This window comes from Salarias fasciatus, chromosome 5 (assembly GCF_902148845.1).
Source record: "Salarias fasciatus chromosome 5, fSalaFa1.1, whole genome shotgun sequence".
Classification (NCBI taxonomy): domain Eukaryota; kingdom Metazoa; phylum Chordata; class Actinopteri; order Blenniiformes; family Blenniidae; genus Salarias; species Salarias fasciatus.
The window spans coordinates 27,380,343-27,508,588 of NC_043749.1; the positions used below are offsets into that span (position 1 = coordinate 27,380,343).

Consider the following 128,246-nt stretch of genomic DNA (forward strand, 5'->3'; position numbering starts at 1 on the left):
AATCACGAGTTACTTGGAACCATACAATTCTGATTGGTTCTAAGGATCCTCCAGTATACCTTTAATTGACTTCATCAAATGACCTCAGACTTGGTCTCTATTTGTACATCTGTCTTAAACAAATGACCAATACATCACAGTTGCAGCCCAGATTGTTAACTTCATCTTTGATCTGACCAGAAGCCCTCCTCCCCCGCCCCACAACAAAGGGAGTGTGTGTGGCTTACCTGCAGTCAGTGTCTCGGCCTGTGAAAGTTTGTCTCTTTGTCGTTTGCCTTTCACAGTGATCAGTTTTTCCACTTTTTTGCAAATAATGCACAGCGGTGGAAGAACATGGCCTGCTGAAGGTATTGGCAAACCTGTCCTGGAGCAAAGTTTCTTTCGTTGAGTTCCAGTTGCCATTGCTGTCAACACCTTGGCGTCGGCGATGCTGTCCGAAGGGGCTGATTGATCCGGGGCTGCAATCTCGCGCTTTTTCTCGGCCAAACTCAAACGCCTTTTACAAATAAATCGCATGTAGCATGTCTTATGGAAACCAGCATCTTCGGGAATGTTGTCAAATATAACATCGACACAATGTTTACAATTTTTAGCAAGGTCCTCAGACGCACCCTGCAGAGAAAGCCACGGTAACGCTTCCTTTTACAGTACGGTAATTACCATGTATTAACATGGTAATTGCAAGATAAGTACCATGTAATAAGGAGAAGTTACTGTAAAATTACCATGTAATTACAGGGTAACTGTTCTGTTTCTTAAAAAAAAAGGTGCCTGACTGCTACAAATGTGCAGTTTTGTAAATTGTTTTATAAGAAGTTGAACTCCATTTGATTAAAATGTTTATCTTTGGCAGCTCTCTTGTGTTTGCATGTCTGTCACAGTGAGGTGTTCGGAGTGAGGAAATGTACTAATAATGTGTTCATCTTAATGTAATGTGATGGCTGGTGATGGTGGTTTTTGATGGAAACTCTGATCTCCTGACAGATACAGTGTGCTGTTCAGACACTAAATCACAGACACTGATGGGGTTTGCTGCATTTTTGGTGCAAGTGTGTGGGGTAATGTGAAAGTTTCTGAGTAACAGGCTAAATACTGAGTAATTACCAGGTAATAACATGGAAACAGACCTCACTTCCTTTTACAGTACAAATCCATTTTAATAACTATGTAATTTCCAGGTAGATATTTTTCTGTTTACTGGGTAATAAATGAGTAATTACCATGTAATAACATGGAAACAGACCTCACTTCCTTTTACAGTACAAATCCACTTTAATAACTATGTAATTTCCAGGTAGATATTTTTCTATTTACTGGGTAATAAATGAGTAATTACCATGTAATAACATGGAAACAGACCTCACTTCCTTTTACAGTACAAATCCACTTTAATAACTATGTAATTTTGAGGTAGGTATTTTTGCAGTTCCTGGGTAATGAATAAGTAGTTACCAGGTAATAGTGTGGAAACAGGCCTCACTTCCTTTTGCAGTAGTCCACAGTTCAACCGTAATTACCAGGTAAATGTTGTAGTTACTGGGAAAGACTAAGAAGTTACCAGGTAAGTAGTAAAAAACACTTGACTAATAGGGAAATACATAGCATACACACCTCACAGTACCTAGTAATACCAAGTAAAAAGTCTACATTTCCCACTGATTACATGGTAATTACTTAGCAATTACTTAGTAATTACTTGGCAATTACCGACATAGTTGCTATATACATTATAATTACCCAGTAATTAATATTTACTACCAGGTATTTACTTGGTATTTGCCTGGAATTTGCTTGGTAATTACTCTAAAAGTACTAGGTAATTAGCAACATAGTTACCCTGTAATTACATGGTAATTTTACAGTAACTTCTCCTTATTACATGGTACTTATCTTGCAATTACCATGTTAATACATGGTAATTACCGTACTGTAAAAGGAAGCGTTACCAAAGCCACTGTGTAATGCAGGTTCGGTAAGTTTCCCACCGTGTCCGTGTAAAGTCCTGCACGTGCTCGCCCTGGACAGATGCAAGATAGCATTGCTTTGATCATTGTTCAATAACTTTTGAAGGCGGTTTCCTTGTCTCTTTTTTTTCTTTTCGTCATCTTCGCTCGTATCTGTGCGAGATACGGTCGACGCCACGTTGTGTGTTGATCTGAAACCATGGCAACAGGACTCGGCTCCTATTGGTTCGCGTGACCAAAAACCGCTGCAAGCACTGCAAATCCCAGTCCGCCCATGTCAATATCACGATGCCCCAGTAAAAAAAAGACCGACACAAAAACGCTGATTATTAAAAAATGACTGGAAACGGTGAGTAGAAACTTTTTTTGGGTCCTAATTAGCAATAGATATTTCTTATAAAGCAGAGTTCATGTAGATCCACTTGAGTGGAACGAACCAACACAATCTCACCACAATCTCTCCCAATCGCGCCAGGACAGCCCATCAGCGTGGAGGTCGTCACAGACGTGCTGACATAGGCACGCACGGCTCCGACCACGCAAAACAGTTGTTGGCGTGATGCCACGAGGGGCGTGCGTGACTTCATTTGTTCACCGCTTCTGGTGGAAACACAGCGTCAGCCTGAAGTAGCGCTGGAAGTCGCCTCAGCGGCGGGTGAGGCGCTACCCTACGGAGGTGGTATGAGCTCGGTGAGTTCCACCATCTTCTGCAGGAGCTGCACCTGGACGACGGCCGCTTCCAACGCCACTTCAGGCTGAGTATTGCCCAGTTTGAAGACCCGCTAGCTGGGGTTGGTGCCAGGATCTCCCGCCAGGACGCCAATTAGCGGCGCTCCATTCCAGCTGCGGAGCGCCTTTCCACCTGTCTCCGGTGAGTTTCAGTTTATCAGTTTTTAAAATTAGCATGATGCGACCGGTACGTGACTGACGGGATGCTCTGCTCAGAAATGGCGCTTCACAGTAACTACGGTGTCACCCAGTGGTTCACAATTGCCAAAAAATATTTAACAAGATAAACAAACAAATAAATATCTAACTACATGTGTGTGTTTGTGTGTGTGTGGTGTCACAACTTCAATTATGAGAAATAATGTGAGAATCCATTCTTGTGCAACACTGAATTGAGCAAATATTAAAAAAAATATATTTTCTTTATTGCAGATACCTGGCAACTGGTGACTCACATCAGACCATCGCCAATAGCTTCCATGATGGCGTCTCCAGTGTGTCTCGGATCAGTCCCAAATGGTCTCTCCCGCTTGAGGGAGTTCATGGCTGTGCCCACCACAGAGGAGTGGAAGTCCATCGCGGAGGGGTTTGAGGAGCGGTGGAACTTCCCTCTCTGCCGCAGTGCTGTGGATGGGAAGCACATCAGGATCCAAGCCCCTGAATAAGCTGGATCCCAGGTTTTTAATTACAAGGGGACATTTTCCATCGTCCTCTTGACTGTGGTGGATGCCAGATACTGCTTCCAGGTGATAGACGTCAGGGGGTATTGGAAGACTCCTCTGCTCTGGCTCCGTCCAGCTGCCTGCTGACCGTCTGCTGCCTGGAGCTGACCACAGGGGTCAGCCAAGGTGTAGAAGTGGAGTTGTTTCCAGGTCTTGGCAGAGTTGCAGCCAGCAACTCAGGACGAGAGGCCATCAGGGTGCGGGAGACCTTCTCCTCCGACTTCTCTGTCGAGGGAGCAGTCGAGTGGCAGGCCAGCATTTAGTGCACGAGCACTCCTCCAACAGCTCTTTTCAGAGCCACCCATACATTCTAAAGACAACACATCCTCATCACCGTCTCCTGCACAACAGCAGTGGGCAGGATTGTTCTGATGTTTGTCCCACAGTCCTCTGCATCAACTCATCTATTGTTGAGATCCGCTCAGCATCTCCAGCAACCCACATTTATCATTTAAAAAAAAAAGTGTTCTGCAGCTTCTACACCTCATCTCTAAAAATAAAAATTAGTGCTGGGCAACGATTAAATTTCTTTATCGCGATTAATTGCATAATTTTTCTGCGATTAATCGCGATTAAAAAACAAAAATGAATTCGCCTGATGTTAACGCCGGATGAAAATATTTGTCTGCGTTAAGGAAGCAGTACGTTAACACGTTAATAACGCATTAACGTGCCCAGCCCTAATAAAAATCCAATCATGATGAAAAATCCTTTTATATTACATAATTTTAACAAGCACTGCAGAGGTGAAGGATAAATTAACAGTATAACAGAGGGTCTGCAATAAATATACACATATATTATCTATTGTCTGATAATTGTCTAAAGAGATATGACAAATCTCCCGGTTCGTAAGTCCTCGTCCTCCCACACCCTCTTTTTTGTTCTCTTCATTCCTGTATGTCAAAGAAACACAATGCATGAAATTAATGTGTGTGTTTAATGATGATGCAAAAACATGATGCGGAGGAGTAGCGGCTCTACTCCGAGTCACCAGGGAGGAGCTCGGAGTAGAGCCGCTACTCCTCCGCATCGAGAGAGGCCAGCTGAGGTGGCTCGGGCATCTGTTTAGGATGCCTCCTGGACGCCTCCCTGGGGAGGTGTTCTGGGCATGTCCCACCGGGAGGAGACCCCGGGGAAGACTTAGGACACGCTGCAGAGACTATGTCTCTCGGCTGTCCTGGGAACGCCTTGGGATCCTCCCGGTGGAGCTGGAGGAAGTGTCTGGGGACAGGGAAGTCTGTCATCTCTGCTGAGATTGCTACCCCCGCGACCCGGTCCCGGATAAGCAGTTGAAAATGGATGGATGGATGGATGGCAAAAACGTGATATGCAAATTAAAAAAGAACAGACAACAGGCCAAACTTTGTCATGTACATACCAATCACAGGTCTGACCACTGCAGCAGGGGCCAGAGGGGGCAGGAACCAGGAGCCAGGGGAGTTAGTGGGGCTGGTGTAGCAGGGGTTGCCGGGGTAGAGGCAGCAGGCCCCTCATCCCCATCTTCACTGAAAATGTCATCTTCCGCATTATTGATAAGAATGTATGAATGTTTCAGAAAGCATAAAACAAATATACTCAAGTCAAACAGTTCAGCCATTGTAATACCAAATCACCACAAAACTTTTTAAAATGTTAATTAGTTGAGGCTGTGAAAAAGAAATCTATTTGCTGAGTCTGACAACAGGCATCCTCCAATGTAATCTGCGTATTTTTGAACTAACCTCTCTGTGACGGGCCTGCTCTCTCTCCCTCCTCATCCGACTCCAATCCTCCTCGACCGGCTGCTCCATGTTCCCGCTGGTGCCATGGGGAGCAGAAAAGGGGTCAAGAAAAGAAAGGACCCCCAGGGACTTCCAACTTCTTGCTTTCCGTGCTGCTGCCCCACTCCTGGGCACCTTTTTCCACTCCTTAGTGTAAGTGTCCCTGAGGTTCTTCCACTTTGTTTTACACCTTTCGACTGCAAAAAACATAACATACGAGTATGTTTAACAAATAGGATTAAATAGCTGCCTAACAAACAAGACGGGTAAGTTTATGCCAGTGAAGCCATGCTGGAGTTATGCTAGCACAAACTTCCAACTGTGCAACAGATAATCAATTTAAAATACAATACAAGCAAGACAAAAACTTACTTGGCATTCCAATATTTCGGCTGCTGCTCACCCAGGCCCGCTCCTTCTTGTTCCGGTCCGTGTACATAGGACAGGTCGCATCATAGAGGTCTGGGTGAGCAGTCACGGCAACAATCAGCCTCTCCTCCATCTTTGGGGTTTCTCAAAAAGTGCGCCAACATCTGTTTTTTGTGGTCGGAGCCCTGTGTGCCCAACGTCAGCACGTCCGTGACGACCTCCACGCTGATAGGCTGTCCTGGCGCGTCAACAAGTGAATTCGCTTGAAAAGTTAAGTTATTTCAACTCAAGCAGCGGGCGAATTTTTGCTGGAAATGCTCGCTGCTCGCCGCTTCTTCATGGTTACATTGACTTTGTATGTAATCTCATCACACAGAAAATTTGCGTCGCGTCCGGTGGAAGCACACCGTTAGGGTTTAGGGTTCAGGTTGAACTCCTGTGCAACATTTACAATCAGTGTAATTCCACTGTGTGCAGTTCTCCTTTTTTCCACAAGGTGGCAGCCAAAGCATTATCAAATGTCACATCATGATGATATAATATACATATGTTTCCAAACCCTAATCCTCTCACTCAAACCCTTTTTACAGCATATTTTTAATGACACTGATTACACGTTGCCTTCAGATGATTCACTCTTTCCACATTTGAGTGGAATCAGAGATCCTGTGCAGTTTATTTACAGAAAAGTACAAACTCCTTTGTTGATTTTAGTTGGATGAACCAATCCTCAAATGTGCAATATCCTGTACGAATGAATTCAGACTATTCGATATATTCAACGTTTACACAATTAACATAAGGCAGCATAGGTAAAAAAAAAAAAAAAAACTTACCATATCTTATGATTTGTTTAATCATTTTATGAGTAGTATTCTGCTCTGTCCTCATGCTTTCTGGGAAACCTGTGGCTCATTTGCATAATACCATGTCTGTCATTGGCTGGGGGGCGGGGTCTCAGCTGAGCGCTGTGTGAGCAGAGCACCCAGGTAAAGAGCTTAAAAGACATGAAATGAAACCTGTTATCTCATTCGTGCCTTTTCCAGCGGATTTTGTCTATATTAAGTTCTGTGGTGATTTTTTTTTCCTCTCTACTTCTGAAAACTGAGAAGACAGCCGCCAGGATGAGGTACAGGTTTACAATTTCAAATTTACATTAAAATCCATTTAATCACTCTGGAAGAGGCTTTTTTTTTCTTTACAAACCATGGAGACAACATCAATATAATTAACCTTGTTTTTTTTTTCCTTTCTTTCTTTCAGCGATCATTCAGATCCATTTTTTTCATCGGGGCTCGGGATCTTTCTAATTGTATATTTTGCAATTGTTTTGTTAATCATCTGCTGCGTGTGTGGCCGCCTCTGCTACTACAAGTTGTGCCGCAAGAAGCCTGGTGAGTACACAACCCTCCAGGCTCCATGTGGGTGAGAGGAAGGGGGCGTAGCGCCACATTCTGGGCCCTGGGCTCCTGTCCGTCAGTGTACGAAGCGCGTGAGCAAAAAAAAGAAAAAAAAAAGGGGCGTGGTAATTTATTCAAAGCAAAAATGCATGGTTTTAAGCTACAGTCTGATCAGATTATACTGACGAGTGGTTCAGTGGCGTATTTACCTAGCACTGGGCCCTCTTGCAGAATTCTTATATGTGCCCCCAATGCCAGAAATTACACATTTTTCAGACAAAAAAAAAAAAAAAAAAAACACTCTCAGATGAAGGTAAAAAAAAAAACGCCCATAAAAGTCAAATATCTGTCAGTCATTAGAAATGCTCTTGTGTGGAAAAAAAGAGAAGAAAAAGAGAAGAAAAGAAAAGAGTTTGAGAATTACAGCTCAGCTTCCTAACACAGTGAGGTGACGGTGCACCAGAACCACAGATTAAAAACTCTTGATCATTTAAATACACAACAGCTCTGCCTGTCTCTGCTCACCTTACAGTTGCACCTTCCTGGATTTTCTCTCTGTAAACTCGTCTGTCAGGGTCCGGGCGGCATGAGGCTGAGCCAGGGTCTGCCAGGGAGAATCTTGGTCTCTTGAGTACAGGAACTACTGGTGATACAGCTTAGCTGCTGCTAAGTAAATAAAATGTGCGGAAACGATCGTTCAGTTCTGCTATTTTTTTTACTGAAAAAACGCTGCATGGCATCATTGAACATATCGCCACGTCCTGCCGGCTTTTTCTCACAACATGCAGAGACAACCTGCACTTCAGGGGCCCTTCTTCTTCTGTGGTGTCTGTGTAAAATAAGGCTGAACATGCAAACAGCACACCTACCCAGCTGGCATTTTAGCGTTGAATCACTGTTGAATCAACGTCAGGTATCAATGTTGAATAACTGTTGAATTTTGTTTCGATTTTGCAAATCTGATCAACTTTGAAATCACAACGTTATTTCAACGTCATGTCTTCAACCATGAATCAATGTTGGTTTTAGTTCAACTGAGCAGTATAGCAGCAAAAGTGCAGAAAATTAAAAATTGATTTGACCACCAGGCTTGCAGTCTGAGGTTCAGGCATATTCTTTCCGTCTATTACACTTTTCATTGCAGACAGGTGAAACCCGGGATTTGAACTCACGACTTATTGTACAGTGAACATCAGCCTTACCTGTTGAGCTATTAGTTTATTGGGTATTCAGTGTGCAAATGGGAGGATGACCACTAGTTTGCAGAAAACTACTTATCCTGAAATACAGTGCAATACACATGAAACAAAGTGGTGGTTTTAAAGATGTTTCTTTTGTGTTTCACCCAAGTTCACAATTCGATGGAATTACGTACTAAATTTAACCGCTTGGGCGGCTCTTTTATTAGACATAATTCTATCTTTACGAGACAATGAAAACAAACACACTCAAAGAAAAAGAAATACAAGGCGGGGTTAACATTCACATAAACACTTTTCCAATGGTAAATTTATCAACGTTGTCTGGATGTTGAAACAACGTTGTTTTTCAGCTGGCATATTTCAGCTAAATTTTTATAAGTCGTTATTTTAAAAATACTGACGATTAGATATACGTTTAAAAAATGTTGATATTTCAATGTTGAATCCACAGTGAGTTTACGACACAACTTCAACCATTTAGTGTCAACGTTGTTTTGACGTTGAATTCATGTTTTTCATCAACTGACATGATTTCAACTAAATTTCAAGGTTTAAGGTCGGTTGAATGCCAGCTGGGTAGTGGCATGAAGTGCAAATGCAGTTATGGCCCCATTAGGTAGGTTCCCGACGTGTCAGTGTAAATTATACGGGGGATTTCAAGTTGTGTCGCTGATATCCGCCGTCTGTCGGGGCCCTCCTGCCAGCAACTAACCGGTGAGTGCTCGGAAAGGGCCCCATGCGGGGGATTTTTGACACGCTGTCACTGCAGCGTCTAGTGTAGCGCCTTTAATCTGTCATTGAAACTGACTGATATCAGCCGTCCCTCGCGGCCCCCCTTCAGCTCGGGGCCCTACCTGGGAGTGCCCCTCGACGTCATGGGCCCTCATGCAACTGCATGCCTTGCGTCACGCTAGTGACGCGTCTGGAGTGGTTCTTTTATTCACAACGCTTTTGGCCCGCTTGTGCTCAGATACCTAAAACATCTGGTTTGTGTCTGAACATTTTCATCCAAATATGTGTTTTAAAAGTCAAATGTGAAGTTAGATACTTAAACTAGCCAAATCATTTGCAGTAACACACAGGATTAATCTAGCCTCGTAAACCAGCCCTGCCCACTCCTCATCCACATTTGGATTTTGGAGCTGGGCTCAAGCTAGGATTCATCATGGTCATCAAGCTTTAGAGGCAAAAACAGTTTCTAATTGTTTTTCTCAGTTCTCACCATCCAATCTCTGTCTCTCTCTCTCTCTCTCTCTCTCTCTCTCCCTCTCTCTCTCTCTCTCACTCACTCTCACTCTCTTTGACAAAATATATGGCAAAAATTATGATCCCAATTATTTTAGATTGACACAAAGATCACAGTTTTTCAACATAGCTTTAAAGCTTTAGTACTGCACTAAAGCAGCGCTGAAGCTTTTTACCAGACAATAATAATAAATTGCTTCATTGCCCAATATATTAATAGTGAGCACGAGGTTTTCATTTGTTAAGTCTCAGCACAGAGTTTCACTCTCAGCTCTGCTGTGTTAGTCAATAGCACACACACTGAACCAAAACTTGAGGTAAACAGCTGGCATTTAGGCAGCAGTTCTACCAGTCTGCACCCCCCTCCCCCACCAAAAAAAAGGTGGGGGCTTTGTCCTCCATCTCCTGTTCTTCCTGTTGCACGCTCCCTGAAATGAAAGTGAAGGCTGTCTGTTCATCTCTGTCTTCCTTCCAGCTGCCACCACCACCCACATCACAGTAGCGACCTCCACCCCCCGGCAGTACCCAGAGCGCCAATCCCAGCCCCTCCCACTGCAGCCCTCCTCCCCAGCCCAGTCTTCAGCCTCCCTCGACTGGCCACACGGATCAGGACCTCCACCAACATATCTGGAAGCCGGTGAGTGTGGAGCATCACTGCTCCGTTCAAAGCTTCAGAGTGTGTGTTCACCAACATTACTCCAAAACTCAATAAATCAGTAAAGTGGAGTCAGATATTTAAGGTATCTTCACAACATATCCTGTCCCAGATGTTTCTGACAGTGAGACCTTCCTCATCAGTGCGACGATGTTAAAAGATTAAAAAACAGAATATTTCGGCTCTGTTTGTTTCCACAACGTGAAAAGTGAAAATGCATTGTTTTTGTGCTTTCATTTAAGAAACGTTTTGCATTGACTGAGCTGATTCAGAGAATCAATCAGTCAATCTGTCCTCTCCTTTTCTCTCCATCTCTCTCCTCACCCCAACTGGAGTAGCAGGAAGCCGCCACCTCTGAGCCTGGCTCTGCAGGTTTCTACCCTGTAAATTCAGAGGTGTCAATTCAACAGTGAATCAGGTTTCATATTGCCCCTGACCACACACTGTTAAAGTAACACTGAGTGTAGTGTTGAGTTTTCACAGTTAATATGTTACCCTGCACTGTGTCACTTCAACACCAAAACATGTTGATTTATTTTTGCACTGAGACTGAAATAATCCTCACTGTCTCAACAATCAACAGATTTTAGTGTTAAACAGGATTAACTCTTCTTCTCTGCTGCTCTCAAGTGTCAAACCTTCCTAACTCATTAATTATTCCCCATAATCTCAATTCAGCAAACAAACATCATTATCTTAACACTTATTTATGACAATTAAAACATCAAGTTAACATATTTCTGCTTTTTAGAAGCAGAAATATTTGATTTTGTTTCTCACAGCAAAATCAGATTACTCAGATGAACACTGTCAGATTTGATAGAACTTTTACAGCGTGGATGTTGGTCCACACCCATCGAGTTACTTAACACTAATTTAGTGTAATCACTGACCCTGTGGAGTTAAAATTTAACTCTTGTCAAAACTTTTACAGTTAATTTTTCTCTCTCTTTTAGATGGTGTTTGACATGTAAAGTGTTCCCGTTGTTTATAGGCTGCAAATATATTTAGTTCTTCATTACTACTGAAAAAGAAAACTTGAAAATAAGATTGTTATAGTAATAACAAGGTGATGTTTATTTAACAGGTGCGTCACAGAAAACATTAAAAACAAGTTTTAAACCATCACAATGTGGGACAATGTTTCCTTCGTATACTGTGTATTACCCAGCAGTAATAAACAGCTGTGACCTTGTGAACTTTCCGTGGTAGTGTTTGATATGAGTTCAGGATAAGAAACGTACTCTTGATAACAGAAGACGGCATCTGGAGAAATGGTGGAAAGGTCGACTGGCCTCTCCAGTCATGACGTTTACTCTTACTGCTGTTGCAATAACTGTCAGAGTCGCCGCATGACTTCCTTCACTTTTTACTGTCTGAATAATTTTACAAGTGATTGATGGTTAAGTAGTATGAATATGCTGTTTCTCACAAATACTTGTTTATTGATACTTGAAAATGTGCTGTTAATCAGGATTTAATGCAGTTTCTCTCTTTGCACAAGAGGAAATATTCATGCTTCCTTCATGTCCCAGTGAAACCCTTTGAGACCTTTGACCCCAGATGTTGTCTGTCTCTCGGCAGTCGGTCCTATGTACACCTCCAAGCCAACGCCTTACAACCAGGTAGCGTTCGGCCCCGAGCCGCCGCCCTACCCCTCACAGCCCGCCGTCCAGCCACAGGCCGACGCCCCCCACCCCGTCCCGGACTCCCTGGCTCAGCCCGCCTCCAGCCCGGACTACGTCGCTCCGCTACAGACCAGCTGATATCGTCTTCTTTCTGTCATCTGGAGCTTCTTAGTGACTCTATTTCACTCATCTGGGATCAAGAAAAGTGCTCTGTCATTTCTCAGCCTTCTAAATGTGTCATGAAGCCAACTTGTATGCCTTCAGTATCCACCTCTCAACCTTCCAGACCTCTTTATTCACGTGAAGTGACTGAATCTGGCCTCAGCGGTCCAGCTCTCTCTGTTCCATGGTGTCCTGTCTGTCTGTTATGGACCCCATATGGACCGCTGTTTATAATTTCATTGTGTTCCCTGTTTATTGTTTGGCGCCCCCTGCTGGCAGTTGGGCGGTGGGGCCGCTTCTTCAGTCTCAGCATTACGTCACTCCAGTACGTCGTTGAGAGCGGAAGTGACGGTGCTGCGGAGGAAGCGTTTTTTTGTTTTTCCTTTCTCTGTCGACCTTCATGGTTTGTTAAGATGCAATGTCTGTAAGTATATATGTTCAGAAGGTTTATATTAATATTGAGAATACATTATTTGTGAAGTTTAACTGATAGTTGTTGAATTGATAGTTATTAAGTTGTTCACTAAGTCAGATGTTGTGAAGACTGTCTGTGGCTGTGTATTTTTATGCATATCTGTACTTCATAATTACTTACCTGTCATGATTAACTGTAAATGAGAAAAAACGTATTATTTGCTGTATTTACAAAGTATGTACACGCCTGATGTATTGTATATGTGCCTTTATTTGTTACAGTTTCACACTGAGGTTCAGTAAATCATCAATACAAGCCCCAGCTTCCCTGGTGTTATTGAGCCCTGTGTTTAACTGACTGGGTAACCTATCAGGTGGTGAGACCAGTACACTGTCTCTTCACTGTTTTTATTTATGTGTGGAATATCGTTCTGGGTGTGCTTTGCTGGAAAAACACACTGGCACAGATTTATTCTTCTTTCTGTTCTGTTCTGAGAATAATAATGTGTTTTCTAGAGAATTCATGAATTATTATATTTCCTGTTTTGTGTTGTTGGACGTCTGTGGATGAGTGTTGAGGCTTAATGAATCTTCTCCATCCAGACGTTTGTCTTATTTATCGAATTTGTGTTTCAAAGATCGGAGAGACACATAAGTAAACAACAAACGTTCTTCTGCAAGATGATCATACCATCATGAATCATACCATCTAACGAGTAGAAGTTGGCAAAGGTCATCGAAGTGTACCCAGGAAAGGATGGAAGAGTGAGAAGTCTGAAGTTACTCATCAGTGACTGTACTCTCAATGAAAATGGAAAGAGAATCGCCAAACCTGTCAACATGGAGAGACCCGTCTATAAGACTGTGACACTGCTGGAAGTGAACTAAGGACTCTTGTCTTTCTATCTCTATTTCTTTCTTCTCTCTATTCTCTATCTACCTGCAGGTGCAGTCAGAGGTCATTGAGATGACCAAGGAAGACACTAATATTGTTTTGGCTATTTTGTGAATAGTTGTTACTGTGAATAATTTTCTGTTAGCAATCATAGATTTCGGTGGAAGTGTAACTGCATCGCATTTGCAGTTCTTTGGTGACATTTATATTTAATTAAATTTCGGTTCCTACTTCTACTGAGAGAAAGCTTATTTATGGCGGAACAAACGGACGTTAGACGTTCTGGGTAGGACCGCATTAAGTGAGGTTTGTATATTTCCGTTTTGCTTGGTGTTTGTGTTGGTCATTAGTTTTGGGTCGATGAGGCGGCATGAAGCGTTTCGAGACAAACTGTATCGATACTGTGACACTGAATACCGACACCTACTGGACCTTAAAAATCCCTACAGGCAACCTAGTTGAAAGACTTATAGGGATAGTTTGGGATTTTTGACATGAATCTGTATGGCATCCCCGTCAGCAGTGTTGTTCATTCACACAGACTTACCCCTGACAGCTTCCAGTGTGCGGAGATCCTGTCCGGTTTAGGTCCAGAGGAAGGTAGTCTGGCAAGTTTGCTGGGGCCTCGAAAATAAAGCGTTTCTCTTCTCAAACCAATATGTGTCCGTAAGAGTGACATATTTGCATCACAAAACATTTACTGCGAAAAACTCAGACCTCGTAAACGCTTGGCACTATTTTCTCTCCCTTCATATCACTCCAGCTGGAGGCGTCGCGGAGATGCTAACAGCTAGAGCTAGCTAGCTCTTTACTAGCAGTAAAAGTGAAACCAGCGCGGCTGGTTGATGAGGCGGCATGAAGCGTTTTGAGACAAACTGTATCGATACTGTGTTCGATACAGTGGCGGCGCGGAGTGATATGAAGGGAGAGAACATAGTGCCAAGCATTTACGAGGTCTGAGTTTTTCACAGTAAACAGTTTGTGATGCAAATATATCACTCTTTCTGACACATATTGGTTTGAGAAGAAAAACGCTTTAATTTTGCGGCCCCAGCAAACTTGCCGGACTGCTTTCGTCTGAACCGAAACCGGACAGGATCTCCGCTCACTGGACGCTGTCAGGGGTAAGTCTGTGTGAATGAACAACACTGCTGACAGGGATGCAATACAGATTCACGTCAAAAATCCCAAACTATCCCTTTAACTGACGCTGATTTGATGACCTAGTATATACAATAATATAATTTAGGTCATGGTGTTTTATATTGTATTATTTCATATCTTCATTTAAGGTTAAAATATCCTTGATATTTCAATATACAGTCAATAAATAATGTAAACAAGTGTCATAACGTGAAAATCTAAGTGAACGTGTTGTGAATGAGGATGTTTGTGGACTGGGACTTTGTAATTTACAAATTTTTATCTGTCCATCCATCCATTTTCCACCGCTTATTCAATTTTCATTCAGAAAAATAAGTTTCTCCAAAGTTTTGAAATTAAGCCTGTTACACGTTTTGGACACAACTTCTCCAGCAGTAGAGAAGACCCGCTCACATGGCACAGATGAGGCTGGAGTGCAGAGAAATTGCAAGGACAGCTTGAAGAGGTTTGGGTATACGGTCTTGTGGTTGCTCCAGTATGGTAAAGGATCCTGGGACCTGGCAATATTGCTCTGTGCCAGGTACCTCTGCACCTCCTGAATGGCATCACCTGTGGCGCTTGTGATCTGCCTGCCCACTTCGATGTGAAACTGCTGCCAAAGGTTATCTAAAAAACAACAAATTGGCATTTTAGTACATGATTTCCAAACAGCAACAAACAAACAGTGGGTGCAGACAGCTGTTGTGAAGACGGTCCTGGCTGGGGCTCATTTGCGCGTCCAATTATGGACGCACATTCTGACCGCAGTCTGCTGATGCCCTTATTGCACTTAGAGGAACGGCGGAACCTGAGTGATTTAAATCTGGGGTCTATAAGTGTTGCTCGGCTCAACACACTTAATGACTCCACATTGGAAGCAGTGTCTGTGACTCCACGCTTCAGGTGTTCATGTAGGTGTATGGCTGCCTGTGTGTGCAAGGTTGAAGCATTACGCTCTAGTGCATGATATAGCATTTTCATCATCAGGATGACCTTTGACCCCGACACTCGCCTCTCTTCAGACAATTCCACTGTAGCTTGATGGAAAGGAGCAAGCACAAGAAGTGTTTCTCCTATGATGGTATACCCATCAGCTGTAAGTGGAGTCAAATCTGTTTTCAGAGAGTCCAGAGATACCCACACTGGTTCCTCATCATGCAGCCTTGATAGCATTTCATACATGCTGTTCCATGGTGTTGGCACCTCATTGATAAGTTTCAGGTTGGTCGTCCCATTTGTTGCTGCACTTGAACAAGCTTGTCCTTGGCTGTAGTGCTTGATCTGAAGTATGTGGCAATGTTCCTTGCTTTGTGTCTGATGGATGTAAGTGTGGGGATCTGATCACATGATAATCTAACTAATAAATTGAGACTATGTGCAATGCAAATAGAGTGCCGAATTTGGAGCTGTCTAGTGGATGCAATCATGTTTGGTGCTGCGTCAGTCACAAGACACTTCACTTTATTGGTTATTGCCCAGTCCTCCATCATCCCTCTTTTGACCTGGGCCAAATTGTCTGCAGTGTGATTTTGTGGAAAGTATTGCACTCCCAACACAGATGTACACAACTGCAAATTATCAATAACGTAGTGACAAGTAAGAGCCAAGTAAGCCTCCATGTTCACAGATGTCCACATGTCAGCTGTTATACTCACTGCCACAGCTTGCTGTACTTCCATTTTCACTTGTTCCTGTTGCTTCTCGTACTTTTTGGCCACCATTTGTTTGATGGTCTGAAAATTACACCAAGCAAACCAAAAGCAAATCAATAAATTTAAATTAAAGATTAAATAAACTGAATTCTGCCAGGATCACTTTGTCAAAATTTTATTACCATCCAGAAAGCATGAACATTGGAACAACAATATGCACAACATAAATACAACCCATCGTTAGATAACATGACAATAATGTTGTGTTAGTAAAACATGACTGAGGAATTACAAAGCTTTAAGCAGCAAATTGAACTTGGTGGTGTGGCTCTGTTCTGGGACCTCCCTCCCCTTCCCCACGCCTGTGGGGAAAGCCTTGAGGCAGGGAGAGCACTCCCCCCTGCCTTCCAAGTGCCGACTTGGAGGGGCACGAGGGAGGGAGAGCAGCAGCAAGAACCCCCGGAACAGAGCAAGCATCCAATTCAAGTCAGCTTATATGAGTTGCCAATTTCAACATGGTTGATTCTAGACACCTTTACAGCGCAACCCAACAGATCCACATGAGCAAGCATAAGCGACTGTGGAAAGGAAAAACTCCCTCTACAGAAAGAAACTTTTGCAGAACTAGGCTCAGAGGTGGCGGTTTTCTGCTATTCCGGTTGGGTGCAGGGACAGAAAGAGGAGATAGATACGAGCCGTTGGAACACAAGGAGGAGCTGGGGAGGAGGTGGGTACGAGCAGCGTGCAGATGACGGCCAGACACTCAGGTAGACTGGGGCGGTTTAAATACACACCCAATAGATCAGCTGATCTGCCTGGGAGGGGAACTGATCACCTGACGTGAGGTGGTAAGGCCGCCCCTGATGCGTGGGAGCTCGGCCAGCAGCTTGACTCCGTGCCTGTCAGAACTACCGCTTTGCTCCATTATATGAACTACTACTTTAGATAATTTCCACACAAACCTTTCTGGTTGGCAAAACATATGAGGGCTCAAAGACCTGAACCAGTTCCCTCAAGCCTTCATTCTCAACAATGCTGAGGGGCTGGCAGTCCTTCAGGATGAAACTGAGCAGGGCCTCATCAAGCATCTGCTTCCTGAAAGCTTGAAGGTTCAAAAGAAAGCAAAAACTAAATTAATAGGAATTAAAGGGGCTGTATCATGCAAAATTCACTTTTTGTATGTTTTAACTTTGTTATATAGTTATGTACTCACCAGAGGCGTAATTTACGTAGGGGTTGGTGGGTTATGAAAACCCACGGGCCCTCTTGTGGTGACATCCACTGCCAAGGATTTTAGTTTGTTTGTTTGTGTGTTTAAAGGTGCTGTAGGCAGGATTGTGCTAGTCTATGCTAATTTTTCTGTGTTTTCTTTGGATTAAATGTTAGAGTATCCATTGATAATCCTTTAGGAGTGTAGCATAATTGCACTACCGCGAGGGCTCTGTTCTGAGCTGTAAAGGAATCTTGACAGCTCCAGGTATCTTTGACCAATCAGAAGAGCCCCTGAGGCTCTAACCGTGATTGGTCGAGGGGCGTTTGTCGCACGTTCTTGTGGGAGGGGCTTAACTTGCATAAGGGCGTGATGTCAGAGAAAACAGGACAGGATTGGCTGTGCTGGGTTTCAAATCGCTATCTTAGATGGGTCAAATCGCCATCTTGCTGAGGTAAACCTAAGCAAGATGGCAGAGATGTGGAATCCTGCCTACAGCACCTTTAACTCCGAGGCGGAATGAGCGCAGCAGCTGCCTTCTCTCCAGCCAGAGGCGCAGCTATACTCGGGGCCCCGAGGGACGGCTGATATCAGTCAGTTTCAATGAAAAATTAAAGGAGCTACACTAGATCCTGCAACGACAGCGTGTCGAAAATCCCCCGCATGGGGCCCTTTCCGATTACTCACCAGTTAGTTGCTAGTAGGGGGCCCCGACAGATGGCGGATATCAGGGACACAACTTGAAATCCCCCGTATAATTTACACTGATACATCGGGAACCTACCTAATGGGGCCATAATTGCATTTATACTTCATGCCACTAGGTGTGCTGTTTGCATGTTCAACCTTATTTTACACAGACGCCACAGAAGAAGAAGGGCCCCTGAAGCGCAGACTCTCTCTGCATGTTGTGAGAAAAAGCCAGCAGGACGTGTTAATATGTTCAATGATGCAATGCAGCGTTTTTTCAGTAAAAGAGAAGAACTGAACGATTGTTTCCGCACATTTTATTTACTTACTAGCAGTTAAGCTGTATCATCACAAGTAGTTCCTGTACTCAAGAGACCTGATTCTTTGCGGATAGAACATGTGCAATATTATTATTATTTACTGCACTTTTTTGGCTTTTTTTCTGTCCTCTATTCTTGTGTGCAATGCATCATGCCAAACATGCGGGCGCCTTTGACACATATGAACACCCATGTGGAATACACCCCAGCTAAGCCACTGGTACTCACCAAAAACACCCCCAAAGCATTTTTTTCCCTTCGTGCCTGTGTGTTTGAGCTTTCCTCGTGAAAACGCTCTGTTTCCCACGTTGACGTCACACAGTGAAGATGGCTCCCCTGAGCCCCCCTCCCTCAGGTCCTCGGCAATCAGCGTTGCCACTTTTTTCTAACTCTGATTGCGGAGATAAACTTTAATCATCGTCTGAAAGCAACAGTCAAGCAAGAACAAGAGTCTGAAGGGTCTGAAGGGTCTGAAGCGTCTGCGCTTGGTGAGTTTCTAACAGGAAAAGACGTTTTCGCGTTTGTGTGTAGAGAAGCGAGAGCTAAAGAGCTAAAGCTAGCCAGCATATTTGTTTTGGTTGAAGTGCTGTCAGTCAAAGTCCACAGGGGGAGAGGCGGGATTTCAGTGAAACAGAGCGTTTTCTCTTCGGGGTTTCAGAATTAGCCCCAGAAAATCTTTTGTTTCACACAAAATTACTTTTCCTTAGTGCCAAAATAAACTATTACTATGTTAATGCCATTTCTAGGGTTTGGACTAGCTAAAAAAGCATGATACAGCCCTTTTAAGTATCAATAAAGCAACTGTGAGTAAGTTGTAGAGTGGCTGTGTAACAATAATAATAACAGTAATAACTTCATTTATATAGCAACTTTAAAAACAGAAGTTTACAAAGTGCCTTAACAGACAGGACAAGGGCAGAGAAAAAGAAAAAAAAAACAAACAAACAACAACAATCAATTCACCAGAGACCAGGAGAGTAGGAAGGGAAAGGCACAGAGGGTCAACTTAACTGAAGCAACAAATGAGAGAAAAAAGAATAAAGTGGATGGTTTGAAACAGCTGGTAAAATGCATAGTGACAAGGAGATAAATGTACAGATATGTAGATTAATATAAGACTGTTGAAGGTTGAAAACATTACATCAGGAAAATAGAGAAGAAGAGGCAGATAGAGGACTGGTAAAAAGAGAATAATAAATAAATAAATAAAATAGTAATAAATAAATAAATACTTAAAATAATGTGAAATAATACCTGAGTTTATCCTGGGTGTATCTCGGACTTCATTTCATGCTTGGCCCGATAATGCCTCAGCATTGAAGAGAGTTCTGTCGAACAATTGTGACATTTACCCTACAGAAAATAGCATGAACAGTAAACTAAGAGTCACTTTGAAATTAATTTGAATTCAGACAGATCAAGTGGAAACTCTGAGAGGAACAGGATGAAACATTTCCGACACAACATCAAAATGTTCCCACACGGCGGAAACCTTTCTCTTTGCTAGGCTGCTCCATCTTTCTTGACGAATTTGAGGATGATCATGTCCGAGTACATTAGAGATTCTTCTCTCTGAAATGGCCCACACATCCCGATATATGACAGATGCGCTTCCTTTTAAACAGTTTGGCGCTGTCAGTGTCAGTTCGAAACAATCCCTGTTTCGGTCAAGTGACTTTCTGAAAGCGATACACCGACACAGGTTTCGCTCTATGAGCTCGATGCATCGGTATTGCTGGACACATCACTAGTTACTAGTGGTGGTAGTGTGGTGTGCTTTGCAGCTGGGGTGTCTCATGTGTCTCATGTGCAGGCTTGGGTGAATGTTTCTGTTGGAATGTCTGTTTCATGTGTATGTTTGAAGGTTTAAAGATATTTATGTTTTCTGCAATGTGTATATTTGTTTATTGTATAAGTTTCTATTTATTATTATGCATGTTTGTATGTTTTCAGTTCTCACGTTTGGGGTTTGGGTGTTGAAGTGAATAAACCCTGAGCAGTCAGAAGGAACAGTTGTCATTTTCATCACCCTGAGGGAGGTACACAGAAGTTTCAAAGTTTTTTCTTTTAAACAAGTTTCTTTGTTCATACATTTGGTAAAATCTGAAAAAATGTTTTCTACTGAGACGATTCCTTCACAATCACCCCCCCCCCCCCCAAAAAAAAACAAACCAAAATAACAAAATTAATAAATAAAGACAAAATAAAGAATTCAGCTTTAATCTTAAACTTATTGGGTTAGGTTTGGGGTTAGGATTAGGGTTTAGTGTTCAGTGTTTAGGACCAGGATCAGGGTTAAGGTTAGGTTAGGGTTTAGGGTTTAGGGTTAGCTTCAGGTACAACATGACAGTAATTTGTCAAGTCTAATTCCACTGAGTGTAGTTCTATTTTTTTTCCACAAGGTGGCAGCCAAAGCATGATTTCATGAGAATCTCTGACTTTCTGGAAACAAGCCAGGTTTTATTTGACAGATAAATAGAAGTGAACGTTGTGATGTGGCTCTTCACTCATCTCAGTGGTGCTGTTGGGTGAAAATGGAAAGGAGAGCATTATCAAACATCATCACATCATTGACGTGTTTCCTGATCCCAATCCTCTCACTCCCACTACTTAACATATTTAGCAGTTTGCTCCGTTTGCTCTGCACTGGAGCCTCAGCCTCAGAGAAACCAGACTGCCTCTAATTTGCATACCATGTCTTTGATTGGCTGTTCAGCTGGGGGGCGGGGTCTGAGCTGAGCGCTGTCAGAGCATGCGCACAGACAGGTAAAGAGCAAGGAAGAACTGAAATGAAACCTATCATCTCACTTGTGCCTTTTCCAGCGGATTGTCAGCTACTGCAGTGAATCGAGTCTATATTCAGTTCAGGGGTGATTTCTTTTTTTCTACTTCTGAAAACTGAGACGACAACCGCCAGGATGAGCTACAGGTTTGCAATTTCATATTTACATTCAAATCTTTTTCATCAGCCTTCATCAGACTTTGTTGTTGTTGTTGTTGTTGTTGTTGTTGTTGTTGTTTTACAAACCAGCCAGACAACATCAATATAATTAACCTCGTTTTTTTCCTTTCTTTCTTTAAGGGATTATAATTTAGATTTATACAGTATCCAGTACCACGGAACTTCAGTGTTTTCATCGTGGTATGTGATCTTTGGAATTGTATTGGCTGTGGTTGTCTTGCTCCTCCTCATCATCTGCTGCTGCTGCTGTCCCTGCTGCTGCCTCTACCACATGTGCCACAAGCCGCGACGTGAGTACGAAACCCTCCACTCCAGGCTGCATGTGGGAGAGAGGAAGGGGTTAATGTCACGAAGAAACGAGGAAGAGAGCATGAATTTTAACTGCTTCAGGAAGTCTTCCCCACAATAAACAAGTGTTCGACATAACTGTTTCACATTTCCACTTATGTTTCATGTTCTCTGGTTGAGGAAGGGTTTTCCATCAAGACCATCACACATTTAATGTTTAATTTTTATATCTAAATGTATCATTAATTAACTATTTTTAGAATTGAATTTTTTAAAATTTGTAGTGAAATGGAAACCTTTGAGGTTTTTGAGTTAAGCCTTAATGCAAATTTAAACAAATATGGCAGCTGCAAACAACTCAAGTAAAGTGTCATCGTAACACATTTGTCAACATCAGTGTTTAGTAGTGAGCAAGAACATTCAGGTGGACAAAACAAACAGATAAATAAATGTTTGACACCCCTGTTGAGTTGTTGTGTTGGAACTTTTCCTGCTCTCAGGTTGTCTAAATTCAATTTTCACATGTGAAGTTAAAGCAGAATAAAGACAAACTGTGAGTCGTTCTGTGTCAAAGCCTTTTCCACCGCTGCTTTGTGAGAATAGCTTTTTCCTCTTCCTCTTCCGTGTTGTCAGAAATGAAGGTGAACGCTGTCTTTTCTCATTCTTCCTTCCAGCTGTGGTTGGCACCACCACCCACACCACAGTGGTGACCTCCACCCCTCAGCAGTACCCCCAGCAGTACCCGGGGGGCCAGTTCCAGCCCATCCCGATGCAGCCCGGCTACCCAGCCCAGCCTTCAGCCTACCACGGCCAGCCGTACGGAGCAGGACCTCCACCAACGTACCAGGAAGCCAGTGAGTGTGGAGCTTCACTGCTCCGTTCACCACAGTTAGTTTAGCGCTCAATCAGTCATGACAGTAGAGGTTGATAGAAGTAATCTCCACAGCTTATCCCGTCCCAGATGTTTCTCTCTGAATGTTATTGTGGTTGAATCGAGTTAATGGAACATGCATGGAACATTAACTTCACTCCCAGCTTGTTTTCATTCATCGTGTAGTAATGAGTGACGGTTCTATCGCAGCATTTTACCTTTGAAATATTCCTCAAATCATCTCCTAACTAATGTCTGCTGACAGACCAGTGTCTCAGCTCTTTAATATGATGTTATGCTTTCTGCTGTTCAGTCCCACTTAAACACAAATAATGGCTTATTGATGACTTGACAGAGTCTGACAGAGAGGAGGAGCCACGAGGCTGTTTGATTGTTATAAAGTATGAATGTGCTGTTTCTCATAAACACTTGTTTATTGATACTTCAAAATGTGCTGTGAATCAGGATTTAATGCAGTTTCTCTCTTTGTAAAAGAGAAAACATTTGTGTCTCCTTCATGTCCCAGTGAAACCCTCTGAGACCTTTGACCCCGGTTGTTGTCTGTCTCTTGGCAGTCGGTCCTATGTACCCCTCCCAGCCGGCGCCTTACAGCCAGGCGGCGTTTGGCCCCGGGCAGCCTCCCTACCCCTTACAGCCCGCCGCCAAGCCGCAGGCCAGCGCTCCCCCCGCCGAAACGGACTTCCTGGTTCAGCCTGCCTACAACCCGGACTACGTAGCTCTGCCTCACCAGACCGGATAGAGGACGGAGGAGCTGCTCTCCGCTTCAGACGTGTTGCCGCATTTTTCAACTTGGCAAAACTGGAAATCTGCTTTTGGACTCAAGATGAGAAATTCCAGATTGTCTCGATCAATATTTTTCTTTTTTGCTTTTGTGGTAAAAAATAATGTTACTGCAGCAGCAGCACACCTGAAGCCGAGTGGAAACATGTCGACACCTTCCAGCCTGTATTGCATGGACAGATCATTTCCACAGACCAGCTGATGTGGTCTTCTTTCTGTCATCTGGAGCGTCTTAGTGACTTTATTTCAGTCATGAAAAGTGCTCTGTCATTTCTCAGCCTTCTAAACGCGCCATGAAGCCAACTTGTATGCCTTTAATATCCTCCTCTCAACCTTCCAGACCTCTTTATTCACGTAAAGTGACTGAAACTGGCCTCAGTGGTCCAGCCGCCCTTCCAGTCCACCAAGTGCTTCTTTTTATTTGCTGATGTTTGATTGTTTTTTTCCCCTCTATGCCACTTTGTAAAACATTGAAGTGTTTTAAGGAGGATTTGTTTGTTTGTTTAACATTTAGCCAGGAAAGTCCCGTTGAGATTAAAAACCTCTCTTTCCTGGGGGTTACAGAGTTATAAATTACAATTACAAGAGGATTCATGCTGGAAAAGAACTGAGTTAGTGTCTTTTGAGTCAAAAGCCAATGAAAAGGAATATCAACATGTCAGAGGTCAAGAAACTTCACATCGATCAAGTTAACATTTCTGTGTTCATCAGATCATTTAAAACCAAAGGAAATACTTCCTTTTTCTCCAAAAACCAAACTGTGTCATTTATTGGGCGTCAGCTTCAAAGAAGTTAAATTTTCTCAGTTTTTTTTCTAAATTTGTTTATTTAATATCTAGAATTACAAGAATTCACCAGATTTTAAGCACTTTGTTTTAACAAGTAGAATTAGAAATGGAGAAAAAAAATCTATTACCAGGAAAACATTTGTGTACAGAAAAACAAGAGAAAATCATTATTGTATGTATTATTATCTAAGTTAACAGCTTTATAACAGTTCTGTTAAACTCACACATCATGTTGGAAGTGTTCAACTGTACCAGGAGACAGATCAGAATCCACAGCATCACATGAAACAACAGCAGAGTCATGGAGTTGTAAAATCTCCTCCTCACTCAAGAGAAGAAGCTGGAAGTGCACAGAGGACGACACCAGTGAGTTTCCTTTTCTCTGTGAGCTCTTCAGCGGTCAAGCAATAATCTTATCATAACCATCAGTTATTGTGCGTTCTGTCGTCTTTACCTTCTTTGCTTTCTGAGACCGAGGCATTCAAAGTGGCTCATAGCCTGCAGGAAGGACAAAGTTCATCAAGTCATCTCATTTCTCAAATGAGTCACTGTTAGAACTGGACTGGAACCAGGGCCGGGTCTAGCCAGGCATGTATGAGGGGGCAGCCACAAATGTTGAGGGGGCATTGTGCTCCATGTCTAACTGACAAATTCACCCACTAGGATGCGGGTACACTGAGCAAGTACCTTGTAAAGTTGTGTCATCTCAAATGCTTGGCATTTGTTTTATTGTAGTTATTGTTGTTAGACTAGGGCTGGGCAATATGGCTTCAAATCAATATCACGATATATTGAGCACCTCACCTCCATAACAATAAATGGACGATAATTCCAATAATTCCCTATATTATTAGTGCTATATTATTCATATTATTAGTTTTCAACTTGTGAAAAGTAGGAAATAACTGACATCTCTTAAAAAAAACTTTGCAGTTTTAAAAAAACAGGCAAGTTCCATAAATTCTGAAATAAATAACTTACATCTAACCCTCTCATTCTTCATCAATACAGTGCAGCGTAAGGGTCATTTCATAGTCAACGCAAAGGCATGCAAACACGAACGCACCACGTGTCAGCTTCCCTGTTTTTTGTGCTATGCACTGTTCATATTCATAATTTAACATGTTAAATTATTATTTGCTTTAAAAATGTAAATTACTTAGTGGAGGAGAGAAACATGACACGTGAAACAGCTTGATATATTTTATATTTGAGGGGGCAAGCAAGACATTAAGAAGTGGAGCGGCGGAAAGAGGCATAAGGTAATAAAAACATATTAAACATAATATATTTTGGGGGATTTAGTTTGAGGGGGCACAACATTTATTTGAGGGGGCCAGGCCCCCTCTTGCCCCTGCGTAGACCCGGCCCTGACTGGAACACACAGAACCGATCACAGTTTGGTTTGACTCTTTTCACTTAAATTGGAAATAAGTACTTTCATGAAAATGAAGCCATACTCAGACATCTTGTGTTGATTCTCAACCGTTCACAGAGATTTCAGCCTTAAAGCAACACTAAGGAACTTTCAGTTTTCGTTGATTTTGGCGGCGCCAGTGGACAAAAGCGGTAGTGTTTTGCCTGAAGGAATACTACAGTTCCCATGAGTACTAGCACGTGACGTCGTAAAATGCTGCTCCCGGTGGCGTGCTGTCGGACTGAACTCGCCTTCATTTGTTTCCAGTGGCTGTGTGAAGGATGGATAGCGATGAGGTAATGAATCTAATGGTGGCTAAACAATGTTATATCATGATCACATGCAGTGCGCACATTTGGAGTTTTTTAGTGTGCAGGGTTCCTACCACCCTCCTCACAGCTGCTTAGTCCAAGTGAAAGCAATACTGACGCCCTCAGCCCGTGACAGAGGGGTCATTCAACTAGTTGTAAGTCGATGTATCATCACAAAAGATATTAAAATGTTTTGTTAAGGTTGAAAAGTTCCTTAGTGTCGGTTTAACACTAAATTGTCACAGTGCCACTTTTAAAAACCCTTAACCTAACCCCAGGGATAGGCTTTAGGCTTTAGGGTTCAGGTTGAACTCCTGTGTGACATTCACAATCATCAACAGTCTAATTCCACTGAGTGCAGTTCTCCTTTTGTCCACAAGGTGGCAGCCAAAGCCTTATCCAACGTCACATCATGATCATATGATACACAGTACATATGTTTCCTCACCCTAATCCTCTCACTCAGCATTTTTTTTTCCCTAGTCCTGTTCGGCAGCTGGGGCGTGCAATATTGTATGATTGTAGCCTTTTTCTATCCGAACAGATTTTAATGTTAGCGGCAGGACGAGACTGAGTCTCCTCCTGCTGCTGCCTTTATTTAAAGCTGGCATCTGGCATGGCTGCCGGACAGGACCGGGACGGAAACGCTCAGAGAGCAGGGACAGAAAGAGAGAAAGATAAAGAGAGGGGGAACGGGGGTGGGGGGGGGGGGGGGGGGGCACAACCTATGTACAAAGTCACAATACAAAACAGTGTTGTCGACACACCACACGCAACCTAGAACAATCCCAAACCCCCAATCTAGACAACACCAAAACAGAGCCGACAACCAACACAGAAAATTACAGAACCATACATACTTTTCTTTTTTTTTTCGAACCATATTAGTGAACAGACCAGGCCACAAAAATAAAAGGAGGTGTAGGGGAGGAAGGAAATGCAAGGACACCACAAACCCTTTTTTTTTTTTTTTTTTTTTAATATAGCTAGTCGTAACTAGTAGTAAACTCGGGGCGTGCATCAAGAGAGGTCTGCTACAGATCACCATTAGTCTAACCACCACAAGAAGACAAGGTAACCGAGTATGTGAAGAGTGATTAAAGATCAACGTGATCATGTGAATATGATGGTGACAGTGATGGTGGTAGTGATCATGCATATATGACCTCTGACCTCTGAGGAGGCCAGAAGCAGGCCAGAGAGGCCCTCGGAGCCCAGACAGCCGGCGGTCATCAGAGAGCCCGGATCCAAGCCGCCCCCCCAGGCAGACGCCCACGCTCCTGTCCAGAAACGGGGCAGAGGAAAGCCCCGGCCGGGGACCCCGGCAGCCCCGGAGCCCGGGCCCCGCGGAGCCATGACTGGCAGGAGCCGGTCCACCCCGGGCGCCGGTCGCCCGGGGCGGGCAGGGCCGAGAGCCCAAGGCCCAAGAGCCCAGGAGCCAACCCCCCACCCCGGGCGGAGGGCCATGACCCACCCGGGAGAACCAGCCCACACGGGCGGCTACCCACCCCAGGCCAGTACACCCCCCAGCGCTCTGGCCACGCCCCCCGAGATCCAGGGCATCACCCCCCCACACCCCCCGAACCCCACCCGGAACCCACCCCCTCGTCCACCACCCGGCCCACCCCTCCCACCCCCTGTCCTCTCCCGCCTCACTCCCCCCCGCCCCAACCCAACACTCATACCCACTCACTCATACTGACACACACACGCACACACACAACCACTCATCCCTAAACCAAACGCACACACACACACTCACATTCCAACACACTCACACACTCTCACGCACACGCTAACAAGCACGTGCGCGCACACACAAACACAAACAAACACACACACACACACACACACACACACAGTCAACCCTAACCCAAACACACTCACATTCCCGCGTCATCCAACTGTCATATCCTGTGGGAGACACCCCCACGCACACACACAACCACTCATCCCTAAACCAAACGCACACACACACTCACATTCCAACACACTCACACACTCACACACTCTCACGCACACGCTAACAAGCACGTGCGCGCACACACAAACACAAACACACACACACACACACACACACACACACACACACACACACACACACAGTCAACCCTAACCCAAACACACTCACATTCCAGCGTCATCCAACTGTCATATCCTGTGGGAGACACAGTCCGTAGCAAGGGAACACCGAACCCCACATCCAGGACCCCCCGCCACCCACAACTGCCGCCCCCTCCCCCCCACCCCACCTCCGCAGCCAGGTATGCACCCCCCAGAGCCAGCAGCCCCCCAAACCACAGCCGCTCCAAACCCCCGGCCTGTGGGGAAAACAACAGCCCCCCCCCCCCCGCCCCACCCCCCCACCAGAAGGAATCCGGAAACGGGGGCGCAGAAGACCCCATTGCCCCCCCCCCCCCCCCCCCCCCCCCCCGTCTCGTGAGTGTTGATGGAGTATATGTTGTTTGCGATTAAAATTTGAGGGGCAGTAACCACACCGTGCCGCGAGTGAGGCCAAACGAGCAGTCCCATCTACCTGAACAGCCCCACCCCCGACACAGCGCGCCAAGACCCCCCGACGTGTGTGTTTGTATGTATTTGGTTGTGTTAGATGACTAAGTGCAATTAAGACTGAGAGGCGAGCCACTGAAGCGTGCAGTGATTGGGGCCACTTAGATGGCCCCCTCCACCACACCCAACTTGATAAGCCCGCCTCCCAAAGCCCTACGTGTGTGTGCATGAGAGCGGGGGGAGAGGGGGGTCCGGGGATGCTGCAGCACCCCCGTCACCCAGGAGCCCCCCGATGAAGGACAGGGCCAGGAGCGCCACCCCCCCCCAGGACCAGGGCGGACAGCGACCATGGCCAGAGAGCCACCGACCCAAGAAGCACACACCCATCATGCATCAGGAGGAGTGAAGGTGAGGACAGACAGGGGGCAGCAGAAGGACCCAGACCCAGGGCCCACTGCCCCCAGGCCCACCGGGGCCACCCCCCACAGGACACCGCACTCTCTCATACTCTCCAATCGCCCACACATATACACCCATACGTACAGACATACATACATACTTACAGATACACACCCACACACACATACATACCCCGCTCACAGATACATACCCACACACATACACACTCACACATACATAGTCACACACATACACATACATATCCAGATACACACCCACACACTCACATACACATACATAAATACCCACACATACAAAAACATACATACATACTCACACATACACACCCACACACATATACACATACACGTACACGCACCTTCCCCAACCCCCTAACCCCCACAGCCCACCACCCCCCTATCTACCCCCCCATCCACCCCGCCCCGTCCCCCACCACCCACCCACCTCCCCCACCACCCACCCCACGCCCCTGTCCCCCACCACCACAACCACCCACCCCGATGCCCTGGATTCCGGGGCAGCAACCAGACACCAGGGCATGCACCGACCCAGGCCGCGGCAGCACGCCCGAGCCGACCGGCCCCCCGAGCCAGCCTTCCACCCCTCACCCTCACGGAAGGGGAGAGCCCCCAGGCACCAGGGCCCACTCAGTATATTTTTAATGACACTCAGATTACACGTTGGCTTCAGGTGATTCACTCTTTCCACATTTGAGCGTCACACAGAGATCCTGTGCAGTTTATTGACAGAAAAGTACAAACTCCTTTGTTGATTTTAGTTGGATGAACCAATTCTCAAAAGTGCAATATTCAACATATTAGCCGTTTACCCATTTAAAAAAAAAAGAACATGTGTTTTATGTTCGTTTTTAAAATCATTTTATGAGTAGTATTCTGCTCTGCCCTTGTGCTTTCTGGGAAACCTGCGGCTCATTTGCATACCATGTCTGTGATTGGCTGGGGGGCGGGGTCTCAGCTGAGCGCTGTGTGAGCAGAGCACCCAGGCAAAGAGTATAAAAGACATGAAATGAAACCTGTTATCTCATTCGTGCCTTTTCCAGCGGATTTTCAGCCACTGCAGTGAGTCTTGTCTATATTCAGTTCGGGCTGATTTTTTTCTCTACTTCTGAAAACTGAGAAGGCAGCTGCCAGGATGAGCTACAGGTTTACAATTTCATATTTACATTAAAATCCATTTAATCAATCTTGAGGCTTATTTGTATTTTTTTTTTTTTATATACAAACCAGTCAGACAACATCAACATAATTAACCTCGTCTTTTCCTTTCTTTCTTTAAGCGATCATTCAGATTCATACGTTTTCCCAGGCCAGGAACCGGAATCTTTTTTTTTTTCATCGGGGTTCGTGATTGTTGAAATTGTATTGGTTGTGGTTTTCTTGTTGGTCTTCTGCTGCTCATGCTTCTACCAGTTGTGCCTCAAGTCGCCAGGTGAGTACAAACCCTCCAGGCTCCATGGAGGGGGTTATACTGACGAGTCGTTCTTTTATTCACAACCTGAATTGATGCTTTTGGCCTACTTGTGCTCAGACACCTAAAACATCTGGTGTTTTGCATTAAAAGTCAAATGTGAAGTAGCCACCAGACATTCTTTCCTTCTTAGACTAGCTTAATCCTTTGCAGTAACACACAGACTTCATTATGGTCAGCAAGCTTTAGAGGCAAATAAAGTTTCAAGCCAATTGAGAGGAAGAGTTAGTTGTTTTTCTGAGTTCTCACCACCTAATCTCTCTCTCTCTCTCTCTCTCTCTCTCTCTCTCTCTCTCTCTCTCTCTCTCTCTCTCTCTCTCTCTCTCTCTCTCTCTGACAAAATGTATGGCCAAAATCAGAATCCCAATTATTTTAGATTCACACAACGGTCACAGTTTTTCGACATGATTGTTCATAAAATCATGACTGAGCATTGACAGTAGCTTTAAAGCCTAAGCACTGAACTAAAGCAGTGCTATTAAGAGTTTGATTGCCGCAATAGCTAATGACCCCCCCAACAAGGTGAAGCTTTGTCCTCCTCCTTCCTTTTCCACGTTCCCAGAAATGAAAGTGAAGGCTGTCTGTTCATCTCTTTCTTCCTTCCAACACCACAGTGGCGACCTCCACCTCCCAGCAGTCTTCAGCCTCCCTCCACTGGTGGTCAAACGGAGCAGAATTGGATTCCGGTGGTGACTTTGGAGCAAGGGATTTCGGTGATGACTGTGGAGGAATGGATTTCGGTGGTGACTGTGGAGGAATGGATTCCGGTGGTGAGTGTAGAGCATCACTGCTCCGTTCAAAGCTTCAGAGTGTGTGTTCAACAACATTACTCCAAAACTCAAAAAATAAGGAAAGCGGAGTCAGATATTCAAGGTATCTTCACAACATATCCTGTCCCAGATGTTTCTGTCTAAATGTTACTGTGATTGATTTGAATTTCAATAAAACTGAGAAGGAAATGAGGAAAAGACACGAACATGACAGGAATAATAACATCACTCTCAGCCTGTTTTCTTTCATCATGAAGCAAATAAATGAAAGATGGAGTCCATCCAGAGCAGGGAGACCTTCCTCATCAGTGCGATGATGTTAAAAGATTAAAAAACAGAATATTTCGACCCTGTTTGTTTCCACAACGTGAAAAGTGAAAATGCATTGTTTTTGTGCTTTCATTTAAGAAACGTTTTGCATTGACTGAGCTGATTCAGAGAATCAATCAATCAGTCTGTCCTCTCCTTTCCTCTCCGTCTCTCTCCTCACCACAACTGGAGTAGCAGGAAGCCGCCACCTCTGAGCCTGGCTCTGCAGGTTTCTACCCTGTAAATTCAGAGGTGTTAATTCAACATTGAATCATGTTTCATATTGCCCCTGACCACACACTGTTAGAGTAACACTGAGTGTAGTGTTGAATTTTCACAGTTAATATGTCACACTGCACTGTGTCACTTTCATGTTTATTTTACACTGAGACTGAAATAATCCTCAGTGTCTCAACAATCGACAGATTTTAGTGTTAAACAGGATTAACTCTTCTTCTCCGCTGCTCTCAAGTGTCAAACCTTCCTAACTCATTAATTATTCCCCATTACTGCTAATCTCAATTTAACAAACAAACAAAAAACATCATTATCTTAACACTTATTTATGACAATTAAAACATCAAGTTAACATATTTCTGCTTTTCAGAAGCAGAAATATTCAGTTTTACTTCTCACAGCAAAATCAGAGTACTCAGCTGAACACTGTCAGGTTTGATTGAACTTTTACAGCGTGGATGTTGGTCCACACCCATCGAGTTACTGAGCACTAATTTAGTGTAATCACTGACCCTGTGGAGTTCAAGTTTAACTCTTGTTAAAACGGTGACAGTTTTAGCCTTGCTCTTTAACAGGTGTGTCACAGAAAACATTAAAAACATGTTTTAAACCATCACAATATGGAACAGTGTTTCCTCTCTCATTGTCATTACTTCTTTAACTGTGTTCATTGTATGAGATAAAGTCGATCATGTTGTCTGACCCACCAAACTCACAACGCGCCGTGTCGGAGTGGTTAGCATCACGCCTGCGATCATGTCGACGTCACAGTGAGCAGAAGCACAGGATCTGCAGGTTTCTGTGTGGCAGGCGCAGGTATGGGGTTTGGAATTAAATAGTTTCTGACAGAAAAGTTAAATCTCCTTCGTTTGCTGTGTATTACCCAGCAGCAATAAACATTCCTTCAGCTGTGAACTTTCAGCTGGAGTCTTTGATATGAGTTCAGGATGAGAAACGTACTCTTGATAACAGAAGATGGTGTCTGGAGAAACGGTGAAAAGGTCGACTGGCCTCTCCAGTCATGACTTTTACTGTCAGTATAGCCACATGACTTACTTTACTTTTTACTCTGAATAATAATAATAATAATAATAATAATAATAATAATAATATTAATAAGTGATTGAAGGTTAAGTAGTGTGAATATGCTGTTTCTGGGTGATTCTCTGAATTCGGTGCTCTTTGAGTTCTCTGAGTATTGAAAAATATTCCACAAAAAATTGTGTTTCTAATAATTGCATCTGATGAAGGCATATTTGAACCTCAGAGAAAATAGGAATTCACACCTTAGACATGAAATCCAAATGAAAGTGAAGTATTATTGATTTAAAAGGGACTGACTGGTGCAACATTCAACCCTGTAACAGCGCTTCAACCATGTAAAAGTGCTTTTTTGTTACGGGGTTGAATGTTACGGGGTTGAAGATTTTAGCTAAAAGTAGTCACACATCCACATTAGCCAGGGTGTAGAGCATCATATACCATGAGGAAAACAAGAAATTCATGTATTTCACCAAGACAATTATTTGCTTTTACTCAAACAATAGTAAGTATCATTTATGTATGTAACAGAGTTGAAAGGTTGAGCTTGACGATGTCAATCTGATGATAAAAACAATTAAATATCACAAAGAAAGTATGCCAACACTTTCCTCTCTTAACAGAATGTGCGGGAAAATGATGAGAGATGTCAATCAATTTATTTTTTTTTTCAATCAATTTTATTTTTGTATAGCCCAGTATCACAACAACAGTTGCCTCAGAGGGCTTCAAGATGTTACATTGATTGGTAAAAATAAAAACAGTGAATAAGCATAATATTAATATGTCAAATTCAGTAACGAGACAAAACGAAGCAACCACCGCCTTAGACCCTCACATCCGGCAAGAAAAAACTCCAAAAACCCAGTGGGAAAAGAAGAAATCTTGGGGAGAACCACAGTATGGAGGGATCCCTCTCCCAGGGACGGACAGCTTTGGCAACAGCTAGCATGAGACAATAAGAAGTAAAGCTTAGGACAATGTTGAGTACAGTCCGTTGGACGGTCCAGCACAGGAACTACGGATCCCAGAGGTAGAACTGAAGCCAGTACGTGGGCACAGCACCGACAGGAGTGCCCGGTCCGGACGGAGCTTGTTCGTAGGCCCTCGTGATAATGGAGTCAGCAACTGAAACTGGAGAAGACTCCCCCTCGAAGGGGGGGACAACAGGTGAAAAGCAATGAATGGACTAAAGGGAATAACATTCAGACATTAGAGGACAGGGCTCAGTGCACCGTACTTCCCACAGCATTCTAGCTCCTAGGGCAGCTTTGTGGATAGTTTAGTTTTTAAACTAGTATTTAGTTAGTATAGTTTATATAGTTTAGTTTTGTTTAATTTAGTTTGGTTTAGTTTGATTTAGTTTGGTTTAGTTTGGTTTAGTTTAGTTTAGTTTAGTTTAGTTTAGTTTAGAATCCCTAGCTGACCTGATCATTGGCTGCATCGAAGAGAAACCTCTTGAGCCTAACCTTAAATGTGGAGACTGTGTCTGCCTCTTTGACACCACTTGGAAGCTGGTTCCATAAAAATGGTGCCTGATAGCTAAAGGCTCTTCCACCTAGTGTCCATTTAGAGACTCTAGGAGTCACCAGTAACCCTGCATTTTGAGAGCGAAGTGCTCTGATTGGTTGATAAGGCGTTAAAGCATCTTGGAGATAGGTCGGAGCCATCCCATTTAGGATTTTGTAAGTGAGGAGAAGGATTTTAAATCTAACTCTAAACTCGACTGGAAGCCAGTGAAGAGATTTTAGAACGGGAGTAATGTGTTCACGTCTTCTAGTTCCAGTTAATAATCTGGCGGCCGCATTTTGAACCAACTGAAAGTTTTTTAACGCTCTTTTTGGGCAGGCTGCAAGAAGGGAGTTGCAGTAGTCCAGTCTAGTGGAAACAAATGCATGGATGAGTTTGTCTGCATCGCTTCTAGGTAGAATGTTTCTTAGATGTCACTTTCTGGATGCTGAAGAACTTGGGCTAAACCATTATTTTGAAAAGGGGGGGGAGTTGATATGGTGTTACGGGGTTGAACAAAACTGAGGGACATGGTTAAATATAGCCATTGTATAATTTTTTTAATGTATTTTTCTTATATTTCTTCAATTTAGGTAATCATAGACAAGAAAATTATTATATTAGCAAAAAAAAATACATAGTTACTGGATATTTTTATTTGGTTTCTATTCAATGAAAAAGTAACTTTGGTAAGTGGGCACATGTGCATTTGGCAGACCTCTAGGCCTTGACAAGTCATAAAATTTTACTAAACATAATTTTAAAAATATATTTGTGTGACCGAAAGGGATTAGGCTGAAGTTTAAACTTATAATCGCCTATCCCCCATTAAATTCTAACAGAATTGAAGATGGCACATACAATAAACTGTCATTCAGTCACCAGTTTTATACACTGCCGAAACACAACATTATAAAACAAATTATAACAGCAATGATAAAGTGACTGATACAGTAATAATGAAATAACAACATGACGCAATATGATTTACTTAGTCTCCATTAGAAAGCTAATCCACTCTACTCGAGCACTTTATAATTTTCAATAATTCTTAATTTAAAGCTTTTTTTAAATGCATTAATAGTTTTAGAGTCTTTAAGTTGTTCATCTAAGTTGTTCCATAGATCAACCCCACGCACAGAGATGCATCTACTTTTCAAATTTGTCCTAACTTTGGCTTTATAGAAGTTACCAGGTCCTCTAAGACTATATCTGTATTCGTTCGGTTTGATCAGTTCTTGGATTCAGTATTGAAGCTTTAAGTTGTGAGCTTTACACATCACAACTGCTGTGATAAATCAACAAGATCAGGAAATTTTAAAATATTCTGTTTAATGAACAGTGGATTTGTAGGGGCATAATAATTAGCATAATTAACAACTCTGATAGCTTTCTTTTGTAACAGGAAAATCGGTTGAATGTTTGATTTGTAGTTATTCCCCCATATTTCCACACAGTAATTAAGGTATGAGCGAATTATACAAGATATGGAGTGCATTTTGATTTACAGAGGTTTTAATTTTATATAATACAGCAATAATTTTTGATATTTCAGTTTTTAAGTGATTTATATGAAATTTCCAATTAAGTTTTTCATCAATAATAACTCCCAGAAACTTTGTGGCAAAGACCCTTTCAATTACTACTTCACCGATTTTTATTTGACTTTGTGTATTAGCTTTCCTATTTCCAAAGATAATATATTTAGTCTTATTCAAATTTATTGAGAGTTTATTTGCATCAAACCACTTTTTTAGTGTTTTGGCTTCAGTTCCCACTGGATCCAAAAGCTGCTGAAGATCTTGTCCGGAACAATACAGACTGGTATCATCAGCAAACAGGATACAGTGCATTTTTTTCAAAACTTTGCACAAATCGTTTACGTACATGATAAACAATTTGGATCCCAAAACAGATCCCTGTGGGACACCAAAAGTTATATTTGTCCTGTCTGAGTTCACGTTATTCAAAGAGGAAATACTCATGTTTCCTTCATGTTCCAGTGAAACCCTTTGAGACCTTTGACCGCAGATGTTGTCTGTCTCTCGGCAGGCTGTTCGTGTGACTAGCAGCCGACGCCTTACGGCTAGGCGGCGTCCGGCCCCAGGCTGCCACCCTACCCATCACAGCCCGCCGCCCCGGTGCAGGCCGACACCCCCCCACACCGTTGAGGCTCAGTCCGCCTCCAGCCCGGACTACGTCGCTCCGCCACAGACCAGCTGATATCGTCTTCTTTCTGTCATCCGGAGCTTCTCAGTGACTCTATTTCACTCATCTGGGATCATGAATAGCACTCTGTCATTTCTCAGCCTTCTAAATGTGTCATGAAGCCAACTTGTATGCCTTCAGTATCCACCTCTCAACCTTCCAGACCTCTTTATTCACGTAAAGTGACTGAATCTGGCCTCAGCGGTCCAGCTCTCTCTGTTCCATGGTGTCCTGTCTGTCTCTTCACTGTTTTTATTTATGTGTGGAATCTAGTTCTAGATGTGCTTTGTTGAGAAAACACACACTGAAACAGATTTATTCCTCTTTCTGTTTGTCTGAGAATAACAATGTATTTTCTAGAGGATTCATGAATGAATATATTTCCTGTTTTGTGATGTTGGACGTCTGTGGATGAGTGTTGAGGCCTAAAGAATCTCCTCCATCCAGACATTTGTCTTATTTATAGAATTTGTTTCTCTGGAGGAAATATGTCTGATGTTTGTATTTATCATTATATTTTATTTAATTTTTCTACTCTACATAAGGAATGTTGATTATGCAAACGAAGTTTCTTTTTAAATCTTCAGAACGTTCAGGTCAGTTTTCATGTTCTATTCTCTCACCTGACGTTATTACAGTTGGAAGAAACACTGCCATCTGTTGACAACAACAGAACTGCATAAGGACATACAGTAAATAAAACATACGACTTGATGGCAGTCATTTATTGGGTGCCAGCTTCAAAGAGGGCCAATTTTCTTCATATCTTTCTAAATTGGTTATAGACCGTTGTGAGACAGGTTAGTTTTACCCTACTGATGATGTGTTGTTGCAATAGTAATCCTACTCTACTTATCTATTTAATAAAAGAAAGGGTAGGATTTAATAAGTTTAACTTCTTCCTACTCCTTTTCCAACATGTAGATCGGTAACACATGGAGGTTGTTGCTGCAGTCTTCATTTTATTTTTATTTTTCTATGCATGTGTTTGTTTTTGGTGACAACCTATTTTCCGTTTTCTTTTGCATGTTCGAAATAAATAAATTCATTCATTCATTCATTCATTCATTCATTCAGAATGCTCCAAATTTGCAGCTTTTTGTTTTTATCAAGTAGAACTAAAAGAGAAAAAAAATCTTTTACCAGGAATTATCATAATTTGTATTATTTTTTGTGCACAGGGCTGTTTTAATGTTTGAAGTGTTCAACTGTACCAGGATAGATCAGAATCCACAGCATCACATGAAATAACAGCAGAGTCATGGAGTTGTAAAATCTCCTCCTCACTCAAGAGAAGAAGCTGAAAGTGCACAGAGGACGACACCCAGTTTCCTTTTCTCTGTGAGATCTTCAGTGTTTAGTCAATAATCTTATCATACCCAACAATTATTGTGCATTCTGTCGCCTTCATCTCTGAGGCCGAGGCTTTCAAAGTGGCTCATAACCTGCAAAGTGTCAAAAAGGAAAAGTTCATGAAATCATCTCATTTCAGCTGTTAACTGTTGAGACTTGAACATTTCAGTGATGGTTCTACATTAAACGTGTCACTTTTTAAATCTCAGCTCCGTATCTACAAACTTTTGGCATGACTTTAAACGGCACAAAAATGGCTCTTTTTTTCTTTTAATATTTACAGTATAGTTTAAAAGGTTTAAAAAAAAAAAAAAAAAAAAAAAACAGTATCTTTTTTCACATTTGGTCAAATAAGAAAAACAATCCAGTGTGTTGTCATCTCGTGAGAAGAGTCCTTCACAATGAAAGGAACCCCCCCCCCCAAAAAAAAAAAAAAATCTTTGAAATAAACTTTGTGATTAGATTTCGGATCAGGATTAGGTTTAGGGTTAGCTTCTGTACATCATGACAGTAATTTCTCCACTGAGTGTAGTTCCACTTTTTGTCCACAAGGCGGCGGCCAAAGCACAGCTTTCCAATCTTCCTCCAGCAGCCTGAGGCCATACAAGTTGTTCTTTTTTATTGGGTTCATGTGGGACATTTTAACACTAACAGAGAATCTTCTCATGGACTGATGAACATCTTTTATTTGCTGCATAAAATCCTGGTTTTATTTAACCAGGAAGAAAAGCTGTGATGAATCTCACGTGGAAGTGAGGCGGCCATCAAACATCACGCCATCATTATATGATATGCCTAATGTGTTTCCTTCAAATATTTTTAGTACATCTGCTTCATTCTGTTTATTAATACTCTGATTGGTGTCTTATTTACTAATTCAGTGCCTTTAACCAAACTGCACCTTTTAAACTCCAGGTTTAGTTTTCTGTTGTGAGTTAGCATGACGTTTCTGTTATTTTTCTCATTTGTTCCACCTTGTAATGGAAAAATCACCTTGTAAGTGAGTTCAAATCAAACACCAAACAGGGCAGAATTTGTCAGTAAATGGAGTCATGAAGGCTGTTTGGGAAAAAAAAACAACAACAACAACACATTGTTACAGAAGAAAGAAAAAAATCTTTTCAGACTGTTTTTATTTGATTGACAGTTTCTCGCTGTAAATAGCAAATACTGGAATTTTCCCAAAACTTGTCATATTTCAGTTTGATCTTGGTGAACTAAAACACAGAACAATTCAGGAATTCTTCACATCCTGTTATTGTTTTATTCTTGAAGTAGCTTTACAGAAATAATTGTTTTAGATAAACTTTAATGTCTTTATTTCCAAACTGACTGAACTGGGAGGATCTTTATCTCTGCTTCCAGGTTTGTGCGTTTCAGTCCTGATCACAGAGACGAAACTTTAATTTGGTTTTATTTTCTAAATTTTATCGTCCAGACGGTTGTACACTTTGCACTTTTGCTTAAAAAACATTGCTAAACATGTTTCCTATTGATGTTTCAATAATTAAGTTGAGACAGTTGCTTAAAAGGTGAAAAAAGGAAGATATTATAGCTGATATTTTACTGTTTGAAGTGATTAATCTCAATTAGCTTTTGCCAGCATACAAGTGATTTTTTTCCCAAACATTCTAGCGTGTTCTTTGTGAGCTGACTTAGGCCCCTTTTACACAACATTTAAAGTGAAAAATCATTATTTTTTTGTTTTCATTTTGAAAAGTTTCACTTTTAAATGCCATCATTTTGAAAACGGTGTCTGTTTACACAGAAATGAGGAAAAAAAAAAATCAGAAAATGATGGAGTTTCCATGATGTACCGTTGACTCTGAGCCTCGTTGTCGTGTGAACAGACACCTAAAACAATCCGAAAACTTTCTGTTTTCACTTGAAATGGGGCGTAAGACAGCTGCACGTGCCCTCTGGTATTCTCCTCAATGTTGAAATGAATAATTTTAAGTGTTAATTGTTGAGAAAATACAGTAGTATAAAGCAGCGTTTAGCAGCAGCTCAGATTTATCGTCATCAAAACATTAAATACTTCATTTAGCAGTTTCACCAAAAATAAACAGGAAATTAAACTGAAAAAAGAAACATACCAACAGGACGATTAGCCAGTTAAAGGGTTATTTACTGTTTTTACGCTTACAAACAATTCAGCTTCAGTGATGCAGATGCAGAGTTTAATGTCTGCTGTAAAAACTTTGAAAATGAAAAAAATGTTGGAAAAAAAGGTTTTCAATAGTAATAATTAGTGATCCGTGATAATCAGCCCTGTGCCTGTCCAGTTCTCTGAGATTAAATCAACAAATAATGTTATTTTTGGGATTAATGACTGCAAATGTCCAAATTCCACATACCAGGATGACGATTGCTGCAATGTTTTATGTAAATATTGAGGAAAGAGCTATAAAACTGTAACTCTTAAACCACTTAGCAATGATGTAAAAGATATTTTCAGTTTATTTTTTTTAAGCGATTTTTGACAGAAAAAGACATTTTGGAATCATCTTCCTCTTCCTCTGTCTGTTTGTTATTTCAAATAATCATTAATTCGTCAAACTCTTTGAGTAAACAACTGAAGTTTCGCATGATTGAAGCCGATTCGATCGTTTGTCTCCCGATGCGCCGGTCCGGCCACAGTGCAGCACGCAGCATCTGGATCCCGTCACTGTCGGCTCTTTAAGTGCCGATTAATCAGCCAAATGTTTCTTTAAGTACTTTACATGCTTTTGTGTCAACTAAACATTTCTTTAAGCTCTTGAAAACACCAGCAAGCTCAACAGCAGAAGGAGCCTCGTCGATGCATCAGTGTCAGCCGGACGTCCTGTGAGCGTTTTACCACCTCTCTCTGCGAGAAAGTCAACATCATTTATGATTTAAAGACCTGCGGGTCTACATGTGTGGGTCATTCCTCTTGCTTTGTGTAAACCGGTCCGCGATAACGTGAGCAGCGCCGATATTCTTTATCCTGGAGGTTTCTGTGGGGTCAGTGCTCGCAGGGCGTGTCCAGGCTTTGTCCACACTTCCAGCAGCAGTAATGATAGAGATGCCACGTCCGCCCGTCCTCCGAGGTGAGGAACGACTTGCAGAAGATGAGCTGAGGGGGGAGGGACGCGATGGAGAGGCGGTTCAGTGAGGAGAGCGAACAAAAACACACACACACACACACGTGAGGTAATAGAGGAAATAGAAAGTTTAACTTTGCATTTCTGGAAAGCAAAACAAAAAACCCTCTAGTCATCATATTTTAATGATTATGTATTACTGTGCTTAGTGGGCCTTTCTGTGTGGAGTTTGCATGTTCTCCCTGTGGTGCATGTTATTGCTTATTGCTTGTGTCACGCTCTACCTGAACCACGGTTTGAATCCTTCTCCACAATCTGTCTGTCTCCTCTTTTTATCTCTTTACAAAATCTAACTTCCAACTGGAACGGGAGAAAATCTCCTCTGAGTCCAGCTCAACGCCGCCCTTCGTGGTGACCCCAGGCGGAGCGTCTCCGGCTCTACGCCGCCCTTCATGGTGACCCCAGGCAGAGCGTCTCCGGCTCTACGCCGCCCTTCGTGGTGACCCCAGGCGGAGCGTCTCCAGCTCTACGCCGCCCTTCGTGGTGACCCCAGGCGGAGCGTTTCCGGCTCTACGCCGCCCTTCGTGGTGACCCCAGCGTCTCACCTCGTCACAGCCGGAGCAGCGCGGCCACGCCGTCTGGCAGTAGTGCCTCCCACAGAGCAGCTTCCCCTGGGCCCAGAAGTAGACCAGGTCCACCAGACCCTGGCTGCACTCGGAGCACGTGAAGCAGGTGGGATGCCACAGGGCGTCACGGTAACCCGCGCGCTCTGCGTAAACAGCCGGGCTCTCCGTGGAAACTTCACCACGGCAACCGGTGCAGCGCTGCAGGGGAGGACAGAAGGTCACTGACGAGAAGTCATCCATCCAGCTGTGACTCTGAATCTGATCCAGTTCAGAAGTTTGGAAATGCTACAATCAGTGTGTGTTACAGTGTGTTCACAGACAATAACCAAAAATGAGTCCTTAAAAATAGACTGAAGCTCGTCTCAGAAACAGCTGTTAAAGATTAATCTTCTGTTTGGTATTGTCGGATAATCTCTAAATACAGTCTAAATATATATCTGGTTTCGGTGAGTCAGTTCTTCGTCCGGGTCAGAACTGAGCAGCGTTGCACGGCGAAGGCCTGAAACACAAACAGTGTGTGTGGGTCACACTGACGGCAACGTAAAACGTTTTTTGGAAACAAATCCACATTAATCTACACAGAAAACAGATGTGTTTTCATTAGTTCAAACAGATCAAGACTTCTAATCCTGTCCTGGATTGAGAACGGGAGGTTCTTGTAGCTTTTTGTCCAAACAGAGCAGGTTGAACAATGATGAGTGTTTGAAGTCCAGCTGAAGCACATTAAATAACATCTGACATGTTTTTAAAAGTCCTGATTCCACTGTTTTTGTTGATAGGGCTTCTGAGCGTGATCTTATTTTTCCAGGTAGAAGGCATCTCAGGGCAACTGAATCAGGTCTGCTGGACTTGATCAGACGTCTGGAAAACTTTTTTCTTTCTCGTTTTTCTGTGAAGCTTCATCTCTTCACGCTGTTCTCTAGTTCAGCTGCTCACTAAACGTCTCAAGTATTTAAACTGAGTCAAGGCTTCCCGTGTTAATGAATGAGGACAGAAGACAGAATGTGGCTCATTAAAACAAGTGGTTGATTCCCAAAGTGAGGCCCAAGGACCCCTAGTGGTCCAGAGAGGTATTGCAGGTGGGTCATGAGAAATACACAAAATTTTGGAGAGAGGATACTGTGAAATTACAGATCCATGATAAGTACGTTCTGTGTAAGAAGATTATTTAAAACATTCAGATCATCATAACTTTTCTTTTAAAAGATAGAAAAAAACATTATCTGTTCATTTGGATACATAAATATGCACTTTATTGCCATTAACTCATGTAATTGAATTACTCTGTCTGAGGGAATTTAATCTTAGTTTAGTCCTTGAATCAGGTCTGAGATTGCAGGTCTGGGTGGACTCCAGAAGATTCGATCTTTTCTAAGTGAAGGTTGGAGTCGCCTGAAGCCACATTCTGATCAGATGAGGTCGCTGGAGATTGACCGTGACCGTTTCAGTCCGGGTTTTAAAATTTGTTTGACAGAAGAGAGAAAAAAAAAACATGAGAAATGAGGGAGTGAGTGTCTTCTAAATCTCCTCATCTGTTAAAGGTCTTTCCACTTTCACATGGCTTCTTTCACTCCTCAACCAACCAACTCGCAGTTTTCTCAGTCTGTTTTAGGAGCGTTGAGTCCAGACAGGAGATGACAGAATCAAAGAAGCATTCGGGGGCATTTCAGTGAATCCTCTTCTCCTGATCAGGGGAATGCTGGGTGTCTGGGACTGACAGCAGCTGTCCGGGAGCCCAGAGACCACGATGGCTGACTAAACCCTTTCCAGACAAAACAAATTAGACTCAACTCGGCAGACGGCTGAAGCTCAGTGACAGAAATGACAACGTGAAGGTAACCTGGACTTAAACCCCGTGCTGCAGTACTCCAGAGCGGACTTGGCCTCAAAACCACAATTTCACCATCTTGGTCTTGACTCGGTTCTCGGTTCCTCGAAGTCTTGTCCAGGTCCGGGGCCGCTCTGGTCTATCTTGACTACGACCCTCTAAGATGTTAGCACCATAATTTACTCACGTATTGAGCCTTGCTGCTTTCTTCCATCCCGTTGGTGGACGGAGAGGCGGAGACTTTGGCGTCCTGCTGCCGTCCCGCATCCTTCCTGTCGCTGCGATCCTTGGCCTCCTTCGCCGCCCTCTGCATGGCGGCTTCCTCCAGAGCGGCCCCCTCGCCGGGCAGAGCTACCTCCCCGACTCCCAGCGCCTCCTGCTTGTACTGCTTCACAAACAGCAGCATGGAGGAAATCTTCACGAAACAAGAGAAAGAAACGGCATCAAGTTGGAGGAAAGCGCCGGACGCGTTCTTTGGGGATCTGCAGTCACCTCCTCGTCGCTGCTCAGGCTCTGACACTTCATGGGGTCCTGATCGTAGGCGGGGAGCTGGGTGAGCAGCTGCCGGCGGCGCTGCAGAGCTCCGTCGGTTCCGGACACCGTGTGCTGGCTGGGCGGGAAGAGCTCCATGTACTGCATGGCCTGAGGAGAGCAGAGCCGGTTCAGAATGTTCCGGGCCTGGAGGCTTTGATTCTTCCTCTGATTTAGTTTTATTCATCTGTTTCTTACCACAGTTTGTGCAAAACAGGCTAATTAATGACTCTAAGTTGCCCATTAAGACTTTTAATGAAAACACAAACAAGTAAGAAATTATTCAAAAAATAAAACTGGATAATAATGAAGTGGCCAAAATGTTTGAATATTACACTCTCAGAATCCCTCTCAGCTTTGCAGCAGTTAGAAAATGCTTGTCCGATGTTCTGGATCACTCTGGATCGTATGAGTACCTGATAAAAATCAACCTCGGTTCTTTATTTCCTTTTGGCCTCTTGAGAATTCAACTATTTAACAAGCAAGTTAATATCCAAAAGGTACTTTATAAACTTTAACATATGAACTTTGAACGTAGCACCTTCATGTGTTTCTTCGTGTTGAAATGAATAGAGTTCAATGTCTCTTTATTTGTGGATTTTGATAAAGAATTTAGCTTTGTGTCTCCGTTAACAACAATTAAAGACAGCAATTTACAAAACAAGGGCAGAAAACTGAAGATCTGGAGAAATAAAACTATTGGGAGAAAATGCAAACGGGAGAGAGGCATGGAGAAAGGAAGCGGAGATATTCTCCCTGGGAGACGTCAGTGCTAACCGCTACGCCGCAGCGCAGCACTGCAGGTCTTAGTGGGTTAAATAAATAAGTCGACTTCACTGCTGAGGCATTTATTTCTGCCCGGCTGTGGAGACCTGTGCAACCTGTTGGTGTTTGTTTTCCAGTTTATACTGAGAAACGTCTCCGATCTGAGTTCCACCCGTGATTCACTCTGCCGTGTGTCGGCCTGTTTATCGTCAGTCTGCGCTTGTTCAGCACCGAGGAGCATTTTGAACATCTATCCCGTTATTCTAGCTTTTCTTTTGTTTCTCAGCTTCCACTCCTCTCAAACCTGAGACGGTCAGACGGAGGTTAAGCGCGTCACGCCGCTCTCCGCCATGTGTTTTCAGTGCTACGTCTGCACGCTGTCACAGTATGGCACCGCCGTGAGTAACCGTCTGCAGCCCCATGAGCTAACTCAAAGAAAACAAAAGTATCGCACGGAACAAACAGGACGGTGAAGACGTCTCGGGGAACATCTGGAAAACAGTCGCGGTGTTGGGTTTGGATCTGCCTCCACAAGTTCAGCCACAGTTACGTCTCTCATCATTATAATTATAGGTTGTGAGGCCTGAAACACACTCTGGCCTGTTCTGAAGGGAAACGCAGAGACTGTCAGACGACCTATAGAAAGCATGACTAGGTTCAAACTCCATAAGGATAAAGAACAAATGTTAAACACCGGGGAAGATGTTGAGAAAGAGAAAAAAAATTCACATACGGATGTGATTCATATTTAAATGAATCCTACCTTTCTTAGATGTCACCATATTTGGCATTTGGCTCCTGTGTTTTCACACTAATAACTGTATATTGAAGACGATCATATAAAGTATGAGTAAACTGTAAATGCTGAACATTCAGATGAGCTGCTTTTCCCACTGCAACCTCTGTGTGTCAGCATTTTCTTCAAAAAGCTTTGTAAGAAATATATCTAATGCTTCAGATCAGTCTTTCTTTAATTATTATTTCTTGCAAATACAACACTGTTGAGTGGACAGTGGTGCTCAGCTCAACGTCCAGTGAGAGACTTATTATGACTGATGTTGTCCAGTGTTGTCATGGCGACAGTGGGATGCTAATGGCGCTGTCATGAGGGGGGGTGTAAAGACTTACAGGATGCCGTTTCCATCTGACGTTTTGTTTGGGCTAATTGTGGTTTTCCCTGTAGTTTTTGTGTTTATTTCTCTGGTTAGAGCAGGTCACAAACGTTCCAACACCATGAGTGAGATAAAGGGTCATTTAAGAGAGTCGTTTAAAGTGACTTTCAGGGTGAAAATAAACGTGATTGTATTCTGTCATCTGGAATGACCATCAGTAATACTGTAACTGATACTAACCTGAGGAAAATGAAGCCCTCCTCCTGCCCTTTTGATGTGTTACCGACATCTTTGCTTTACAAAGCTATTGACGTTGTTGCTCCACATGTTGTGAACCTCATAAATGTCTCCCTTTCTACTGGTTTGGTTCCAAACTTTTTAAAACAGGCTGCGATAAGTCCTATTTTAAAGAAACCAAATTTGGATCCAGCAGAGCCTGGAAATTACCGGCCTATATCAAAATTGCCCTTTCTCTCCAAAGTTTTAGAGAAAGTTGTTGCAGAGCAACTCATTGCTTATCTGGATCTAAATGAAATGTTGGACAAATTTCAGTCTGGTTTTCGCAAGAGGCACTCCACTGAGACTGCTCTGCTAAAAGTGTCCAGTGATATTCAGATGGCTGCAGACTCTGGTCAGTATTCAGTTCTGGTTCTACTGGATTTATCTGCAGCTTTTGACACAGTGGACCATAAACTCCTGTTACAAAGGCTGAACACTGACTTTGGAATCTCTGGAATGGTTCTGGAGTGGTTCTCTTCGTACCTGACCAATCGGACATTCTCAGTGTGTGCCAATAACATTTTGTCTGAAGCCACTCCTTTGGTGTATGGTGTTCCTCAGGGGTCAGTCTTGGGTCCAATTCTGTTTTTATTGTACATCAGCCCCATTGGCAAAATCATTCGCCATTTTAAACATGTGTCTTATCATCTCTATGCTGATGACATTCAATTGTACATTTCTTTTAAAGAGAGTGAGTTGCACAAATTGTCTGAGTTAATGGACTGTATCTCAAGTATAAAGACTTGGCTTTCTGAAAACTGTCTCCAGTTAAACTCGAAAAAGACTGAATCTTTGATAATTGCCCCTGAGCAGAAAATCCCTTTTATTAAGCGTCACCTTGGTTCTCTGGGCCCCTCTGTCCAGTCGAGCATCAGAAACCTCGGTGTCTGGTTTGACCAGTCCCTGTCTCTGGACAACCATTCAAGACTTTTGGTCAAAAATTGCTTTTATCATTTGAGAAATATTGCAAAGCTGAAGCCAGTTTTATCCGGCACTGATCTGGAGTTGGTGATTCATGCTTTTATTTCTTCTCGTTTAGATTATTGCAACTCTCTCTTCTCATGTTTTAACAAAAATGTTCTTAACCGTCTTCAGCTGGTTCAAAATGCCGCAGCAAGACTTTTAACGGGGTCCAGCAGATGGTCACACATTACGCCAGTCCTGTCTTCTCTTCACTGGCTCCCTATTAAATTTCGGATCGATTTTAAAATCCTAGTATTGACTTTCAGAGCCTTGCATGATCAGGCTCCTAAGTATCTTTGTGATCTGCTTCAAACGTACTCACCTGGCCACTCGCTCCGCTCCTCAGACCAGAACCTCCTCATGGTACCAAAAACGCGTTTTAAAACTAGAGGAGATGTGTCCTTTCAGGCCGTGGCTCCAAAACTATGGAACGCCCTGCCTCTGTCCCTCCGTGTGGCTGATATAATTGACTCCTTTAAAAAGCAGCTGAAGACGCTTTTATTTAATGGGGCTTTTAGTTGACTGGACGTTTCTGATGCGATTGATTGGCTGTCTGTTCTTATCACGTTTATTTTGATATTGTTTTTATTTTTGTTTTTTGCACTGTGAAGCACTTTGTGATTTTATCTGCGAAAGGTGCTATACAAATAAAGTTTATTATTATTATTATTATTATAACTGTTAAAAAGTGCGGTCCATCCACTCAACATGTGCACGTCAGAGAAAAGCAGCCTCACACTGAGAGCCTCTCACCAGCTTCTGGTTGAGGCCGGCCGGCGCCCAGTCGTACGTGGTGGTGTTGAAGGTGGGGTCTTTGCGCGACACCACCGGGTTGGTGACGATCATGCGGTTCCTCTTGTACATGCGGAGGCCGCCGCCCCCTTTGACCTTGGCCGTCAGGTGGGAGCAGGGCGAGTCGGCCAGCAGCCGGCCCATCAGCTGGTCGTCGTCCAGGTCGTTTCCGGGAGCGTGGTCCACCGTGCTGCAGCCGCACGCCGTGCAGGCTTTCCTGTCACACACCAGAGGAGATGGAAAGAGGACTGTAGCGTCTCGTTTTAAGTACTATAGGGCTTTCACTATGATATGATTTTAATACAGAAAGACAAAAGAGGAGCTGTTTACCTCCAAAAATGTGGCTGAAATCCAGAGCAACTCCCTTTACATATGACACACTTGGCAGCCCGTCCTCCTGCTCCTCCTGCACTCTGCTTTATGGACATCTGAGACGAGACGCCAAACACAATAAAAATGCACAATCAGCTCTATATTACATCAAACAACACAACATGGAAAGCATCAAGAGTTTGATGGATAAAAACAAGTTAAAGAACTTTGGGATCAAATCTGTTGTGTGGAGTTTGCATGTTCTATTAAGTAGGTTCTTTATGAGGTTTTCAACCAAAGCTCCAGTTTTTGTGAGCCCAGTCTGGTGGATGTGTTTTGATTGGGTAAACTAGTTAAGTCTTTCGAAAAAATACAGATGGAAAATGTACGTGTGCTTAAGTAAATAAAAAAGTAATTGCATTATACATAGAAACCCCCGTGAGAATGTCCAGAAGAAAAAAAATGCATGTCACAATGATAAAGGCAAGTGAGGACGTGTTGGATCGGGAGGAAACGTTCTTCAGTGAGTGTGGGAGGAAAAATGGAGCGTGAACACACAGACACACTGCAGCAGGACGGATGATTTCACTGGTCCACCCAGTGAGCTCATCACCACCGCACATCCTCCTCCTCATCACAGAGAGATAGATGGACGCCACAGGTTTTACGCTCTTCATATCTCTCTTTTCAACATGATGGACGGTGAATGCAGTTCATCAACATTTTGAAGGGACCATTTGTGTCTCATCTCTGCAGATGAGCTTTGTCTCTCAGTTTGGAGAAGCAGCCATGACCGCTGCTGATCTCCACATGGCTGACATTAGGTTCACACATCCATCCATCCATCCATCCATCCATTGACACCTCACATACTGCCGGACTGCGCATTGAAAACCTCTAAACCTCTCTCTCTCTCACCTGTAGCCCGGCCCCTCCTTGTAAAAGATAGTCTTTCCTTTCCACAGTCAGTTTTGCTTGTTCATGAGGATCTGTTGAGTTTTTATCTGTAAAAAGTGCTGAGAAATAACTGTGCTGTACTTTGCACTATATAAATAAGGCTAAATTGAATTGAACCATAACTTGTGTTTGATATATAAAGTGCATAATATGAAATAATGATCATATTTATATTAAATTCCCATTAATGAAAAAAAAGATGCACTATTTAAAAAAAACGATATTGCTTTGAAATTGATACACTGTCGCCAAAACCTCAAAAAGGAATGCTCAAATGACATCATCATCTAATTTAAATACCTGCTCATTTGCATATCTAGGTCAAATTAGATGATGACATCATTTAAAACGGATACATTGTTGCCAACTCCTCAGTCAGGAACATTGTAAATGACATCATCACTGGTGAAAAGTGCGTCATGTGACATGGCAGAGGTACACCTATAGAGCTTTTAAATGGAAGTGCTGGCTTCTGTTGACATACATCTATTGTGTTTTATTATTCTTTTACAAATGTAGAAATGCTGTCTACAGTAATAAATCATATTTGATTGGTGCTCTGTCTCATATTACCACACAGCAACATTTGAATAATTTAGATTTATTCTGTCAAGTGTCCATTTATTTCATTAATCATATGTTAATTTTTATGATACTGGAAAATACTGGAACTCAGTTACTCACTCAGTTACTTTTTGGAAGACTAGTACACTAGCAGTAATTACTTTTTAAAAGTAACTTGCTCAACACTTCTGAAAACACAGGCAGACGCAGGGAGAACATGCAAAGTCCACATCAAAAAGCAGGTAGATTCACACTAGAAATATTTCAGCTGTGAGGCGACACAGAAGTTTAACGTGCTCCTCCCATCATTGTGAAGCAGAGATCACCACGCTTTATATAGGTTATTGTGAGGTATTGTAGTTTCACTATAACCCGTGTCCCGTTTCGCTGTATTTAGACTTACATGACATGATCTTCCAAACAAGCGACGGCGGCCGGCAGATTTAGCCACCAGACCCTCCAGCATTTGTTGGACATTCAGTTGTGTTTAAGGTGACAGCCAACGGTTGGCTGATGCGTTATGACAATACGAGTCCTGATGGCTGCTTTTAAACTCTCTGGCAGGAAACCCGATGAAGGCCTCTGCTGGAACAGCCTGATGCGCGTCGTCTGACAGGCCGATGGACCGTCCACCTGCCTGTGTGTCACCGAGGGATTAACCAGCACAACAATACCAACGGATTCACAAACAGACGCACAACACGCTCTGATGGAATGTAGTGAGCTGTGTATAGCCTGGTGTTATAGGACCACATGTTTTACTCCAGATGTTAGACCTGCCTGCAGACGGTCAAGAGTTAAGGGTGTTAAGCAGGATATTCATGATAAACATGAAGAGGATAACTGAGAAGCCGGCAGGTCTTTGTTTTCAAGAATAACAGCAGGAATAAAAGTGTTATTTGGCCTGTAAAGCATTTTTTTTGGCTCACACTAACAGTTTCAATATTGCTAGATGTTGCATCTTCAAAGAAAAGAACTTTGTCACGTTTCACAGCTGTGTCATCAGATGACTCCCGTCTGATGAATCTGCAGCCTGTGTCGGTTTTCCAGACGTCTCATTGGAGGACGGACGACTGGAGGTGAGGCGAGGCGCCGCGTTGAGCTAAATGCTGACGAGGTCACGGCGATGACGGCTGGAAGAGACGCAGCTGAAGAGCCCACTTCATCCCGCCCCTCCGGAAAACACTGACCAACTCACACACCTCACACACACACGCCAGCAGGACTTCGCTGAGTCCAGTTTAACTTCTTTTTAAAGGAAATCCGACAGAACCCTGCCCTCCAGCTGCTTTCAGACTGCTGGTGTCAGACATGACTGGACCCTGCCGGTTTATTAGTGTGTTTGTGAGTCACGATGAGGACACACACACACACGACTCAGACATTCCTCTGTAGGAAATAATAGTAATCGTGAGATTATTTGATCATTCAGAGATGTGGCAAATTTCATTTTGGAGGCTGGAAAAATATTCAGGTTCATTTTCTTTCAGACTAAAAGGGAATCTGTGTCATTTGTGTCCATTATTATTAATCTTAGTCTTGTTCTTAATCTTACTCTGATTTTTTTGTCTTAATCTTATTTTTATTTATATTCCTCATCTTGAGCTTATCCTAATGGCAATCATAAAAAAAGCCTCAAGGAGCAGGATATTAACAATGATGAAATTCTCATCTGCTATTTTGGGACATTCATATAAAAAAACAACAATAAATACTGACATTTTTTCCATTTCAATTTACTTTAAAATGTGACAGAAGTGGTAAAATTAGAGGAACGACTTCTGCACTACGTGACAATAACAAGCATAAAGCAGTATAGATGGCAGAATACATGGACTGGGTTTGTATTTCCTCTCCACAGTGAGAAGAAACAGGCTGAAATCAGGCCCAGCTCGCTGAAAACGCCCTCTTTCTGAGGGAAACGTGTGTCAGCTCTATATTTAGGAGTCAGATAAGGAGAGTATGCTGGATCGGACTGTGAAATTCCAAACATGTGGACTATGTGAAGAGGAAACCGGGGGAAACGCAGCGTGATAAGAGGCTGGAGGTCAGAGAGGACTCGACCGCTGCTGTTATCAGCCGGAGGTTGAATCAGAGTCAAGGAGGCCGCCTCGATGCTGTCGTCTGATTTCCTGTTTCTTTACACTCATCTGAAAATAAGCTCCAATTACAGGCACAAACGGTGTGTGTAGTTTATAGTAGCAGTGAGTGGAACAACAGATTGAGCCGAATGAGAGGGCGTATTGAACTTTAACGGCAGTATATTTGACTGTAGAAGTTTAACTTTGAGTTATATAGAAATGGGTGTGAATCTTTAAAATATAATTTATTGATAAACTTTAAAATCCAATAAAAAAATGCATTAACAGCTTTTAAGATGCAGTGATTGGTGACTCAATCTATTTGCTAAACAAAAATGAATCTCTTTCTTCTTAAATAGGTCAAATTTTTTTTCAACAGGAAAATCTGAAACATTTTTAAATACCATTTTAATGCCGATGAAGGTTTGCTGGTTTGTAAAGTTTTATATGACACTAAATTAAACATATTTCCCATTTGACATGATCATTTTGACTAAATGCATTACACGTTAACTTTCATGTTAAAACGCTTACAGATTACAGACTGGCTGATTTCTCTTTGGTCTATTTCCCAATTTTTCATTCATTACTTTCTTTGAATCCAACTAAACAAACACAAGACATGCCATAAAGAGAAGTGATCCTCTTGCTCGAACTAGAATTGATTCAATTCCCATGTTTCCTTTCAATGATGTGCATATTTTGGAAGGTTTGGAGGGATTAAAATGAATCATTTTCTACATTTTTAAAAAGTGTTTAGTGACATTATCTTATCAGATTTATTTGCACACATATTGCTCTTTGCTGTAATAAAAATGCAGGTGTGGCAAATATGTAATCTCACATATTTTCAGTTCATAAGCATCAAATGACTTTGGGAGTTACATTTTTATGATACCAACTTTACAGTTAGTTCAGGCTTCATCTTACCCTCACTGAACTATTTAGAAATTTAACACTCGGGTTTCAAAAACTACAATTTAATCTTTATGCTGTGCAATAAAAACCAACTGGAAAGTGTAACTCTGATAAACATGATTTTGTATTTAAGAACTTATAATTTGAAAAAAATAAATCTCCAAGTTGATTAAAATTCTTAAAGCTTGTCCAAAGCTTGTGCTTCATTCTAATCACCACGTGGCGCTGATGTCCTGCGAAAACTGGGATTTCATTAGAAGGTCGACGTTTTCTGTAACTCTTATTAACTTAGTCAATTTTAAAGAAACAAACGTTGGATGTGACCATATGTGGTCATGGTTAAAGGAACACAATGGTTCACTATTTTGTGTGTGTGTGTGTGTGTGTGTGTGTGTGTGTGTGTGTGTGTGTGTGTGTGTGTGTGTGTGTGTGTGTTTATTTCCATCCTGATGATGGCAGTTTTTCCAGCTCAGGGGCATAAAGTCGGGGCTCAGACCCTCCGACAGGTGACACTGATCCGTCAGGTTATCAGCCTCAGACTGATGTGACCTCTGGATGAACAGGCAGCGGCGGAGGTACAGGGGGACGGGGGGGGGGATCGGGGGGGATCTGTGGAGAGACAAAGTCCTGGCAGGACAGACCCGGCCCACAGGGATCAGGTCCTCGTGGTGACGGATTACCTTCACGGACAGATTTAGAAGCGTCCAGCTCTTTGAAATGGGCTGCATGTGAACAAGCTGCAGACGTTTGTCCTCACTGAAACTCAAACTGTTGTGAATATGCTGTAGCAGTTTGAAAGAACTCATAAAACTGGGATCAGCACGTCTTCCTTAAAGATTTTCTGAGACGTTTTTGCTTTAATGGCAAATCGGAGGACTGCCTTAAACCTCAAACGTTTAAACTGCAGCAGTGTGTTTCTGTTTCCAAACAAACCGTGTGCTGAAACTATCCTCGGTATGCGCTCCATCCTCAATTAGGTGTGTGGCCATTTGGCAAAAGCTGCCCGATATAGTCATCCACCCGCAATTTCTAAGCTGTGACCCATTTAGAGTCGCCGTTTAACAGAATAAGTATGTTTTGGGATCGTGGGAGAAACATGAAGCGCCTGCATGGACACATGGAGAGCAAGCACTCGACTCACAGGACCTAACCCTAACCCTAACCCTAACCCTACCAGGAGCTGACCCGGGGTCAGCTCCCAGTGAGGCGACAGGTGATCAGTTTTCAAATATATGGTTCCAGGCAGTTAATTTAATGATTTTGGTTCATTCTATTGGAAGAGCCTGTTTTTGCTTTATCTGACAGGTGGAGTGAAAAACGGGGAAACGCAGTCGTAACGAATGAGTTTTGACGCAGAGCTCCTGATCCAGCCCCGTGGCGTCCAGCTCCTTCACGCCTCATTTCCTGTCAGTCCCTCGTGTACGGGTGGCCAATTCAACTCCAAGCAAAATTCAAACATCCTGAAAGCATTAAAAATGAAATACTGAGGGGTTATCTCAGCTTCTCTCGACCAATCAGGTTCCAGTAGGTCAAACTTCCTTCTAGCCAGTTTTTTCCCAGTGGTCAGTCGTGGTACTGCGCCGATGAAGAACTCTCCATCACCAAACAAGGTCAAGTATCACTTCATCTTGTTGGATTTTGAACCATGAAGCTTTTTATTGTTGTACATGATCTCATCCAAATCTAGAGTTTATGAGCGAAGTGGGAAACAGCGAGTGGCGCAAGAACGATCAAGCCGAAACATTACCTGTTTATGAGTTTGGCAAATAATGAAGTTGAGTGTGTTTCACAGTTGAATGCAACCTCTCACAATACGTTCATGCTCAGGAATCTAATCAAACAGTGGCAGAAACTGGAATAAAAATCAATAAAGTCAGGTTTTCTTTGAAATTTTGTGGAAAATCTCCTAAAATCAAACCTCCTGAAGACATTTTATCTTAGTAAAGCTGTCAGTGAAGGCGGCTGTGACAGGAGGAGGTGCCACAAAGGGACCCGCTGACCCTCGACCTCCACATCTGGAAGTGTGTGTGAGCAGGGACTGAGGGAGGCGGCTGTTCTTACCTTCTCCACGGCTGAGCTCAGGCTCATGTTGAGTGTCGGGCTGCTCGGCTGCTCGGCTCCCGCTGCCTCGGCTCTTCCAGAACAATGAGACTTTAAATTCCTCTCCTGTCGACCGCACTTCCCTCTCTCCGCCCACAGGCGTCCCGCCGCCTCGCTCCGCTCCACAGTGCAATCCCAGCGCCAGCTCAGTCCTTCACCCCTCTGTGGAGGTTCACACCCTCTCTCTCTCTCTCTTTTTCTCTCTCTCTCCTCCTCTGTTTCGTTAAGATTCAAATCCCACTGGTTTCCACCTCAGGTTGATCTCTTTTTGTTTTCCCTCCTGCTGGGTCTTGTTTCCAGCCCTCCTCCTCCACCCTCTGCAACATGAGCAGGTTTCCTCACCTCGTGGCTTCTACTCACACACACACACACACACACACACACACACACACACACACACTGATTGCTCAGGAAATTCGCCCTTTTTGCAGAAACTAGCTGGAGACCTCGTGCCAGCAGAGTGGCAGTCGTCTCCTGGATTCATGGACTTGCATTCAGGAGCCGTAGCCTCAGCTGCAGAGCAGACCGGCCTCAGTCCTGGACCGGACTGCAGCAGTGAAGCCTGACCGGACTGAGACAAAGACTGAGGGGAGCGCTGAGGGATTCCCTGCTCACACTGCAGCCACTTAGAAAGACTCAGAAAAACCCTCCCAGCCAATAGGAGCAGCAGAAACTCCTCCTCCTCCTCTCAATCTGCTGGGTTTGGAAGATTTTAGACCAAGGAAGCAGCAAAAACCACAGCACATTCAAACAGCATTGTCTTACATTTGATGTGTTGAATTTAGCTTTCAAACAAAGCCCTGAAAAATCAAGATATTATTTTCAAGAGAGACCTGCCATGCATTTTGCCCATATTCTTTAGAATAACTTTAACATCAGCCACTGATATCAAGCTGAACAGCTGTAAGTTTCAAACTACAGTACGGATAAGAAAATGGTTCTTTGGCCTGACTGTGTCTGTACAGAAGAAAGAGTGAAAACTATGAAGGCCTGGGAGAGCAGGAGGAGGAGAGGAGAGAAGGAAGCAGTGTAAGGATGGACATGAAACATGTTCAAAAGCTACAAAAACAGGTTCAGATCTGTATAAAACACATTCAAAACAGGTTAAAGGTTGACTTTGTTGTGATTTCCCCCTTTTTCCATCAAAGTTCAATACTAGTATTTATTAATGAAGAATGAAGAAGAATGTTCAGAATTGTCCTACTGGTAGGGTTGTCTGCAACGGAAGTCTTAAATATAGCAATTTATGTCATGTATTATGATACGGCCTCAGAATATGAAGATATTGATAAAACTACACCGTCCAGGCCTCAGTCTGAGAGCCACATCTGGCTGCACAGCTGCAGGCTGCTGAGCTAAAGCAGGAACTCTCTGTGAGCGCCCTCTAGTGGTGTCTGGAGGAAAACCACGGCTACAGTGAGAGATGGAGAGGAGCTGCAGCTTTTCAGGATGAGTTCAACTGTCTGTGGCTGGAAGAATCGAGAGTCTGGATGAGGACCTAAAAGACAGCAGTCCTGCCGATATCTGTAAGATAATCATGATGTTTTATCTCACAGATGTGTTAAAGCGATACTTCAACATTTTGGCAAATTGGCCCATTTAGCGCAATTCCTTAGTCACTTGGAACAGCATACTTAGTTTTTTTGTGAGGGCGAGCTGTTGTTTATTCAGAGGTGAGTCGGGGAAGGTTTTCGGGACGGACACAATGGAAGTGGATGGTATTTTTGTTCCCCCTCGTCAAACTCATCAAATGCAAAATCCAACAACCCCAAAACACTTTGGTGGACACGTTATAATCCGCACATTCACTACGCTGTGGAACACCAACAAATAATATCGTAGCGTTACGACACTGAAGCAAATACTGGGAACTACTTTTTCTTTTGAAATCACTACGCCCAGACGCCATGTTTAGTAAGTAGTTCCGTCTTAGCAATCTTCGCATAAACAACTCAATCTGGTAATTTTGCATTAATATTTCACAGCGTAGTGAATGTGCGGATTATAACGTGTCCACCAAAGTGTTTTGGGGTTGTTGGATTGTGTATTTGATGAGTTTGACGAGGGGGAACAAAAATACCATCCACTTCCATTGTGTCCGTCCTGAAAACCTTCCCCGACTCGCCTCTGAATAAACAACAGCTCGCCCTCACAAAAAAAGTAAGTATGCTGTTCGAAATGACTAAGGAATTGCGCTAAATGGGCCAATTTGCCAAAATGTTGAAGTATCGCTTTAAAGGCTGCCAGACGTCACCGTCTCTGTCTGCGACTCTCCTCCAGCCACTCTCCAGCTCGCCTGGACCCTCGTCTCCACCCACTCCATCAGCCGCTCCGCCTTCTGTCACCCAAGAGGGAATAAAGTTGAGCGCGAAAAGGATGTGAGTCAATAAAAGGTCTTTAATCTTCGTCATTAATCATGAATCCACAACACAGCAGTTTGTTTAGTGAGTAGGAAAAAAAAAAAAAAAAGATTGTGAGTATTTACATCTACCGTCACACACGTCACAGTTTACACTCATGCTAACACAATAAAGACTTTTATATACAACAAGTACTGATTCGCATCATTGTACAAAGAGATCAGGTGGTTGTAAATCTCAATCTGGATTCATCGTCGATGCAAAATACACAAAAAAAGAATAAATCTCCCTCAGCTGCCCTGAAATAATCCAGTGATCAGACTTCAGCTTCAAAAAGAAGAAAAACAAAAAACAAACAGAAGAGACAAACACAAAATACACGTACAACAGTTTTGTCCTTAATGAGCGTAAAAAATGGCTTTCTTTCACATTTTTCAGCTTGTACAAAAAAAACGTGTTCAGTGGTTTTAGTGGAACTTCCCTGTGCTGAGGTAAACTGTGCAGCCTCACGTCTTCATGCACCAACGCCTGCTCGCCTTTTCTCACCCAGAGTCCAGAAGCTCACTTCGTGTTAACACAACTGGAGCACAAAACAAAAGGTCCATCAAAAGAAGCGAGGAATCCTCCTAAATGAGCTTTCCTGGCTGGAGATTCTAGAAAGTGTCTTACTGCAGAAAACAGGTTTATTTGACGAAAGAGCATGTTTTAACATTCTTTCTAGTAAACTTTAACCAAAAACCAGGATTTAAAAAAAGAAGCTTTCAAAGCTAAATTATTTATAAATGTTGCTTTTAGACATGTGGAAAGACTGCTGGGTTTATTACAAAGTGGATTACTGGGAAATATCAGCACATTAGTGTTTTCCCAGAGGAAAGTTCTCAGTTAGATGTATTTTCTTAATTCCCAGCGACCCATGAACGCACCATGAGAGCCAGCATTTTAGAAATGACAGAAACAAAATTAGGTCTTTAAGAAATGAATGTCGGTTTTCAGAGATTTACATGTGGATTGTTTCCATAACAACAAGAAGCTGGTAATTTACACTATCCTGAATTTTTTTTTAGAAAAACTAATGAACTGTATGAAATGATGCTTGTAAAGTCAAAATATGTATAGACATCTGTTCCATCCACGGAAATACTATTGTTTAGTTTTTTTCTTTCAGCGAGGCCAAAACTTCCCATTTTCCAACCGAGGCAGATTTTTCCCAGTCGGAAATTTCCTAATTCCCATTTGCTCTTGAACACACCATAAGATCCAGCAGAATGCAGAGGTCTTAAAAACAAACAAACCAAAAAATGAGGTGATCATGAGGTTAAAGAGAACTTTTTCAGGACGATCACAGGTTGACGCGCTAATCAGCACAAAAGAAAAAAACTTCTCAAAAATGATAAAAAGAGACAGAATAGAAAAAGTCCTTCACAAACTGGATTGAGCGCAACCTAAGGTCAGAGTTCAGAGTCCGCTGAGCGTCTGCTGAGCTTCAGTCTGCTCCCAGGATTCAACATGCATACAAAACCCTGATTAATAAAAATGTACAGTCCGTACCTCCAGGACCTTCATAAAAAATGGAAAAAAGAGTGTTTGTATCGGAGTTAATTTTCTCTAGAAAGGTATTTACAGGCGCTTCCTCGAACACGTCGCAGCTAAAAAAACCAAGCAGCGGCTCCTTCCAGAACGTTAACAGCCGCTCCGCCCTGTGTTGCATATTTCTACTCCAGATTCATTCAAAACTACCAGGATTAAATATATATTTATATATAAATTATTATGTGTATATATTTCTATATGCTGTGTTAACATTTATCTTACATACTTTGATACTCTGACTGGAAATATAAATAGTTTGCAGCTCGCCTGTTAATTTTCAGGGAAAAGAGATGAAAACGGCTTCTTTCTTTCGTCCGTGTGCATAAAAGAAGGACATCTGTATCTGCAGCCGAGAAGCCTGAAGGATGCTGATGGTTCATGTGCAAGAAATTATCTGCTTTATATGCTTGATGTTTGTGCCTCCATCAAAATCATCCAAATAATTCTGGGATTATTCTGCATTCATATATAGAAATATCTTATTTGTTAAAGTTCTGCTTCCTCTGTCTTGATACGAAGTCAGATTTCTCTCATGAAGAATAAATGCACACATAAATATTCACATTTTGGATTTAAATATGATGAATAAATTTATTTCTAACGTGAACAATGACTTATTTCTTTCACATAAAATGCAAAAAAAAAGTGTTCTTTGATGTTTCACTAAATACGTTTGTGAAAGTCGACAAAGGATTTGAAATTCTGCCACTTTGCATGACACCTTCAACTCTGGATGTGTGAGCTTATTTAAACATGATCTGATCTCAATGTTTTTTTTTTTTTTGGTCTATAAACTGGATGATTGCAGCCAATCAAACATCTTTGTCCTCTTTAAATAAGCACAATATTTTGCCATTTTTACTGCTCTTGTGTGTAATCTGTTCAGATTACAGTTTCATTAAAAGGCAATGAAATGACCCAAAAGTTGATATTTTTCTATAAAATCAAGTGACGAAGGAAAGATTAATGAAGATTTCATTGATTTTGTGCTGTGAGTCAATGTGAACATGCAGCTTAAATCATCCTAACAGCTGAAAAAGTTTTAAATCCAAATGCAATCTACTGTGCATTTACCTTCATCATCAGTTTCACATGTTTTGTTCTGTTTTTTTCACTAAAGTGCCTCTTAGTCCCTTAATCTGCTGAGCGAGGTAAAGTCAGGATGTAATCCCAGTGCAAGAGTTTAATCTAAATAAAAATCTTTCTGAAATGGACCGCTAACGCGAGGTCTGTGCACGTTCAGTGAAGATGTGTGCCTGTGTCTCCATCGTGATGCATTCAGGGACCGTGGGAGAGGAAGCAGGTCCGTTTGAGTTTTCGGATTCTCTCTCGTCGCCTCTCACTCCTCGCTCACGCCGTGCTCCCACGCCACTTTGGCCTGCTCGTCCTTGGTGGCGGCGATGATGGGCTGGGAGATTTTGCGCGGCATGGGCCGGGGGGCGGGTGGGGGGGCGGGCGTGGACTGGGGGTCCTCCTCGGGGATGCAGCCCTCCCTGATGTAGGGCTTGGGGGGGAGGGCAGGGGGAGGCTCGTGGAAGTGGTAAAGGGGAGGAAGGTGGGGAATGTAGTGGGGGTGGAAGTGGTGGTGGTGGTGGTAGAGGAGGTGCGGTGGCACCTCCTGCTGCCCACCAGGGGGCGCCGGACCCGGGGCCAGAGGCTGAGCCGGGGTCACGCCCCCCGGGGCGGAGTGGCTGCGGCAGGGCGGCGGCTTCGCCCCGTCCAGGACCTCGGGCTCGGAGACGCTGTACCGGACGGGCTGGTAGGGCGAGTCCAGGTCCTCCTGGTCGGTGGTCCAGGCCTGGCTGCTGGGGGCCGAGTCCAGGGTGTCGGTGCGGCTGGCCCCGGGGTCCGAGGAGGAGGCGGGGCCCCCAAAGTTACTGTCGCTGAGGGAGGACACTCCGGAGCTGGCGCTGCCCGAGAGGGTGGAGTTACTGCCATCCAGGATGGACTGTGGACTGGTGGGCGAGGCAGGTATAGGGTGCAGGGGCGACTGGAGAGAGAGTGGGGGGGCAAGAGGGGCAGGAGGGGCAGATTGGCAGAGTGAGTCAGTTTCTGCACCAGCTTCAGATATCCTCCATCTATCCATTTTCAACCACTTATCCAGGACTGAGTAAGCAGTCTAAGCAGAGATACCCAGACTTCCTGTCTCCAGATTCTCCCTCCGGCCCCCTGGGAGGATCCCAAGGCGTTCCTAGGCCAGCCGAGACACACAGCCTGTCCAAGGTGTCCCCGGGTTTTCCCTGGGGTCTCCTCCCAGTGGGACATTCCCAGACCACCTCCCCAGGGAGGCGTCCTAAAGAGATGCCCGAGCCACCTCAGCTGGCTCCTCTCGATGTGGAGGAGTAGCGGCTCTACTCCGAGCTCCTCCCTGGTGACTGAGCTCCTCACCCTGTCTCTAAGGGCCCAGCCACCCTATGGAGGAAGCTCATTTCAGCCGCTTGTATCCGGGATCTTGTCCTTTCGGTCATGACCCAAAGCTCATGACCATAGGTGAGGGTGGGAACGTAGATTGACAGGTAAATTCAGAGCTTTGCCTTTCGGCTCAGCTTCTTCTTCACCACAACGGACCGATACAACGACTGCATTACTGCGGCCGCTGCACCGATCCGTCTGTCAATCTCACGATACATCCATCCCCCACTCGTGAACAAGACCCCAAGATACTTAAACTCCTCCACTTGGGCCAGAGTCTCTCCACCGACCTGGAGAGGGCAAGCCACCTTCTTCTTGGATTTGGAGGTGCTGATCCTCATCCCTGTCGCTTCACACTCGGCTGCGAACCGCCCCAGTGCATGCTGTAGATCCAGGTTCGATGAAGCCAACAGGACAACATCATCTGCAAAAAGCAGAGATGAAATCCTGTGGTCTCCAAACCGGACCCCCTCTGGCTGCTGGTTGCACCAAGAAATTCTGTCCATAAAGATTAGTAACAGAACCGATGACAAAGGGCAGCCCTGCCGGAGTCCAACATGCACCGGGAACAGGTCCGACTTACTGCCGGCAATGCGGACCAGACTCCTACTCCGGTCACACAGAGACCGGACAGCCCTTAACAAGGGGCCCCGGACTCCGTATTCCCGAAGCACCCCCCACAAGACACCACGAGGGACACGGTCGAACGCCTTCTCCAAGTCCACAAAACACGTGAACTGGTTGGATGAACTCCCACAAGCCCTCGAGCACCCTATGGAGCTGGTCCAGTGTTCCAAGACCAGAACTTCACGGTCGCTTTAGATATTCTGCACAACACATTCAGCTGCTGAAACTGTTAATCTGGAACACTTCATGATGAAGGATTTTACCTGGGAACAGCAAAAATACAGAATCGTTCATCACACGGACAAAGAGTCACCGCGCCTGTAAAGGTTTCATTAGTGAGTGAAATCACACTGTTCTCAAAGCGAGAGAGAAACAGAGAGGCTGGATTAGGAGACATGGAGGAAGGAAGACAATCACTGCGATCCGGTTTGTCAGAGGATCTGTTTCAGATTTTTGCCACATAAAAAACTGAAGTGTGAGCTTTGTCAGAAAATCTGACCAATGAAATGAACAGTCTTCATAAGCTTTCTACCCTACATGTCCTGAAACTTCAGCTGACATCCAGATGATAGAACACCTTCCTCCCACTAACTGGAGAAAAACTAACCTTTCCTACTTGTAAAATTTATTGAGCCACATTCATGAAGGATCTTTAAAAAAGACAAACTGTGGAGAATGATGAGTTTATAAAGTGAATTATAGGAGGTACAAACACATGGACAAAAAAAACCCACAATGATTTCAGTCGGGAGAAAGACAGATAGAAAGACAGAAAGACACGCATCCAGACCAACAGCAGGAGTGAGGAGGTGGTACGAGAAGGAGGAGGCGCTACGAGGAGGAGGAAAAGGTGGTGCTGTGAGGAGGAGGAGGAGGAGGAGGAGGAGGAGGAGGATACCTTTCTTAAGGAGCGCGCAGGGAGAGCTGGAGGAAGGTCGCTGACCTGGTGGTGGAAAGCGTCAAAGTGCATCGACAGGTGTTGGCCTACAGGGGGAGACACAGCAGGACTGACTGAGAGATCTACACACACTCACACACTCATTCGCCTCAGACTGGAGAGAAGAAGAGAGAGAGGTGGAGGAGGAGCAGGAGGAGGCGGGGAAGTAATCAGAAGAGGAGGTGAGGAATGTACGGTTGCTCAGAAATGTCAAAACATGAAGTAAGAAGAGTAAAACGCTTCTGTGTTCATGTTGCTACTTTTGCAGTTGTGCTAGTTTTGTATTCCTGTTGCACTTTTTAAATTTGTTATGCTACTTTTGTGTCTGTGTTGGTACTTTTGTATTTGTGTAGTAATGTTTTCTTTTATGTTGTTACTTTTATATTTGTGTTGCTTGCTTTGGATTTGAGTTGTAACTTTTGAAGCTACTTTGTCACGCTGACCCCTCTGGGCTGCCATACATGTGACATGAGGGGAGAAGAAGAGAGAAATGAGCAGAAGGGGACGGCAGGAGGAGTGCTGCATGCGTTAGATCTCCTGGAAACAACTTTGTCTTCCAATTGTTTAAATAATTTAACATGTCGTGATTGACTGCAGCTCGGAGAACACAAACACAGAAAGTGTAGAGCTGGACGAGTCTGGAGAGGAAGTCATCAAAAAACTGGAATCTGCAAAAGAACCGCCATGTAACCCGAGACACACACACACAGACTGGTTTCCTACCAGGAGGAACGTTGCGCGGCGGGACCGGAGGCGCCATGACGCTGCCGACGTGCGCGGACAGGAAGGGGAGGGCCTCCCTGGTGCCGCTGTCCAGACTCCAGCTGCTGGGAGTGGTGAGCACTGACGGAGGAAGGATGGAGGCTGTCAACCACCTCGTCTTACAGGACGCCATCGTCTCAAGCAGGGAGCGGGAAACCAGCTCCAAGTCTAGCCCTGCTGCGTGTGTGTGTGTGTGTGTGTGTGTGTGTGTGTGTGTGTGTGTGTGTGTGAGTACCTTTCTCAGCCACAGAGAGGTTGGGGTCGCTGCAGGGTTTGCATGGACCGATCACCTGGTGGAACAGGGCCCGCTGCAGGTTTGTAGGCTGAGGAGGAAGAAACAGAACAAACAGGATCACCTCCAGTTTCGTTGAAAATCTTATTTAAAGCTCGGGTAGACGATGTTGAAGAGCCTGCAAGATTTGAAAGTCACACACCTCAAGCCATCCCCCCTAAGCTCCTCCTACTCCAATCAGTGCTTGGCCCAACGCCACACCCCCACCAACGTGACCGCGCATCTCACGGGTTGTCCGCGGCAATGCCCTGTCTTCATTGTTTTCAATGGGACCCCGCTCCAAGCCTCGGGTGACCATACGTCCTCTTTTACCCGGACATGTCCACTTTTTACGTCCTGTCCGGGGCGTCCGAGCGGGTTTATTAAATTCAAGGAAATGTCCGGGGTTCACTGTTTCTCATAGCACATAAACGTAAATTGACCAGCGCTTTGCACACAATACTATGATACTGTGGTGCACGACGTCATTACCGAGAGGCGGTCTTGTGAGCCGATCTGCGCCGCGCGCACACACACACACACACACACACACACACACACACACACACACACACACACACACACACACACACACACACAAACACACAGACGGAGCGGAGCAGACGGGGCTGTTCAGACAGTGGAGCACGGCATCTGATTGGTTCCTTAAGAGCGGTCCGCGCCTTACGATTGGTCGGAGTTTTTACTGTCCTTTGGCCGCTACAGTTGTCAGATTTTTTTCGACATCATTTTCCGTCCACATAATGTACTGACTTCTCCCAGGGGGCAAGGAGCATTTCACTCAGTATGACAAAAAGTGCTTTTGGACAACATCGCCTACCCTAGCTTTAACATACCGTACTGTCATGAGCTGTTTTGCTTTTTTGAGAAAGAGTGACGAATCTGCTCCTCAATATTTTGAAAGATGAAGTCAAGAGAAGATTTCACTACACCAAACAGACGATGGCTGATAACTAACCACTATCAGGTGAAAAGGTCTCGGTGTTTTTAAAGCTCTGCTCTTCAGCCATGAGCCCAGTTAGACTCCGTTAATAAAGACACAGAAGCCCAGTTCTGACTGATCTGAAGCTGTGGATGAGGTGGATTCATTCTGAGGCCGTGAAGCAGCGACGTGTCTCCATGATGCCGGTAAAAACAGCGGTGGTTAGATTTGCATTGTACCTGTCCGTTCTCGGTGATGTTGGTGTACATGGCGCTGCTCGGCCTCTCTCTGTGAGGCGGCAGCAGCATCAGCATCTCCCGGTTGTGTCTGTACTTGTCGGGCAGAGACGGCGAGCCGACTGCACGGGAACAAAGCACATCAGTTAAACAGCTGCAGAACACTGCGAGATCCCCAGGATGCAACAGTCCTCACCTCTGATGGTGGAGGGGGCGGAGTTTATCATCTGAGAGGGCGCAGAATGGGTGGAGCTAAGACTGGAGGAGGAGGGGCTGGCCTGCAGGGTCACAACACATGCTGAGGACAGCGCCTCAAAAAACACTTTACGACAGTACAAAACACGATATCCATGATACAGAGTGGTGGTTCTGCTCAAGCAGTCAGAAATCCAGTGAGACTTTTAAGTTCAGAGACTTTTACAGGTAAAAAAAAAGTCGAAGTTTTTACATCTTTAAGGATGATAAAATCTGACCTGCATGCGGTAGAAGTCCTCGGGGTGCTCGACCACCATCCCGTCGGCCAGGATCAGGAGATTCCCCGTCTCACTGGAGGTGTGGGAGGACAGAGAGGAGGAGGAGTTCCCAACGGGAGTCAGAACAGCAATGGGGCTGAGAGGAGGGAAGAGGAGGAGCAGAGGAGGAGGAGGAGGAAGAGGAGGAGCAGAGGAGGAGGAGGAGGAAGAGGAGGAGCAGAGGAGGAGGAGGGAGAGAAGGGAGGTGAGGAAGAAGAGAGAGAGGAGGAGGAGGAGGAGGAGGAGGAAGCAGAGAAGGGAGGAGAGGAAGAGGAGGGAGAGAAGGGAGGACAGGACGGAGAGGAGGAGGAAGCAGGCCGTGCAGAGTACAAACCAAAAAGAAGCCAAAACATGCAGAATTGCAGAAAGTGCGAGCAGAAACATGCGTGAGTTTGTGGGAGAGAACATGAGCAGAGAGCGTGCACGGAGCAGGGAGCGTGCACGGAGCAGGGAGGAAGAAGAAGACGGTGAAGTTGGTTAATAAGAGGCAGCTGGTGATGAAGAGGAGGAGAAAACGTGTTTATGAGCTGATACTGTTACACACTAAGAATTACAAAGAAAAAAAATGTTCCAAGAACCTTCACTGTTCAACATGTTTCAATGATGAGAGGAAGCATGAGTGAAAGGATGAGCTGTGTTTAAAGTGAAAGGACGTGTGGACTGAGTGAAAACAGAGCTGCAGCAGGTCCTGCAGGACCCCTACAGGCCGGGGCGGCCCCGGTGAGTCTGACCTGTGTCGGTGCAGCAGCTTGAAGCTCTCGGGGCTCATGGGGCTGTGAGAGGCCAGGATGCCTCTGGGAGCGGCTCCCACCAGAGCGGCCTTATCCAGACCGGGCAGACCCTGCAAGGCCACCAAGAAGCACTGCGCTGAATATTCACACTGCACGTGATCCACACACACACACACACACACACACACACACACACACACACACACACACACACACACACACACACACACACACACACGCGGACGCTCCAGATAGAGCCTCCACTCACATGGCAGAGGCTGCTCCTCATCATCTGGAACTGATCGATCAGCTTCTTGTGCAGGGGACGCATTTCTGGGTGCACCAGCTTCTCATGCACGGCCAGGCCGACGCCCAGGATGTGAACCTGTGTGGAAACAAAAAGAAACATCCACAGATGAACCACTGACTCTGTGACAATGAGCTAGGACAGACTGAGGTGATAAAACCTCTTTAAAAATTTCCCGGGAAATTCTGTCACATAAAATAATAAAAGTTACTCTTGAATTAATATTTTTTCAAGGCGAAGTGAGACAAACAATGTAAAACCTCACAGGAACTTCAAATCATGATCTTTAAAAGATCATTTATTTTAAAAGAACAGATTGGATAAGTTTTGTAAAATTAAGAGTATATGTAACACCTTTTGGAGTCTACTGAGACAAACACACTGAAAAGTCATTGCTGAATCTCTGGAGAAATATTTATTTATATTTTACTCTTCATCCTTATTAATTCCCATATGACATATTGTCTGGACTGTTTTGGGATTGGGATTACAGGAGGCTTCATTTTCTCAGAAAATAAAGAAACTCATTGAGTTTCACAACGATCTGCTGCTGAAATGGAAAAACGATTCTCAAGAAATGAAGCATTTAATGTAGAAATACAACACCAATGCGACATATTGTAATATTTATTTCCACTGAGAAGACTCAAACTGTTCATTTAATTGTTATAAGCTGCTGCATTAAAGCAGCGTGTCCCGCCTCAGCCAGCAGGGGGCGCTGCCGTGCAGCTCACCTGCTCCTGCATGAGGTCTTTGAGCTGAGTGATCTTCTCCGTGTCTTCAGGGTGGCTGCTGATGTACTCCTTATCAAAGAAGGCCTGGAGACACACACACACACACACACACACACACACACACACACACACACACACACACACACACACACACACACACACACACACACACACACACACACACACACAAATACTTTTCCATGTTCTGTTTGTGTTCATTCCAGGTTTTCATCATTCCCTTGCTCCAGCAGACGGAGACCCGACCCTCGGCCCGGACCGGTTCTGCTCCCACCTCCTGGTATCGGGCGATGCCTCCGTTCACCGCGGCGTCGATGACTCCGTTCAGCGTCATGCTCAGCAGGTTGATGTTTCCGTGCAGCTGCTTGTGCTGGTACTGACTGATCAGCGTCCGCAGCTCCTGGTTCTTGTTCTCCACCACAGAGATGGCGTTCTCCAGCGGACTCACCTCCACCTGACACACACCGGGACCGAGAGGTCAGAGGGTCACAGGGAGAGCCGGGGGAGGATGGATGGATGGATGGATGGATGGATGACATCCTGGAGAAGCTTCTCACCAGCTCTCTCTTGTCCACCTCGAACCAGCGGGAGATCCCGGGCAGCGGGTGTGTGAGGATCAGAGTGGTCCTCTCGATCCACAGACTCTGAAACAGCCGCAGACACGACGGGCTCAGCCGGTCCGGCCTCAGACTCAGCAGGGGGGAGGATCTGGGACTGAGAACCGCTTCGGTCTCACCTTGAACTCGTTCTCTCGGTCTTTGGGTCCTTTGTGGAACGGCCGGTCGTAACGGAACCGCCTCACGTTGTTCACCCGGTAGAAGCTCTTGATGCGGTCCGGAACGCGGTCCATCTGCAGGACCCCGACGCTGTCCGGCACCGGAGTCACCGCGTAGATCTGCAGGTCTGCGCCCAGCAGGTCAAAGGTCAGACCGGATACTGGAGGAGCTCACTCTCTCTCTCTCTCTCTCTCTCTCTCACACACACACACTGCAGCCTGAAGGATACACTGAGCGTCACACTGCAGGATGGCCTCGTCCGGCTGGTTCGGGTGCTGCATCGCGATGGCTTGCGGGAATTCTCCCAGCATCCTTTGCTGGAAGGCCTCCAGCCGCTCGTAGTCGTGGCCACGGCAGACAAACTCTTTGTTCTGGTGTGAAGAAAACCAGTAAAAACAACAGATCGTTTCAAGAAGCTCCGAGCCCCGATATCATGTAATCCAGACCTCAAAATGCAGCAAAAGTTTTCAGTTTTCAACACTGTTGTGTCAACATGGGATGGGATTGGACTCTGGTAGTTATGGTTTCACTGTCAATAAATCTGGATGTTTAAAGTGTTCTGAATCCCCGAGTCTTCCACTTCTAAAAGCATTGATCTTCTTTCCTTTGGCCAGTCGAAACGTCCATCTTTAAAGCCTTTATCTGTATGTTTAATAAGTTAAAAACTCTCCTCAGACAGTTAGCGTGCACTGGTGAACATTTAAATGAGCGACTCACTCTGAGGAAGAACGGGAACTTCCTGCCATAAAACCCCACCCGGAAGAACTCCGGCTCCAGACGCTGCTGCTCCATGATGTTGTCGTAGTACGCCGCCTCCATTTTCTACACACACACACACACACACACACACACACACACACACACACACACACACACACACACACACACAAACACACACACACAAAACAAACTGGACTGAAACTGACAGCATTATATGGGAGCTTTAAGTTATTCTAAAATCACAGAAAAAGCCTGAGATTTGTTACCAACACACAGTGAAGCTACGGTCAGAAATTCAAGCTTCCTGCTGTGTTGCATTATTGGCACACCAGACATTTCTCTGACCTTGAACTTTGACCCCTGAAATCCAATCAGCTCCTCAATTTAGAAAACAAGTAGGAATTCCAAGACGGTGGGGCTTAAATAATTTACACTTTCATCCTCCAAAGAAACCCTGATCTCCCACCTGAGAGGGACAAAGCTTCACAACGGTTTGCTTCTTAATTTAAAAACAGTCTGAGGGCAACAGGAAAGCTTTGAGTCGACATTACTGAGGGTTTGATGTTGAAACAGGAGCACACTGAATCACAGAGGAAAAACAAAAAGCCCCACTGACAGAATTTTTGTCTGATTATAGTTTGATCCAAATAAAAGGAGAAGGGAGTAAATGATTTATTTAATGTGCAACATAAATAAATGAAAGTGACTTGACGTGTGGGTTATGTTAACAGGCGAGTTACTAATTTACGTGTTGAATCTCACCCGGATCCAGCTGAGACTCTGGTAGTCGTAGAGAGATTCGTACTGAAAGGCCAGCTCCCTGCACAGAGGAATCCCGTACTCCCAGCACTGGAGAGGAGGACACGCCGGCAGAGCGCGAGTCAGGGACCTCCACACATCATCCTCATTCATACCAAACGTCTCGGCAACACTCTTCTTCTAATGTCTGTGCCGCGTACCTTCCCCTTGTTGAAGTAGTGGATTACTTTGCGGCAGAGCCCCTCCTTGCGGTGCCACTCGGTCTGAGCCGGATAATGCAGGAACTCCTTCAGCGGCCGTTCGTCCCAGTGCAGCAGCTCCCAGTATAAGAGCAGCGTGAAGGCAGCCTCTGTGAGCAGAAAGGAAACACAAATACTCACAAAGCCGGCGGGGAGCGCCGGGCGACTCAGACTGACTGCAACAGCAAATCCAAGCCCGGACAAAATAAAGCAGCTTCACAGAAACGTATAGAGAGGCCCGTGTGTTTAACATCATGTAAAAGAAGCAGAGAAACACAGAATGGCTGCTGAAGAGCCACAAAAAATAAAAATTCACCACTGAAAGATAAAGAAACTCCATCAAAGAACATTGAAAAATAGAATAATGTGACTGAAAAATGCCAAAACATGCTAAAACCACAAAATAATATTAAAAAACAAGTAAGAGAAGACAAAACAGCTAGAAAAAAGACAATCAGGATTCAAAATGAGCTGTATGCGATGTGTGACGGTAGCGTACCGGTGTAGTTCTCTGCCTGGAGATGCATGTCGCACAGCTTGTGGATGTAGCGGATGTACATCTCCTCCTTGTTGATCTCTGACTTGTAGAAATTCTGAGAAGACAGGAATCAAACTGACGTTGTGGTGAACCGTCAGACTCTGAGCGGCTCGGTGAATCTGCTCACATCCTACCAGGAGGTTCACAGTGCAGCCGATCTTCTTGTTTTCCGTCTCGTCTCCCTTCATACAGTCCCTGCATTAAAAAAATAAAAAAACAGAACAACCCATCAGACTCTCTAAAAGAATAAACAGCTCCTGAAGCTATCGGTGTGTAACGTTCAGTTGTTGATCAGGGGAACAGCAGCATCTTATCTTCTGGCAGTATGAAGCACAAAATGTGAGGAAATGTGTGTTTGGGAGATTATTTCCGTTTTGTAGCGATACATGTCTATACAGTTTGTTTCTCTTTAAATGGAGTCACATGCAGTTGTGAGACGAGCAGCAGAAGAAATGATCTTTGACAGTTTGGGGGATTAAATGATGAAATCTGAAGAAAGAAGACATCTCCACACGGGAACAATTTATTCATTTCAGACAAATGTATTAATATTCGACATCCTGGGCAGAGAGAGATATGAGCTGTATCGGCTGTGAGACGAGGAGTGCCAGCTTCCCACTTCCCACCTGTGTGCGTGTGTGTGTGTGTGTGTGTGTTACCTGTAGTCCAGCAGTCGCTCCATGAGCCGTGTGACCGACGTAACAAAGGAAATTCCCGTCTCCCTCCACGTCTCCTGCTCAATCTTCTCCAACAAACTTTAAAAGAAGATTAAAAAAACCCCCAGAAAAATCACCACATGATCTGGATTTTAACGCTGAGACGTTCATCACTGATATTTATTTATGATGGATCTATATTCCTCCTGATCACTGAACTGTTTGTGTGGGTGTTTAGAACAAGAAGGCAGAAAAGTGGTGAGAATCGTGTGAAACATCAAAATGAAGTAAACTGGATTCAGCTTGGATAGAAACAAGGTGAAGCTTTGCTTCTCAAGTGGACCCTGCCTGTGGAGGTGTCCTCACATTCAACATGGACACAAAATACCTCCAGATTAAGCTTAACATCTCCTGGTGAGGCCGTACATGTGGCTTCATGCTGGGATTTTATGCAGTTGGAAAATTATCCTTATAAAATCAGGTTCTGTATATTTAGTTTTATTCTGACTGTAATTTTCATTCTGAATAAACAAAAGTTGTAGATTCAAGTATTTACAGCTTTCTGGAGATATGAGGAGCAGAGAAGACGAAGGGAAGTGACTCAGCTTGTGTTTTGAACGTTGTTTTGGATGTTTTTTGTTTTTTTTTTCATACATTGTTTTCTACGTTTTCCCCGGGAAGTGATCATACCTGGGATAAGGCCCAAACAGCTGCGTTCTGATCCCGCAGCACAGAGAGCAGAGAGATCAGGGTTAATGTTTGTTATCAGAGAGAGAGAGAGAGAGAGAGAGAGAGAGGACTCGTTCTGGTTTTAAAGGAGACAGACAGGAGTTAAAACAGAGACAAAGAGAAAAAAGCACTTGATGCTTCTTACAGCAGGCCGAACAGCTCTCTGTAGTTCTCGTCTCCTTTGCCCTCCGACACCAAACTGTCCAGCTTGTCGATCAGCTCGGCCTCCACCTGTAAGACATCCGGATCAGACCGGTCTGCGGCTCCTTCGTGGCTCCTCCAGGTTTTTGTTTTACCTGTTTGAAGTTTCCGTTCTTGCGCTGCTCCCAGTCCATCATGTCGTGGAAGATGGGGATCATGATGTTCCGAACCTCCACCTGTGGGACCAGCGTCACTCCCAGGAAGGGGCCGATCATCCCGGGGATGAAATGGATCTTATTCTCTCCTGCAACCACAACACAGGTGTCAATGTCTGCTTCCTGAGGGCCAACCAGTCAGGAAGGATCAAAAAGAGGGCAATAAAAGTGATCGTGAACTACAGGTAGACTGAGTCTAAGTGACTGATTCCAGTTGAATGTGGGTTTAAAGCTGTTGTACTAGATTACATTAGATTGCTTTTGAGTGTTTCTGAGCTGCTGGTTGCATGATGGGACACTCAGAGTGAGAGCAGGGTCTTACCCAGGTTCTGCCACATGCTGAAGAGTTCATAGGTCATCATCACTCTCATGTCTCCATACCTGAAAACAACGAAACATAAAGCAGAAGAAAATCAGCTGCGGGATGTGACTGATGAGACGGTTTAACCGACTAACCAACCAAGAAGGACCGGCTGCACACAGAGTCAATGAGGCGCTATTATAAACAGGTGTTAATGAACACAGCTGCTGATTTCTGAAGACTACAGACATGCTAATGCTAATGCTAACGGTGTCTTTCAAGGGACTGATGGACGGATGAACAAAGGCAGAAGCTCCGCAGCAAATTCATCCAACTACATCTGTAAGAGTCGCTTACAAGTTCCTGACAAAAGCAGAGGACTTAAAGTAACATGTCTGAGTGCTACGCATGGCGGCTGCCCCCACCGGGGTGTGTGTGTGTGTGTGTGTGTGTGTGTGTGTGTGTGTGTGTGTGTGTGTGTGTGTGTGAATGTGATTAAGAGTGTAAAGCACTTTGCTCAAGCAGTGGAAAGATGCTGTGTCGGCGAAATCCATTTGTCATTTATCCACAATGCTGAACTTAAAAAAAACTGGAGTGGATAAAACAAATGGTCTGAGACTCCTGGAGGGTTTCTGAGGCGTTCAAAGTCACATTTCCACGGCTGAAGCTGAGCTTTGTAACGACATCCTCCGTCCGTCACGTGACTGAGCATCAGGTCTGCTTTCTCCGGCTGTGCAGCGGCAGACTCCTGTGATGTGGAGCTTCAATAGAAGCCGGAGGAACTCTGAGCGCCCGAGGAGCTTTTTCGGCGTGTAGCATCTGCTGTCGTTCGGCTTCCCGGACGACTTGGTGGAAAGAGACGGAAATGAGCTTCACTGGAGTGAAAGAGGCTCTGCTGGAGGATGGACGGAGGAGGCTGGAAGGTTTGGGCTTTGGTGAACTTCAAAGAGTCAAACTGGTTCTTTTTCATTATTGAGACTCTCGGCGTTTCAGATGCAGATGAGACGGAGGAGTCGGGTCGGGTCGAGGGAGAGTTTCCACGTGCGCTGTGTTCGGAGTGTGTCACGTCCTCTGTGTGTTCTTACTTGTCTAGAACCTTCTTCCTCTTGGCAGGACTCAGGTTCTCCAGCTGCAGGCTGGGCTGGTTGATGTAGAGCACGGCCAGGCTGAAGTACGAGTTCCACACCTGAGCAGACCACACACACATCTCAGATCTGCACACACACGTCTCAGATCTGCACACACACATCGGGATGTGAGGGGATCACAGTGAACTTCACAGATTACACATCAAGTGAAGCTGATGCCCATTCTGGAGGCGTCCTCAGGCAGTAGTTTTTAGAACTGTACACTGACGGTGATTTTGAGATGTGCTCACAAACAGTGACTAGAAGAGGGTTTCTTATTTCAAATCATGGTTTTCAGAAGTCTTTGCAGACCGAGGCTTTAAAAACTGCTTGCAGACAATGGTTTCAGAATTAGACTGTTTTTCAAAATGCTCACACACAGTGGTTTCTAGAGGTGTCCTTTGACAATCGTTTGGAGAAATGTAGAAAAGACAATGACTTTGAAAAAGATTCACAAATATTTCAGAACTGGTACCAAACAATGTGTTTTTCTTTTCAAAAATGTATCTGAAATGTATCTTTGACAACTGTTAACAATGTCTTCTGAAGTGTTCCTGAGTCTGTGCAGTGCTTTTCATAGTTTCAGTTTTGTGAAATGAAGTTTCCAGCGTTTTATGGTATTCATCCTCAGAATTTGAACTCTGTGTCCTGAAGAGATCAGTCAGTCAGTTCTGACAGACAGTTTGAGCTGTTTGGATGTTTATTTGTGTGGAAGTTTTTGGGTTTTATTTGTTTAGTACCTTAAAATCGAAGTCGGCTTCAGTGAAGTTCTTGTGCAGCGCCGGAGAGAGATACTGAGCCGTGGTCAGGATGATGCTGCAGACAAGACACAGGGAGAGAGGGAGAGAGTGAGAGAGAGAGAGAGAGAGAGAGAGAGAGTGTGTGTGTGTGTGTGTGTGTGTGTGCGTGTGTGTGTGTGTGTGTGTGTGTGTGTGTGTGTGTGTGTGTGTGTGTGCGTGTGTGTGTGGGTGTGTTGCTCTCACTTGCTGGTGAGGAGCCTCATGATGTTCCAGTCTCGGGGGAAAATGCTGAGCTTCATCAGATTTCTAAACACACATAAAATCTTCAACAGGAACTCCTGGAAGAAGAGAAAATGGAGATTTCAGCAGAGCAGAAAGAATCTGGAAACATGTCTCAAAGACAAAGAATCAACTAAACGGCCACAAATGATTTGAGTCTCAAAATCCTTCTCAAATCCTCATTAGTTACTTTTCTTCTGATGATCTGCAGCAGTAACGTAATTTGACTCGGAGGAGTCTGTTCTACCTTCAGCTCCTCTTTGCTCTGGAAGTTCTCCATCAGGTGCTGGAAGTGGATGTCGGTCATCTGACGGAGCAGCGACAGGAGGCAGGACACGTACTCGCCCTGGCCGCCGCCACACGGGAACACAGGAACCGCAGAACGTGAGGAAACTTCTTACTACAAATCCCTTTAGCATCGAAATGCTGACATTTTCTCTTCTAAATGATCCCACATGTCAGGAGATTACATTTGTAGGATAAACAAGGCCTGTGCCCCTGAGACATTTACAAAACAATACTATCTCACTAACTTTACTGTCTATTATATTTTGGAGTAAATCTTTATTTTCAAAGTTATGCAGTTAAAGCCTTCTCTACATGACCAATAACACAATGTTGTATCTAAAAAAGCTTTACTTCCACATCCCAGACATCCATCCACATTTCCATGCAGTGAAGACAAAAGGAAAAGATGATTCAGATGGAGTGAAATGAGAGGAAACGTTAGAAATGGAGAATTTTATAGAGGAATCACAGGAAGTCTACGTAATAATTCACTTAGTAAGAGAAAGAATCACACCTTAATCACATATTATACATGTTCATATTTACTATGCACGGTATAAGCTGTACCTGATCTATGTAGATAAATAAAGACAACTTTAATGATATTTCCACGCATGCAGACAAGCGAGAACCAGATGGAGACAAGAGGCTCTATCTCAGCAGAGAGGAGAATTTTCATTTTCTCATTTTTTTTAACTTTTACTTTAGAGAAGCACAGCTCAGCTCTTTCAGTAACCGTATGTTAGCACAGCGTCAATTTAATGCTCAGTAAAGCTGCTGCGTTTGCTGGTGACATGTCAGTAACTTTAGTTACAGTTCAATTTCAGTGATAAAAACAGTGGATGATCCAGATTTTGGAGCATCTTCCTCCCTCTGTGAGGTGTGTGATGAACCACGATAAGATGGTCAGTGACGATGAGCGCATTACTCAGGAAGGGCAATATGGTTCAAGTAAATACTGAAGTCAGGGCGTGCTTTAAGGGGTGAGGGATCCACCCCACATTTAACGATACTTCACTACCACTAAACGTGTTTACAGAACGACTGGAAACATTCTGTTTTCTCAGTTTCTCTGGTTTTTCGGAGTCACGCCCTGCGAGGAGGTGAACGTTATTGCCCCGCTCCGGGAGAAGACGAGGAGGTTCCGGGGACGCAGGGTGATGAGGAGATGCAGGAGGTGAAGAAGAAGTAGTTGTATTGTTAGTTACTAACAGTGATCTCCGCGGTGCACTGCGGACAGCGTTGACCCCTTACCGCCTCCTGCGACTGGCTCTTGCTCATGATAGACAGCAGCGTCTGCAGGAGGACGTCCAGCAGGGACTCCACCATCATCTCCACCTCCTCCTGCACCGACGTGTCCTGCAGGAGGAGGAGGGGGCAGAGAGAGGAGGGAGAGGGGGAGAGAGAGGAGGGAGAGGGGGGGAGAGAGAGAGAGAGAGAGAGAGAGAGAGAGGAGGGAGGAGAGGAGGCGAGAATCAACCTGGTAAAATCCCTCCATGACTGAAACGGTCACACGGATCCCAGCAGACGGATTTGATGTCTAATTCATGCTAAACGATCATTTGGATCGTCCTGTTTTCACACGATATCCCCCTCATGCAGGATCTCAGCAAATCCAACTCATGGCTTTAGTTTTTCCACTTCCAGCCTGGTGAGATAGAACAGTGATCATATTGGCTTTAGAACAAGTTTAAAAGTGAAATCAGATTGATTTTCACGTCATGGAAGGATCAATAACTGAGGAGTTCTGTGCTTCTTCATTCCGTCTGCTCGCAAGTTTTGGGAGGATTTTTGAACAAAGATGCTGAAATTAAAGTTTCATGATTGGCCTCAGCACACGGAGCTTTCACTGATCCTACAACCGTGTGTGTGTGTGTGTGTGTGTGTGTGTGTGTGTGTGTGTGTGTGTGTGTGTGTGTGTGTGTGTGTGTTACCAGGGAGCTGGTCTTGATAATAGAGAAGATGGAGCTGAGTATTCCCGAGCAGATGAGCAGCTCTTTCTGCTGCCGCAGGTGGAGATGGATGTGATGCAGGACCACAGGAAGCAGGATCCGCCGAGACTCTGCGAGCACGCACGCACGCACGCACGCACGCACACAATAATGATAGAGATTTGTCTAAATTGGTTTTTACAGGAATTCATTTGTGATGAAGGTTCTCAGTGAAAAGCAGACTGATTTAAAACAAGAGCAAACAGGAAGCTCCTCCTCCAGTAAACAGCATCTCTAAAGATAACGAGGACGAGGAGGTTTCCTGCCGACTCGTCACTTTTCACGCCTGTCCTGGTTTTTTATCTGTCAGGTGTTCTACTGGGCAGTGCTTTGGTGAAGTGTAGATTTAATTCCAGTGTGAGTGATAAAAGCTCGCCAGCTTGTACCGGGGAAGGAGAAGAGCCTGCTGTCCACCGTCCGAGCGATGGACTGCAGCTTCACCACGTCCATGGACTGTCCAATGTGGACGGTGGACGGCATGCTGCCCAGCGTCCCGCGGACAAACTCCGCCACCTCCTGCACCGTGAACATCTGCAGCAGCTCGTCAAAGATGGCTGGAAAGGAGTTCAGCAGAGCCGCCTGAGGGAGAGGACAGAGGACAGAGGAGAGAGAGAGGACAGGGAGGACAGAGAAGAGAGAGAGGACAGAGGACAGAGGACAGAGGAGAGAGAGAGAGGACAGGGAGGACAGAGGAGAGGACAGAGTGTCATCCAGGAGGACGGAGGCAGTGTGTGGTTTCAGCAGTGAAGGGAAGCAGAGGGCTTCATGCAGCAGGAAATCTTCAACAACACAGCTGTTCAGAGGGTTTCAAAAGCAACGAGCAGGATGAAAAAAATATTAAATCAGTGCAGCGCTGGAGTTAATGTTGACAAGAAGAGCAAGAAGGCAAAGATGAATCTTTTATGTGGCACTCATTGAAACTGTGACTCCAGATAGTGAAAAGAGGATCAGTGTGTTTAAACGCTCTTATAAATCATCAGTTTTATTGAAAATGATCAAAAATCCACATTTTTATTTAACTTTTTTCTTCTTGTAAAATAAGTCCTACACACACTTAAATACCATCATATACAATGATGATCTAAACTGATGAAATGTGATTAAAAACACAGAAAAGACTGGCAGTTTTCAGAGAATATGGAGCTCTCCCAGTAGCGTTAAGACTGACTGAACACAGTGCTGGAGCTTCACCCTGTTAGCCATGGACTTATTGCCTGTATACTTATTTTAAATATGAATCTTGTGTATTTTCTATTTTCTATTATATTCTAAGTTTTGTACTATTTTGATCACTTTTCTTATGGCTTTCCACTAGAGGGCAGTCTTTTGAGAATCTTGGGATTAACGCAATAAAAACACAAAAGTTCATGTTTTTTTTCACCCACTGATGCAGGCTGAGAATTACAGCATCAGCAGAAGTTATTAGTTTCTATTTAAAATAAAGAATTTCTGGCATTTCTTTTTAAAACCATATAATCTACTTTTAACAATTGCTAAATAACTACTTCAGTTACTCAGGTTCCTTTCAGTTTACTTTACACCCAATTTGTGAAAGTAACTAATTCTCGTATTAAGAGTATTTTGCACCTTTTTCACATTTTAAACAATAGGATTTTAGGTGTAATTGAGAAAATCAAAGCATTCTAACAGCAGTTTCTATTAGAAGTCATGAGATTTTACACAATGTGATATTTTTCATGGAATGTTTTCACTCACAATGATTTAACACAGAAAAATGATTTTTTTTTTTTTTCTTTTGTTTCCTGTTTGTGACATTTTGAGCTGCTTTACTGCAGCTACAGCTGTCCAGAGTAGTGGGATTACTGGGAGTGCAGAGTAAAGAGTGCTCAGCGGGGGTCAGTGTGTGTGTGTGTGTGTGTGTGTGTGTGTGTGTGTGTGTGTGTGTGTGTGTGTGTGTGTGTGTGTGGTTAGTCTCACAGGCAGCTGACAGGTGAACCAGGTGACTCGGTGAGGGGGGTGGTGGGGGGGTTTTCTGGGGGGGTTTCTTTTCCAGAAGTCTACTTACTGACAGAGGAGACGGCCGCAGAGCGTTGGAGCTCCAGGCCTGAGTGCAGCTGCCCTGCCCCGCCCCGGGAATCTGCCCCGGGGCAGCAGACTGGGCCTGGCTCAGGGCCGATGCTATCGCTAAGGGGGCGGCCGGCCCGATGGCGGGGCCCGGGGCCGGACTGGGGGCCGGACAAGGCTGGGAGCCCTGCGGTGCATGAGTGAAGGAGGCGGGGGGGGGGGGGGGGGGGGGGGGGGGCCGGAGGAATCGAGGGCCAATTCAGGGGGCAAAAGATCAGGGGGGTAAAAACGGGAAGGAGGCGAGGAACCAGCAGGAGAGGAGACAAGAGTCAGATTACAGCCGCTACAAGACGAAGGGAAACACTACAAGAAATCCAACTCAGAACAAAAGAATCAAAACTCAAGTCTTAGAAAATCCCCATTTTTCAGTTCTGATTTCTTCTAGAATCTAGAGGCCTTTTCTCCAAGTTGAAGCTGCTTTTAATTTTTAATCAATTCTTCTTTGGCAGTTTGGGAGAAGAGTTCAATGTGTTCAGTCTGAGCAGAGCTGTTAGCCGTCAACTGCAACTGAGCAACTTTAAATAAACACTATAAAAGAAGTAACAGTTTACAGTCACCAATTTAGAGAGTATAATGTTATCAGATTTTCTAAAACAACAGACACATCTGAACTACGACTAATAGATGAGAGAATCTGCTGAAAATCCAACAAAGCCTTTTCAATAACCTTTAATTTCTGGATGACTTAATGTGCATGTTGCTTTTTCAGCTCTGTGTCTTGGTGTCTTTGTTGTGTTTCATCTGCCTGTAAAACGGGGAGAGTCTAAAACTTTTGCTCACGAATATTTTGCAGTTACAGAAAAGCAAATAAAAGTCAAAAGCTAAATCTAAAAGCAACGTAGCAACGTGAAGGATGCAGCTACATTCTGCCAGTCGAAGAGGTCACAGAGGTCACACAGTGTGTGTGTGAGTGTGTGTGCTTGCTCACCTGGGTGAAGATGAGCGTCTCGGAGTTGCGGCTGTCCAGGCTGAGGACGAAGCGGATGGACTGGAAGAGCTCCTGGACGCTGGTCCTGAACTGCTCCTCCTCCATCCCACACGTGGCCCGAGAGTACAAGATCCGGGACTGCACGATGAACTTAAAGAGGTACTCCAGGGCCTGGGGTGTGTGTGTGTGTGTGTGTGTGTGTGTGTGTGTGTGTGTGTGTGTGTGTGTAAGAGAGAAAGAAATACAAAGCAAAATATTAAAATAAACTGAATTAAATTATCGAGTCAATTATGTTTCAAAACTGTTAGACTATCAGTAAAAATACATTTTTTTTTTTGTTATTCTTTTCTTTACATCATCATAATTGAACGTATTTCAGTTTCCTTAAAGACAGGTCAGCCTCACCCTCATGGCCTCCTGGATGTGGTCTTGTCGGACCACCTCAGCAGACCGGTCCATGTACCATTTCAGACATCGGATCAGTTCTCTGAAACGCATCCAGAGCCTCATGTTAACCCACACTGATAAGATAATACTACTTATCCCATAAAACTCACTTACGATACATCCAAAAAGAACATTTTAACCCATTTCATGAGTTTTAATAGTAAATAAACACAATTCTCTCTATATGTAATGCTATATTTCTATTTTAACCACATTCAAACCTCACTAATGTGTCATTTCATTTTAGTTCACAGTTGAAACAAATCGCAGCACTGATGGGAAACCTGTGGTCTGTGGACCACATTCAGTCCCAATCAGCTGTTTTTGATTTACAAAACAATAATTCAAACAAAAATAGGTCAATTAACCACATTCAAACCCCAAAGTAATCACAGATATTCAGGAAATATTCTAAAACTTGATATATTTCATGATGGAAACGATCAAATTCTTGTTTTTTGGCTGAATGAGATAAATACACCAGTATTTATTTAAACCTTCATGGTAAATGTGTGAGCTTTTGTAAACAATTTGGCAACATTTTTGTGCTTCTTAACTTGACAAAGTTTTCCATCAACAAACCTTAAATCATGTATTTTTTTGGTCATATTTTCTCTGTTATATAGTAAAAATCTACACAGCACAGTCTGGAGGCGACGCTTTAAGAGTCTGCTGGGTTCAAATAATCAAATAATGATACCCGTGAAGATGTTTTGCTTGTATGTGCTGAAACGCGTTAGAGGAATATATACAGCAGCGTGTTGAAAGATTAACATCTTCAGGTTATTCATGCCGTGACCTGCGGTTCACCCTCCCTGCTGCACGCCTCCGCTCAGGCAGACGCACCACCGGATGAATGATGTGGATAAAGGCATGAAACATAGGAGACCTGCGGGTGAACTCCGCCCTCCGCTCTTATCCGTGACCCAGACGCGCTGAAACTCACTTGTAGGCCAGCGCGCCGGCGAAGTGCTTCTGGATGTAGGTGTCCATCACCGGCCTGAAGTGGTAGTATTTACTGTCCCTGAGGAGGTTTATGATGAACACCTGACGACAGAGGAGGAGCAGAGCCTGTCAGCGCCTCCGCCTGCCAGCAGGGGGCAGTGCTGAGCAGCAGCTCATCAACACAAGGCTTCAGCTGCTTTCAGCTTCAGATGTTGATGTGATCCTCTCCATGTCTTCATGTTTGAACTCACCAGCGACTGAAACACCAGCGGACCGTATTTGTCCGTGTTGTCGTCCAAGATGGAGAATAAAGTGTCCAAAATGTCCTGAAGAAACTGTCAAACACACAGAGAGGAGCATCTAAAAACCAGTGAAACCTCTAAATGAATATCAGTCATTACATCGGCACGATCTCCAATGAAGAGAAGCAGTGACTAAACGAAACCACATCTGATAACAAACGATACGACCAATCGAATTAAACTGTCCTCACCTTGACGATCTCCTCCCCGCTGACGTGCCGCAGCCGCCCCAGGATGTCCATGACCCGGTCGGGGTGAGCCTTCCACTTCAGCAGGGCCAGAAGATCCACTGTCAGAGTCCAGAAGCACAGAGTCACATGAGACGCGTTCCGGTGGAGGAAGCGGCTTCACGGCGGAGGAAGCGGCTTCACGGCGGAGGAAGCAGCTTCAGGGCGGGGCGAGAAACGCACCGTTCTGCGTGAGCTTGGTGGAGGAGAGCTGGGTGGAGATCCAGAAGGTCTCCTTGGTGCTCCTCTGGAAGATGAGGCTGGACGGGATGCTGGGACAGCTGTTGAAGTCCTCCTTGCAGCAGGGCAGGCCCAGGTAGAGGGCGTGGTTACTGAAGGTGGTGTTTTCATCACACTGAGGAGGAGGAGGAGGAGGAAGATGACGGGGAAAAGGAAGATTAGAGGAAAAACCACTAAAAGGTCAAATAAAAACAAACATACTGAACCATAAATCACTGATAAATGACTGTTTTTTTCAGCTCGTATTATTTTCTCATGTTGTGGAGGAACAGATTAATATTCCTGTGTGAGATTCTCTGACAGCGCTGAATGGGATAAACAGACTTCAAGGACGGAGGAGACGAACGCAGACGGGACTCACAACCGCTCCCCCTGACCTTGTAGACGTAGAGCTCGTGGCTCTCGTCAGACAGCGTCGTTCCGTCTTCCCTCATCAGTGGAGTGAAGGCGAAGCCGAACAGCTTCTTCTCCCCTTTGTCCTTCGCTGTGGAAGCAGACAATAACATAAACATCAACACACGTTTCCTCCTATTGAATGTCAGAGCGGGCGTTCTGCTGGTTCCCCGCTGAGCCGCTCCCACGGTTGGACTCACTGGAACAGTGTCGGAACTCGAAGCGGAGGTGGGAGCCTCGGAAGCGGTCGATGGGGATGGGCAGCTTGATCACCTCGCTCCAGCGGGGGCTGTTGTTGTGGTAGAGCACGAAGGAGCGGTGCTCCGGGACGGTGGGCTCCCCCGAGCCCAGGCTGATGCAGTCCTGCAGGACGGGGACGAGAACCGGACGGAGAACACGGAACTGAAGGACGGGACCGGGAGGAGGAACCGAAGAAAACTGGGACTGTGTCTGTCTACCTTCAGGATCTCTCCGTCGGCGTACAGGACGAACATGGTGACCTCGATGTTCTTCTGGACGCTCTTCCCTCCCCTCTCGAAGTCTCCTCGCTCTAACGTCAGGTACAGGTCGTTCCGGATGTCACCTGAACGTGAAGGGAGACGAGTGAGAACCAACAAACACACGTTTCCATGAAGTCCTGAGCTCTCATATGATTCTTTATTTCAGGATCCGGCGTGGGGAAGCTTCAAACACGCGGAACAGTTCAGATATTTCAGAATCGTCGGTGCGGTTTATGAAACAGCCGACGCGGGCCGGGATTCTCAGAGTATAACGAGACGTAGATTGTCCTCGCATCCACATTCTGAAGTGGAGACGTCTGACACACGCAAGACTAATGACCTGTGTTCACCAGCGAGGATCCATTTATCATCCGCCGCCCGTCCTCACAGAGGAGGCGTCGCCCTTAATGTGTGGAGATGGGAGTTAAACGCTCGCTCCATCACTGCCCGAGGGGAGCCGGCTAAACGTGTGAGGAGGAGGTGTGAAACACTGCCGCGCTGCTGTCGCTATGTGGTGCAGACTCAAGGTGACTCCTCCTAATCTGACAAATACGGAACGGGATAAACAACCTGAACCCGTCCGGCACGCTCGCACAGTCGCCACTGTTGGTTCATACAAACTCACCGGAGATGCAGCAATGCATTCTGGACCACCGCGAAACTACTGTCAGCTCGGATTAACTGTTACCATTTGACTGAGAGCTAACGTTCAGACTGCAGAGCATCTTCCTCCTAATTGATGCAACTTCAGCAAACATCTGGTCCCGGCCGGCTCTGCTCGTGCGGCTCACCGGGCATGATGACGTCGGGGAACCCCAGCTTGCGCGTGATGGCGACGTTCCTGCTGAAAATGAGCGGGTTTTCTCTGCGGACCTGCTCCATGTCGCCTCTGAGCAGCTGCAGCGAGATGATCAGACCTGCAGACACAGCGGGGGGTGGAGGAGGTTTTTATAAATAACTCCACAAGATCCGGCACTCCGGAGCGCAACTTCAGTCAGTGTGATTAATTACATGAGAGCAGGAAGGAATCAAAATATGCGACACATGTGGGAAGTGGTTCTTCTAAAATACAAGTTTCCCTTGAACTGAAGAAAGTGTCTGAATAAAGTGTCAACAAGTTCCGGACAAACCCAGAAAGCAGCGTCTTGCTCCAGGAGCAGGATATGAACCCCTCCAGGACTCTGCGGACCAGACATCAGCGAGTCCTCGGTCTAACAGGAGGTCACAGGAGGATGGGAGTCCGCAGTGACACCAATTAAACCAATTTCACAGCTAATGTCAAGAGATGACACGAGTCCCTGGGTCAGAAGGTCTGCTGCTCTGCACACATCAGACACTTACTGCTTCTGTGAGCTTACGCTTGTTTTTTGGTTGATCTAGTTTTATTACTCCTGTGTGCTCATTAAACTTTCAGTCTAGCTAAAAATTCTCTGACTCACCTCTGAGGACCCAGCGCACGCAGCAACAAACAGGTAGGAGAGCTCCCGATGCAACAAATCTACTGATTACTACCACTACTACACACACACACACACACACACACACGTTGAGCCTGTAATACCGTAGTTGGTGCTGGGCGCGGTGTATTTGGTGCTGGATTTGCGGATGATGTTCTCGTGGATCTGGTACCACTCGTTCTCATTGTTACACCTGGAGGACAAGAAATTAGAATCAGTTTCATTTTATGTAATATTTAATGCATCAAGGTTTTGCCAGGCTCCTTTTGGACAACAGATATGAAATCTAAACGAGGCTTTTAACCTGGTTAAATAATTAGTCTTAAAAGTGATAGAACAAAATAATAAATATGTCCACACATTTTAGACTGATGCTAAAGAGAGGAAATTCATAATAGCAATTTTGTAGCTTTTACTCCTTTTTTCTCTATCGGAATGTGAAGAACTTGGGTTTTTCATAGTTTCTTTACATGTTGAAGCTTCTCAGTTACATAAATGATCTCGGGGGAAAAACTGGAGAAAAATGAGAAAAAGGTCTGCAGAGAAGATGTGAAGCCAGCCGAGAAACATCAGTTCAGCTGAGGTTTGGACACACACACACACACACACACACACACACACACACAAACAAACAATGGCCGACAGCAGGGAAACCCCCTCTGGCTGAAGCTTCTGAAGACTTGCCTGCAGGAGCCTCGTGGAGCTCGTAGTCACAACATGATGTAACTGTGTGTGTATGTGTGTGTGTGTGTGTGTGTGTGTGTGTGTGTGTGAAATGTTGAAGAATGAAGAATAAATGGGAATAAAAACAGTTGTTGTCTTGCAGTTCAGATAAATGTGTCTGAACAGCGTCTGTGTTCCTGGTTCATCTGTTTACTGATTTCAACCCCAGCAGCTCTGAAATCTGCAAATTTCATTTTCATTTTGTAAATATTTGTTCTTTCATCAGTTTCCTTCTTTAATATTGAGAGGAATTGGGAAAATACTTTCTGATGATGATTCTGGTGAAAACATAATCAAGATAATAATATTAATTATTAGTTATTGTAGAAATGAAGCTTAAACAGCCGATTAAATTTTCACACACAGTGTTTTGGCACTCACGTGTAGACCTTCAGGACGAAGTCCTTCTCCTCTTTGAGCTCAGAGATGGTCTGCAGCACGTCGCTCATGGCGAGCACGGCGCAGCCGTACGGCCGGCGGTACTGAACGTGAGGAGGACCCTTCTTACTGTCGTTCAGCAGCATCCGGCCTGCACAGACGGCCGACATTTCACCAGCAGTTAAAGAACAATTCCACCATGACGCGTTGTTCTGCGTTTATCTGTATGGAATTCAGTCTCGGTCGACGTAAACAAGCGTATCTAATGAAGCTTCTGTCTCAGCGGCTCCAGTCTGACCTGTTCGAATCACTTGGGAAACAATGTAAAGATCTCTCTTCATGTCTTTGTTGCTCAGGTCCTGCGAGAAAAAAAACACAAATAATTAACAGGAGTCTAATCATACTGTTGGAGATTTCATGCAGTGTGTGTGTGTGTGTGTGTGTGTGTGTGTGTGTGTGTGTGTGTGTGTGTGTGTGTGTGTGTGTGTGTGTGTGTGTGTTACCGTGAACAGTGCACACAGCCGGTCCACCTTCTCTGGGTTCTTTGGTCCTCCGTTTTTGTTCAGTCTCACCATGAACTTCTCACTGAAAACAACAGAAACATTTCTTTTCATTTAATATCATATCTCTAAAACTTTATTTCTCCCAGAGGAAAATTCTTCACCTCCCAGGCAGCTAAACTTTGAGCTAGAAGATAAAATGAGATAAAAGTTTGTGAGGATCAGTCTTTTGTTCAAATCATTTATAAATTAGTCTCTTTAAACAACATTGACATGAAGTTTTATTGTGAAAATGTGAAATTGAGATAAAAATCTTGTATTTTATTTCTACAATAATATTTCTTTTTTATAAAACCAAGGATCTTTAGCCATCCATCACTCCATCATGTATATTTTATTTAAGTCAGACTGCAGAGCTGGAGCCTGGTCCAGCTCCTGATGGGTTGAAAGGAGTGTTACGAACACCCAGAGGAGTCCCATCCAACACGCAAACTCCGACCTGATCGGCCTCTTCCAGGACTCAAACAGGAGCCTTCCTGCTGTGAGGTGACAGTGCCAACCGCTCCACCACGGCCCTCTCTCGCCAGCTGCGACCATTCCCTCTGACAGGACGTCTGAGTGTGTTTTTTACGCGGCTGCTCACCGAAACTGAATTACCCCCGGGGGCCGAATAAAGCCGTCGGATCCGTATCCGAATCTAAAAATCGCAACAATCTGATGGCGTCAGCCTCGGAAAATCGCTGCTCGTACGCTCGTCTCGCTCCGTCTGACTGCACGGCTGAGAGACTCACCAGTTTTACCCTCGGTTTTCCTCTGGGGCTTTTTGAAAGAGATAAAAGTGCTTTCAGATTCCCGCTCATGTCTCCTCTGGTCTCCCCGCGGAGAGGAAGCTCCAGAGCCGCCTCTCCTCTCTTCAGGGAGCAGCGGAGCCGCCTCTCCTGCAAATGTTTGTCCAGAAAGTAAGAAGGCGGAGAGGAGAGCGACCCTCCACCTCCTGCTGTCTTAACCATGATTCACACAGATCAGGTCACGTTAAAGGGTTGGAGGTTCGATTCTAGTCTGTTTCCATATTGACCCTGCTGTCAAATCGTCACTTTTGACGTCTTCCAGGTTATCGGTGGTTCATTCCGGGAGATGAGGGGGGACAGCAGCGAGATGCGGAGGCCCGAATCTGAATCTGACGTGAGAGTCTTTGTGTTGGTACAAGGATGGAAACTGATCCCATCTCTGGTCCCTGAAGGGTTCCGGCTTTGTTCCCTTCTGGGTGTGTTTGTGTAGCTTGACAGGCGACACGGCGGAGAACAAACGGAGCGACAGTGTAAAGTTTGTGGAGCTCAGGCGGGATCAGAGAGAATCCTCTTTAATTTAGACTGACAGTCCAATGTTTTCCTGTTCGAAGCAAAGAAAGTGATTCAAGCCAGACAGCGAATCCATTCCGGCGGCTCTGCTCCTCTGTCACGTCTTCAGGAGAAACAAAGCAGCAGAAAACCTCCTGTTACACCTATCAGCCATAACATTACAACCACCCGCCTTTTTGAACTAAGACTGCTCTCAAATGTATTCCATCCAGTACAAAATTATTGCTTAATGCGCTAAAAACAACCAAAATTTTCCACATTAATCCATAAAAAATCTTGCAAATCCATAACCAACCCACAATGAGTCGAAATCTATTTTAAGTATCTTCAAAAAAACAGCTAAAACCTAACAGAATATGTCCAAAACCAGAAACTAGTCTAAACACTGCTCATAAAAGAGTTCAGAAGTAACCTAAAACCTATCTAAAAATGTCCAAAAGTGCCCCAAAAGCAGGCTGATGCGTTTCTGTACCAGTTGAAGCTTAGTCTATAGTCCATTGAGCACCAGGCCACAATTTGTCTAAAACAAATGTTACTTAACGATTGAAAACAATCATTTCAAGTGTCCAAAACACGTCTGAAACATTGATCTAAAAATGGTCAATAATTTGTCTAAAACTAATCCAAAACATGATAAAAAACAGGCCACAACTGGATCAAAACTAGACTAAAACCCAGTTCAATTCAAGTCATTATGTCTGCAGCTTGTCTAAAAGTACTGCTGCTTTCTGCTTTTCAGGCAAATAGTTTTTTAAAGAATAGTTTCAAAATGTGTCCGTCTTCAGAAGAACACGGTCGAAACACGACAAAGGTTTTAAAAACCAACTTCTCTTGAAAGACGAAAGCACAAACACTTTGTTTAAAAGTCAGTTTAAGCTCGTCTAAAGTCTGTCCTCGTCCTCCCTGCTGCTGGACGGGACCACCCGGATGTGGACCACCCGGATGTGGACCACCTGGATGTGGACCACCTGGATGTGGACCACCCGGGTGGGTCAGCCTTCAGTCTGCTTCCTCCCTCAGGTGAAGCCGACTTCGCTCCTTCTCCTTCCATCTCTGCCAGATCCGTAATCTCTCCTCGTGCTGGTGCGCGGTGGCCTCGCCGTCGGAGCCAGGCACTGATCTCAGTTCAGTCAGCAGGTTTCTTTCATTCCCTCTTCAGAAAAACCTGCTTCCTCTTCTGAGATTACTTATCTCCTCATCCTTCAGTCTGTCCTGATTCTCTGGATTCTCCGTTTGCTTCTCACACACTCTCACACACACACAGACATGCTGCATGTGTTGGAGCACTTCTTTCTCTACTGGTTTCTTTTTTTTGGCTTGAATTTAGGCTCAATGAAGAACAGAAATATTCAAATTATTGACTGCAGCATGATACTGAGGGTCCAAATCCACATTCATGTGTACAGCTACATGTAACTATAACACACCGTCTCATCTCCGAGGTCTGTCTGTTGAATAATATTCCCATTAAGCAAAACGAGGAAAGCGAGGCGGAGAGGAGTTGTTCTAATTTCACCATTAAAATCTTCACACATGACTTAATGAAGAAAATGGAGTTCTGTTTGTAATAATAGAGATTATATAAAAGGATTCAGCTCACGGTGACTAATCTCATAAAGAGTGAAGCTCCCGTGACAAACAAACTGTAATGGATGATATCTGCTCTATTCTTCATCAGACTGTTATGCAACCAACGCAAAAACATTTTCATTAATGTCTTATTTCTAATGAAGCTTTGAATATCTAAAGGGTCTTTTTTATCAACCTGACTGGAGCAGTATTAAAAAAGCAGCTGCACATTACTGAAACTGTATTATGACATGACCAAATTCAATCAAATGAACATTACTATTTACTTCACCATCATCTGCATACGTGGAGAACATTTCCTCCAGATACTGAGTGGAGCTACAATATGAAGACGGATGGATAAAAGGAGCTGATGGAGTGAGTCTTCACATAGATGAGAGGGTGAGTTACTGTCGTTCTGTGTATCAACTGTTTTATTATTCCACTTTCACCTTCTACAGAGTGAAAATACCCTGTGCACTCCTTTACTCCTCACTCCAGCACCCTTCACTACTTTACATTGCACGTGCACACACACACACACACACACACACACACACACACACACACACACACACACACACACACACACACACACCATAGAGTTGAATTATTTACATTACTTTCTGTCTGCATGAATATGAAAAAGGCAGATAAACATTTTTGAAGCAATCAGAAGAATGAATGTTCTGCCCCCCAAATGCATGTATGTGCACGCACACGCAGTCGCGCACACTCACACACACACACACACACACACACACACACACACACACACACACACACACACACACACACACACACACACACACACACACACACACACACACACACACACACACACACACAGACACATGAATCTCCTCGGTCACGTGCTGACGCTCCACCCGGAGCTGCAGAGTTTTATGGAAATGCATATGAACCAATCATTTCCACTCCACTGCCGTCCGTCCTCGTGGCCGATATGAACCGCATCTGCTGCAGAGCCTCAGCTCCAGAGAAATATACTCACACTGTGAGGACAACGGGACATTTTCAACCGTTTTTTTTATCTGCGGGCGTCAGCTCCAACGCTCACACCGCGCAGACCGGCCACGTCTTTCCTGTCCTCTTATCTGCTCTGTGTTTTCATCCAGGCTTAAACAAAAAGGGGAAAACAGAAGATTCATACAAGCTTCCATTCTGCCCACAGACTCCCTTATCTTCATGTTAGAAACATATTACTGCTGGATAAGTAATGAGCCACGGATAATGGCCTTTTCCCCACTTTGTCCACGCCTCCTCCTGGCTCCTACTACAGCACTTAAAGAGGGGATCATTTCTCTTGCTTCTTTGCTCTTTACTAAAAATAGAAATCAAGCAAAAACAAGGCATCGCTCCAGTGAATTACCTCATTAGAGACCTGATTTACGAGAATCCTGCACAAAGTGTGCTGAACTGCACACTCCAGCAGAGACATTAAACTTTCATTTCATTTTTCTGGCGATCACTTCAGAAAAATAGCATAACTGACATCAGGTGGGAACATTAGCATTAAAGAGAGTGTTTACACCTTTTTACACAGGGATGAACTGCGTGGAATGAATGGATGAAGTGCTAGCTCAAAATGAAATGTGATAACATGGAGTGGGAATTAGGAAGGAAAGAAAAAAAAAGAAAAACAACATTTGAGATAAGTGGAGCTCTGTAGGTTCAAACTAAGATTTAAAGAGGTACAACACAGAAAATAACATATATTAAAAACCATAAATAAAAGTGGTGGGTGGAGATCCAGCTGAGGAAACGTCTCTCAGCATTATAACAGCAGCGTCACTCCTACAGAAAAGGCTGAGCCACTTTCAAACGTGTCAAAATGTAATGTACTGTACATGTAATCAGAAACAACGTATATGTGACACTGTGCACTTTAAGAAAGCTTAAAATCCCCACGAGCCAATAAAATTCCTCAGTTTATCTGAAGACAAGAAAAAATCTGATGGTTCCTGAGAGGAATAGAGATGAGATTCAGCTTGTGTGTGTTGACAGGAAGGAGAAACTGAACGGTCTCCATCACGGCCTCACGGAGGACTCTGGAGACGGAGACAGAAGGAGGAGCAGCGTCTCCGTCCAGCTCACCTCTCCTCTAAACACTCCGAGGAGCTCCTGTCACTACGCCGAGTCAGCGGAACACCGGAAACCGCAGCCAAGGTCAAATGTCTGCGTGTATGTGTGTGTGTGTGTGTGTGTGCCTGCTGAGAGAGGACCTTTTAGCTGCTTTGCATTTAGGAGTAAGGGGTGAAACAAAATTCTTGTTTCTGCCTCTTTGCACTCTCATGCACACACATGAGAACCATAGACACACATGCACCACACACACTCGTGCACAGATGCACAGCTCACTGACACAAAAGACATTAACTCACATTTCTGCCACACATTAACGACTGTTTATCATATTATCATTGACCCAACATTGAACCACATTCTGCTGCATATTTATAGCTTTATACCACACACACACACACACACACACACACACACACACACACACACACACGGTCATGCATCACAGCTGGCCTACATCGACCTCATTATCCACATTAGCAATTCTTTATCTGTTAGCATTATGTTCTCCAATGTATAATTGATGGGTATTTATTAACGTGCACGTGTGTGTGTGTGTGTGTGTGTGTGTGTGTGTGTGTGTGTGTGTGTGTGTGTGTGTGTGTGTGTGTGTGTGGCTGCTCTGTATCATTAACAGCGCCGCTGTGCGGCCGCTCTTTACTCCGTACGGTGAAGGTAAACTCAGAGCGCTGCGGTGGACGTAGTGAGGAGCGCCGGGCGTCCAGGTGAAGCCGGGACAGCCTCAACACAGAGAAATCCACTCAACGTCCTCAGCTCACCCCGAGGAAGGATTCAGGAATAGAAACATAAAAAGCACAGATTCGGGTGAAGTACAGGCGGGGAGCCATGTGAGGAAGTTCCTGAAGTGCTAAACGACTTCAAACAGCGTGCCGCTAATGGTATGGAGTGATGATAGTAAAACCATATTATATAACACTGAAGCTCGATCACAGCTTAAGTTTTACTTAGTTTTTAAGACACTGCTTAGTTCTAATAAAGTTAAATGACTGATCGTCACAGTAATATTCTATATATAGTTTATTCTTGATTGGATTTTAAGTGAATATCAATTTTTTGTTTTTTGTTGACAGTAACTACTAAAAAAAGGTAATTTTGCCTTCATTAGTTAGTTTTTTTTTAATTGGTAACAGTCGAATCTCACTCTGTTTTCCAGCCTTGATGTAGAAACGAATAAATCTGACACTTCCCCTTGGTTACAGATAATTATACACCAATAAAAACACAGTAATAATAATTATCTTCCACTTGCAGTCATGGATCTGCCTGAATCTTTTACACCGAGCCATTAATGCTAATGAGTATTCTTTTTTTTTTTTTCTGTGTGGAGTAAATGGCATTGATGAATCCCCTCAGGGAAGCAGCGCTGGACCCCATTAGTCTCTGAACGGGAACCGTCACTTGGGATTTGCCAGTGAAGTCTGGAATACGGGCAGGAAATCATTGATTCTGCGGAGCGTGTCCTCACTTCACAGGCAGAGCAGAAAGGTCAACCAAAAGTCACCGAGAGAGGAATCCGGCTCTACCTGATGGTGCGGCCCTCCCGGAGGTCGTACAGGGAGAAGAAGATGTCGGTGTCCTCTCCGATGCTGTTGTAGGTGAAGCTCTTCAGGTTGACCAGCAGGTGGTGGGGGACGGGGACCCTGCACGGCTCGCCGTGTCGCTGCCGGCCGCCGTCGCCCTGAAAAACACCGCCGGCGCTCAGGGTGGGCGAGGTTCGCCGGAGAGGAGTCAGACTGCGGGTGAAGCTCGGGACTACCTGTGTGGTGCTCTGCTGGACGCTGTGCCTGCTGGACAGATGCTGCCGAGAAACAGAAAAACAGCAGCGTCAGAGCTGAGCCGGGAGCACGCCCGAGTCTAAAAACCTTTATTCCTGTAAAACACAATGAGGCACAGAGTGACAGGAACAGTGTGACGCTGTTTCTGTTTTCATTTCAATATTTTTTTTACTGCAAAGCATGAATCCATAGAAATTTAAAAACCATATTTTATTTCGATCTCTCATGTGTATATGTAACATTTCCACCTCAAATCCTCCCCTAATCATCTTTTGATTCCCAATCATTTGTTTTCCTTCTCTTCCTCCCTCTCTGTTCTCTGCTGCCTCTCTCAGTCTCTTTATTCCCTCTCCTCATCCTCCGTCCAGCCTTCAGTCTTTCCTCTCTCGTCTTCTCCTCTCCGCTCATTTTCTGTCTGGGAGGACGGAGTGTGAAACGCCCCAGAGACTCATTACTCCGCCTGCTTTGTGAATCTCTGGAGTGTCCACGTGAGACGGGTGGCGGCGGGAGGAGGAGAGGAGAGGAGAGGAGAAGAGAAGACCTGTTTGATGAGTAGAAATAATGACCGTCAAACCACGAGCTGTCCGCAAACATCCCAACCTGAGCCCAAAACGACTCCCCGCTTTGAAAACAAACACTGATTCGCTCGCCGTTCGCTTCTCTTGTATTTTCAAGCGGTGACCCATTAGAGAAGCTGGACTCAAACGGCAGAGGATCCACTGACACACATCAGAGTCCCATTTATGTTAATACACACTGAAATCTCTCATTTCTCCACACACTAGTTCAAAACTGACTCATACAGACGTACATATGAAGACTTGAGGGAATCAGCTGGGACCGACTCCAGCATCGTACATGTGGATGAAGCAGCTGTAGATGGATTTATGGAACATATGAAGTGTTTCCATAAATCATTTCTAATATCCTGAACGTGGAGTCCGTCTGTGGTAAATTCAACAGACTGGAAGCGATGGGTGACCACCAGCGCTCGTCTTGATCAGAGTCTGATGTCAAAGTCGGCCGCTCCGCCGCCAGAGTTGGAAGGGAGCAGAAACCCCGAGGGTCAGAAGAGCAGAACTCAGGCAGCGCTGCAGTCTAATGGTAGAGCTGCAGACATGGAGGCGTCCAGAGGACTCCAGAAACTGGATTCTCTGGTCTGATAAAACCAAGATGAACCTTTTGGGCCTCATGAAAAAAAGTCACATCAAGAAGAAACTCGAAGAAACAGGAGACTAACGTTCATGAAGCAGCTCAATCGACCACAGAACTGCCCACTGAGCCACAGTCTCCATGAACTCAGAGTAAATCCGCGTGTCGTCCTCATAACAGGTTTATCTCGCTTGTTCTTCACACCTGGCAGCTAAAGAAAAGTCTGCAATTTTCTTCAGTTTATCTTTGTTTTCATACATTTTGCAGGATTCTGAGTCTAAACAGGATTAAATGAGACTTAAGATGTTTCTTATTATGAGTCTGCAGATGTTATTTAACCTAAACCTGCAGCTCTCTGTTATTTCCATCCCGGCGCTGGCTCCAGATCGGCCTCCGGGCAGCAGAACAGAGGAGGATCACCAGGACTCGGCTATTTAAAGCCGGACTGATGTAAGAATCACAACATCTGAGTTATCACCAAGAAACCGACGGCGGGCCGCTCTCCGGTCGCAGCAGCTCTCCCCCACATTAATTAGCTCCAGTTTGAATAAAAGTGGAATATATAGCAAAGCAAGGTGAACACATGGTTTATCTAACCACGGTAACAGTGTTAAATATCTTTTTATATCACTGTTTAACTTGAAATGTATTTGGAAGTCTCCTATATTACAAATACACTCAATCCTCTGCAATCTTTCTGTTACAAAAGGTGAATAAATAAAAAAAATGAGCAAAAATATCCCTGATATTTGTCCCTGTTGGAAATAGTTGGTCAATTGTGGCATTTAGATTTTATTTTCCAAACCTTCTGGCTGAGAATATGGAAATATTGAAAACCCCAGTAAATGAGAAACGTCCAGCTTTAATAGTTCAGTTTTTTCCTGATCTGAGTAAAATAATTATCTAAATGAAAATGCATCTTCAGCAGCCAATAGAGATGCTTTAGTGTGTAAGCCCTGTTCCCTCCACTGTGAAGCATACACAGCTTTTCAGGGTTTTCATCCTCATATTTCCTGCTCAAACCGTCTGAAATGTTTAATCTGATTGGCTGCCGATAGCGTCAATCAAACGTGAAACGTGTCTGGACTGAAGTATGAAACTGTAATCGCCGAGACAGTGTCTCACTGTCTTTAAAACCCTGAAGCCTCTCTTCATTGTGGCGCTCCGTCTCGAGGCATCCGCCTCATCATAAAGTGTCACAGAAATAAAAGCGGCGGCGGGTGTCCGCGTGTCAGCGCTCCTCTGAACAGGTGTTGCTTGAGGTAAGAACTTATTAAATCTGACTTGTTGTCAGAAAACTGAAAAATCAGAGGAGAAAAGAGGAGCAGCAGGAGAGAGGGAGTGAAAACAAAGCAACAGGAGGCTGATTTACAGCAGCAGAGACCACAAACCCTCCCTCAGTCGTCACTTTCCAGCCCTGATTTATTTGTGGAGCGACAGGAAGTCTGCCAGCAGCGGGGAGGATATTAGCTTCAGCTTAAAGTTGTGAGGAGAAATGTAATAACGCTGCTGATCTTTTGCTTTCAGCCTGTGGTTGTTTCACCTGCTGCTGGATTTTAAAGCTCAGAGTCAGCCTGAAGTGTGAGGTGAAAAGAAAAACACAAAAACAACACAAAAGGGTAAGGAGAACTACCGAGTTACAAAAATACCCAGAAACAAAGGCATAAAGCACAAAAACAAACAGGCAGCGTGACAAGAACAAGACAAAAAGAACAAAATCACTTCTATGAATTTTTTTAAAGGTATAAAACAGTCAAAGTGACAAATGTACCAAATAACAGAGAGATGCAATACGACCAAAACAAAGGACAGACAGGCGCAAGGCACAAATATAACCACGAACATCTGAAATAATAACTCAAGACTGAGGGGAATAATTAGCTGCACGACACACACAAAACACAAAACACAGCCACAAATAGAGAGAACACGTTACACAGTCACAACAAAAACACCATGGAAACGAAAGATTTCACAAAATGTTCACCAAGAACGAGAAGAAAAAGAGAAATGAAGACAGACAGTCACAGATAGAGGAAACCAGACCAGAAAATACAGAAAATTACCAAAGTATTTACTACAAGAGAAACATACTGACAATGGGGAGATGCTAAATGACCACAAGATCGAAACAAGTACACAAGCATGAAGCGGCAACAATGCCACACAAAACAGCTCAAAAAATCACTACAATACTCAAACATAACAAAAATCTAAAAGACAGGTTTAAAAAATCCTTAATGAGAGGCACTAATAGTGACAGAACAATCCAGCACAGAGCAACCATGAAGAGCAAAAACAGAGAGGAATGATAAGAGAGAGGTGGAGATAAAGAATGTAACAAGGCACAAGGAAACCAGGAAAAAATGCAAAATCTCCCCAAAAAACAAACAAAACAGCCAAAAACATGTAAGAAAAACAGAAAAGCAACAGGAATTCTGAGATAAGCACTGAGAAGAAGCAGATCTGTGTGCACAGAAAAGAGATGAAATACAAACAAACACAAAACTACACTGGAGAGATCAAAATGACGAGAAAACCAATTAAAAAGGATCAAAAACAAGAATAAGGTTATGAAGATGAGCGAATGCAGACACCACAACCGATGAACCAAATGACCCTAAACATATGCCCAAAAATCAACATGTAAACATGGAAAATACCCAGAAAATTATCAAAGAAGAACCCAGAAAAGAATGAGAGAAACAAACACAAACCTGGAATCACATTCAGGACTGATTCACCTTGAATTTACACTGTTTTCCCCGGAAGCTAAACAGCTTTTTCCATGTCAAGTCTGATCTATCTCTCTGCCTGGATTTTATGTTCACAGGTAAAAATACAATGCAGGTAGGATTTACTTTGACTTTTCTGTGTTTGTGTCACACTGAAAGTTAAATCAGAGTCACAACAAGTCGATGTCTCCTGCAGCAGATTAAGATCTTACCATCTTATAGAGATCTGACACGCTTATCTGGTCTTCATCTACCATCTCAAACTCCTTTCTTGGCACCAGGTCCAGACCCAGGTGTCTGAGGAGGGGGGAGGAGGGGAGGAGGGGAGGGGGGGGGGGGGGGGGGGGGTGTAGGGGAGGAAGATGGAAAAAGACCAGCGTCAGTTTCTTTCATTTGACCTTCAAAATAATCATTACTGATGTGGACACAGGTGCACAAGCCAAGAATACACACACACACGCACGCACACACGCACGCACGCACGCACACACGCACACACACACACGCACACAAAATGTTGTAACCATGTAAACAGGTTTGCGCCCTTATGAAGGAGGCAAGACTTGAACACACACAGATTGCGGTGCATGCTTTTGCGTTGACTTCTTTTCTTTCTCTCTCGCACGCACACACACGTGCACACACACAGAGTGCACTGAAGTCGTTTTGGAGGCGCCCTCTGGGGATCCTACTCCCGGGGATTACTTTGTGACGGCTGTGGATGAGCACTGCCTTCACCTGCAGCCCGCTGACCTTCCTCTTAAAGCCAGGCTGCAGAATGTTCTTAGAAAGCGGCTCAAACGTTTTCCTGAACTGGGAAAGAAGAACTGAACGGATATTTGCATACGAGACATACATGAGCTTAAATTTAGAGAAAAAAACTGTAATTAAAATTCAGCTCTGTGATGATAGATCTCAATCCATGGTTCAAACTGAAGGTTAAGCCTTTAAGCTTCCAGATCAATCAGGTGGTAGTTTTCACTGTTTTCTCTGAGTCTGAAATCATTACTTCTCTTTGTGGGGTTTGCATGTTTCCCCCTGGGCCCTGTGGGCTTTGTTCTGGTCCAGATATCAGCAGCTTCACTTGAGTAATGTGGGTTTGTTGAGATGTCAGGGTCATGAGGATCTGAGCGTGTGAGAAAGCTTCATGCAGACCTCCCTCCGCTCTCGGACCCCCCACAGGGCCTCGGGGGACGCAGCGCAGCTTTAATGTAACCTTTAAGCATGAATTAGCTTGCAGGCTGCAGAGCGCAGCTGCTGTTGGACTGCCGCTCCTGATGTGACACGTTTACTCATCAGATGAGGCAGAATTAACACGGATCTGCTAAACCAGCAAGTCGATTGATTCTGAACATGATTCCCTTCCATCTGGAAAAATCTTTGTTTCACATGTATGTATTACATACATTGCTAACAGCAGGCTAAAAAGTATCAATGAACTCTAATAAATACTATTTGTATTTCGATTTCGTATCGCCGTCTGCTGTCAGTCCATCTGCGGAGCGTCTTATCACCTGTGGAAGAGTCCGAGGTCGAACGCCTCTCATTCCCACAGTATTCATAACTCAGCCTGACTTCTCTCTGTCTCATCTGCTTTCCACCAGCTTATGGGAGCGTGCAGCGAGCAGATGAACCTCCTCGGCTGCTGCAGTCTGGACTCGTCCACCTGCCTCCTGTTGGACCTGCGGGGGTTTGTGGGAACACGCCGATCTGCTGTCTTCAACACTTATTTAGAGGGCAGAGCAGCTCGTTTGTGTTGTTCAGCTGAATTACAGACTGGAAATTGGTGGAAAAATCTTCAGCATTTATCAGGAAAGGGACCATATCTTGCATCTTTTTACATTTCAACTCAACATATACGTCTGTCTCAGGACTGTGGCAGCATTTTTTAACTGTATTTTATGTCCAAACTGCACACAGCTCGGTCTGTTGATTTTTCATGTTCCTTTAGGCTAAAACACAATTAATAAATAAGACATTGTGTGTGTGTGTGTGTGTCCTCACTCGTTGCCCCAGTCCAGCCTCACGGTGATGTGTCTCTTCACGTCTCGGCTCTGGTCCTGCGTCAGGTGACCCGACAGCAGCTGCCTTCTGAGATCGATCAGCTCCATCATCACGTGACGAACTTTGTAGAACAGATCGACCTTATGTTTCTGAGAGAGAGAGAGAGAGAGAGAGAGAGAGAGAGAGGCCTGTCAGCATCAGGATTCATACTGAAGCCCTGGTGCTGGAGCTGAGTAAGCTGTCCTCCTGGCTCTGTGTTTTATCTGTGCCGTTTTATTGAAGGCGCTCAGGCTGGAGCGCAGAAGGTGAGCGAGTCCACTCTTTGTATTTGCACCTGAGCCTCACGGCCATAATCAGATTTCTATCGAAAGGGAGGAATGATAACAGGAAGATTGAGATGAACGCAGTCATGTCTTCATTTAAAGCACAAACGCTCAGTCTCTGATGTCTGCAGTGATCCACAGGTGTGATGAAGAGGAAAACCAGACGTTAAGCAGAACGCTGTCAGGAACAGCGTGTGCTGATCTGTGCTAACTTAACAAACAATAATAATAATAATAATAAAAAAAAATTACATCTTTGAACCACAAAAGCATAAGTAGCCTAAAGTTGAAACTTTGGGCCCATGAGCTGCAGTAAGTCTCCTCCGATTCTGGCTACTGAGAAATCTGAATAGAAAAAAGCATTTCTGGATGAGATCACACTCAAAATAGTCCGAAAAGTCAAGTCAGAAACACTTAAGGCAGAATTGCGACAGCTGGAAGAGCGAAGACGTCTAAAGTGGCTAATATGCATCTCAAAAAGCACGAATATTCTACATGACTGACACGCGGAAAACCCCAAAAATCTCTAAAGGCGCACAGCTAAAAACAATTCAAACTATACCAGTTAGACAGAATCTGAAAAAATGTGACTGTCTTAGTCAATTAATCACACTGTTCAATCACCAGGAGATTGATTGATGCCTAATGAACCTGAAAGAAGCATCATATTTAACACACACACACACAGATGTGACACAGCAACACAGGAACAGAGCAGTCGGAGCAGATTTGTCCCTGCAGCATGTTCTTTTATTAGAGCTCTGGTTTCCCCTGCAGGCCTTCAGCAGCAGGCGCTGGGTTCAACCTCCACTCAGTTCTTGGCAGGATAGGAAGACTGGCAGAAAGTGCTCTGCACAGAGGGGCAGGTGCTTTGGACACACACACACACACACACACACACACACACACACACACACACACACACACACACACACACACACACACACACACACACACACACACACACACGGTTACTTCCTTCCGTTGAGCATGTAAATCTGTTGAATGTACTCGATGCACTCAGCCGAAGAGTACATTTCATGTAGCTACAGAGTATGCATGACATGGGATTACATTAGTAGACTGCACACACACACACACACACACACACACACACACACACACACACACGAGAGGTTTTAGATATGCGTGAATAATTTCCTGGTTATAAACAACATGAGAGGTCAGGAAATCCATATACAGATTAAAAAAGCTTTCGGTTCTGTCCGCGGCTCCCGGCTCTCTCTCTCTCTCTCTCTCTCTCTCCCCTCTCTCTCTCTCTCTCTTGCTGTTTTTCGTTTTTCGGGGTATCTCCAGCTCACACAGGACCCCGGTTCTCTGGAAGCCTCGTGTGAGGGCGGCTGCTGTGGAGGCGGAGCTGTTCTTGTGCGGGAAGGCGGCTGTTCTCAGCAGCTATTGACTGGAAAGGAGCCTGGGAGGCTTTTCCGCCGCTCTCCCACTGCATGCTGGTCCACGCTTAAACCCCGAGCAGGACTGACGGAGCTGAGATTAGATGGGAGAGGAGATTTCATCCCGCCGGAGTTCAACACTACTTAATCTCAAACACATTTCTGCGGGCTCAGCAGTTTGAGGTCGATAGCACACAGGTTTTATCCGAACATGGACGTCATCCTTCTCCTGATACCTCGGACTACCTCTGCTCTTCTGCCTGTTCAAAAACCGTCTGAGCAGACAGAATACCTGAAAGAGGGAACAATCTGATGCAGGAGCTGTCCGTGCTGTTATTACGGGAGTTCGTGAATCTCAACTGCTCTCAGGGGGAAAATGTTTGGGCTCATTTTGGATCCAGTCGCTTAATAATTAGCTTTCATAGTTGAAGGTGAAGTGCTTCCTGAATAATTCATACGCCATCACCCAAAGACTAATACCAGAGAAGACGAGCTCGCACAGATGAGGTTGCGTAACCGAAGCACAATCACACACCGACGTGTGTGTCTGGCTTAAAACAAAGAGCTTCAAATATTTGATGAAATTAAAAGAAACTTCCATGAAGACGGAAGCGCCTTGTGGAAACATGTTGAAGGTGGACAAAAGCAGCGCACTTCAGAGTTTAATGTTCCCCAGTTATGTCAGTTCAGAGACACTCGTATGGTTGATGGGGACGGGGTAGACGGGGAGACGGAGATTCAAGTCCCAGTATGACTGATCGTCCCTATGCGTCGCATCGACAGGATTCCCAGCCGACGTCTTCTTGTATTTTACTGGCTGTGACCCCTCCTGGGGTCAGCTTGGCGACCTTCGAGTGACGTCCTGAAGACAGACAGACGGGAGGGAACCACAGGAGGAACCCGTCCTCGTAAACGCTGCCGGGACAGGAGCGCAGAGCGGCGGCTTCCGCAGAGTGAATATTAAATAAACGTCTGTGCTGAGCGTGTGAGAGGATATTTAAACACGGTGTAACTTTAAAAGATGGGCTCCCCGTTGTAAGAGGCGTTTATAAATCATAATAGAGCTCAGAGCCGGCGTGTCCGCAGGGAAGCCCTTCTTCCTCCTCTATCTATTACTCAGCAGCTCCTGCTGGGGGCCCTGCAGCGCTTTCACGTCAGAGTCGAGTCATTAGCATTATTTTAGCGCGTAGCATCGGCGAACGCTCAAGGTGAAAAACACTTTGAGCCAAGAAGCCGTTGGGATGAAGTCGCACACGGCGGTTCCCCTCAGCGTGTGATTAGCATAGTTTGAAGAAGACGCCGGCAACGCGCTTCGATACACAGAGTCCTCATTGCCATTCTGCAGGAGCAGGCTAAGCATAAAAGATGCAGGAATGTCGACCAGAGTAAAACCTCTTACGCTTCATCTCAGAGGACGGAGATAAGTAGACTTTAATGATCTCAATCAATGATACATGAATTGGATTTCTCTTCCTTCCCATTCAGATCTAATACTGGAGTCAAAAATCAAACTAGCAGCAGCTCCAGCAACAAGTCAGCAAAATGCAAAATAAAGACAACATAAAGAAGTAATAAACACATTAACCACATTAGACAAAGTAGGGGTGTTAAACATAAGGTCTCTGGGCCAAAACTGGCCCACAGAAGGTTCCAATCCGGCCCACCAAATCATCAACATTTCAAATTTGTTAAGAGTAACAGAGAAAACTCAACACTGAGACCCGAGCTGAGACATCATCACTGATGCTGCCATGAAGGACAGCGAACTAGCGTTAGCCTCAAAGCCGCGCCGACAGGCTGAGTTTGAACATACAGCAGCAAGAGGAGAAGTTTTCTGGACATTTCACTCTAATTTGTGTGAGAAAATCATAAAAATGTAACATTTTTGGTAGCAACTGCTTGGGTTTGCAAAAATGTCAACCTTTTCATCACGTATGCACCACAACAAAGACAATCTTCAAAGTTTGAATTTAAAGGTTATTATGGAACAATTTTACCAGTCCGGTCCACTCAACAGCCGCTGAACTAAAATATGTTTCAGAACCAAATAATGCAGGAAGCATGTTTTTGGACTGTAAGAAGCTGAAATATGTCAAGAAAACTCATGTGAATACAAAGTAAATTAAATCCAGACAACACGAACACATAACTGTAAAGCTCCAAACAAAGCAGTAATATAATGAAGAACATGGGATTTCTTTCACTTTCACAAAAAAAGGAGGAATCAATTTGCAGTGATATTGAGGTATCCTTCAAAATGAAAATTAAAGAACAGAAACCTCTTGTTGTCACCTTTTACTTCAATTTTTCATTAATTATCTGCGGCGGAGGAGTGCTCAGGTTTCTGCTGCTCTCACCAAGTTCAAATATAAAGCTGATATATAAAAGCTCATATATAACCATTTACAGCATTCAACGGCTACACTCTGCTCCCGAGGGAGCTCTTCAGTCAAAGCAGCCGCGGAACAGGAGTCAGCAATAAAGGACTGAACACACACACACACACACACACACACACACACACACACTTTTATTTACAGCAATGCTCTGACACAGACGAGGATTCACACATACTTTTACACCCGGGAGCTGCCCGACGCGCTGCCTGTTGTCAGCTCCCACAGCCACAGAGGGAGGCTGTAAAATATGTGCTTGGCTCCGGCTCACCTCAATAGAAGGAGCCGGCGTGTGAGTTACTTTTTCTTCACTGGGTTTTATGTTCGGAGTCCAGGCAGTGCAGGAATACTGGAGAAATAAAACCCTGTAAGCCAGCTGCAGCGCACACGGAACCGTCACATGGTGATAAATTCATGTGCATGAACTGGACGACTAAACGTGAATAAAATATTCTGTCTGAACCTGAAACTCAGACGGCGACATTTTAATCGGAATCAGAGATCGCAAAGTGCTTCTCGTCAAGTCCGTGGTTCACAGGCTTTAGAATGAACTGAAATCACAGGAAAACAGTCGTAGAGCTGCAGAGCCGCTGTCTCTTTCGGCACTGGTCATTCAGCTCACTGTTCACATTAGCATGATCTGACGCGGCTATCTTAAAATATACTATTTCGCTAAACTCCTGTTTACCGGAAGAACTCCTAACACCAATAAAACATCTTCATTACTCTGTTCAGAGAGAAACGGTAAGCATAATCATAAATATGAACAACACTAGTAAATGGATAATCTAAGTGCATCCTGTGATTCATACAGGATTTAACTTCTGTTCAATCACAGATCCAAACCAAAGAAGTTTGAAATACTTATTCCTACTCAAAAGATGTGGATGATGTGAACTGAACAAGTCCAGAAAGCTCTTTAGTTCTCTGCTGGAGCGGTAAAGACGTGTGAATCGATGTTAGCGTTCATCCCTTCCCACAGGATGTGAAGGTGTGATTACTCACAGCAGCAGGGGTGGGAGGAGCCAGGGAGGCAGGGAAAGAGGCAAGAGGGAGAGGAAAATCCACAAATAGTCATCACAGCAGAGACGGGCCGAACAGACCAGAACCGTTCCTGTGAATCAGACGCATCGGGCAGCTTCACTTCAAAGCTCCTGTCCGGCTATTTGTGGGGCAGGTGGGCGTAGTTCTGACTGCCAGACCCCGGGCCTCGTGCCCCCGCTGTGGCAGCTGTGCACATGCTCCAAGTCCCGTTGATTAACTCCGATAAAAGTCAAAAGTCAGAGAACATCTACCCACTGACTGGGACGACCAGATGTCCCCAGCACATGTCCCACTCCCGGCTTTAAAGGAGGCTTCTGCTTGTTTCTGCCGAGTAATGATTCAAATCTGAGCTCAGCTTCACCTTCAAATCCAACATAAGTGAAGTCCAATTTCAGATTCACACTTAAAAGATGCATATTGGAAATAATTTACAAACTGGGATTTCAGACGGATGACAGTGAACGTACCAGAAGCCGTTGTGGATTTTTTGAGGGTTTCGTGCGAAACGGTGAGCAATGACTTTCTGAAATTCAACAGCTGTCTTTCTACCACAGTATATGTTTCCAAAACCTAAGTTTCTCACCAAATGATCAATTGATTCATCAATTGTTCCAAATTGACAGATTGTCCTGGAGGCAAAATGTCCCAAAGGTTCACGGCATTCTGGAAAAGAAGAGGCCAGCTAAAGAAGAAGTCTTGTTCACTAATGGGCCATTTTCACAGCTCCACTACTTCCTGAAATTAACAGTGCACATTCATTCCTGTCTTGCATTATTGGCCAAAATGATTAATCCAGGTGTGTCTTGTTGCAGCAGTCTAAACCAGACACACCTGGATTAATCAGTTTGGCCATAATGCAAGACAGGAAATGAATGTGCACAGTTATTTTCAGGAAGTAGTGAAGCTGTGAAAATACCCCATTGGATCATCCAGCTCCGACCAGCACAGAAACAGCTTCTTTCTTACGTATTGACGAATAACGCAGCCAGCGTTACCTGACAGAGTCTTTCAAATCTCTGATACCCTTAAATATAATATTGAATAAAACCAGAGCCTTCAGAAGTCACGGAGAATCTCATGGAGATCTGTGTAATCCATCAACAGAAAATGGAAAGAACATGGCACCACAAGACATGGCCGGTCAGCGAAAGGCCAGGCGAAGATCAAAGATCCACCATATTGGTCCCCAACCTGAGGTCTGAACTTTGTCAGAACTGTGGCAGAGATCACAGAGCTCTTTGATTTTCAATTATGAAGCTGCCTTCACACCAGGACAGTCTGAAAATTTGGTTCATTTGGCTGAGAAATACAGAAACTGTCCTGCAGTTACAGTAGCTGCTCGTTGGGGGCGCTGTTCTCTTAAACAAACTCTTGACTGGAATTAAAAAAGCACAAAGAGGAAGAAGAAATCTGGCTCATCGATTGCCCAGGACTTAAGGCAGAAATCCATTTTGTTCAGCTTCACACACACACACACACACAACACACACACACACACACACACACACACACACACACACACACACACACACCACACACACACACACAACACACACACCACACACACACACACACACACAAACAATGAAGCCAATCAAAAGTGTTTATAGTCAGCGCTGAATGAAAGCATCCATAGATTTGCATGTATTAGAAGGAGAAACTTATTGAACAAGACAATTTGGAAGACCTGGTAAAACTGTCCATTGCTTCTGTATGTTGGGGCTGTTTGGGTTCACTGTGATGTTTTGACCAATCAGAGATCAGGATGAAAGTGTTGAACACGCCGAGCTTCGGTTCTATTCAGCAGAACTGGCTCATTCCGCTCAGAGCTGTGTTTCTGCAGCCTTCAGTATCGACCTCACACCACACAGCACAGGAATTGAGATTTTGATCATGTAATCTGTAACGTGCGGCCCATCACTCGGGGAAGTCACCGGTTTGAGGCGTCCTAATAGGCTGCGAGGCAGCCTGGCACCTCTGGAATCAGAGGGGACGTTCACAACACCTCAGATCCATTAGCAAACGTCCGGCCTCATTTTCACGCCTGTCAAAGCTGCCGCTGCATCACTGGAAACAAAAGCGCTGAGACAAATCACCGGGGAGTGCCAACAAAGAGCCTCTGAATTCCTCTCTGGTCTCTGCTGCTCAGCTGTTATTGTAACACACCGCTGCTGCTGTCGGAGGAGCTTTCAGGCTGAATCACAAACCTGCGACAAACAGGAGAACGACTGGAGGAAACATTCACACATCGTGGCCTCACTAAACTGGACTTTGTGGTTTCTTACTCCTGACAGGAAACAGCATCAACCTGGAGTCAGAAATAACACAATCATCACATGTAGTGAAGAGATTCTACTAGTTAACTTGATAAAAGAAAAAGAAAACATGTTACTTGGCAAACTTCCTGCAATAATAATGGAGACATAGCTGTGTACAGTTAGCATTAGCAGGGCCTGAACTGTCACTCATTAAATTCAGCTGAAGGTCCAAGACTAACAGGAAGAGGCTCTATAATGTGGATGTTAGAAAACAGTTGCTTCATAGTAATTTTCATGTACAACAAAAATGAGTAACAAGCTCAAAGAAACACATCTGATGGTCCTTAACCTGCTGTAAGGGTTTAAAAAACAAGATGGTTTTTGTCACAATTTTTATCAGAACACAATAACTTGCATATTTTCACATCAGAGAATATCCACAGAAGAAAGTAAATGTCCTCTAACAGAGAGTACATCATGCTGCGAGTCTGAACTCAGCCACCAGGCAACCGTATGAGTCTGGCAGACCAGAGTGTGTGTGTGTGTGTGTGTGGTGCCAGGAGCATGCTGTGTGCTCTTCAGGAGCAGGAAGCAGTGAGGACGACTTCCTCTGTGACACACTCAGGTAACAGTGAAGCAGATGTGAACCAGATTCTGTTTGTTTTGTTGTGATGGAGCGAATGTTGGCAACTTAATCAGCATCAGGTCGACATTCTGCTCAGAGAGGCGAAAATGGAATGAGACGACCATAAAAGGAGTTCATTAAAACACACATAAAGCGGCTGTGAGAGTCACTCAGTGGGGCTGCTCTCACGGTAACCTTCAGTTATCAGCCCCATCTCTGCTGAAGTTTAATTACAGCTTCTAAATCTGTTTTATTCACACTTCCTCAAAGCGCGACACAATAATCCCGTCCGCATTCAGGACTCGTCTCCCCACTCCGAAACGCTGCGTCAAAACTCATAACCTGCTCTTATTTACAGTCTTTTATACTCCGGTCGCAGAAAAACCCCTGCTACTGTACGGCAACAATGGGCAGGTCGCCATGGCAACGGAGAGTGAAGTCACCACGGCGAATATAAGGCGCTGCACTTATTAGAAGCTTATAGATGATGGACACACACATGATCTCAGACACACACACACACACACACACACACACACACACACACACACACACACAACACACACACACACACACACACACCGGAGGACTGGCTGCCTCTCCCACACGTCTCCACTGTCCAGCAGCCTGGAGTACTCACAGGTGTGGATCCGGCGGGTTCCGTCCTCGGTGCAGAAAGGACTTCAGATCCTCCTCAAACTGCTCTCTCTGCCTCCCTCATTCAATGTCTTTGTATATTCTTCCCCTCTATCCCTCCTCTGACCCGTTCTCTCCATCTTCCCTCCCTCCCTCCCTCCCTCCCTCTCCTGCCACCCACGGGCCAGCGTGCAGCACTTCAGCGACGCCGTAGCGGGGAGAGATACGGAGGTGTGGACGCCACCGATAGTGAAATGGGGTGTGTTGATGGTGAAGGCGTGTGACAGCAGAGCTCGCTTCTCCGCGCCGGAGCCCGCAGAGAGCCTGGAAATGAAAAGTGAGAGATTTGTGTTTGCGCGAGGCAGATAGGAGGGTGTAAGTCACCCTCTGCCAGTCCTCCGGGGAGACAAACAACACGCGCCTTCAGCCGTTTTCACCTGGTTAATTGTTACAACTCCCACAAGACGCGGAAATCTGAGACACGGAGTGTCGGGGAGGAGAGGAGGGACAAAACAAACACCTCATAACCAGATACAAGTCCGCTTTCTTACTTTTTTTGAACAGTTCTTTTTTACTTTTCAGGTTACATCATAACGGTTTATAGTTTCGAACAGCATTAATGTGAGCATGACTTCAGTCAGAAATCACAAACTGCCAATACGTTTAAATCAGTCAATCCCAGGAAAGTGTAGCGATCAAGCCGAGCACCGCGGCTTTGAAGTCTCTGATTTCAGCACAAATAACGATATAAAGTATAGATGTTTGAATGTGTGTTTCCAGAAAAGCTTCGCTCTTGCTCTCGCCTGTGACGACTGACAGCTCGCCGCCTGTCAGCGGCGGCTTGATGGGCCGTGTGATTGGCTGTCAGCCTCACTGCCAAATCTATAATTAGATTGATTATGAGAGGTGATGGGTAAATATTTATTTCTTTAGCGTCTGGAGCTGGATGAGGAGCTGCCTCTTCCTCCTCCTCCTCCTCACTCTTCATCACCTCCAGCAGACACACAGTGACAGCGAGTGTCAGAGGTCTGAGCCAGAGGTGGAGGGGACGTCACCCCGCGTTGTTAGTTTCACTGCAGAGAGCCGTCAGTCAAGCTGCGCCGAGCAAACGGCAACATGAGCCCGCAGGGAGGAGCCGGCTGAAGATACAGCTGCTCCATCACGGCGCCGCGCTCTTATCTTCCTCTCCTTTCAGCCATCAGACTCAGTGCATCAACCCTCCGACGTTCCGGCAGCGTTGATTGAACAAAATTGAAGGATCAGGTTTGAAATGGAGTGTTTATCCAAGACACAGTTCCCTGCTCTGTACAGACGCTGCACTGAGAGGCCACCGTGTGCAGGCATTTGCAATAAAAGTTTGGCACTCGTCTTAAATTCCAGATTTATCATTAATGCTGAGGATTAAAAAGGTTCTCTCAGGTAAAGCTGCATGCTTCCCGAGTCTTTCAGTCAGTCTCCTTGGAGCTTTTGGCTGAGTCCCTGCGATTCACCCACGTCATTCACCAACAAAAGCAGGGAGTGATGTGCAGACATCGCTTTCACAGCACATTTTCCACTACTTCAGCGCTTCACCCACTCACACAGCGGCGACAACAGGAAGCCCAGCCGCCACTCAGCCTCTTCTGAGAGAAAGAAAGATACGGATATCGAACCTTGAGACGGAGGACGCCCCGCCTCTCCACCTGAGCCACTCAGGCCGCTATAAACAGCGTGCCGCGGCGATGTGACGCCTCGTGGTCGTCACGGCTTCCTGTATGATGCAGGGACACTTTCGACACTTACTAATCATTTGTCAGAACTGTGCTGATTCCTGGACGACTGAGTCCTCACAAACAGCATCGAGCATGAATACGACAACGAAACAAAACCGTTCTGCATTCATATACCTACTGCAGGTTCCTCTGTTCTCTAAAAGCAGAACTCTAGGAAAAGCTTTCAGCTATCAGGCTTCTGTCACGTGGAACCAGCTCCAGTTTTGAGGCCGACACAGTCTCTACTTTTAATATTTGGCTGAAGACTTTCCTGTTTACTGAATCTTCCAGTGAGAGCTGGCTCAGGCCTCCTGGTCATTTTCTAGTGAAGCTGCTGTAGGTTTAGATCTGTGCTTCCTGCAGCCGTTATCTTCACGGCAAAACAGTTTAGAGTCTCATGTCAATATGTTGATAGGTTGTAGGTATTTCATTAGATCAAAGTGTTGTGTTGTTGTTGCATTTAAAAAGTTGTAGATATTTATCTCCTGTTTTCCTGCTGGTTGTTGTAATTTCTCTTCTACTTCATGGTGTGATCAGTGATGCTAACATAGAAAATACACTATGAACGCTCCACACAAGCTGGGAGCTCAGATGTGTTCATATCATTCCGGTTTTTTGGAGCTCAATAAGCAAAAATCAATCTCCTTTCCTCAGTGCTGTCCTCACATGTTCGGCTATTTCATTAAGCATCGGCATCCTGTCAGTATCAGCGACACCCGGGACGGTTTCACCTGAAATGTGGACATGGTTCAGTGATAGATTATATCTGATCAAGTCAGTTTTTTTTGTTTTGTTTTTCCCATTTCCTTTAGCCTATATTCCAAAAAGCTGCTGCTCCTCATTTCATAATATCTTAATGAAGATTAAAGAAAAATAACACAATTTGAATTTTGGATTCAAGGGAAAAAACTGTGACACGAAATACGCACATACAGTTTCCCTCACAAAAACCACGCAGTTATAGATAATAATACATGAGCTGAACGTGAGTGTGTGTGTGTGTGTGTGTGTGTGTGTGTGTGTGTGTGTGTCAGCAGCAGCAGAAAATGTCACTTCTCTGTAAAGTTAAAAGAACAGAACAAGGACAGATCTCCGCCCTCTGCCTCCTCCTACCGTTCCATCTTTATTTTTCTCATCTCTCTCTCTCTCTCTCTCTCACACAGACACACACATGCTCACATGCACAACACACACGCACACATGTGAAGCAATACATCACTCAGCGTTCATCTCCTTTATATCGCTCCACATTGTGAACTGTCACAGTTTGCTCTCCTCACTCCTTCTTGTTAACACATACTATCCTGCCTACACACACACACACACACACACACACACCACACACACCCACACACACACACACACACCCACACACACACACACAACACACACACACACTTTATATCTACTTGACATCAACATCAGAGATAACAGAGAAGAGAAAATCAGATAAAATAAAATCGTTTCTTACATTCATTCTTCTTCTCCTCGTCCTCTGACTGCATCTTTATCGTCCTCTACACGTCTCAACACGTCTTCAACACGTCACAGAAACTCAGCCTTCATTTGCTTGATGGAATAACACAACACACTGAGACCTGAAGCTGCTGGAATTCTGTAACAGTGTTTAACATGACGGCGTTGCTTTTGGCTCCATATACATGTCATTTTCCAGCAGGTTGATCAGTTTGAAGAACCTCTGAAAGAAAGGCTGAAATCAATCAACAACAACAATCAGGAAATCAGTCCATCAGTAAATAAATAACTGAGTGAATCAATCAATCCGTCAAGGAGTAAATAAATAATAATAAGAGAATACATAAACCATCGAAACAAGTGCAGAAATTTATAAATCTGAACTCTGGCGTGGGTGTTTTCCAAGTTTCTGCCTTTTCTGTCGGTTCACCACAGCGCAGCTCTACGCTTCACTTCATGTCCAACAGTCGATCTTTCCATTCCCAAGGTTAGAATTTCCATCCTGACTTCTTTCTCTGCTCTCTATTTGTTTTTGTTTCTTGTCTGCAACTTCCCTCTCTCTGTCTCTTTGCCCTCGCCGTCATTTCTTCATATTTAATTTATTCAAAATGTTACACTGTCTTCGGGTTTGACACACGCACACTTACACACATACAACCAAACACACACGCACACACAGTCACACTTCCAGCAGTGTGTGAACAGCCAGCAGGTCCAGTGTGTGAGCTTCACTGCAGACAGCTTGTGAGAACAAAGAACATAACGTGAAGTCATTAATGTATTAATGTATGTGCGGAGTGTGAAAGTGTGTAGGTTTATGGTGTGTGAGAGAGAATGTGTGTATTAATGCATGTTCATGTGAGTGTGTGCATTTGCATCCCTGCATGTAAGTTTTCAATATGAGTCCAAGTATGTTTGTGTGCATGTGGAGGAGGCGTCCATATGTCTACGTTGCTATGTATGAGCGTGCACGTGTGTGTGTATCTGTGCACGTGACGACATGTGAGAGCTGATCCTGAGGAGGCCTCTGTGTTTCAGACCGTCCTTCAGTCACCAGCCGGTCGCTCTCACGCTGATCAGTTCGATGCCTTTTCATTTGTGTTTAAACTGCTCTGCAGCCACGAACTGCAGTCGATCCCGACAGTCCTCTCCACTGGCCCCCCTCCGCCCGGCCTGTGCCACAGACAAACAGCTGCTCATGTGAACTCGCTCTGTCGGGATGGAAATAGAAAATCTGTCTCACAAAAAAACCCACAGAGACAAATCGGTCTTTCACTGGTGCGAAGACAAAAGTCTGTTAACGTGTGAAGAGTGAGGGAGAGCGACGGGAAGCAGCGTCAGAGAGGAGACGGGCCGCAGACTCACATCTGAAGCTCAGTCCGTCTCTCCTGCAGATGGGTTTCCGAGCAGATCGCATACGGTGACAGTGAGGAGCGCCGCAAAGGCGAGGAGACAGATGGCACGCGGCGAAGAAGAGAAAGGGCCGGACGGAGTCTGGAGAACGTCCGGCGAGGTCTGAGCGACGGGTCAGAGCTGCAGCTGCAGGTGAAACAGGCCGCGGCACGGAAAAGACCTCAGCGCTGCTCTTTACGCAGCTTCCACTGCACTCACAGGAACGCCACAGCGATACAGCAACTCAGAATGATGCATTATATATGAGCAGGTTCCTTCAAAGGCCACATTCTGGAGACAAACACACTCATCCTGCAGGTTTACACTCCTACAGTTTATTCCTAAGGTGTGTGCAAGTGCATGTAGAAGAATGTACATGTGCACATTTATCTATGTTTGTGTGGGTGGGTATCTATATGTTTGAGTGCATGTGTGTGTTTGTGCATGCATTTATGTAAATATGTGTTATAGAAGCCAGTCTTGCACAAGTGACTGGAAATTGTGAATTTATTACAGTAAAGAAACTTTCTCAAGACAGTTGAGTTGCGGTACTAGTTACAGTAAATGAGAGCTGAGAGGAAGATGCTCTATAACCTGGATGTCAGCTGGAGTTCAGAGCACAAGAAGTTCAAAACCTCAAACAAGTCCAGCAAACTCCAACAACAGCATAACTACAACGGACCGGAGCTGCAGCTGGACTTTTCCACTGCACGATGAAGCTTCAGCAACACTAAACTTTCCTGAGTTTTTTTTTTTTGGATTACCTGTAATTGCAAAAACGTGGAAATGAGACCGAAGAGAAGAGAACCAGAGAGTGAGTGAGAAAAGCAGGACGTTTACAGCTTGAAACAACAATACAGAGACAAACAAAAAGAGAGAGGAAGAGCCAGACTGCAGCCCATCTTCAGCTCTTTATCATCCGTCTCTGCAGATGAATGGAAGGAGTCCATATTGGAGTCATTCTGGGGGAATCTTCAGTGTGAATGGCTCTTTTTATAAAACTTTGCACTCAAGCAGAGGAATGAATGTCGGCAGCTTCATTACAGACACAAAGTCCGTTCCTTCAAGTTTCAGACATTTAGTAGAAGCGATGTGTAAATCGGGCCTTTAGAGAGAGGCTCGAGCCCGGAGCCCTGAAGTTTCTCCTACAGACTCAAACACTGATTGAGATGTTACGCCCCGGCTCCCTGCCTGACTCGTCCACCTCTCCTCACATGACCACAGAACGTCTGGAGGCTGCTCTGTGTGTCGGCGTGTCGGCGGTCTCACCACGTAGAGCTGTTTCCACAGCAAGGCCCATTCCTGCAGCGTCGACGTGACCTCGGTCACGATGGGGTCCTCCAGCGGCGCCACCGTCTCATGAGGCCTGCAAGCAAACACAGCGGGACAGGAATGCACTGAGTGCCAATCAGAGGGACGCGTCCGCCGCACGACGCCGCAAACAACAGCGGCCGACAGGCGAGCGACCCAGTGAACAGTTGACCTCGCCTGTCAGAGCAGGAATTCTCTGCTTTGTGTGGCGTTTCGTACAGTTGAGCTCCGACAATGGTGGGTTTGAGAGAATGATGCCGGAAAGATGGAAACAGTCACAGTCCACTGAAGCAGAGAGGGAACAAACCGTAAACACACACACACACACACACACACACACACACACACACACACCACACCCACACACACACACAAAGAGAAAACCGTATACATCAATATTTGATGGGATCATGTTTTCCATTTGAAGCACTGATTGTTCTCCACGAGACGAGACGTTTTTTAAAGGTTGGCTCAAAACTGCAGCAAGTCATTTCAGAATCTGTCTGATAACTTTGATTTAAATCAGCTCTCTGCTTTGTTTTAATACCCAAAACATGTTTCAATCTCTGTATTGAAATGTTAACATCACCGCAGCGCTGACGGAGACTTTCTAATGAACCGCAACAATAACTGTTCCATAAGATTTAGAATTCATTCATTGTACAAGTTATGTTAAAAGTAGCACTATAGTATGTACGATATGCTCAATAAACACGGTCTACTCTATGGTTCTGTCAATAATAGCATTTTATAGTATTTGGTACTGTCTAAAAATACTATATTTAAATCAAATATACCTGTTTAATGTATAAACAGTGATGTTTAGTATATAGATATCAAGTAACTAAAATGTCATTGTTTACTGTGACTGTATATAGTAGTGTTATGCAAATGTACAGTACAGTCATGCAGTTATCTGACAGATGAAGAGGGGGGGGTGTGGGTCTGTGTTCAAACACCAAGGCTGAGATGAATAAATGAGAAAGGTGTCAAAAGGAGGAATTGAGGGAGGAGAGGAGGAAGAGATGAGACGAGCGATAAGTAGAAGAGGAGGAAGAGGAGGAGCGTCTGAGAAACAAGTGTAACTAATGTGGGTGAAATCAGCAGGCGGCCGCCAGCGCCGCTCAGCAGGGAGATCAGCTCAACCAGCACACCGGCTTTTATGAATTAATCAGCTGTGAAGCAGGCGAGGAGGACGGGAGGAAGAGTCAAGACCAGGAGAAGAGGAGGCAGGTGGAACGAGACGAAACAGACCCGACTCAGACACAGACTCAACAATCACTCGTTACACAACCATGAATAAATGAAGCAGAAAGTAAATGAAACAGTGAGGTACAACGATTGTTCACCTGAAAAGATGGAAAAATTTTCTCGACAAGTAAAACAGCTTTTCTGCTCAGACGAACATTGTATTCAAAACTGGGTACACTGTGTGAAATGTTGAAAAAAGTTTATATTCCTCCTCAAGTTCTCTGGAAATAGTGACATTTGACCTGGTGAGTCCTCAAACAGCTGAGAGACAATTAAAGGAGCTCTTGTTTGTTTTAATATCTATGTTAATATTCATGTGAACGTTCATGGTCGTGTTCATATCATACTCAAACGCCAGGACACATTTTCAAAATTTCTTGTAAGGCACCCATCAGGCAGCAGATTAAAACAATAAAGGGCCAAGAACAGAACCCTGAGGAACACCACAAGCTAGAACTTCTTAAGAGGAAGCACATTTACCAGCAGTGACACTGAGAGTTCTGCTGTCTAAATCAGGAGGCTCCAACCATTTAGTCTCGGGCCGCAGGAGAGGGTAAAAAGTTTCATTTTAAAAGTGTACATTTAATTTTCATTTGTTTGCAATGAGTTTTTATTTTGAAAAACACCTCACTTCTGTCAGCACTTCTTTCCTTCCCTAAACTCTGTCAGCTTTTTTTTTCCTACATAAGCCCTTGTTACAGCCTTTTTATATGTCCAGCTCATCTGCAGAAAAATTGTGCTGTTTAAAACGGTCTGTGGTGTAAGAAAGTTTGTTTTGAACCAGTTTAATTCTGTTCCAGATGTTCTGACCTCAAAGAAGAACATTTATCTGCTCATCTCGGTAAATCATTTGCGGCCTTCAGAAGAGCCTTTTATTCTGAATGTAGCTGATAAAAACCAGACTAAAAGAAAATACTCGGATGCAAAGCTGTATAGAGACAACTTCTTACAATACTTTTGAAATAAAAGACAGTTTGCAGTAACTTAAAAGCCTTGACTAGGACTTTTAGATTTATAAATATGGACATATGTTGTATCAGACTGTGCCAGTAGACAAGTTGCATGTTTGTGTTACACCATTTTTTTTAACCCTCTCCCATGGCGTCACAGCTGAGCACCGTCAGCCTCTGACTGGTGGCACCAACCTCGGGTTCGAACCCGGGACAGACATCAGTTCACTGCATGATCCTCACTGGAACTTATGGCCAACATGTAAACAACACCACTCTTCGTTTCACACTTCTCTCACACCGCAGGAGGACATGAAAGTGAGAAGTTTAATCTGTGATCTGGAGCTCCGGAACTTCTGCACACGATTAAAAAGGTGTCTCGACATATCATGGTGGTCGGTTTACCGACCGACTTTTTACAGTCCTGTTCCTTATTGTGACAAACAACCAGCAAGACCTCTGGATTAAAGAGGTTTTTTTGTAAACGCACATCAAGCGTGCACCTGTTTGCACGCCGACCACGACTCCTGTCAGGTATCAGCGCCGTGAAATGAGCGTGACCTGGGATTGACCTCCAGGCTGAGTTCACCATATGGAGTTTGATGGTTTTCAGCTCAGACGATGGAAACTTGTGACTCTTGTAGATGCAGCACAACTGATGAGAGGATTTAACTATGATTCTGACCTTATGACTGAATATCTCATTAAGGATCAAGCTTTAGATTAGTGCTGAAAGCAGCGGGTAGGTACGGTGGTGTGTTGATGTGTTCAGTTTGGATCAAGAGACCCTCAGATTTGACCGTATTAATCCGGACGAGATTATTCCAAACGGTGGGTTTGAATGTCTTTCAGGCACTGAGAGGTTAGGTCAGCGTTACCAGAGGAAAAAGGAGAAGATTAAAAGAGAAATTCAGGTGAATATCGTCAGTGGAGAAAAGCAGAAGTAAGAAATGAACCTTCAGGTTCAACACAAGTTCATCTTTCTGCTGCAGTCACTTGAAGGTCAGACTTCAGAGATACCCGGTGAACCTTAAGCACATGTTTCTGAAGGCTTTTCTAAAGCCTGTCAAGATGAACCATCCTCACAGAATTTAACAAATCACAAATCCAACATCAACAAAAAGAATCCAGTCAAACATCTGAAAGTCAGACTAGTGATAGAAAGACTCTACAGTGCCCCCTGGTGCCCACCAGTGGCATGACTTAACCGTCTCCATAGCGTCTCTTTAATTTCAGATGGTTGGATGTGTGCTGTTTGGTACATTTTTCCTTTCGTCTTCAGTTTGCGAGTGTTTACAGGGTTTCTTTTGCCTCTCCTTGTGCGATCCTGAAGTGTGGAGTCTTCTTAAACAGACGTCAGCTCGGAGAGCGTATTCTTTCTGCCGACGCTGAATAGATGCTCCACAGCAGCTTCCCGGCAGTCTGGAGCCGACTCCACCACATCCACTCATTAAAATCCATCTGCATTCTGCCGTTTTTAAAGTACATGTCAATCCCACACTGTGATGGGTTAACAGGTGAAAAGTGAGAGATCGGCGGCGCGTACGGACCTTCTTCATGTAGATTAGCATTTGAAATGTGCCACACAGCATGTTCTCACCAATTAGAGCTCAGCGCTGTGCAGAAGTTCCTCTGCTGCTTTGCTGAGTTAAACCGAGCAAAAAAGCTCCTGCCTGCTCGGCGTTACGGCTCCGCTGCCGCTGCCTTTACAGTAATTGGCTGGATTTCCGAATAAGAGAAGTCACTTTATGTTTTTTGGAGTTTTGTTTTTTACATTCTGAAACTTTGGTGGGTAAGGAGAGATGCAGATCCAAAAGTGAGAACATGTGATTCCTGCTGAGAGTTCACTCAAAAGTTTTAGACACAATGGCTGTTTCCCTCGCTGACTGGCTGAAGTTTACAGCGAAGAGCAAACAGATTATTACAAAGTTTTAACTTTATACAGACCTGTAGGACGTGAGCTGACATTAACAGAAAGTCTGAGTTATTCTCTCAAGTACCTCCCAGTATTGAGAATATTTGCTTTAGAAAGTACATTTAGCCGTAATAATAAACAAGATTATATCGCTTGTTGGAGATGTGTAAGTAATCAATAAAAGTATTGACTCAGTAACTCAACCTTCATAAAGTGTCACTGAGAGTTCGTCTCTCTCACACACACACACACACACACACACACTGACCTCTCTTGTGTTTTTTTGGCCCCGGGCCTGATAGAAACAGTAAAGGATTCACTAATTCCAATTAATTTACTCTCCCTGCCTTAATTAAAAAACTCTTATGCAAATCAGGACACGGTCTGTTACTCCCAATAATCTGAAGTTTTTTTTCCCCCACATATACGAATAATAATAATAAAAAAGCAATCTTTCTTTTCCAATCATTATGCAAATGTATTAAAATATGTGCTCTTGAACTTGGAAGGGAATCAGAAAAGAGGAGGTTCATCCCTTATTTAGACAGATCCCAACAGAAAACTGGGATCTCATCAAATTAGCCTCTAAATGGCTTCAGCTGCGGCAGAGAAAAACGCCTCGTGGCTCTGTGGGGACTGGAGTAAAGTCAACTGCAGCATCATTCAGGAAGGAGCCGGCCATGTTCGCATTGTGCTTCACGAACACTTGGCTGACTCAAACATCAGAGTGCAGTCCACATTCTCCACAAACTTCAGTTACAGCATGGTGAGGACGAGCACAGTGGAGCAGCCAGATCCTCTGAGCTCCACGCTGTGTGTGACAGCAATCAAAAAGACAACCACAAATTTCAATAATCATTTTGTAAAAAGAATCTGGACTGCATCACATCAGGAATCCTGAGGAACAACTTCTGCCGCCTTCAGGAAGACCAGAAATATCAGTTGTCTCTGTTTTTGATCAGTGTGAAGTTCAGAGAAAATTCATCTTCAAATACTTTTAAAAAGTTCACTTTGAGTCTTCCATCCAAATCAAAGGCATAAACTGAATGTATGAGCAGTTTAATCCTGTGAAGGACACCGAGATCAGTTAGTCTGAAACAGAGGAAACAAAACAGACGTGTTTCGGGGGTTCAGGAACCCCGCAGCATGAATTGATTTGGACTCCTTCAGTCTGTGAGGCCAGAAGTGAGCGATAATACAATAAAGGGATCAAGCTGAAGGCTTCATTTATCTCTGCTGTGTGTCGTGGTGTGTGTGTTGTGTGTGGTGTGTGTGTGTGTGTGGTGTGTGTGGTGTGTGTGTGTGTGTGTGTGTGTGTGTGTGTGTGTGTGTGTGTGTGTGTGTGGTGTGTGTGTGTGTGTGTGTCTGTGTGTGTTGTGTGTGTGTAGCTGCTTTAAGCTTCACACAGACTTCCTATCAGTGTTACTCATGTGTTTCTGTTCGTGTCTTCTTTGACTTAACAGCTCATATTTCCCCTCATATCCAAACACAGTTTAACAAACTGCTGTGTGTTTCATGTGCTTTATAACTTCATCAAAGCACATTCTGACACAACGACGTCCAGTGGAAAGAGGTGAGCAGCAGGTCTAACGTACAGGGACCCCCTAGAGGTCACATGGTGTATTACACCAGCTGGACGTCTTAAAAAATGAAATATTTTCATGTTTATCAATATATGTAATGAAAAAGGATATCAGTTATGACAAAAAGTATTTTAAAATAAACTGCAAACAGCAGAATCTTTACGTTTGTCTGGAGAGGAACGTGACAGATAAAGGTTTATTTTACATTTTAAAAAAAACAAACATTTTTTCTAACTATATCATATTTAGGCCTCATTTACAGGGCAGTGTTTCAGGTGAATGTCTCTGTGCACCGTTGTCGTGTAAACAGACCCCTGAAACACAATGAAAGTTTTCCTTTTTCACTTTTTAAACATTGTCGTGTAAACGGGAGTCAAGGCGAGGACGCCAACGCCAGCAGGGTCTGTCTAGAGCCAAAAAATGATTTTCATTTTAAAAAATGAGAGCGGAGCAAACAGACTCAGCATGAAAACATTACAATAAACTAATGTTGGGATAATTGCCAACAGAGTGAGGAAATGTCAGGGTGCTGCCTGCTTTTTATCAACCATTTGCTGCGACGCACCGTAATTGCTTTGGGGCCATCGATAAACAGAAGTGAAGTATGATGGCGGAGTTAATGAAGACACAAAAGAACAAGATGGAGCCGGCGGTTCCTGACAAAACTATGTGCACGGTGGCGTCTTCTGGGGTTTAGGAACTTACCCTCGGTTGGTGACGATGGCTTTCTTCAAGTGAATGTAGCTGGCGGGAAAAACTCCCTGGAGAGGCAGAAAGGAAAGAGGAAAACAGCAGAGACAGATAATTAAAAAGCAGGATCAAACCATCTCTCCTGCACTGATACTAATGAGGGCGCAGCGAGTGGAGCACACACACACACACACACACACACACACACACACACACACACACACACACACACACACACACACACACCAGTGTGGAAAGGAGAGCGGCAGGATGGACGGAGCCTTCACCGATCAGCAGCCACAACGTTATGACCACCTGCCTCAGACTGAGAAGGTTCTGATGAGGTTCTAACAACATCAACCTAAAGCCAGATTCACACCTCTCACTGTGAGGAGGCGGGCTAACCACTGCACCACCGTACGGCCTCAAGTATGTGGAAAGTATGAATAAATGCTTGAAAACCTAAAAGAAGATTCTCACAATAATTCAAGTACTCAATACTTCTCACAGTAATGTGAGTCGTCACTGTAGATTCTACAAAACTACAAATAAAATAAGAGTGAAAAAGTAAAAAGTACTCATTCCAAATTTTCCTGCACTAGTTACTTCCCAGCTGCTGGATGTTTCATCAGATTGCAATGCAGGTAGAAAAAGCTGTCTGATAATCAATGGTTTGATTATTCAGTCGCGTTGTGGATGTAACTAAGCAGCTATTGGGCGCAGTGTGAGTATTTGTAAAGGTAACTGGTCCTCTGCAGAGTGTATCCTTCCTGCTGGACTCACACTGTGACTCTGAGGCCGCCTTCATTTTTTCCAGTGTATCTAATGAGCGACACTTCTCGCAGCGTGCTGGTCTCGCTGAATGGAGGCTCCGGCTGGAGGCTCTCAGACTTTATCTTTACCGGCTGTGAACACGGCTCACAGTATTTCTCCTCAGAAGTGGATGTAATTGGGTACTTTGAGTCATGAAATCTTTGTAACTCTGGCAACTGCAGAGAAACTTTTATGCAAATTGTGACTGCAGGAAAAAAAGCTGTTGAATTTACAAAGTGTGGCTGGTCTGCAGAGGGACATTTTCACACTGTGGGGATTTCATTCATATTCCAACACATATTTCAGTGAGGAGGAGGAGAGGAGGAGGAGGAAGAGGAGGAGGAGACGGAAGAGGAGGAGAGTGATGGCAGACGACGGGTGCATCCCGGTTCATTTATTCAAACTTCCTATAGACTAATGTACCTGCATGAGTATCTCCTGAATGCGTTTACTGCCCAGCTCAGAATAACATCAGCCAGTTTAGACCATCTTTAGACCAGCAGAGACCAGCATGAACCAGCAGAGGACACCACAAGACCAGCGTTAGATCTGAATCAGACTATACGGAAATAGATCACCCATAAATCAGCATAGACCATTACAGACCACGATAGATCATACAGATCATCATAGACCACTATGATGAAAATGGACTACTGCAGACCATCAAAGATCATACAGATCCTTTACAGACGACTATAGATCAGAATAGACCAGCATCAGACCACATATCACTACAGAACACCATAAATCCATGTAAACCATTAAAGACCACTATAGATTAGTATAGACCTTTAGAGACCACTATAGATCAATGGCTTCTTGGGGGGCTGGAGGGCACCACACCCCCGGCCAGGCCCTTGGGGGGCCCGTGTGGGGGAGTGAACTCATGGGTAGGGCTGGGTGCCGTTTAACGGTACCTCAGTGGTACCGATCCGATAGACTTCGGTATATACTGGTATCGAACAAGAGACGTGCATACGGGTATGAGTTTAGGTCTTAAAGTGGCTGCGTGGTCAATAAACATGCGCGGAGGAAACGATCGTTCAGTTCTTCTCTTTTACTGAAAAAAAAACGCCTGCATTGCATCACTGAACATTTACCACGTCTTGCCGGCTCACATTCTTCTTCTCACAACATGCGGAGAGAGCCTGCAGCGCCCTTCTTCCTCTGTGGTGTCTGTGTAAAATAAGGTTGAACACGCAAACAGCACACCTAGTGGCATGGAGTGCAAATGCAGTCATGGCGTCGTCTGTGCGCCGTGAAGGCAGGTACCGAAAAAAGTACCGTTCAGGAACCGGTACCGTACGTGAGGTATCGCAAAAGTACTTGTCCCCGAAAAATATCCAACGGTACCCAGTCCTACTCATGGATGGCGGGCCTCACATCACTATTAGGACGGGCCCCCATCATGACTCTCCTTGCTCAGGGTGGAGGGTAGATTCCCTCGTCAGGACTGAGTCATGGTTGCCAAAAACTTACAAGACCAACTGACTTTAGTGATTCGCTAGTGGTAAAATACAGAATCAAATGTTTTGCGCATGACTGACTTCATTTTCACTCTCACGTTTAACTTTACTACACAAAAGTTTTGTGAATCAATTCGCGCTATTGTCCCTAAGTGTATTGTGGGTAAAACTTGTGATCACCAACAGTCCACCAACGTCATCATCAGTCACTTGTCCCACAGATTGCAAACTAAGTAGACTAGAACATTTTGGACTAAGTTAATATGAGTGGCCATTTTATGCAAGCATAAAGTGGAGTGGCAAAGCGAAAAGGAAAGGAAAAAACGAGAGCAAGGAAAAGCCAAGTTCCAAAAACTGGACACATATGTTGTTTGTCGTCCTGAAGATGAACCTGACTTTTTTTTGTTGGCAGGGATTCAGGCCTGCTAAAACGGCCAGCACAGCCAGGGAGCCAAGTAATTACAGGTAACAATCTACAAACCGCTATACACAAAGCGTGAGGTTAGTTGTAAACTGTTGGTGGTTGTAAACTGTAGAAGCCCAGCTGCCTAGCTTATACCCTCTTCTTTCTCTCTCGGGGGTTATGGCGGCAATGTCAGGGACTCAGCACTTGCTAGCTGCTCCAGGACAGAGCAAGACCCGGTCCCTGACCAGCAGCCCCCCTCCTCACCTGCGCTGGACACTGGAAATTCACCGGATATTCTGAAAGCATCTACTCTTCTGCAAAACGCCATCAGTGTTTTATAGAGTTTAAGGAGAAATTTGATGAAGCGAAATCTGCCACTCCTGCTCTAGCTAGAAAATAGGGAAGTCAAACGCAGTCTGAAGCAAGCAGGTCCAGAAAAGTTAAGCAACTCTTTGATGAACTTTCTGAAGATACTCTGAGAGATACTCAGATACTCCCTCACTGACGCAGAGAGCAACTTTCGGGTCAACGTTTTCATTGCCTGTCTCGACATTATCATCCATCAACTGTCCCAAAGATTCACCACTTTAAATGGAACTGCGAATATGTTTGAGGCAATTCAAACCATATTCTTGTTGGATGTTGGTTTTTCTCTGTAAAAGTGTCTAGAAACAACCATGTTGTAATTGGCACTTCATAAATAAAGCTGAATTGAACTGAACTGAATTGAAATTCACCCAACACACTGCTGCATTCAGGAGATGAGGAGTTACTCTAAGCTGCCTGGCGGCTTAGTGATCACTACAGTCGGGACATCGCCCCCAGCTTCCCTGGCCAGCTGCTTTGTTTTAGAACCTCTTTCAGGGACCAGAGAACAAAACAAAGGTCTGTTGTGGATCTGGCAAAAATGCTCCTTGTCAGCCACCAGCAGTGGCTTCTACACTCAGTGAGGTTTGCATCACCCTCCTTTATTTTTGACTCTTTCTGTCACCGTGCAACCTCTGAGTGCTCATTCTCCAAGTTAAAACTAATTAAAAACCACTTGAGGAGCACCGTGGGACAGGAGACACTGAGTGGACTTGCCATGTGGTCCATAGAGAATGAGAGAGCAACGAAAATGGACATACAGAGGATCGTGGACGAGTGTGCGGACGCGCAAGGCCCGTCGTATGTCCTTCAAATAGCAGTGAGTGGGCCTTTAGCACTTCATATTGAAATGTGTTTGTGAACATGTGGGCCACTGTGCCAGTTTTATTTAAATTTGTAGCTACTCTGAGTTGCCGCAAACGATGCGGTCGCTATCGTGGTGCTGAACTGCTTTGAATCTGTGTTTTAGTAACCATGTTTTTGTTGTTCTCATGGTTTGTAACTTCACGTCCGTTTTAAAGCTGCTGTAGGCAGGATTTTTGCTAGTCAGTGCTAATTTTTCGGTGTTTCTTTGGATTAAATGTTCGAGTATCCATTGATAATCCTTTAGGAGTGTAGCATAATTGCAGTACCACAAGGGCGCAGCGTTTCCATCTGTCTCTATTCTGAGCTGAAAGGAATCTCGACAGCTCCAGGTATCTTTGACCAATCAGAAGAGCCCCTGAGGCTCTAACCGTGATTGGTCGAGGGGCGTTCGTCGCACGTTCTTGTGGGAGGGGCTTAACTTGTGTAAAGGGCGTGATGTCAGAGGAAAACAGGACAGGATCGGCTGTGCTGGGTTTCAAATCGCCATCTTAGATGGGTCAATCGACATCTTGCTTAGGTAACCCTAAGCAAGATGGCGGAGATGCGGAATCTTGCCTACAGCACCTTTAAGTCCTGCTTGTTGCAGGCCATGTGTATGTTGTATAACGATGTTATCATGAGTTTATTATTTGGATTTAAGGCCCTGTCATTTGCCCCACCCCGGCCCGGCTCTGATTTGTTCCACTAGTGATTACAGACCACTATAGATCAATACAGATCATTACAGATCCCTAATGATCAGAATGGACTACTGCAGACCACCATAGATCAATACAGACCATTTCCGAAAAATACAGAACAATACAGGCCATGATAGACCACTGTTGATCACGATAGACCAGCACCAGACCACATATATCAGTATAGACTACTACAGACCACCATAAATCCATATAAACCATTAAAGTCCACTATTTATTAGTACAGACCATTAGAGACCATCATAGATCATTATAGACCAACATAAAGGAGAACACATCAGACCAGTTTCAGGCTGACATGGAACCAGTATCAGATCAACAGATCAAACGCATCAACCTGTATGGACCACACTGGCGTACAGACCGCAATAAACTATTATAGACCAACATCAGACCTGCACAGACTTGTATTGATGGATTATACCGGTCTAGATCACCACAGACCTCCACAAGTAATCTGATTACATTATAATAGTCAATTGACAAGATTTCCTGTTTCAAAAAAAAAAAAAAAAAGTCCTTCTAAAATAACATGAAAAAGAAAGGGTGTGATATATTACAGGAAAATCTTAATTTAATCAAACTTTCTGGATCGTTATTCTTACTCTCCTTGTCTGGACCTGGCACCTCTGCTTCACTCAGGCTTTAAAAAACCCATTATTTGATGTTTTTAATGCTGGTGAAGCATCGCACACGGTGTGTAATGTGATGAGTTCCAGGTCTGCTTGGGAAGCTGATCTGTTTCTGCCTCACTGAGACGTTACAGTGAACTGACGTGATGAGGCAGAGCCGCGGGAGCATGTCGACGTCCGGCGTGGCTCAGAAACATGCTAAACACATGAGAGTGTGGAGAAACATCCGGACAGCCGGAGGAGCTCGGCGCGCACTGACCTGTTCATAAACTCCCGTTGTCACAGCTAACAGGGCTAACAGAGCTAACAGAGCTAACAGGGCCGAAAGAGCAGAGCCAGGCACAAGATGTAGTGTGTTGTGTGTGGTGTGTGTGTTGTGTGTGAGAGAGAGAGAGAGAGAGAGAGAAGGAGAGAGGAGAGAGAGAGAGAGGACAGTGTTGTCGGGTTCCTAATTTAGCTGATGCTGTTGAAGTGCTGGTCGCCTCACAAGGTCATGTCGTTACAGAGAGAAAGAGAAAAATACAGGCGGAGATGAGAGGAGATAAAAATAACGGTATACACCGAGTCTCGGAGAGGAGAAGCCGGGAGCAGAATGAAGCGCACGGAGGCAGAAAGATGAGCAGGGAAACAGAGCCAAACCCCCGTTGCAGTGAAAATGTCACCCCTTTTCCCCACCACCCCGGACCCCCCCGGCTCTGAACAGAGCAGCTCGCTTTATTCGACGTTGACCTGAAGCTTGAAGAAGCTTCAGAGGCCAAACGTGACTCAGATCAGAGGAGCTCACAGAGGAGCAGGAAATCCAGCAGGTTCACAGTGATGTGGGGCGATGAGAAGAGTAGAAACATGTTACTACTGTGAATTTAATATCATTATTTTACAGTTACTGAGGTTTCAGCAGGATCGTTGCATTTGCATGAAAACAGCTGAAGAGCTGCAGAGCTGCTGTCTCTCTCTGTTCTGCTCACTCTGGCTGTGGCGTTAGCATCGTTCACAGCTGGTGTCCAGAACAGATCAGGTTTGTTACGACTTCACCAAACTCCCCCGTCACATTGCAGTCGTCATTATTGGAACGGCCACTCGGGGGCGTACAGGAGTCTTTCATTTTTGCTCCAGTAGAGGCAGCTTAGTTCTTTATCGTAGATGAAGGGGGGCAATAAGAGTGGTGAAGATCTCATTGTCTTCTCGTCTTGGATCATACAGTGAGGACTCTCAATGTGGAAATAATGCTGAATGTCGGTACTGGAGTCCTGCCACTGCTGCAGCTGCAAGTGGACAGCACAGCGTCTGCCTTCTCAGGCAAACTGGCCGCGAAACGTCTGCGTTAGATGTTTGCGCCACTTCTTTTGTGCGGCGGGTGAAATAAAGAGGGGGGTGGGGGGAACGTTTGCCTCCAAAAACTGCATAATTCAATCATTTATGACCCTGGGTGTTTTCACCCACTGGTCAGCAGCACAGTTACCAAAGACCATCAATTATTTAGCAGGCTGGGAAGAGAAAAAGAAGCAGAGTGGCAGAGTGGGGAAGAAGATCCTGTGCTCTGATATCAGGCAAACTTCCAGCGACGGTGCTGACATGATGACATGTGACCCCGGCAGTTCATGGAGAAAAACTGAGCTACTATTTCGGTTACAAGTGTATGTGTGGCTCCTCCCGACTCAGACAATAGGCTATCTGTAAATCCAAAAACAAAAGGCTTCTCTCAACGAAGAATCAAAATAATGTTTAAAGTGTTTGACAATGGAGAATTCAAGGACGACAGGACAGTGCGAACCACTGACTGGGAACAAAGACACGATGTAACAGGCTGGTGTTTAACAAGTAAACAGTGTCTCCATCAGTAATCTGATTAGGAGCACATCATGTAAACACTCCCATCTGATTGAGAGCGGTCCTGTCTCACTGTGTGACTCTGTCGCTGATCTGACCAGAGTCCACGTAGACGTCACATCGGATTGCTTCGCGCTGGATCCAGGTCACGTCTGTTGCGTAACGCCGTCCCATGATGATTCGCACACGGCGTTTGAAGAAACACTCAAAAAGCCCGTCACTTCCTGATCAGACTCGGATCTAGGACAAGGTTTCAAACGATACGTAACAAGCGTTGGTCGAGATAACGGATCATCTTCAATACGTCTGGGTACTGACACAGAGCAAAGCATGATGGGAATGGTCCAGACTGAATGGGATGCCTCTTGGTGAATATAAACCTACACATTAATCTGATCCTTTGTTTATGAGGACAATCTGAAAGAATTAAGACAAGTACAGGAAAAACACGTCACCGGTATTGTTCTTATTCATTAATATTAATCAAATCTCCTCTGTTTTGTTTGTGGAAGCTGCTTCAGTCAAATATAACTGAGCTGCTTCGTACTGGAAGTCGAGCTTCGGAAAATGCTAATGCTAATGCTACTTAGCTCCTTGTTGCTCTCGTTTCCTTCATTGTTTTCACGACACACTTCCACACCTGTCCATGAGCTGCTCTTCATCAGCAGTTTGCTGTTGCGGCAGCTGTGTTCCTTTCCTCTCAGCTTCCTTCCATCATTTTACTGTCCTGGAGGATTGAATTTCCACACCCTCATCCTCACCCTCATCCTCACCCTCATCCTCACCCTCACACACCCGGCCATACGAAGCTGTTATGAGCTCCTCTGTGGCGTCGAGCTTTGCTCGGCGTCCTCGTCTGAGGAAGGATGTGGGATTGTGTGAACCCCCGTGAAGCTCTGAAGTCTGTAATTTCACACAGCGGCTTGATCGCAGCCGACGGTTAAAATAACTGTGATTAGAACACGACCGTACCTCTATCACTTCCTCTATTGTTGATATTCAGAGGAGGATTTTCGACTGCGGCGAAGTGTGAACGCTGAAGGAGCTGCTGCCTCCTCTGATCCTGAAGCCTGTCTTCACATTGCTCGACCCTCTTGCTTCTTCTATCTAAAGACAGTTTCCACGCAGATCAGTCGTCAATCCGTCAATCTTCTTACTATTTGTCAATTTGGCGAAGCTCTCTAAAACTGATCTCACACACACTTTTCTCCCGATAACTGACGCAATTTCATCTAAAAACCAGATTAGAATTTATATTACTTCATTTATTCTACTGTATTGTGTTGTTTTGATTAAGATTTAGATCCAAATTATCTCCCTATAATCGTGTTCGTGGATGCTAATGACACGGAATACATTTATTCATATAAGTCCATTTCAAATAATTTTCTGATGTAATGCATGTAATACAAAACACCCCTATAATACAATACAATACAATACAATATAATATAATATAATATAATATAATATAATATAATATAAATAATATAATATAATATAATATAATATAATATAATACCTGCACAGAGGGCAGAAAAAAATAACACCATAGCAATAAGAGTGTCCATAAAGAATAATTCATATTTCTGTTTTTCCATTTCAGGCAGAGAGACTCGGCTCTCTAACTCATTTCAATGTTTTTAATCTTTCACAAACTAACAAATAAAAATCTGCACAAACCGTCAAGAAATAGAAATAAAATGTGTTTACTTGGAGATCTGTGACCGTAAACTTGAGTTTCGGAAGTTGAGGATGTGAAACAGACATGAAGAAAACTCCGACGTGGTGAAAAATTCAGGAGCGTCTTTGCATATGATTTATTTAAAATGTTTATATTGGGTCTGACAGACTGGTGTGGCTTTTTAATGTCGGCCACTGAGGAACCGCAGAAGCTCTCTGATGTTTCAAAGCAGGAACTTTGACAGCCGTTTGATTCGGTTTGAAGACGGAATTAAAGTGACTGTTCACATCTAATTCTGCTTCAGATACAAATATCTAATGAGCAACGAGCCGCGACAGGTTACATTCACT

General features: G+C 44.5%; 4 protein-coding genes across 4 annotated transcripts; 1 reads left to right on the top strand and 3 right to left on the bottom strand.

The window, feature by feature from the left end:
• Positions 1-20,184: 20,184 nt before the first annotated feature.
• LOC115388957 (protein shisa-5-like) lies at positions 20,185-23,692 on the top strand. The gene is made up of 5 exons (XM_030092293.1): positions 20,185-20,202; positions 20,987-21,092; positions 21,246-21,415; positions 22,088-22,267; positions 22,860-23,692. The coding sequence occupies exons 2-5, from the start codon at positions 21,082-21,084 to the stop codon at positions 23,042-23,044; spliced, it is 546 nt and encodes a 181-aa protein (XP_029948153.1). The 5' UTR covers positions 20,185-20,202; positions 20,987-21,081; the 3' UTR covers positions 23,045-23,692.
• Positions 23,693-38,595: 14,903 nt separating this feature from the next.
• Positions 38,596-54,446, bottom strand: LOC115388356 (LIM and cysteine-rich domains protein 1-like). The gene is made up of 7 exons (XM_030091451.1): positions 54,302-54,446; positions 47,739-47,836; positions 47,370-47,625; positions 43,459-43,608; positions 43,154-43,381; positions 41,118-41,336; positions 38,596-40,544 (listed from the first exon to the last, which is right to left on the bottom strand). Exons 1-7 carry the CDS (start codon positions 54,326-54,328, stop codon positions 40,434-40,436), a joined length of 1,089 nt encoding a protein of 362 aa, XP_029947311.1. The 5' UTR covers positions 54,329-54,446; the 3' UTR covers positions 38,596-40,433.
• Positions 54,447-59,616: 5,170 nt separating this feature from the next.
• LOC115388357 (dedicator of cytokinesis protein 3-like) lies at positions 59,617-62,391 on the bottom strand. Its single transcript, XM_030091452.1, has 2 exons — positions 62,228-62,391; positions 59,617-60,280 (listed from the first exon to the last, which is right to left on the bottom strand). The coding sequence occupies exons 1-2, from the start codon at positions 62,297-62,299 to the stop codon at positions 59,630-59,632; spliced, it is 723 nt and encodes a 240-aa protein (XP_029947312.1). The 5' UTR covers positions 62,300-62,391; the 3' UTR covers positions 59,617-59,629.
• Positions 62,392-62,839: 448 nt separating this feature from the next.
• Positions 62,840-120,373, bottom strand: LOC115388465 (dedicator of cytokinesis protein 3-like). The gene is made up of 51 exons (XM_030091629.1): positions 120,368-120,373; positions 119,147-119,202; positions 112,701-112,797; positions 98,122-98,270; positions 96,330-96,414; positions 92,212-92,253; positions 91,979-92,133; positions 85,408-85,489; positions 85,203-85,263; positions 84,908-85,055; positions 83,908-83,996; positions 83,138-83,263; positions 82,305-82,429; positions 82,047-82,209; positions 81,831-81,937; positions 81,397-81,568; positions 81,178-81,275; positions 80,936-81,019; positions 80,686-80,786; positions 79,698-79,779; positions 79,293-79,463; positions 76,666-76,858; positions 76,223-76,350; positions 75,501-75,647; positions 74,248-74,346; positions 73,965-74,059; positions 73,722-73,797; positions 72,940-73,040; positions 71,876-71,934; positions 71,494-71,642; positions 71,343-71,428; positions 71,159-71,185; positions 70,472-70,567; positions 69,947-70,007; positions 69,774-69,867; positions 69,236-69,384; positions 69,039-69,125; positions 68,274-68,378; positions 67,786-67,927; positions 67,517-67,683; positions 67,338-67,424; positions 67,055-67,234; positions 66,763-66,846; positions 65,990-66,106; positions 65,722-65,831; positions 64,952-65,024; positions 64,675-64,756; positions 64,482-64,600; positions 63,264-63,351; positions 62,990-63,109; positions 62,840-62,904 (listed from the first exon to the last, which is right to left on the bottom strand). The coding sequence occupies exons 1-51, from the start codon at positions 120,371-120,373 to the stop codon at positions 62,840-62,842; spliced, it is 5,385 nt and encodes a 1,794-aa protein (XP_029947489.1).
• Positions 120,374-128,246: the final 7,873 nt, after the last annotated feature.

Bases quoted from the DNA above. Each gene is read 5' to 3' on its own strand.
- LOC115388957 (XM_030092293.1), top strand. The intron at 21,416-22,087 runs GTGAGTACGAAA...TCTTCCTTCCAG, and splicing joins CATGTGCCACAAGCCGCGAC to CTGTGGTTGGCACCACCACC. The intron at 22,268-22,859 runs GTGAGTGTGGAG...GTCTCTTGGCAG, and splicing joins ACCAACGTACCAGGAAGCCA to TCGGTCCTATGTACCCCTCC.
- LOC115388356 (XM_030091451.1), bottom strand. From the start codon at position 54,328: ATGAGCCTGAGCTCAGCCGTGGAGAAG. The intron at 47,837-54,301 runs GTAAGAACAGCC...GTCTCGTCTCAG, and splicing joins TGAGCTCAGCCGTGGAGAAG to ATGTCCATAAAGCAGAGTGC. The intron at 43,609-47,369 runs GTGAGAGGCTCT...TGCTCTCCTCAG, and splicing joins CCGGCCTCAACCAGAAGCTG to GCCATGCAGTACATGGAGCT.
- LOC115388357 (XM_030091452.1), bottom strand. From the start codon at position 62,299: ATGCACTTTGACGCTTTCCACCACCAGGTCAGCGACCTTCCTCCAGCT. The intron at 60,281-62,227 runs GTATCCTCCTCC...CTCTCTCTCCAG, and splicing joins CTGCGCGCTCCTTAAGAAAG to TCGCCCCTGCACCCTATACC.
- LOC115388465 (XM_030091629.1), bottom strand. The intron at 71,429-71,493 runs GTAAAACAAAAA...GATGTCTTACAG, and splicing joins AGAACGGAAACTTCAAACAG to GTGGAGGCCGAGCTGATCGA. The intron at 63,110-63,263 runs GTACTCACACAC...TTCCTCCGTCAG, and splicing joins CCTCTCTGTGGCTGAGAAAG to TGCTCACCACTCCCAGCAGC.